Source organism: Oncorhynchus mykiss, chromosome 15 (genome assembly GCF_057628025.1).
Source record: "Oncorhynchus mykiss isolate SJ-2025 chromosome 15, ASM5762802v1, whole genome shotgun sequence".
NCBI classification, from domain to species: Eukaryota; Metazoa; Chordata; class Actinopteri; order Salmoniformes; family Salmonidae; genus Oncorhynchus; species Oncorhynchus mykiss.
This window is the reverse complement of record NC_143036.1, coordinates 43,341,865-43,457,136: the sequence shown is the minus strand read 5'-3', so window position 1 is coordinate 43,457,136 and position 115,272 is coordinate 43,341,865. Positions and strand designations below refer to the sequence as shown.

General features: G+C 41.7%; 1 protein-coding gene across 2 annotated transcripts; it reads left to right on the top strand.

Annotated features, from left to right (window-relative positions):
• Window positions 1-43,514: 43,514 nt before the first annotated feature.
• On the top strand, window positions 43,515-99,441 carry irs1 (insulin receptor substrate 1). 2 transcript variants are annotated; one of them, XM_036944355.2, is made up of 3 exons: window positions 43,515-47,455; window positions 96,512-96,573; window positions 96,768-99,441. In XM_036944355.2, exons 1-3 carry the CDS (start codon window positions 44,263-44,265, stop codon window positions 96,825-96,827), a joined length of 3,315 nt encoding a protein of 1,104 aa, XP_036800250.1. In that variant the 5' UTR covers window positions 43,515-44,262; the 3' UTR covers window positions 96,828-99,441. The 2 variants fall into 2 exon arrangements, with proteins under 2 accessions (XP_036800250.1, XP_021418863.2); XM_021563188.3 differs by lacking the exon at window positions 96,512-96,573.
• The last annotated feature ends 15,831 nt before the right edge of the window (window positions 99,442-115,272 follow it).

Genomic DNA, 115,272 nt, shown 5'->3' with positions numbered 1-115,272 from the left:
GCCAAGACAGTAACTGCACAGCCCCTAAGTAACTCTGCTGTCAGTCTCCCCAAGTTACCCCGGCTTGCCGAGAACCCTGCTTACCTCCTCCGGAATGCTTTGCTGGAGAGTCAGGAACCTGTCCTATATTTCTCTCCCTGTTTTCTCTCATATTCGAGCCGTATACCTCGTCCTTTCCCTCGGAACGCTCGAAAATAGCATACCTCATAACGATGATGTCCGGGAGGGCCCTCACCTGGGCTAGGGCAATGTGAGAACAACAATCTACCTTGTGCTTCAGTCTGGAGGAGTCCATGGCTGAGGTGAAAAAGGTTTTCGATTCTCTATTGTCTGGGAGAGAGGCTGCACGGAAGTTACTCCAGTTTAACCTGCAGGCGCGACACAAAACGCAGAAATAAAAATATTAATCATGCCTTGCCTTTGACGAGCTTCTTCTGTTGGCACTCCAATATGTCCCATAAACATCACAAATGGTCCTTTTGTTCGATTATTTCTGTTTATATATATCCAAAATGTCAATTTATTTGGCGCGTTTGATCCGAAAAACACCGGTTCCAACTTGCGCAACTTGACTACAAAATATCTCAAAGGTTACCTGTAAACTTTGCCAAAACATTTCAAACTACTTTTGTAATACAACTTTAGGTATTTTTAAAGTAAATAATCAATAAAATTTAAGACGGGATGATCTGTGTTCAATACAGGAAGAAAACAAACTGACGCTAGCTTTCTGGTCAACCGCCTCTAACAAACAGTACAGATGAAGTGACCTTCGTTTTGACCAGGGCTACTTCTTGGATGGGCGCTCTATAGGCAGAGTCACCCACAATACCACTCCTATGAACCTGCGCTGCGAGTGTCAGGGAACCAAAATTAGACAACACAGTTCATGCTCTTCAAGTCTCCTCAGGTACCTGTGGTATTTGGGTTTTCAAGGCTCCAGCGTCACAATCCCTTCATCGACTGCTGGTGCTATCATTGGCTGGAGTGGTTCTGCCAAGCTCATTGCCTGAAGTCGGCACACACAGCTCACGTCTTCCTGTAGGCTCGGAAGAAGCCTCAGACCTCACCGCCTTTCCCCTCGGAGTACCAGGACCTCCGGGAGGTTTTCAGCAAGGCCCAGGCCACTTCGATTCCTCCGCATCAACCCTATGACTGCATGATCAACATTCTCCCGGGCACTACACACCACCCCGGGGACAGCTGTATTCACTTTTGAGTCCGGAGACCAGGGCAATCTTCTTTGTGGAGAAGAGGGTCAAAACCCTGTGCCCGTGCATCGACTATCGGTGTCTCAATAACATCATGGCTAAGAACCGCTACCGGCTACCACTCATCACCTCGTCTTTCGAGTTGCTTCAGGGAGCCACCCTTTTCTCTAAGTTGGATCGCCTACTATCTGGTGTGGATACGGGAAGCTGACGAGTGGAAGACTAGTCACCTTCAACATGGCTAGCGGACACTATGAATGCCTGGTGATAACATTAGGTCTGACCAACGCTCCTGCTTTGTTCCAGGCCCTGGTTAACGCCGTTCTCCACTGCATGTTGAACTGGTTCGTGTTTGTCTACCTCGACAACATCCTCATCTTTTCCCGCACAGCTCAAGAACACGTTCTCCACGTCCGACAAGTTCTCCAGCTGGAGAACCAGCTTCTGGCGAAAGCAGAAAATGTGAATTCCATCGCTCCACCATCTCCTTCCTTGGATGCATCATCACTGCTGGTAATGGGCAGATGGATCCCGGAAAGGTGAGAGCGGTGATGGATTGGCCCCAACCCACGTCCAGGGTGCAGCTGAAACTCTTCTTGGGATTTGCCAATTTCTATCGCCGTTTTATCTGGGGTTACAGCACCCTGGCACCCTCCCCTTTCAGCACTCACCTCTCCCAAGATCCTGTTCACGTGGTCCCCAGCTACTGACCGGGTGTTCCTGAACCTTAAGCACTGCTTCACCACGGCTCCCATATGAATCCATCCAGACCCGTCCCGTCAGTTTGTGGTGGAGGTTGACGTTGTGGACGTCGGGGCTGTCCTGTCCAAGCGTTCTACCCTGGACCTAAAGCTGCAACCCTGCGCCTTCTCCCATCTTATTAACGCTTAAGAGGAATTACGATGTGGGAAATCGGAACATGCATTCATTGTGTGGACGGATCACAAGAACCTGGAATATCTCTGCACTGCCAAGCGTCTCAAGTCCAGACAAGCTTGATGGACCCCGCTTTCACTCGGTTTAACTGTACGGTTCTCACGCCCAGGGTCCAAGAATACGAATTTCCCGATGCGGATCCTCTGTTTGGTCCACCACCCAGGACAATGGATCGGATCCCAGCCGGCCACCAAAAACAATGGCGGAGCAGCCGGAGCGGTCAGGCTCCGTAGACGGGCACATCGTGCACCACTCCCGAGCATACTACTTGCCAATGTCCAGTCTCTTGACAACACGGTAGACAAAATCCGAGCAAGGGTTGCCTTCCAGAGAGACATCAGATATTGAAACGTCCTTTGTTTCACAGAAACATGGCTCACTCGGGATAAGTCATCAGAGTCGGTACAGCCACCTGGCTTCTTCACGCATCGTTCCGACAGAAATAAACAACTCTCTGGTAAGAAGAAGGGCGGGGGTGTATGCCTTAGGACTAACGAGACGTGGTGTGATCATAACAACATACAGGAACTCAAGTCCTTTTGTTCACCTGACCTAGAATTCCTTACAATCAAATGAATGCCGACCGCATTATCTACCAAGATAATTATCTTCGATCATAATCACAGTCGTGTATAGCCCCCCCAAGCAGACACATCGACGGCCCTGAAATAACTTAATTTGACTCTTTGTAAACTGAAAACCACATATCCTGAGGCTGCATTTATTGTAGATGTGGATTTTAACATGGCTAATCTGAAAACAAGGCTCCCTCAATTTTATCAGCATATCGAATGCGCGACCTGTGCTGGCAAAACCCTGGATCATTGTTATTCTAACTTCTGCAATGCATATCAAGCCCTCCCCTGCCCTCCTTTCGGAAAATCTGACCACGACTCCATTTTGTCACTCCCAGCCTTTAGACAGAAACTAAAATCCGTGCTCAGTTCTGTTCAACGCTGGTCCGACCAATCGGATTCCACGCTTCAACATTGCTTCGATCACATGGACTGCAATATGTTCCGCATAGCGTCGTACAATAACATTGATGAATACACTGATTCGGTGAGCGAGTTTATTAGCAAGTGTATCGGTGATGTTGTACCCACAGCGTCTATTAACCTCTTGGAACTCCCTCTCCTGGATCCGGGAGAATTGTCATCAACCAACACTAATTAGCACAACGCGACGGACAAAAAATATTACTCAAAAATATTCATATTCATGAAATCACAAGTGAAATATTTTGAAACACAGCTCACCCTTGTTAATCACCCTGTCATCTCAGATTTAGAAATTATGCTTTACAGCCAAAGCAAGACAAGCATTTGTGTACGTTTATTGATAGCCTAGCATAGCATTATGCCTAGCTAGCAGCAGGCAGCTTGGTCACGAAAATCAGAAAAGCAATCAAATTAAATTGTTTACCTTTGATGAGCTTCGGATGTTTTCACTCACAAGACTCCCAGTTAGACAGCAAATGTTCATATTGTCCCATAAAGATTATTTTTATAGTCGAAACACCTCCGTTTGTACTTCACGTTTGGTTGAGAAATCCGGTCACGCCAACGCCGAAAAATATTCCAAATTAGATCCATAATATCGACAGAAACATGGCAAACGTTTTTTATAATCAATCCTCAAGGTGTTTTTCAAATATCTATTCGATAATTTATCAACCGGGATAGGTGGCTTCTTAGTAGGAAAGAGAGAAACAATGGCCACATTTATCTTTTGCGCACAAATCACTCTGAGAGCCCACACCTGTCCTGAAAGCGTGAACTATTGCTAATCAGGGCAAAGTGACAGGAAACATGTCCGAATACAAACAGTGTAGCTTTTCCCTCCGCAAGGCAAGCAAACAAGCTGAGCGTCAGTATAGAGACAAAGTAGAGTCGCAATTCAACGGCTCAGACACAAGAGGTATGTGGCAGGGTCTACAGTCAATCAAGGACTACAAAAGGAAAACCAGCCTCGTCGCGGACCACAATGTCTTGCTCCCAGACAATCAATCCTTATCCCAGTCTGCTGTGCCCACATGATTCAAGAGGGGCCACCATTGTTCCTGTTCCCAAGAAAGCAAAGGTAACTGAGCTAAATTACTATCGCCCCGTAGCACTCACTTCCGTCATCATGAAGTGCTTTGAGAGACTAGTCAAGTACCATATCACCTCCACCCTACCTGACACCCTAGACCCACTCCAATTTCCTTACCACCCCAATAGGTCCACAGACGACGCAATCGCAATCACACTGCACACTGCCCTAACCCATCTGGACAAGAGGAATACCTATGTAAGAATGATGTTCATCGACTACAGCTCCGCATTTGATCTCTTTCAGCTAGGGGGCACTATTTTTTTATGTTTGGAAAAATAACGTTCCCAATGTAAACTGCCTATTTCTTAGGCCTATATGCCAGAATATGCACACAATTGACAGAATAGGATAGAAAACACTCTAAAGTTTCCAAAACTATCAAAATATTGTCTGCGAGTATAACAGAACTGATATTGCAGGTGAAAACCTGAGGAAAATCAAACCAGGCAGTGGCTTCTATTTTGAAAACTCCATGTTCCATAGCCTGCCTTTGCTCCATTTAAAGGGATATCAACTAGATTCCTTTTCCTATCGCTTCCTCAAGGTGTCAACAGTCTTTAGACATAGTTTCAGGCTTTTATTTTGAAAAATGAGCGAGAAAGATAACATTGCGTCATTGTATGGCTGGGTGCCAGCAGCGTTTTGTATGCGCAACAGAGGAGAAGGTGGAAAGTTTTAAGTTCCTCGGCGTACACATCGCAGACAAACACCAGCACAGACAGTCACCATAAACACTCACAAACTTTTACAGATGCAGAATTGAGAGCATCCTGTCGGGCTGTATCACCGCCTGGTACGGCAACTGCTCCGCCCACAACTGTAAGGCTCTCCAAATGGTAGTGAGGTCTGCACAACGCATCACCGGGACCAAACTACCTGCCCTCCAGGACACCTACACCACCTGAGGTCACAGGAAGGACAAAAAGATCATCAAGGACAACAACCACCCGAGCCACTGCCTGTTCACCCCGCTATCATCCAGAAGGGAAGGTCAGTACAGGTGCATCAAAGCAGGGACAAGAGATGACTGAAAAAAAGCTTCTATCTCAAGGCCATCAGACTGTTAAACAGCCATCACTAACACAGAGAGTAAGCATTTCACTTTAAGGCTGTATTCCTGTTCTATTCGGCGCATGTAACTAATACAACTTGATTTGATTTGAATGTCCGTAAACACACCCGCCAGTTGGTCTGAGCATGCTCTGAGGAAGTGGCTAGGGATGCCATCTGGGCCAGCAGCCATGGAGGGTTAACACGTTTAAATGTCTTACTTACGTCGGCCACGGCGAAGGAGAGAGGGGGCCCGCTGTCCTTGGTATCATCCTCAAAGCGAGCAAAGATTGTGTTAAGTTTGTCTGGAAGCAAGATGTCGGTGTTCTTGACGTGGCTGTTTTTTTGTAGTCTGTAATTGCTTGTAGACCCTGCCACATACGTCTCGTGTCTGAGCCTTTGGATTGCGATTCCACTTTGTCCCTATTCTGACATTTCGCTTGTTTGATTGCCTTGCGAAGGCAATTACTACACTGTTTATATTCAGCCATATTCCCAGACATCTTTCCATGGTTGAATGCGATGGTTTGCGCTTTTAGTTTTGCGCGAATGCCACCATCTGTCCATGGCTTCTGTTTAGGGTAGGTTGTAATTGTCACAGTGGGTACAACATCTCCAATGCACTTTCTTATAAACTCACTCACCTAGTCAGCGTATAAATCAATGTTATTCTCTGATGCTTCTCGGAACAGTTTCCAGTCCGCATGATCAAAGCAATCTTGAAGCGTGGATTCCGATTGGTCAGACCAGCGTTGAATGGTTCTAGTCACTGGTACATCCTGTTTGAGTTTCTGCCTATAAGATGGTAGGAGCAGGATGGAGTCATGGTCAGATTTCCCGAAGGGAGGGCCTTATGTGCATCGAGGAAATTGGAGTAGTAGTTGTCCAGTGTATTGCCTGTGCGAGTGCTACACTCAATGTGCTGATATAATTTAGGCAGCCTTGTTCTCACATTAGCTTAGTTAAAATCCCCAGCTACAATAAATGCAGCCAGGAAATATGGTTTCCAGTTTACATCGAGTCCAGTGAAGTTCCTTGAGGGCCGTCGGGGTCTCAGCTTGGGGGGGATATATACGGCTGTGACTATATTTGAAGAGAATTCTCTTGGGAGATAATGTGGTCGGCCTTTGACTGTAAGGAATTCTAGGTCAGGTCAACAGAAGGACTTGAGTTCCTGTATATTGTTATGATTACTTAATCATGAAGCATACACCCCCACCATTCTTCTTACCAGAGAGATGTTTGTTTCTGTCGGTGCGACGCATGAAGAAACCCGGTGGCTGTACCGACTGTACCGATAACATATCATGAGAGAGCCATGTTTCTGTGAAACAGAGAATGTCTCTGATCTCGCTCTCTTTCGTCCACCTTGTTGTCTAGAGACTGGACATTGGCGAGTAATATACTTGGAAGAGGTGGGTGGTGTGCACGCCTTCGAAGTCTGACCAGGAGGCCGCTCCGTCTTCCCCTTCTGCGTCGATGTTGTTTTGGGTCTCTGGGATTAGATCCAATGTCCTGGGTTGTGGTCAGGACAAAGGATCCGCTTCGGGAAAGTCGTATTCCTGGTCGTAATGTGGGTAAGTTGATGTCGCTCTTATATCCAATAGTTCTTCATGGCTGTATGTAATAACTCTAAATAAGATTTTCTAGGCTGACAATGTAATAAATAATCCATAAAAAAATACTGCATAGTTTCCTAAGGACTCGAAGCGAGGCGACCAATCTCTGTCGGCGCCAGCTTGCATCATCAGGCCCATGTTGCATCAACACCCCATGGCAAAGTGTTTACAATTGCAGGAAACTTTACATTTTTCTCTCTGTCGTCAAGAGGGGGGCACTCAAATGTTTTGCCGCAAGGGGGGGGGGCCCACCAACCAAATCTCGCCCCCAGAAGGCTAGATCAGGCCAAACTAGGGTTCAACATCCTTTTAACCTGTCCTGTACCTCTCAACTAGGCTGCTGTAGATGGCGCAGAATGCTATGCAGTGTGCTCGTGACATAAGCTCCCTTAAAATGCAACAATGTTCAAACTTTTGGGGGGCTTTAAATAATGCACGTTTAAATATTGCAATTGCAATTTTGCTACAGTGGTAAATAAGAAAATAAAAGCTTATTCCAAATGAAACAAACACCCCGCCCTCTCTGTCATGGTAATAAAACATTTAAAAACAGGTGGCTACACTTGTCATCCTGGGACCGTCCCGTATTTCATCCCCTTTTCACGCGGCCCGACTTTTCTTTTTGCAAAAAGGTCAATATATTAGCAAGACACATCAATTAATTCAAGCTACAAGAGCGGAGACCTAATGACAATCACCATAAATTATTACACTTTTTGGTGTTTTGTAACAGATGTCTCAGTCTTTCCATTCATTAAATGGTGGGTGCATGCTGGAATTATTTTGGAGTGGACGATTGTGAGCAGGTAGCCTACATTTTGAAGTCATTTGTTTGACAAGCAGATGAAAAAATCATGACATGTTGAAAATAAATGTATTTTTACCATTAAATGACATGTCATTACAATGAGGTCCATAAATACATTAACTATAAAAAGTGCACACATTACTCTATGAAGAGTGGATTTACCAATACTCTGAATAGGCCAAAAGCTTTCCGTTTTAGGGTATTCTGAATGTTGTTCCATGTGTGTGGTGCATAAAAACTACTGTTTGACCTAAATCTGTAGTGACAGAAGGAATTTCATAAGTTAGCCATACCTGCGATTGGGTATGGTATCTCATACATACTTCAATAGGTTAGCCACGGTGTAAGGTAATACGGGAGTTTTGCACAAGAGCTTCATAAGTGAACAGAATGCAAGCCTAAATTATGGCAAGCCTAAGTTCAGGAGGAAAAATGTGCTTAACAAGTCATATAATAAGTTGCACGGACTCACTCTGTGTGCAATAATAATGTTTCACATGGTTTTGTATTGGCCAGCTCATCTCTGTAGCCCACACATACAATTATTTGTAAGGTTGAGTTGAGCAGTGAATTTCAAACCCAGATTCAACCACAAATGCCAAGGAGGTGTTCCAATGCCTCACAAAAAAAGGGCACCTATTGGTAGATGGGTAAAAATAAAAAAGCAGACATTGAATATCCCTTTGAGCATGGTGAAGTTATTGATTACTATTTGGATGGTGTATCAATACACCCAGTCAATACAAAGATACAAGCGTCCTTCCTAACGCCGGAGAGGAAGGAAACCACTGGTTTAATGGCTGTGACAGGAGGAAACTGAGGATGAATCAACAACAATGTAGTTACTCCACAATACTAACCTAATTGACAGAGTGAAAGAAGGAAGCCTGTACAGAATACAAAATATTCCAAAACATGCATCCCGTTTGCAACAAGGCACTAAAGTAATAATATAAACATTTTGGCAAAGCAATTAACTCTTTGTCCTAAATAGAAAGTGTTATGTTTGGGGCAAATCTAATACACACATTACCACTCTCCATATTTTCAAGCATAGTGATGGCTGAATCATTTTATGGGTATGCCTGTAATCGTTAAGGACTGGGGATTTGTTCTGAATAAAAAATGAACAGAAATGGAGCTAAGCATAGGCAAAATCCTAGAGGAATACCTGGTTCAGCCTGCTTTCCACCAAACACTGGGAGTTGAATTCACCTTTCAGCAGGACAATAACCTAAAACACGGCCAAATCTACAGTGGTGTTGCTTACCAAGAAGACAGTGAATGTTCCTGAGTGGCCGAGGTGCATGTTTTACTTAAATCTACTTGAAAATCTATGTCTAGCAAGAATCACCAATCAATTTGACAGCGCCTCAAGACATTTTTAAATAATGATGGGCAAATGTTGCACAATCCAGGTGTGGAAAGCTCTTAGAAAGACTCACAACTGTATTCGTTGCCAAAGGTTCTTCTACAAAGTATTGACGTAGGGATGTGAATACTTATGTAAATGAGATATTTCTGTATTTCATTTTAATTTTCAATACATGTTTTCACTTTGTCATTATTGGGTTTTGTGTGTAGATGGGGTAGAATTATTTCTTATTTAATATATTTTAAATTCAGGCTGTAATACAACAAAATGTTGAATAAGTCAAGGGGTGTCACGAACCTCGCCGAAGATGGTGCCTCTTCCTGTTCGGGCGGTGCTCGGCGGTCGTCGTCGCCGGCCTATTAGCTGCCATCGATTCCCTTTCTGTATGTTTTGGTTATTGGGTAATTGGGTACACCTGTTTTGTATTAGGGTTTGTTTGTAGGGTATTTAAGGACACTAGGCCCGCTGGGTATTTGTGCGGGCTTGTTTTTTGTTACTCTGTGTTTGATGGTGTGATTTATTTGAGTCTTTATTCTCCGGACTATTTTTGTCCTGTTGTTTGGACTGGCAACTTATATACGCCCTGTGTGTTGGCGTGACTGTTTTGTTGCGCTGGTGAATAAATTTGACAAATGACAGAACTCTGCTCTCTGCGCCTGATTCCACCCACCACTCCTAGTTGATCGTAACAAGGGGTATGAATACTTCCTGAAGGCACCGTAACTAGCAATTCAATTTTTATTTGTCAAGATGGCTAAGCTTTATGTGGTAGCATGGTGTAGCAAAACCTGCTATGCAAAAGTGAGTATGCCTCTATGGCCATGCAAATTAAACATTTTGTAAATAGAGGGATACATTTGTGAGAATGGGGTTTGGTGAATTGGGCATCTACTCGTCAACCTGCAGGGCACATTTCAACCTTGAGAACTTCCATGGCTATCAACAATGGAAGGAGGGCTTCAGCGAAACGTTACTTTTGAAAGTGGATTCTGTCCCTACTAACAACGTGGCGTATAAAGTATCACAAATAGAGAAAAAACCTTATCTGGGCTTCACGGGGTAAGTGAAAGAGCTAGTTTACTAACTCTATGCTAACATTAGCTAGCTATAGAGCTACCACATTTAGCACATGTCATCCATCTAAATAACACTGATTAACGTTAACGCTCAAGTATAATATGTACTCGTCGGCCAGCTGTTGATGGCTAATTTTCCTACTATAATCTGATTACATTCCGTTACGTTTAGATTACTTTCCCCTTAATAACCTCTCTTGGGTAGGGGGCAGTATTTTCACCTCCAGATGAAAAGCGTGCCCAAAGTAAACTGCCTGTTACTCAGGCCCAGAAGCTAGGATATGCATATAATTGGTAGATTTGGATAGCGAACACTCTAAAGTTTCCAAAACTGTTAAAATAATGTCTGTGAGTATAACAGAACTGATATGGCAGGCGAAAACCTGAGAAAAATCCATCCAGGAAGTGGAATTATTTTCATGTGGCTGTTTTTCAACTCAATGCCTATAGAGAATCCAATGAGTTAGGACCCAGATTGCAGTTCCTACGGTTTCCACTAGATGTCAACAGTCTTTAGACATGGTTTCAGGCTTTTATTTTGAAAAACGACGAGTAAACAGCCATTTTGGTCAGAGTTAAAATATTATTGATTATAAAGACAATAAACAACCTGAGGATTAATTATAAACATCGTTTGATATGTTTCGACAAACTTTACCGGTACTTTTAGTATGTGCCTGCTGTGACCTCCTTGGAGCCATTGGATTAATCTTTAAGCCGATGTATAACACCTATATGTTTTATTAATTTTTATTATGAGTCTTTCTATTTTTGAATATGGCGCTCTGCAATTTCACCGGATGTTGGCCAGGTGTAACGCTAGTGTCTCTCATACACTAGAGAGATTTTAAGAGGCATTAGAAGAAAAAAAAATATTTTACCAATTGAAAGACATCTATTTCAGGATAAATCAATGTTAAAGTTTACATAGCTGGCCATAGATGGATTTTACATTTCACTTTATGTGTTGGTTATGTAGCCTTCTTCTAACCCATTGCTTTCTACTACATATGATGAAATTGTATTCTTTAAAAACCAAAGTCCTTCAGAATTCCAGTCATTCCAATAAATGGTATACCCCTTGATCTTCAAGAATAGGACTTGAAAATATTGAAGTATAGATTAGCCAAATTGTTTTACTTGAGCATCACCCCAAAACTAAGAGTAGGGCTGACTTATTAGCCAGCCCTACTCTGTTCTTTATGATTTGCTGTCATGGAGAACAGATTCGATTTGAAAAATAAATGCTGGGCTCATGGAATGGCATGCTTTGCCAAGGGTGTGCAAAGCTGTCATCAAGGAAAAGGGTGGCTACTTTGAAGAATCTAAAATATATTTGTATTTGTTTAACACTTTATTGGTTACTACATTATTCCTTATGTGTTACTTCATAGTTTTGATGTCTTCACTATTATTCTACAATGTAGAACATTTAAAAAAAATAAACTTTTGACTGGTACTGTATATATCATTATAAGTCCAAAAATAGATGTAGCAACTATAGATAAACTACAGCTACAGATAAAAACAAATAAGTCTATCAACAAGTGTGCAAGTTTGAGCATGTGTCCATTAAGCCTATGGATGTTTTCTTTTCATCAGCATGAATTAGATTGGAATAAAAGTGGGACTTTTATAGCTCAAAGGCTTGATCCACACTATGCAGCTGTTGAAGGGCACATTTTTTCACTGGCTGACCAAAAGGTTTCAAAAACAATGATTGATAGGCAAATTAAACTTCTTGAATTCAACCATTATTGGGTTCAAATACACATTTAGATTTGTGAACAGCCATCCACAACAACCACACTCCGTGAGGCGCAAATACCTAAATGAGAGAGCAGCAGCGTGATAAAAAAAAGTGGACAGATGAAGCAGATGCTATACATGACTGTATTGCTAGCACAGACTGGAATATATTCCGGGATTCCCACGATGGCATTGAGGAGTACACCACATCAGTCATTGGCTTCATCAATAAGTGCATCGATGGCGTTGTCCCCACAGTGACTGTAAGTACATACCCTAACCAGAAGCCATCGATTACAGGCAACATCCACACTGAGATAAAGGCTATAGCTGCCGCTTTCAAGGAGTGGGACTCTAACCCCTAACTCTAACTCGCAAACCATTACAGACTACAAAGGGAAGCACAGCTAAGAGCTGCCCAGTGACACGAGCCTACTAATAACGCTGAAACATGCATGAGAGTACCAGCTGCTCCGGAACACTGTATGATCATGATCTCCGCAGCTAATGTGAGTAAGACCTTTAAACAGGTCAACATTCACAAGTCAGAAGGGTCAGATGATTTACCAGGACCTGTAGTGCGAGCATGAGTTGATCAACTGGCAAGTGTCTTCACTGACATTTTCAACCTCTCCCTGTCCGAGTCTGTAATACCAACATGTTTTAAGTAGACCTGTGCCTAGTGCCTGTGCCCAAGAACACTAAGGTAACCTGCCTAAATCCCTACCGACCCGTAGCACTCACGTCTGTAGCCATGAAGTGCTTTGAAAGGCTGGTCATGGCTCACATCAACACCACTATCCCAGAAACCCTAGACACACTCCAATTTGCATACCGTCCAACAGATCCACAGATGATGCAATCTCTATTGCACTCCACACTGCCCTTTCCCACCTGGACAAAAGGAACACCTATGTGAGAATGTTATTCATTGACTACAGCTCAGTGTTCAACACCATAGTGCCTTCAAAGCTCATCAATAAGCTAAGGACCATGGGACTAAACACCTCCCTCTGCAATTGGATCCTGGACTTCCTGACGGGCCAGGAAGGGTAGGTAACAACACACCAGCAACGCTGATCCTTAACACAGGGGCCCCACAGGGGTGCGTGCTCAGTCCCCTCCTGTACTCCCTGTTCACTCATGACTGCACGGCCAGGCACGACTCCAACACAATCATTACGTTTTTTGGTAGGCCTGATCACCGACAACGACGAAACAGCCTATAGGGAGGATGTCAAAGAACTGGCCGTGTGGTGCCAGGATAATAACCTCTCCATCAACATGATCAAGACAAAGAAGATGATTGTGGACTATAGCAAAAAGAGGATTGAGCATGCCCCCATTCTCATCGACAGGGCTGCAGTGGGGCAGTTTGAGAGCTTCAAGTTCCTTAGTGTCCACATCACCAACAAACTAACATGGTCCAAGCAGGGCACGAAGAGGGCACGACAAAACCTATTCCCCCTCAGGAGACTGAAAAGATTTGACATGGGTCCTCAGATCCTCAAAAGGTTCTACAGCTGCACCATCGAGAGCATCCCGACTGGTATGGCAACTGCTCGGCCTCCGACCACAAGGCACTACAAAGGGTAGTGTGACCGGCCCAGTACAAGCTTCCTGCCATTCAGGACTTCTACACCAGGCGGTGTCAGAGGAAGGCCCTAAAAATTGTCAAAGACTCCAACCACCCTAGCCATAGACTGTTCTCTCTGCTACCGCACAGCAAGCTATACCGGAGTGCCAAGTCTAGGTCCAAGAGGCTTCCAAACAGCTTCTACCCCCAAGCCATAAGACTCCAGAACACCTAATCAAATGGCTACCCAGACTATTTGCATTGACCCCCCCTTTACACCGCTGCTACTCTCTGTTGTTATCATCTAAGCATAGTCACTTTAAACACTACCTACATGTACATATTACCTCAACTAACTGGTGCCCCCGCAGAATGACCCTGTACCGGTACCCCCCCCCTGTATATAGTCTCGCTATTGTTATTTTACTGCTCCTCTTTAATTGCTTGTGACTTTTATTTCTTATTCTAATCCATATGTTTTTAAACTGCATTGTTGGTTAGGGGCTTGTAAGTAAACATTTCACTGTAAGGTGTAATACCTGTGGTATTTGGCGCATGTGACTAATAACATTTGATTTGATTCACATCAATGCGCTAACGTTTTTTAGATATCAATAATAACTGATATCCGTGTCGCCGTAGACTATTCAAGTTGGATAATCTTTGGATGCCGATAGCAGTCGCACCATTGGAAGACTTAGCTTGGACTGTAGTCTACAAAAGCCTATTCCTACACTTTTTCTGTGATCCATCAAACACATTTGGTGTGTCATCATAGTGGTCTCTGACTTGTGGTCAGACTCGCTCAGGTGGAACTTAAACTTGCGCCTTTTTTCAATGCTGATTTGAATGTCATTGAGAGAACAGAGAAGTGTGAAAGATTTTTTTCCGCAAACATCCTTTCTGAATTTAAAAGTAATCCTCGAAGTAATCATCTAATATCATTTCAAAATCATTTCAAAAGTATCGGTAATCTGATTACAATATTTTTGCAGGTAATGTAACGGATTGCAGTTACCGTTTTTTTTGTAATCCGTTACTCCCCAACCTTGCCTACTACCATACCCTGTTCAAAGGCACCTCTTAAGGATCCAAACCTTTTTTCAATTTTCACCTAAAAGTACATACCTTAATCTAACTGTCCTTAGCTCAGGACCTGAAGCAAGGATATGCTTATTCTTGATACTATTTGAAAGGAAACACTTTGAAGTTTCTCGAAATATGAAATGAATGTAGGAGAATATAACAAATTAGATCTGGTAAACGATAATACAAAGAAAAAAACAGTCTTCTTTTGTACCATGATCTTTGAAATGCAAGAGAAAGGCCATAATGTATTATTACAGCCCATGCGCAATTTAGATGTTGGCCACTAGATGGCAGCAGTGTATGTGCAGAGTTTTAGATGGATCCAATGAACTATTGCATACAGTGCCTTGCGAAAGTATTCGGCCCCCTTAAACTTTGCGACCTTTTGCCACATTTCAGGCTTCAAACATAAAGATATAAAACTGTATTTTTTTGTGAAGAATCAACAACAAGTGGGACACAATCATGAAGTGGAACAACATTTATTGGATATTTCAAACTTTTTTAACAAATTAAAAACTGAAAAATTGGGCGTGCAAAATTATTCAGCCCCCTTAAGTTAATACTTTGTAGCGCCACCTTTTGCTGCGATTACAGCTGTAAGTCGCTTGGGGTATGTCTCTATCAGTTTTGCACATCGAGAGACTGATATTTTTTCCCATTCCTCCTTGCAAAACAGCTCGAGCTCATTGAGGTTGGATGGAGAGCATTTGTGAACAGCAGTTTTCAGTTCTTTCCACAGATTCTCGATTGGATTCAGGTCTGGACTTTGACTTGGCCATTCTAACACCTGGATATGTTTATTTTTGAACCATTCCATTGTAGATATTGCTTTATGTTTTGGATCATTGTCTTGTTGGAAGACAAATCTCTGTCCCAGTCTCAGGTCTTTTGCAGACTCCATCAGGTTTTCTTCCAGAATGGTCCTGTATTTGGCTCCATCCATCTTCCCATCAATTTTAACCATCTTCCCTGTCCCTGCTGAAGAAAAGCAGGCCCAAACCATGATGCTGCCACCACCATGTTTGACAGTGGGGATGGTGTGTTCAGCTGTGTTGCTTTTACGCCAAACATAACGTTTTGCATTGTTGCCAAAAAGTTCAATTTTGGTTTCATCTGACCAGAGCACCTTCTTCCACATGTTTGGTGTGTCTCCCAGGTGGCTTTAAACAACACTTTTTATGGATATCTTTAAGAAATGGCTTTCTTCTTGCCACTCTTCCATAAAGGCCAGATTTGTGCAATATACGACAGATTGTTGTCCTATGGACAGAGTCTCCCACCTCAGCTGTAGATCTCTGCAGTTCATTCAGAGTGATCATGGGCCTCTTGGCTGCATCTCTGATCAGTCTTCTCCTTGTATGAGCTGAAAGTTTAGAGGGACGGCCAGGTCTTGGTAGATTTGCAGTAGTCTGATACTCCTTCCATTTCAATATTATCGCTTGCACAGTGCTCCTTGGGATGTTTAAAGCTTGGGAAATCTTTTTGTATCCAAATCCGGCTTTAAACTTCTTCACAACAGTATCTCGGACCTGCCTGGTGTGTTCCTTGTTCTTCATGATGCTCTCTGCGCTTTTAACGGACCTCTGAGACTATCACAGTGCAGGTGCATTTATACGGAGACTTGATTACACACAGGTGGATTGTATTTATCATCATTAGTCATTTAGGTCAACATTAGATCATTCAGTGATCCTCACTGAACTTCTGGAGAGAGTTTGCTGCACTGAAAGTAAAGTGGCTGAATAATTTTGCACGCCCAATTTTTCAGTTTTTGATTTGTTAAAAAAGTTTGAAATATCCAATAAATGTCGTTCCACTTCATGATTGTGTCCCACTTGTTGTTGATTCTTCACACAAAAAAGACAGTTTATATCTTTATGTTTGAAGCCTGAAATGTGGCAAAAGGTCGCAAAATTCAAGGGGGCCGAATACTTTCGCAAGGCACTGTATCTGTTCAAAATGTTGTATCAAGACTGCCCAAATGTACCTAATTGTGCAGTTCATAATTGTAAACTCTCCTCAAACAATAGCATGGTATTATTTCAATGCAATAGCTACTGTAAATTGGACAGTGCAGTTATATTAACAAGAATTTAAACTTTCTGCCCATATCAGACATTTTTATGTCCTGGGAATTTTTTGGGTTACTTATTAAAGTGGTTCCTCCTTTTAAAAATTGCGAGCTTACACTGCGGGACTTAGAGGTAACCAGCGTCACGGCTCCATTGCTCCAGACCACTGCAAGGTGGAGTTAGAGCACTCATTATGCATTTGGGTCCCAAGGTTTTTATGTGACAAATCATATCGAGTGGTTCCAATGATGAATTTGAAGTGAGCCACCCTTGCCTTTGTGGCATTCTTCAACAAATATGGCTGACAAAACATGGTGGAACCAGATGTAAGTTGTTATAACGTCATAATGAGTCAAGCAAAAAAGGTACAATTGAGAGGAATATGTTAATGTACAGGCAAACGTTTGTGCATATTTTTTTGTCATTAAGTTAATTTACGAAAATCGCTATTTAGCAAGTTATCTGACTAGCTAACATTAGCCAGCTAGTTAGTGTTAAGAGAATGAATTTGAAATACAGGATAGTATTTCAATGAGATACTTAATTTCAAACAGTGGAGAATGTGAAACGCTTTATTGAAATAAGTTAATTATCCAGGTGTTATAAATACATAATAATTGTAATATATGATAATTGTAATATTAATAATACATGTTGAATTTGTACTTCAATGCACATATGGTATGCATTACAAATTCTGGTGAAACTGGAAGGTGCGCCATTCAAATAAATTCTAATAAATATTATGGATTTTAAATATTTAGGTACATATAAGTGTCTTACATCGGCTGAAAGCTTGAACTCTTGTTAATCTAACTTTCCAATTTACAGAAGTTATTACAGCAAAAACATGCCATGCGATTGTTTAAGGACGGCGCCCCACATCAAAATATTTTTCCACCGGCACAGGTTTCATACATTCACATATAATGATTAAATATTCACTTACTTTTTGAAAATCTTCCTCTGATTTGTCATCCCAGCTATAACATGTAGTGTTGTTTTGTTAGAGAAAATCCTTCTTTATATCCCAAAATGTCTTAGTTGGCGCCATTGATTTGAGTAATCCACTTGTTCAATTTGCAGAGAAAGGAATCTGAAAATCTACCCCTAAACTTTGTTTCAACAAGTCGAAATACATTTCTATATACTCCCCAGATACCCTAAAATGTAATCAAATGATAATATCTATTTCAAAAAGAAGTATGTTCAACAGGAAACCGATTTTAGCAGGTGTGTAATTTCTTCATTGCGCGCACAAACACAGATTTTCAAGACTGTGTCCTTCTACTAAAACTGATATTTCTTATTCAAGTTACAAACCTGAAACCTTGAACATAGCCTGTGGACACACTGTGGAAGCCATAGGAATTGCATACAGGGAGCTAATTTACAATATGACCTTTCTCTTGCATTTCTCAAAAAAAATGCTGGTTGGTTTTTCTTTGGATTTACTCCTACCATATCTATTGTGTTATATTCTCCTACATTATTTTAACATTTCTACACACTTCAAAGTGTTTTCTTTCCAATGGTACCAATTATATGCAAATCCTGGCTTCAGGGCCTCAGCAACAGGCAGTTTACTTTGGGCACGTCACTCAGGCGGAAATGGAGAAAAAAGGGGCCTAGTCCTAAAAAGATTTATAAAACGAGGAAGAAAGACGAGGTGGGGAGAGAGGTGTAGAAGACAGAAAGGGAAAGAGGTAATAACAGGGATAGAGAGCATTTAATTCATGAATTACAGTGCTACCCTAATATTCTCTCAGTTAATCACAATTGCGGTGTCTCCTAACCAGCCTTGGGCCCCCAGTTGGCCCGAAGGTTATCTTAAGAGCGGGTGAAGTGGTGATGACGGGTCTGGCTTCCTCTTTCACATCAAAACATACCTGCAGATGAGAGAGCATGATTAAGCCTTGGTTTTTTATTCTAACACAGTCAGTCGTCTTAAATCAGGATGCAAAACTGACCTTGGATCATTAACTCTGGGACTACTACATCTCTGTCTGTATTTCAATGTAAAGCATCTCTTTAATAATACTTCCTGTTGACCCGACCAAGTGACATCTCACCTATGATCATGCTGTGCCCTCTGTGTCAGCCAGTTCAGATGCGGGAGTGGTTCACCAAAACAGCTGATATAACCTAGAGGATTTAGGGAGAAGGGGGAGAGGGATGAAGTGGAGAAGAGAGACTGTTATTTTGTGAGTGTGGTCTCACCTGGTGTCCACAATAAGTGGCTACAGAGTACTTTATGCTGAAAAACAGACACATGAGGACAAACAATAGAAGATAATGTCAACAGAAGATACTGTATGTGATGCAGACACCTATCGGAGTGTACCTGAAACACTTAAATATAGAGGGCTATGTGTCTCACCACTTGGTTATTGCAAGGCTAACCCCCAGGGAAATCATGACTTGGCAGCAACAGATAGTTCAGTGAAAATGGCTGTGTTTATGTGGTGTAAATCTGAAAATTAGCAGCTGACATCTTAAGGGTTTTTAATGAATGCATGTGAGACAGGTTCCATGTAAAACAAGACAGGCATAGATGGAGAAAAATAACACAGAACACTGGTTATGGAATAAAGCTTCCATGGCCTGTTCCTCGGACAGTGAACAACTGGCAATATCTACATTTTCGACCCCTTGGTCAGCTCGCTTTCTGAAAGTAAAGAAAACAATAACTGAGATATGACCGTTCAATCTAAAGCAGCAGATGTCATTTTTAGGATACGTAAATAGAGCCCAGTGCTGCTTACCTGAGATGCCATCTTCGTAGGTGTCCGGTTTGACTTCCTTTGTGTCGGAAAAAAGTTGCTATCAGAACAATTATTTTTTATTGACAATTAAAAGGTTTTCCTCTCGACAAAAAGACACAAATGTACCCCCATATCGTATTGCTATTTGCCTGTGAATAACCACACCTTCACACAAACGTGCTACTGTAATGCAGAATTCTTGACGCACAACGGAAGATGCTGCCACACCCTTCCAGCACGCCCACAAGCGAGCCACTCAGGAGCAGAATGATGAGGAGGGCTAATAGCTGAACAATAGACTATTCAACATTTATTGAAGAATAGTCTAATAGCCATGCTAGGTGTGAAAACCCTGCCTCCTATCACAGACCAGATTTGCCCTAATGACCAAGGGGTAGCTTGCTACTCAATGTAATAAAGTAATGACTTTTCAAATAAGTTACCTTACACGTTATGTTGGCTGACAATTTGTTAGCTATGCTGTCCTTATGAACCATATAGCATATCCTTACAGCAGTATGTACCGGTATGTTAGCTAGTTAGTAGTTATACATCAAACTTTCCAGTATATTAACTATAGGCTATCTAACTACCCAACGTTTATTGACTTGATTATTCTCGTCATTCTTAGCTTAGCTAAATGGTATAGTCGTTGTGCTTTCTCAAATGACATTCGGGTGCTTTCGTAAATTCGCTCTGGCTATCTATAGGCTGGACAATAGAATGAGTCAAATTTCACCTAAAGCTGAAAAATGGCTTGAGAACATTGCCTAAACTGGAACACTAGCGCGAGCCCATAGCAAATTGATAAAAAGTTTGCAGAGCCGGTTTTGACTGGAGTGATGCTTAGAATTCCATAAAAAATGTATCCCTTTTAATTTTACCACTACAATCTGTTCATTGGGTGAAACTGGAGAAAAAAAATATTGTGTAGAGAGTAAACATCCGCACCTCAATGGTGTCAACTGTGCTTATGTCTGCGGAATGAAAAGTAGGGAAAAAATAAAAACTTCTATTTCTGGTCTAGCGATCGATGACAAATGACCTCGCTGCCCAGACTTACATAATTACAAAGAGGAGATTCTCCTGATTAAAATGGTGCCTGTTTAACAGTTTTGCTTCTCTCCCTAACTAGCTAGCCATTTCACACCGATTACACCTGACTTGAAAAAAATCTAAATATACTGTACACATTGCGAGATATTTGGTGAAATAGACAGACAGACAGACATGCCTATTATTCCCCCATAGGAAACAATGGGAAGACCGCAGAGTTCCAATATTATTTTTGTTGTTTACAATTTGTTGTTTACATTTTAAATATAAAAAAACGTGAGCAGGTCTCATTGCCAACAATAGTGAAGCGACATTGTGACGTTGAACAATAAGCAGGGAATAGAACGTTCGGAAGGCGAGTTGGTGCCACGGTGCTCAATAGAACTAATAGGAGCTGACATGGTGAAAAGTGCACTAAAATAAGGCTTGTTTTTTCATGATTACTTCAAAACGACAACAAGCAGCTGGGAAACATGGTCATATTATGAAACTGGGCTTCACGGCGGATGCAATGAACTAGTTTTTATCAGAAAAGAACGTTGCTAAAAATTTCATGTGTCCAGCCTACTATCTACACTGATTTCTGAGCACTTTCGTCTGAGTGTACCAGAGCGCAGAAACATTTATTTACGATCGCTCAACACCTGTTGAATATGACCGGTGTCAGTAAACGTTAGGGGAAAAAAGTAATTAAATTGTTTCCAGCAGCACATTTACAGTCACCAACACTCTGGTTAACACAAAAACTGCCTTACCAGCTCTGTTAGGGCGAGTAAAATGGTCAGAGTCGTCTCATTTGTGTCTGGAGGTAGCTAGCCAATGTTAGCTTGAGTGCTTGACTGCCGTTGTAAGGCCAAATCAACTCAACCCTTGCGTTCTGAGAGCAAAACGGTCTGAAGTTTCAAACTGACAATTTTTCTCTGAATGGAAACAACATAATATTAATCAAATGAATTCAGCCAAATCAAAACCAATCCCATATACTATGTTAATGGAAAAGTGTAATATTATTTCCGTATTGCAATGCAACTTGCAAAAATTCTCTGGTGATACCAATACGAAATACTATCAAATGCTTCTCAAAGATGCCCTCTGGTGGTCAAACTAGCAATAACTTGAAGAAACAGAAGAAATGGCTGAGAATTAAATTCTTATGGATCAAATCCCTTTAGCGGGATCGATTTGACAACATCCAGTGAAATGGCAGAGCGCCAAATTCAAATTAAATTATTATAAAAATATAACTTTCATTAAATCACACATTCAATATACCAAATTAAAGCTACACTTGTTGTGAATCCAGCCTCAGTGTCAGATTTCAAAAATGCTTTGCGGCGAAAGCAAACCGGGCTATTATCTGAGGACAGCACCCCATCAAACAAAGACAGACAATCATAATTCAACCTGCCAGCCGCGACACAAAACTCAGAAATAAAGATATAAATCATGCCTTACCTTTGACGAGCTTCTTCTGTTGGCACTCCAATATGTCCCATAAACATCACAAATGGTCCTTTTGTTCGATTAATTCCGTCGTTATATATCCAAAATGTCAATTTATTTGGTGCGTTTGATCCATAAAAACACCGGTTCCAACTCACGCTACATGACTACAAAATCCCTCATAAGTTACCTGTAATCTTTGTCCAAACATTTCAAACAACTTTCGTAATACTACTTTAGGTATTTTTTTACGTAAATAATCTATTTAAGACGGGATAAACAGCGTTCAATTTCGGACGAAAACAAAGAAAGCATGTTCTAGGTCACGCGTACCAAATCATTAGAGTGCACCTGGAGCAACACAGGAAAAGAACAGGGCTACTTCTTCATTTCTCTAAAGAAAAACATCAACCAACTTCTAAAGACGGTTGACATCTAGTGGAAGCTATAGGAACTGCAAGGATATTTCTATTAAAACGGCCTTGCCATAAAAATCCAATGGAAAACAGATTGACCTCAAAAAAATTATTCCCTGGGTGGATTGTGCTTGGGGTTTCGCCTGACAAATCAGTTCTGATATACTCACAGACTTTATTCAAACAGTTGTAGAAACATTAGAGTGTTTTCTATCCAAATCTACCAAGCATATGCATATCCAAGCTTCTGGGCCTGAGTAGCAGGCAGTTTACCTTGGGCACACTTTTCATCTGGTAAAAAAATAGTGCCCCCAAGCCATAAGAAGTTTTACATGACGTGCCACAGATTGCTGCAGCAGCATGCAGGGTGTGCTGCAGTAGGACAAACCTTTTAAAGGAGGAATTGGGTTTTGAGTGAGTAGAATCTGCAAAGAAGATTTTAATCTATTTAAAGACGTTAATGGACCATCAATACTGGATCAGTAATGTGGGAGTTGAACGTGAATGAATTTACAAAATAAAATTTAAATTCTGAATCAATGTTAATGATAAATGAAACCTGTATAGGCTATTTGGGAATTAAACTTTAATTAACCTGAAAGCAATGCTGTGGGATCTAGGTTAATGTAGGCAAGTTTCAATTGTCACATAGGCAGAAAGAAATCCATTTGGATATTATCCAACTGATCACCTGAAAAGATTTGTTTGGCAATTAACTTCTTAGTTAAATTGAATAATATCCCTCTAGTGGTGTGGGGGCTGTGCTTTGGCAAAGTGGGTGGGATTATATCCTGCCTGTTTAGCCCTGTCCAGGGGTATCGTCGGACGGGGCCACAGTGTCTCCCGACCCCTTCTGTCTCAGCCTCCAGTATTTATGCTGCAACAGTTTATGTGTCGGGGGGCTAGGGTCAGTCTGTATATCTGGAGTATATCTCCTGTTTCTCCAGTGTCCTGTGTGAATTTAAGTATGGTCTCTCTAATTCTCTCTCTCTCTATTTCTTTCTTTCTCTCTCTCTCGGAGGACCTGAGCCCTAGGACCATGCCTCAGGACTACCTGGCCTGATGACTCCTTGCTGCCCCCAGTCCACCTGGCCGTGCCGCTGCTCCAGTTTCAACTGTTCTGCCTGTGGCTATGGAACCCTGACCTGTTCACAGGACGTGCTACCTGTCTCAGATCTGCTGTTCTCAACTCTCTAGAGACAGCAGGAGCGGTAGATATACTCTGAATGATCGGCTATGAAAAGCTAACTAACATTTACTCCTGAGGTGCTGACCTGTTGCACGCTCTACAACCACTGTGATTATTATTATTTGACCCTGCTGGTCATCTATTAACATTTGTACATCTTGGCCATGTTCTTTTTATAATCTCCACCCGACACAGCCAGAAGAGGACTGGCCACCCCTCATAGCCTGGTTCCTCTCTAGGTTTCTTCCTAGGTTCTGGCCTTTCTAAGGAGTTTTCCCTAGCCACTGTGCCTCTACACCTGCATTGCTTGCTGTTTGGGGTTTTAGGCTGTGTTTCTGTACAGCACTTTGTGACATCAGCTCATGTAAGAAGGGCAACATAAATACATTTAATTGATTGATTGAATGATACAACGATATACAATCAGAGGAGATTGGCTGGATATCGGAAGATTAATCACTTGTTACCAATGTGAGACAACGGTGGACAAGCATGGAATTTTTATTTAAAAGAAATGTGATTCTTTTCCACCAGGGGTCACTTATCCCTGAGGGCTGAAACCACATGTGATTCCCCCGAAGGTGGGACTTCCATCAATACTGGATTAGTGCTGTGGGAAATGGCCTCAAGGAGCTTGCAAAAGCACATTTAATTGATTAATCACTTTAATGATAAATCAAACTTGTATAGGCTATTTGGGAATTAAACTTTAATTAACCTGAAAGCTGTATTTAGGTTAATATCGAAAAATTGTCTCATTTGTAGAAACCAATCAATTTAGCATATTATTCGAAAGATTAACCTGAAAAGGGTTGGAAGGCAATTGAACAACCTAGTTTAATTGAATGTGACAACAACATCCAATCAGTTGAGATTGGTAGGATATCAGAAGTGTAACCACTTGTTACAAATGTGAGACAATGTTGGGTGTCACAGAAATGATTCTTAAAACAAAAAATTACTGCCGATTATTCTCCCCCAGGCGTCACTGATCGCAGAAAGCTGAAATCAAATGGGAGTCCAAAAAATGTGGAACTTCCATTTTCAAAGGCACTCGGTGTTGCCGTGTGAACAATGGGAGAGAAAATGTTTTGCTTTAGCATATCGTGCACGCTAATCCTACTTTGTACACTTTCAAGCACAACAGAGAACCCATTTCAACAAGGGACTGGTTTTACTAATAACGTCTTACATTCAAACACTTTTGGAGATATTTTTTCAATGTTTTTACCTGAATTCAAGATGAAGGCCTCATTCTATCTTAGTTAGATTCCTCGCACGGGGCATCAATATGTCGTGCCTTGACTATCATTAATGTGTTTGACTGTTATTTTATAAAATAATTACATACCACGTTCAATTGTTACGCAATTAAATGGGAAAAGTTATTTAACGAGTTACTATCTCCCGACTAAACTCTAAAGATGTAAATATCTCTTACATCTGTCACAATCAAGTAATTAATTCTTATTTACCTCCTCAGTCTCATTCTGAACGTCATAATATCCTATAAATCTGCACGAACCCTAGTCTCTATGATGAATCAGCTATACACAAATTGGCTTAATTATTTATTGACTAACTAACTAAATAATCACACAGAATTACATAAACACACACACAGGATAGATTATACATTGGTTACTAACATGATGCAATGAAAAGTCCCTAGTGGACTAAACCGATATGAAGGCTTGTTACACTAAATGGCAGATTCAAAAGAGAGGGAAAGACAAAGGAATTCCACTTACATACAACTGATAACTATGCTCATGGAAATGTGAATACTTTGCATAAGTGAATACCAAGCCATAAGACAACTGAACAATTAATCAAATGGCCACTGTACTGTTTCACATCCCTCCACTTGTTTTGTACACTGCTGCTACTCGCTGTTTATTATCTATGCATAGTCACCTCTGCCTACATGTACATATTACCTCAACTAACCTGTACCCCTTCGCACTGGCCCGGTACCGGTACCCCCTGTATATAGCCTCATTATTGTTATTTTATTGTGCTACTTTTATTATTTTTTACTTTAGTTTATTTGGTAAATATTTGCTTTACTCTTCTTGAACTGCACTGTTGGTTAAGCGCTTGTAAGTAAGCATTTCACTGCAAGTGACACACCTGTTGAATTTGGAGTGTGTGACAAATAAAGTTTGATTTGATTTAGGATTTTAAGTATTCAGACCATTTGCTATGAGACTTGATATTGAGCTCAGGTGCATCCTGTTTGCATTGACCATCTCTGAGATTTTTCTACAACTTGATTGGAGTCAACCTGTGGTAAATTCAATTGATTGGACATGATTTGGAAAGGCACACACCTGTCTATATAAGGTCTCACAGTTGACAGTGCATGTCAGAGCAAAAAACCAAGCCATGAGGTAAAAGGAATTGTCCATAGAGCTCAGAGACAGGCTTGTGTTGGGGCAAAGATCTTGGGAAGGGTACCAAAACATTTCTGCAGCATTGAAGGACAATGACCCTAAGCACACAGCCAAGACAAAGCAGGAGTGGCTTCAGGACAAGTCTCTGAATGTCTTTGAGTGGCCCCGGCAGAGCCCGGACTTGAACCCGATCGAACATCTCTGGAGAGTCCTGAGAATAGCATTGCCATACTTTTCCCCATCCAACCTTACAGTGCTTGAGAGGATCTGCAGAGAAGAATGGAAGAAACTCCCCAAATACAGGAGTGCCAAGCTTGTAGCGTCATACCCAAGAAGACTCGAGGCTGTAATCGCTGCCGAAGGTACTTCAACAAAGCACTGAATAAAGGCTCTAAATTCGTATGTAAATGTGATAAAAGTTTTGTTCTTGCAGACATTTCTAAAAACTTGTTTTTGCTTTGTCATTATGGGGTATTGTGTGTAGATGGGGGGAAATGTAATCAATTTTGGAATAAGGCTGTAACGTATCAAAATATGGAAAAAGTCAAGGGATCTGAATATTCTCCACAAGCGTTTTGAGATTATGCCGTCGTAATTTGTGGTTTAGTACTTTACCCCGAGTCACTGCTTCATTGATCCAGACCACCGCAAGGGGGAGTTAGAGGGATGATGATGCTTTTGGGTCCCAAGGCACTAATGTCTCTACCTGAATGAATGCTGTAAATGAATGGGTGACATGAACAACATAGAAACTGATAATTGTGTACAACTTCATTTGAATTAACTGAATGAGTTTTACCTTTAACTAAGCAAGTCAGTTAAGAACAAATTCTTATTTTCAATGGCGGCCTAGGAACAGTGGGTTAACTGCCTTGTTCAGGGGGAGAACAACATTTTTATTTTGTCAGCTCAGGGATTCGATCTTGTAGAGTATTACTAAAACTTTTTAAGGTTTTTATTATAAATTAAACAAAAATATTCAGTGATATTCTTAAAATATACAGTGCCAGTCAAAGGTTTAGAAAGTTTCCCATTCAATGTTTTTGTACAATAGTGATGATTTCAAAACTATGACATAACACATATGGAATCATGTAGTAACCAAAAAAAGTGTTAAACAAATCAAAATATAGTTGAGATTCTTCAAAGTAGCCACCCTTGAACACTCTTGTCATTCTCTCAACCAGCTTCATGAGGTAGTCACCTGGAATGCATTTCAATGAACAGGTGTGCCTTGTTAAAAGCTTCCATGTAATTTCTCTGACTTTCTCAAATCTTACCAACAAACAGGAGTTTTTCAAAATATTGACACAAACGGTGTGTGCCAATGAATTTGAAGATGGAAACGAGATCTACACTGAACAAAAAGTGAAACGCAGCATGCAACAATTTCAAAGATTTTACTGAGTTACAGTTCATATAAGGAAATCAGTCAATTTAAAAAAAAATCATTAGACCCTAATCTATGCATTTCACGACTGGGAATACAGATATGCATCTGGTCACAGATACCTTAAAAAAAAGTAGGGGAGTGGATCAGAAAACCAGTCTGTATCTGGTGTAACTACCATTTGCCTCATGCAGCGCAACATGTCTCCTTCGCGTAGAGTTGATCAGGCTGTTGATTGTGGCCTTTGGATTGTTGTCCCACTCGTCTTCAATGGCTGTGCTGTCCCGTTGCCTATAAACTAAATCTCGCTCATGCATTATTAAAGATACATTTTAGGAATTTTAATGAGCACATTTATTTTTGGTCTGAGCTGGGGTTGAGTGACTGGGGGATTGTCAACTATCACTGACTTGGATTAGGCCCTTCATTGTTTTATTTCCCTGTTTAACTCTGCCGATTAACATGGCACATATAAACTAAGGGTAGAAAACCGACGTAATCCTTGGTTTATGCTTGAATTGTCTGAGAAATTGCATTTGAGAAATAGATGTCTATCCCTGGTTTAAAAAGTTAAATCAATCTCTAACGACAAAGGATGAGACCCAGATGCAGACACAGGAGGCAGATGGTTAGAGTCTCTGATATTTATTAGAATACAAGGGACAGGCAGAAGTTAATTGACCAGGTCAGAGTCCGAAAGGTACATGGGGGCAGGCAGGCTCGATGTCAGGGCAGGCAGAAAAGTTCGGAACCGGGAGGGCTAGAAAACAAAGACTAGGAAAAACAGGAGCACGGAAAAACACGCTGGTATGCTTGACAAGACGAACTGGCAACAGACAAACCGAGAACACAGGTATAAATATAATGGGGACGATGGACGACACCTGTAGGGGGGTGGAGACAAGCAATTTTCTTTTTCAGCTGGCCACCCGTTTTGAAAAGAAAATTAATCTCATCCCACTAGAGGGAGTCCTTTAGTCACCTCAGAACAGATTGTAGAGAATAATGCACTAACAGACTCACATACTTTATTTTAATTTCAACCCTTTGATGTCTATGATGTACTAAAGTGCTTTGCTGAAGATTGATGTTAAAAAAACATAGGCGCTGATTCACTTGATCGCTTATTACCACAGCTCTCTTATCAATTTATTGCAGAACCACTGACCTATATTTTTAGCCAATGCTACAGCTGTATGGTCTCTGTGGCCTATATAATTGTAGCCATTCCAACGTGGGGACTCTGTCCCGGCATTCTCTGATTTGAATGTAGATTTTGTAGGAAGTGGGTTTTATACTCTGGAAAAAGAAGCAGGTTCTATGACGCCTAATGTGATGTCTGGGCTCACGGTGTGTCCACTGATTTGGTTAGTCTTTATATGAAAATCCATACTCTCATTTAGAAGGTTAATATCACATTACATCTTTTCACAGACAGGTTCATCCCATATGCTTCACAATATTTAGATGTAAACCTGACAGCTGGGAAATGTACACTTTAAGAGATACAGTTGTGTGTTTCCTGTCCTTCATGAGATCACCAAATTAAACACACTCGTCGTGACTGTCCCTTAAGTGTCCACGGACCATTCCAACATTCTCAAATGTATAAATATTGTTTAATTCTACTATTTTGGGGATTAGGAGTTTGGCAAAGTCTCTCTCACACATTTCAATCTCAATACTACAGACCCAGAAGCAGAGTATTTACGACTGTCATAAATTGTGGAGAAAGAAAGAGAGAGGGAGAGAGGGGCGGTGGCGGCTATGATCCTCCCCCAGGGCACGTCATGACATGCCCATTTGGCAATGTCTTATTTTTGATTGTCTTAACTCACCACGTACACCACATTTGTCTTCGCCTCACACAAGTCTGTTTTTGTAACATCCATTACAAAGGATGGTTCCTCAATATTCAGAAAATCTTTCCACCCGACTATTTTATTTGACATATAGAAAAGGAGGCAATAGAGATTGCATCATCTGTTAGGGCGGTGTGCAAATTGGAGTGGGTCTAGGGTTTCTGGGATAATGGTGTTGATGTGAGCCATGACCAGCCTTTCAAAGCACTTCATGGCTACAGACGTGAGTGCTACAGGTCGGTAGTCATTTAGGCAGGTTACTTTAGTGTTCTTGGGCACATGTACATGTTGGTATTATAGCCTCAGACAGGGAGTGCTTGAAAATGTCACTGAAGACACTTGCCAGTTGGTCAGCACATGCTTGGAGTACAAGTCCTGGTAATCCGAATGTTGACCTGTATAAAGGTCTTACTCACATCGGCTACAGAGAGCGTGATCACACAGTTGTCCGAAATAACTGGCTCGAAGCTAGCATGGAAGTAATTTAGCCCATCTGGTAGGCTCGTGTTACCGGATAGCTTGCGGCTGTGCTTCCCTTTGTAGTCTGTAATAGTTTTCAAGCCCTGCCACATCCGACGAGTGTCGGAGCTGGTGTAGTGTGATTCGATCTTAGTCCTGTATTGACGCTTTTCCTGTTTGATGGTTCGTCGTAGGGCATAGCGAGATTCCTTATAAGCTTTCGGGTTAGATTCTCGCTCTTTGAAAGCAGCAGCTCTAGCCTTTAGTTCAGTGCAGATGTTGCCTGTAATCCATGGCTTCTGGTTGGGGTATGTATGTACAGTCACTGTGGGGACGACGTCATCAATGCACATATTGATGAAGCCAGTGACTGATGTGGTGTACTCCTCAATGGCATCGGAAGAATCCCGGAACATATTCCAGTCTGTTGCCTAGAATCTGCTTCATCTAACTACTTTTTTATTGACCGAGTCACTGGTGCTTCCTGCTTTAGTTTTTGCTTGTTAGCAGGAATCAGGATAGAGGTATGGTCAGATTTGCCAAATGGTGGGCGAGGGAGAGCTTTGTATGCATCTCTGTGTGTGGAGTAAAGGTGTTCTAGAGTTTATTTTTCCCCGTTGGTTGCACATTTAACATTCTTGTAGAAATTTGGTAAAACGGCTTTTAAGTTTCCATGCATTAAAGTCCCCAGCCACTAGGAGCGCCGCCTCCGAATGAGCGTTTTCCTGTTTTCTTATGGCCGTATACAGCTCATTGAGTGCAGTCCTAGTGCCAGCATCTGTTTGCGATGGTAAATAGACAGCTACAAATAATATAGATAGTGTGGTCTACATCTTAGCACCTCAGGCGAGCAAAACCTTGAGACTTCCTTAGATATCGTGCACCAGATGCTGTTTACAAATATACATAGACCTCCACCCCTTGTCTTACCAGAGGCTGCACTTTTATCCTGCCGATACAATGTGTAACCCGCCAGCAGTATGTTATTCATGTCGTCGTTCAGCCACGACACGGTGAAACAGATATTACAATTATTTGGTGAGTAACATACAGCTAGGTGAGTAATCGCTGTTCTGATGTCCAGAAGCTCTTTTTGGTCATAAGAGACGGTAGCAGCAACATTATGCAGAAAATAAGTTACAAACAATGCAAAAAAACAAACAAAATAGCACAGTTGGTTAAGAGTCCATAAAATTGCAGCCATCCCCTCCAGCGCCTTTACTGATTATTCTCTCTGTTACCGCATGTAACGGATGTGAAACGGCTAGCTAGTTAGCGGTGGTGCGCGCTAGATAGCGTTTCAATCGGTGATGTCACTTGCTCTGAGACCTTGAAGTAGTGGTTCCCCTTGCTCTGCAAGGGCTGCTGCTTTTGTGGAGCGATGGGTAACGATGCTTCGTGGGTGACTGTTGACGTGTGCAGAGCGTCCCTGGTTCGCGCCCAGGTCGGGGCGAGGGGACAGGCGTAAAGTTATACTACTGTTAAATTGATGCTGTTGACCCAGATCACTGGTTGCTGCGGAAAAGGAGGAGGTCAAAAGGGGGTGGGTGTAACGGATGTGAAACGGCTAGCTAGTAGGCGGTGGGCGCGCTAGATAGCGTTTCAATCGGTGACGTCACTTGCTCTGAGACCTTGCAGCAAGGGCTGCGGCTTTTGTGGAGCGATGGGTAACGATGCTTCGAGGGTGACTGTTGACGTGTGCAGAGTATGGGCGAGGGGACGGAAAGTTATACTGTTACACGCATGGCAAGCGGTACCGGAGCGCCAAGTCTAGGACCAAAAGGGTTCTTATCAGCTTCCACCCCAAGCCATAAGACTGCTGAACAATTAATCAAATGGCCACCCGGACTATTTATATTGACCCCCCCTTGTTTTTACACTGCTGCTACTCGCTGTTTATTATCTATGCATAGTCTCTTCACAAATGACCTCGATAAACCTGTACCCACGCACATTGACTCTGTAGTGATACCCCCCTACATAGCCCTGTTATTGTTATGTCATTTTCTTGTGTTACTTTTTTTCCCCTCTTTAGTTTTATTTTGTAAATATTTGCTCAACTCTATTTCTTGAACTGCATGGCTTGTTAAGGGCTTGTAAGTAAGCACTTCACGGTAAGGTCTACACCTGTGTTGATTTGATCATTTGTTTATTGTGATCTGCGTTCTTGAACTCAGACTTGAACTTTCTTTGTAAAAAAAATGAATAAATAGTAAAATAAAGAAAATACCTTGACTGAGTAGTGTGTCCAAACTTTTGAGTGGTACTGTATGTGTGCTCAGGGGCCAAAATCTGATCTCAACTTTGGAGTGGACAATTACATGAAATTTTCTCAAGCAATTCCTGAGGGGGACACTAAAAGTAGTGCTGTAACACACGTTGTAATATGTTAAATGTAAATTGAGGAACCATAATTTCTACAACTGGATAATTGATAGGTACAGTAGTTAACTGAATGGTTTTCCCAACTTGTTAAAATGTTTAAATCATTATCATCATTACTCAAAAAAGTTCTGGGATACTGTAAAGTCCATGGAGGCTAGGAAACATTGTCACCACCGATAAATCCACTATAATTGAGAATTTCAATAAGTATTTCTCTACGGCTGGCTACCCCTACCCCGGTCAACTGCCCGGCACCCTCCACAGCAACCCGCCAAAGCCCCCACCATTTCTCCTTTACCCAAATCCAGATAGCCAATGTTCTGAAAGAGCTGCAAAATCTGGACCCCTACAAATCAGCCTCTTTCTAAAATTATCTGCCGAAATTGTTGCAACCCCTACTAGCCTGTTCAACCTCTCTTTCGTATCGTCTGCCGCGGTCATCCCCTCTTAAAAATGGGAGACACTCTGCTACAGACCTATATCTATCCTACCCTGTCTTTCTAAGGTCTTCGAAAGCCAAGTTAACAAACAGATTACTGACCATTTCGAATCCCACCATACCTTCTCCGCTGTGCAATCTGGTTTCAGAGCTGGTCATGGGTGCAACTCAGCCACGCTCAAGGTTCTATACGACATCATAACCGCCATCGATAAGAGACATTACTGTGCAGCTGTATTCATCGACCTGGCCAAGGCTTTCGACTCTGTCAATCACAACATTCTTATTGGCAGACTCGACAGCCTTGGTTTCTTAAATGATTGCCTCGCCTGGTTTACCAACTACTTCTCTGATAGAGTTCAGTGTGTCAAATCGGAGGGCCTGTTGTCTGGACCTCTGACAGTCTCTATGGGTGTGCCACAGGGTTAAATTCTCGGGCCGACTCTATTTTCTGTATACATCAATGATGTTGCTCTTGCTGCTGGTGATTCTCTGTTCCACCTCTACGCAGACGACACCATTCTGTATACTTCTGGCCCCTCCTTGGACACTGTGTTAACTAACCTCCAGACGAGCTTCAATGCCATACAACTCTCCTTCCGTGGCCTCCAACTGCTCTTAAACGCAAGTAAAACTAAATGCAGGCTTCTCAATCGATCTCTGCCCGCACCTTCTCGCCCGTCCAGCATCACTACTCTGGACGGCTCTGACTTAGAATACGTGGACAACTACAAATACCTGGGTGTCTGGTTAGACTGTAAACTCTCCTTCCAGACTCACATTAAGCATCTCCAATCCAAAATGTAATCTAGAATTGGTTTCCATTATCGCAACAAAGCATCCTTCACTCATGCTGCCAAACATACCCTCATAAAATTGACCATCCTACCGATCCTCGACTTCGGTGATGTCATCTATAAAATAGCCTCCAACACTCTACTCAACAAACTGGATGCAGTCTATCACAGTGCCATCCGTTTTGTCACCAAAGCCCCATACACTACCCACCATTGCGACCTGTACGCTCTCGTTGGTTGGCCCTCGCTTCATACTCGTCGCCAAACCCACTGGCTACAGGTTATCTACAAGTCTCTGCTAGGTAAAGCCCCGCCTTATCTCAGCTCACTGGTCACCATAGCAGCACCCACTCGTAGCACTCGCTACTGGTCACCCCCAAAGGCAATTCCTACTTTGGTCGTCTTTCCTTCCAGTTCTCTGCTGCCCATGACTGGAACGAATTGCAAAAATCTCTGAAGCTGGAGACTCACATCTCCCTCACTAGCTTTAAGCACCAGCTGTCAGAGCAGTTTACAGATCACTGCACCTGTACTTAGCCTATCTGTAAACAGCCCATCTATCTACCTTCCTCATCCCCATACTGGTATTTATTTTTGCTCCTTTGCACCCCAGTATCTCTGCACATTAATCGTCTGCCGATCTACCATTCCAGTGTTTAATTGCTATATTGTAATTACTTCGCCACCATGGCCTATTTATTTCCTCAACTTACCTCATTTGCACTCACTGTATAAAGACTTTTTGTTTTCCTTTGTTCTACTATATTATTGACTTTATGTTTTGTTTATTCCATGTGTAACTCTGTGTTGTTGTATGTGTCGAATTGATACGCTTTATCTTGGCCAGGTTGCAGTTGCAAATGAGAACTTGTTCTCAACTAGCCTACCTGGTTAAATAAAGGTGAAATAAAAAGATAAATTATAATACTACTACTAATAATAGTTATAGCAGTGTTCCTTATCAGTCCAGTATGTATGCAGGTATTTGTATTTACAACCAGCAATACCAAGCAAGGCCAGTAGTTGGTAATGGTACTGTACACTGTATGGGTCCAGGTTTCATAAATGCAATGAACATGGTGCGATCTCATCTCAAAGAATCTCCATTGAGAACCATCACAAAGTTAGTCTCCGCACTGAACTGACCTTTTTATTTAACTTTTTCTGATTCATTTATATAGTCATTAAATATGTGCCACTGGTTTGAGTCTATTACAACATTTTTACAAGAACAAAACAAGAACAAAACGCTCAGAATAAGTACATTTCTAAAAGCAAAATAACTACTTCAATGAAAAACCCAAACAAATCAACCAAAATATCCTTCAGAAATACATAGTTATTGTTCAGTCAGTGTCTCAACTCTTCAAACAACAGCTATGGACAAGTATGTCACACAAAGTATGCCATTTTAAATAAAATAAAATAAATAATTAGTAAGTGTATTGTCATGTACTAAAAACTACTAAACAAAATAACAAATATCATACTATACACCAGGGGTTCTCAAACAGGGTAGGTGGACCCCTAGGGGTCCCTGAAATAAAAAAGGGTAATGAACGTATTCAGCAGCACAAGGATTCCACTAACTTTACATATAATATAGAGGGGGTGGAGGTCCCTGAGGACCACTCAAAACCTTGCCTGCCTTTCCTCAAAATATGCAGGGGTTTCAGTACTCAAAAAAGGTTGAGAACCACTGCTATACACACTACTGAACAAAAGAACCGAACATATGTTTGAGGGTTTCAATGGATCCAACAAATTGCTGGCAGATATTTTCCCTCAAGACTGTCCAGCCTGTCTTTATGTACATTACAGACAAAATTCTGATCAGCATCTCAACTTGGTCAACCAACCCCCGCACCTCCACTGGAAGCCTCCCGAGGACCTCTGCTGCCTCTCAACTGCTGCTACATGGATATTTGTTTGGCAACTGCACTGAAAGAGAATCTATATTCAGCTCAGGGTACTGATCTAGAGACTCATCCAACTCCCCCGTGAGAAGCACTCTTTCCAACTTTTGCGGAATGTTTAGACTGTCCTGGTCAAAATGGTCGCCAACCTGAAGCTCCACACCATCCAAATTCTGCCCTATGGTGATCCACAGCTTTGCCAGCAAATCGTCTTGAGTGTGTCTCAATGGATTCAATCAATGTTGTTGCTTCCTCAAATAGTGCAAGGTAGCTTTCATAATTTCTGCTGTTTACCCCACGTGCTGGAAAGCTGGAAACTGATTGGATTTAGCTGGTGTGCTGTTACAGTTACACAGTGGCGGTGGGTTTGGCAGTTTTGATGTGCTGTGAATTTAACAATGGCTTTTCTCCAGTTCCTAAATCCTGCACTAATGAAGGCAGCATCCACTCTCTGGCCAAAAGATGGCTGGCTTGAAAACCCTTGGCTACAGTGAACACACAACACTCATTTTATTGATGGATTATAATGTAGCCAGGGGAAATCGCGAAACCATCTCTCTTGAAACGTCAACACTCTGTTGGCAAGAATTTGCGGTTCTATACATTGTGGGTGTGGCTGATATGGTTTTGTGCCATTACTGAGGAACTGGACAATGCTGTGCCACTGTCCCCTACACTGGTGCAGCTGGCAACAAGGTTGACACCTGGTCCTGCCGTGGCTGTGCCACTGTCCCCTATACTGGTGCTGCTGGCAACAAGGTTGACACCTGGTCCTGCCGTGGCTGTGCCACTGTCCCCTATACTGGTGCAGCTGGCAACAAGGTTGACACCTGGTCCTGCCGTGGCTGTGCCACTGTCCCCTATACTGGTGCAGCTGGCAACAAGGTTGACACCTGGTCCTACCGTGGCTGTGCCACTGTCCCCTATACTGGTGCTGCTGGCAACAAGGTTGACACCTGGTCCTGCCGTGACTGTGCCACTGTCCCCTATACTGGTGCAGCTGGCAACAAGGTTGACACCTGGTCCTGCCGTGGCTGTGCCACTGTCCTCTATACTGGTGCAGCTGGCAACAAGGTTGACACCTGGTCCTGCCGTGGCTGTGCCACAGTCCGCTGAAAACTCTCTCCTTGGCTCTTTCCCTTTCCCCACCCTCACTGCCTCACAGTCTGTCTCCTAGAAGAGAAATAAGGTGTTTGCCGTACTCCTAACTACCGGTACCCAAAACTACACAATTAATCACAACAGCAATACCATTGCCTTAAACAAATCTTAGTTCAGTCACCAGTTTAAGTTGAGTGGGGGCATCCATGGCATTTTCCAATTATGTCCCTATTTTACAAGTAAAAAAAATTGAGAACATTTCATAATGTTGCCAAACAAAGACTCAACAAACTTACCTGAGACTCCCTGTCTCTGCCAGTCTGTCCCTGCCCATCTGTCCCCAGCTCTACTGTCTGTGTGCCCTCTGTTGCCTGATCTGCCTAATGACATCATTGTGAAACATTTCCATTAGCATTTCACTTCTTTTTACTAATGAACATTTTATCAACTAGTCTTTGGCTACTAGGGTTCTTGCTTTGCGTTTTGCTGTACTGAAAAATACTCTGATGTCTGTCTTTTTATTTTTTTCTGAAATGTTTCTACCTGGCAGGCTGGCTAGCTACACACACACACACACACACACACACACACACACACACACACACACACACACACACACACAGTGTGTAGGTTATTTACAGTAGGAGATGGGCTTCTATCATCTTATCTTCTATCATTCTATATGGGCTTCGATCTGAAAGGTAGCTAGCAAATGTGAAATGGATTGCAGTGACAAGAGTTGACAGCTGTATGGGTTCACCATTTACACAACATATGCTGCAACCTTTTGTAATTTTAATATAGTTCGTTTCATATTGGCTGGCTCCCAACAATAGCTGAATTTGCAAAGCTAGCGAGCATTCCGTTTCTGTGGTGTTTGCAATAATCTTTGCTATCGTCAGTTTACTCCCAGATCGGCACACATGTGCTTCAAAGTCCCATAGCGACAATTTAGCTTTTGTAACGAGACCATTAAAGATATTTAAGACAATGGTAGAAGAGAGTGTAGTTCTGTTTAGTTGGGAGTTCAGTTTATCGCTAACCTTATCACAGGGACTTTGAAGCACTACAGCTGCATGCTGATCTTGGAATAAACTGACAATAGTAAAGATTCCATCTTTGACGACGCCACATAAATGGAATAGGTACTAGCTAGCTTAATAGTTAATGTTTGCCCGCTAGCTCTGCAAATTCAGCTAGTGTGTGTGTAAACCCTGCCAACATAAAAAAAAACATTGCTATGGCGCGATTGACTGGATTAACCAGTACCAAGATGGCGTAGCAGTGAAGACGTGTTTGTTTGTTTGTCCTCTCGTGTACTTTTGTATTTTTCTGTATATATATTTCCATTTATTTTCAATCTGTTTTCGATTTTTAATTTGATTATACCTTCCGGTAACCTGCCTCACCCAATGTGGTACGGAATCGCTATTATTTTACATTTTAGAAAACATTCAAGAACCTCCAGAAGCAAACCAGCTAATTAGATACAAGCTATTTAGTCATTGTTAGCCACTGCTAGCGGCTTTTACCTTCTGCACAGATACCAGCCCTGTTTTTAGCCTGGATAATACCAGTCTACCAGTATCGGACTGTCTCTTCACAACAACGCCGGATTCCTGCCGTAATCCCTGGACCACTACTTCTGATCTTCACAGCTAGCTAGCTCACAGCTAGCTTGCACTCACCGTGGTACCCAGTACCGAAGCTATCCCTGAGGCCCAGCTCCCAGCCTAGTCAGCTGTTCACCCGAACCCCACTCATACATGGCTAGAGCCCAATACTCCACCGGAACCTTGCTGTAAACTCTGGACCTTGGCACCGGATAACCGCTGCTACCAATTGGATATAGTGGCTAACGCCACTGCCACGAAGCTAGCACCAGTTAGCCGTGAGCCAGGCACATCTCCCGGCTAGCAAATTAAATTCCACAATACCTCTTTCGCCATCTGGCTTGGATTCTCTGTTGGCGTGGCGCCCCGCCGCACCACCATGACTGGTCTGCCGACGAATACTCCATCCTCTGTGCCTTCATCCGGCCTCCGTCGGAGCAGACGCTCCTACTAGCCCAGGGCTACTAACTTTAAACGCTGTGTGTCTAGCGTAGTGGCAGCTTCCCTGTTCCATCTACTGTTGCCCCCTGGACACTGTGATCACTTGGCTACATAGCTGATGCCTGCTGGACTGTCCATTAATCACGGTACTCCATTCTGTTTATTTATTTTTTATCTGTCAGCCCCAGCCGCGAACTCGGGCTCTGTATGTAGTTAATCTGACCCTCTCTGCCTAGTTATCGCCATTTTACCTGCTGTTGTTGTGTTAGCTGATTAGCTGTTGTTGTCTCACCTGTTGTTTTAGCTAGGTCTCCCAATCAACACCTGCGATTACTTTATGCCTCGCTGTATGTCTCTCTCAAATGTCAAAATGCCTTGTATACTGTTGATCAGGTTAGTTATCATTGTTTTAATTTACAATGGAGCCCCTAGTTCCACTCTTCATACCTCTGATACCTCCTTTGTCCCACCTCCCACACATGCGGTGACCTCACCCATTACAACCAGCATGTCTAGAGATACAACCTCTCTTATCATCAACCAGTGCCTGGGCTTACCTCCGCTGTACCCACACCCCACCATACCCCTGTCTGCGCATTATGCCCTGAATATATTCTACCACGACCAGAAATCTGCTCCTTTTATTCTTTGTCCCCAACGCTCGAGGCGACCAGTTTTGATGGCCTTTAGCCGCACCCTCATCCTACTCCTCCTCTGTTCCGCGGGTGATATGGAGGTAAACACAGGCCCTGCCTGTCCCAGGCACCCTCATTTGTTGACTTCTGTGATCGAAAAAGCCTTGATTTCATGCATGTCAACATCAGAAGCCTCCTCCCTAAGTTTGTTTTACTCACTGCTTTAGCACACTCTGCCAACCCTGATGTCCTTGCTGTGTCTGAATCCTGGCTTAGGAAGGCCACCAAAAATTCGGAGATTTCCATACCCAACCATAACATTTTCCGTCAAGATAAATCTGCCAAAGGGGGAGGAGTTGCAGTCTACTGCAGAGATAACCTGCAAAGTAATGTCATACTTTCCAGGTCCATACCCAAACAGTTCGAACTTCTAATTTTAAAAATGAATCTCTCCAGAAATAAGTCTCTCACTGTTGCCGCCTGCTACCGACCCCCCTCAGCTCCCAGCTGTGCCCTGGACACCATTTGTGAATTGATCGCCCCCCATCTAGCTTCAGAGTTTGTTCTGTTAGGTGACCTAAACTGGGATATGCTTAACACCCCGGCAGTCCTACAATCTAAGCTAGATACCCTCAATCTCACACAAATCATCAAGGAGCCCACCAGGTACAACCCTAAATCTGTAAACAAGGGCACCCTCATAGACGTTATCCTGACCAACTGGCCCTCCAAATACACTTCCGGTGTCTTCAATCAGGATCTCAGTGATCACTGCCTCATTGCCTGTATCCGCTACGGGTCCGCAGTCAAACAACCACCCCTAATCACTGTCAAACGCTCCCAAAAACACTTCTGCGAGCAGGCCTTTCTAATCGACCTGGCCCGGGTATCCTGGAAGGATATTGACCTCATCCCGTCAGTTGAGGATGCCTGGTCATTCTTTAAAAGAAACCTCCTCACCATCTTAGATAAGAATGCTCCTTTCAAAAAATGCAGAACTAAGAACAGATATAGCCCCTGGTTCACTCCAGACCTGACTGCCCTCGACCAGCACAAAAACATTCTGTGGTGGACTGCAATAGCATCGAATAGTCCCCGCGATATGCAACTCTTCAGGGAAGTCAGGAACCAATACACACAAAGCAAAGGCCAGGTTTTTCAAGCAGAAATTTGCATCCTGTAGCTCTAACTCCAAAAAGTTCTGGGAAACTGTAAAGTCCATGGAGAACAAGAGCACCTCCTCCCAGCTGCCCACTGCATTGAGGCTAGTAACACGGTCACCACCGATAAATCCATGATAATCGAAAATTTCAACAAGCATTTCTCAACGGCTGGCCATGCCTTCCTCCTGGCTACTCCAACCTCGGGCAAAAGCTCCGCCCCCCCCGCAGCTACTTGCCCAAGCCTTCCCAGCTTCTCCTTTACCCAAATCCAGATAGCAGATGTTCTGAAAGAGCTGCAAAACCTGGACCCGTACAAATCAGCTGGGCTTGACAATCTGGACCCTCTATTTCTGAAACTATCCGCCGCCATTGTCGCAACCCCTATTACCAGCCTGTTCAACCTCTCTTTCATATCGTCTGAGATGCCCAAGGACTGGAAAGCTGCAGCGGTCATCTCCCTCTTCAAAGGGGGAGACGCCCTGGACCCAAACTGTTACAGACCTATATCCATCCTGCCCTGCCTATCTAAGGTCTTCGAAAGCCAAGCCAACAAACAGACCACTGACCATCTCGAATCCCACCGTAGCTTCTCCGCTGTGCAATCTGGTTTCCGAGCCGGTCACGGGTGCACCTCAGCCACGCTCAAGGTACTAAACGATATCATAACCGCCACCGATAAAAGACAGTACTGTGCAGCCATCTTCATCGACCTGGCCAAGGCTTTCAACTCTGTCAATCACCATATTCTTATCGGCAGACTCAGTAGCCTCGGTTTTTCTAATGACTGCCTTGTCTGGTTCACCAACTACTTTGCAGACAGTGTGTCAAATCGGAGGGCATGTTGTCCAGTCCTCTGGCAGTCTCTATGGGGGTACCACAGGGTTAAATTCTCGGGCCGACTCTTTTCTCTCTATATATCAGTGATGTTGCTCTTGCTGCGGGCGATTCCCTGATCCACCTCTACGCAGACGACACCATTCTGTATACTTCTCGCCCTTCCTTGGACACTGTGCTATCTAACCTCCAAACGAGTTTCAATGCAATACAACACTCCTTCCGTGGCCTCCAACTGCTCTTAAACGCTAGTAAAACCAAATGCATGCTTTTCAACCGTTCGCTGCCTGCACCCGCACGCCCGACTAGCATCACCACCCTGGATGGTTCCGACCTAGAATATGTGGACATCTATAAGTACCTAGGTGTCTGGCTAGACTGTAAACTCTCCTTCCAGACTCATATCAAACATCTCCAATCCAAAATAAAATCTAGAATTGGCTTTCTATTTCAGAACAAAGCCTCCTTCCCTCATGCCGCCAAACTTACCCTAGTAAAACTGACTATCCTACCGATCCTCGACTTCGGCGATGTCATCTACAAAATATCTTCCAATACTCTACTCAACAAACTCGATGCAGTTTATCACAGTGCCATCCGTTTTGTTACTAAAGCACCTTATACCACCCACCACTGCGACCTGTATGCTCTAGTCGGCTGGCCCTCGCTACATATTCGTCGCCAGACCCACTGGCTCCAGGTCATCTACAAGTCCATGCTAGGTAAAGCTCCGCCTTATCTCAGTTCACTGGTCACAATGGCAACACTCACCCGTAGCACGCGCTCCAGCAGGTGTATCTCTCTGATCATCCCTAAAGCTGCCTTTCCTTCCAGTTCTCTGCTGCCTGTGACTGGAACGAATTGCACAAATCGTTGAAGTTGGAGACTTTTATCTCCCTCACCAACTTTAAACATCTGCTATCTGAGCATCTAACCGATCGCCGCAGCTGTACATAGTCCATCGGTAAATAACCCACCCAATTTACCTACCTCATCCCCATACTGTTTTTATTTATTTACTTTTCTGCTCTTTTGCACACCAGTATCTCTACCTGCACATGACCATCTGATCATTTATCACTCCAGTGTTAATCTGCTAAATTGTAATTATTCGCCTACCTCCTCATGCCTTTTGCACACAATGTATATTGACTATTTATTTTCCTATTGTGTTATTGACTTGTTTACTCCATGTGTAACTGTGTTGTAGTCTGTTCACACTGCTATGCTTTATCTTGGCCAGGTCGCAGCTGTAAATGAGAACTTGTTCTCAACTAGCCTACCTGGTTCAATAAAGGTGAGAAAAAAAAACTCACGTTACGTGCATTGAGTGCCTTTCAGATAGTAGATACAACCCTCTGTTACCTGCCAGATAAGGAACTGGCAGTGGATCAAACCATTGTGAGGCAAAGGGCGGGGAGTCGCAATCTTTTGAAACTTAAAAACGCGCTATTAAGTGTCTATAATCAGCACAAGTGTTTTCATAGCGTATTATTAATATTATTGACATGAAAAAATTATGTTTACAGTGATATATTGGGGGGGACAAATCATATTTTTCCCAGGATGTGGGGTTCGTGTCCCCCCTGTGTCCCCTGGGATTTCCACCGATGTGTGTGCTGTCTTGGAAACATAGCCACATTTGGTGCTGAGTGGGTACATTTTTTGCTTAAACTATCTATGAATTAATAATAAACCATTTAAATATACCTGTACATAAAGTGTTTGGCTATATGTCATGTTTCAACCTTTGAATTGGAATTCACTTTAGCGACCGAATTAAATTACCCAAAATCAGACAGGTTTCGTTAGACGCAAAACCAGTAGGTGGCACTCTCAGCTATGAACCAGCTAACAGTGAAAAATGCCTAGGGCTACTTTATGATATAACAATTTTACTAGGTTTATCCCAAATTAACTTTCTGAGCAATAAACACACGCTCAGATATTAAATAGCATTGTGATTGGCATAATGCACACACAACAAAGTATTGTGATTGTCTCGGGACGGGAGCGGGTGTCCTTGAAGATGCTGCCAAATTATTGTCCCTTATTCCATTCAAAAAATCCATTCCCTCCCGGGAACGAGGCACATTGTTTTCCCCAAGTAGTTGTTAAACAAAACATTCAGGTGTAGGCCTATGCTGGTGGACATACAAGACCAAAAAAAACAAACTACAACAACTGAGCCATGCTTCATTATATAAATCAGTAAAATATCGAAAAATATTGAAAGCACGGTTCTAGAGCCCAAGACCATTAACTTCCTAGTACAAGAACGCGTATTTCTACTGTGACTCCCATTCAAAGGGTCGTCACTAGTTACAACAGCCACAAAGTCATAAACCCCGCCTATTTCTACAATGTATCTTCTTAAAATGTCATTTTTAAACCTAACCGTAACCAAACTGTTAACCTTGAATAAATACGTTGTCTTTTTAATCATGAACTTCTACGATATAGGCCATTTTTATTTTGTGGCTTTTTTTAAGCGCAATTTCGTCACGCTAACGGATTGATATAAACTCTGGCCAATCAGATTATTACAACGAGCCTATTATGGCAAATGATAGTCTGACGCGCTTTATTGTGCCAAGGTAGGCCGTATCCCTTGTTTAAACTGTCCACGCATCGAATCGTCACGTGGGCATCTCCTTGAGCGCAAACTGTAATCGATAGGGATTGTAGCGTACTCACACAAACACTGAGCCTTGTTTTGGTTTACAGCTACTGGATTTATTAACAAAGTGGAGAAGAGAACTTTGCATCCACTTTACATTCATCGGCTTCGTATCACATTGGACTAACATATTTTGAAAAGATAATAGAATGCACTGATGCATGTTTTATTTTTATGGGTTGCACTTTTGCAAGCAGGGCTATCGACGGGACAAGCCTGCCTTGGTGGTTACCGAGCATGCGAAATGGGGTCATATGCTGACGGGGCTTGATTTGAACTCCGGACTGAAGTGAGTTTTCCCATATTTTGGTAGGCAACTTTTTGTCATCATAATGAAAGGACAAATTCGTAAAGAGTATATTATTTTACGTTCTTAGGGAGAAAATGTAGCATACTGCTTAGAAATTCCACTGCAGCACCAACAGTTTGACAGCACTTATTGGTTTAGCGCCGTTAGTTTAGCTAATTGAGACGTATGCCCATAGCATATTCATAGTTAAGATCCACACTAACACGTTTTCAATGGCTATATTAGGATCTAAATACCCTAATCTTTTTTGCTTTTTTATTTCAGTAAGAACAGTTGTATTTTTAAATACAAGTACTATTTAAAATCCCAAAATGGCTAGCCCAACTACAGAGCAGCAGGGTTGTTTTTCAGATGTAAGAAAGGTGGGTTATTTAAGGAAACCTAAAAGCATGCACAAGAGGTTTTTTGTCTTGCGGGCTGCTAGTGCTGCAGGACCCTCCAGGTTGGAGTACTACGAAAATGAAAAAAAATGGAGACACAAGTCCGGGGTGCCTAAAAGGTCAATCCTGCTGGAGAGCTGCTTCAACATAAATAAAATGACAGATTCCAAAAACAAATACCTGGTGGCTCTTTACACCAAGGATGAGTATTTCTCTATTGCAGCGGACAGCGAGCAGGAACAAGACAGGTGGCACCAAGCGCTAGTGGACCTACACAACAAAGGTAAAGTTCATGATGATGCTGCTGTTGGTGGCAGTGGGATGGCAGAGGAGAATTATGGAGAAGAAACCATGCCAGGACCTGCCTTTAAAGAAGTCTGGCAAGTTATTTTGAAACCAAAGGGCTTGGGACACACCAAAAATTTTATTGGGATTTACAGATTGTGCCTAACAAATAAAACCATCAGCTTTGTGAAATTGAACTCGGACGCAGCGGCGGTCGTGCTGCAATTAGTGAATATACGGAGATGCGGTCATTCAGAGAATTTCTTTTTCATTGAAGTGGGAAGATCCGCAGTCACAGGACCGGGGGAATTTTGGATGCAAGTGGACGACTCTGTTGTTGCTCAAAATATGCATGAAACCATCCTGGAGGCGATGAAAGCGATGAGTGAGGAATTTCGTCCCCGGAGCAAAAGCCATTCCTTGTCAAACTGCTCCAACCCAATCTCTGTGCCTTTGAGAAGGCATCACCACAACAACCTGCCACCTAGCCAAGTGGGACTGGGAAGGAGGTCCCGGACTGAGAGTGTGACGGCCACCTCGCCTGCTGGCCCGGGAAAGCACAGTCATTCATTCAGAGTGAGGGCCTCTAGTGATGGGGAAGGAACCATGTCCAGACCTGCCTCAGTGGATGGGAGCCCCTGTGCTGCCAGGACACAATCTCACAGACACAAAGGGGCCTCCCGCCTCCACCCTCCCCTCAACCACAGCAGGTCTATCCCCATGCCCTCTTCGTGCTGCTCCCCCTCAGCAATCAGCCCAGTTAGCCTGTCCTCCAGCAGTACGAGCGGGCACGGCTCCACTTCAGACTGTCTCTACCCCTGCCGCTCCAGTGCCTCCATATCTGGCTCTCCTATTGACGGGGGATTCATTTCCTCTGATGAGTATGGATCCAGCCCCTGTGACTTCAGGAGCTCCTTCCGCAGTGTCACACCTGACTCCTTGGGTCACACACCACCTGCCAGGGAGGAAGAATTCAACAACTACATCTGCATGGCAAAGCCTGCAACTCTTCTGAGGGGCCACTGTGGCTGCAGCCCCCACCCCCATGGTACGCCATCCCACCTGGACGAGCCTGAACTGGAGAAGTGCTTCAGGAAACGGACACACTCCTCGAGCACATCTCCCCTGACAGTGTGCCACCAGAAGACCCCCTCTCAGTCCTCCACAGTATCGCTGGAGGAGTACACAGTAATGCAGCCTGCATACTCGTCATGCAGCCGAGCATCCAGCTACAGGCACTCTGCCTTCATGCCCACACACTCATTCCCAGAGGAGGGCATAGACATCCCCTTAGAGGGCAACAGGGTGAGCCAAAAAGATGATGGCTACATGCCCATGACCCCAGGTGTGACACCTGCCACAGGTAAAAGTGCCGACTACATGCCCATGAGCCCCAAAAGTGTGTCGGTGCCACAGCAGATTAACTCCCACCAGCACCCCAAAATGGACTCCAATGGGTACATGATGATGTCACCCAGCGGGAGCTGCTCACCAGACACCATAAACTACGGTCAAATCTGGACCAATGGGGTCAACGCTAAGCTGTCTGTCCTGAGCACAGAGGAGAAATTGTTGTCGCGTGGGGATTACATGAACATGTCACCGGCGAGCTGCTCCATGACTAGCACGCCGCCAGACTGCTACAGCAACCTGGTAGAGGGTCCACCCAAGTCCATATACGCCTACTTTTCCTTGCCTCACTCTTTTGAACACAGCCACAGGAAGCTGGACCAGAACCCCCTGCACCTTTCACTCAGCTCTGGACACCTGGCCTTCGGGGACTCTACCAGGACAGGGCAGGGCTACAGTATTCAGCCCGTGGTCAAGCCCAAGAGAGCTGACGTGGACAGCAGGCTGGCCAGGCCCACGCACCTCTCTCTGGAGGGCAACAAAGCCAGCACCCTGCCTCGCACCCATGAGTGCCCCTTCCCTACAGATCCCAAGAGCCCCGGGGAGTATGTCAACATAGAGTTCAACGACAAGGCCTTCTCAGCCGGCTTGGCCACTCACTTCTCCCCTGTGTTCCCAGGTAGTGGCCCAGAGAGGCCAGCAGAGATTTCCTCAGACTACATGAACATGCACCTGGGTGCTCAGGGCAGGGGCATTCCCAACTGGGAAGCCAAACCCCTAGCCTCCTGCACAGATGGCTATGCTATAGTGGCACCTGTGGCTCCCTCCTCCTCTGTAATCCCCTGTGAGAACCTCTGTAGACGGGACTACAGCAGCACACAGACGGACTACTCTGACACACAGATGATTCTAAACGCTCCGATGTCGACCATTGATGTCACCCCCTTCTCTGTGTCCCCTCCAAGCCAGGACCTGTCTGTGCTGGGTGCGGGTCCCAGTGCCGTGCCCTTAGGACTAATGGGCCCTCTCTCTGGGCTGAGTGCTTTCACCAGGGTTAACTCCAGTTTCATCTGGAACCAGGAAGCTAAATTGATCCGTGCCGACCAGCAGGGCCGGCGCCGGCACAGCTCCGAGACCTTCTCCTCCACAGGAGTCCCGGTCAGCGCCGCCTCGCCCTCCGTGGAGGAAGTGAAACGTCACAGCTCCACCTCTTTCGAGAATGTGTGGCTGAAGCCGGGAGAATCCCCATTATTTGCCAACGGGAGGAGAGAAAGCCCATTGGGGCCCAGCTCTAACGGACAGAACCAGAACAGGCTGAACTACATCGACCTGGACCTGGCTCAGGACCAGAACCTCCCAGAGTGGAGTTCCCTCCCGGCCAGAGCCAGGGACACGCAAGGTGGGAGTGCCCCAGAGGACCTGCGTGCCTATGCCAGCATTAGTTTTCAGAAAGCAGACGAGTCGAGGATGAACCCCGCTCACAGAGAAGGTAAGACTGTCCGCTCCCCATAGCATCTTTTCCTAACAATTCTATTTTTGTGTGTGTGTGTGCGTTGCATGTCTGTGGGTGGAGTCAGAGTTTGTGTGTTAGCCCTCAGAAATGTTGATTCTATTTTTGCATGAAAATACTTGTGGTATTTGTGTTTCGTCATTGTGCATACCACCATTCAGATTACTGTATGGATGAAACATGAAGTTCCAAGTTTATAAGCATGCACATTGAAAGCAGAGAACATACTGTACTCAGTCAGTCCCAGACCTGGGTGATTCCCTTAAGCTAGCCCACTCATGAGAGTGGAGCCAGAATTAGTTTATTTTGCGATGTAATACATTACTACATGAGCTTGACTTTCTACTGAGCTACTCTACTGAGCTCCAATCAGTTTAGCACAGTTTCATATAGGTAAACTAAGTATTCATCCATTTACATTTTTTTTTGTCTTGGTTAAGTAGCCTAAAGTCTGAATGCTCCTTCCTCTTTCCATATAGCTCAAAGTCTTTCCACTTTTTTTGTTGTTAATGCTATAGGCTACATTTTGAAGCTGGTGGTTTAGATTTTTACCTAATGCCATTAAGGAGTAGCTAAGTTTTGATGTTTCATTAAGTAACATGCAATTGGCTGGATCAAAGATCTTAATGTTCGAGCACTCCACACTCGGTCTCACTCCAACATAATTCTCTCAGGATGACACAAATGGAATAGGAGATGGATGAGAGGCCTCTTTGTTCTCTCTGACTGGAGTGTATTCTCAGGGCACCAGTAAATATTTATCTTTTTCCAGAAAAAAGCTGCTCTTTTACAGATCGTCCAACTATAAATGTCTTTTGTGAATTACATTAGCCTTTTTTCTGGTGGTGGGCCTACCTTGTATGCCGACATGGGTTGTTGATGGCCATTTCCATTAAAAGTACCCATGAGCACCAACATGTGAAGTTCATAGAAGCACCTCAAATTTGGTGTCAAAAAAATGAGTTTTTTTGGGGGGGTTTGTAATTCAGGCATGTAAAAATTTTTCCCAACCATTTTTCATCCTTAAATTAGGAATAAGTGAAGGCTTTGATTTCTGGTCAAACATGGAAAACGGCTCTTGGAAAACGGCTCTTAGAAAACATCTACCAGAATAAGTCTTAAAAGGTATTAGAAATACATAAACACACAATATTGTTGCAGTTAAGACCCATGCCAACTAATATCAACACTTTTGAGAATTGATTTTCCTTCTGTAAGTTTAGGAAATATTGCCGTTCTTTTACAAAACCCCCACATCTTTAAGATAGTTTCACATTTCTCTCCCTCATGAGGGAGGATGATGAAAGTTCACAGAAGTAAGTAAAGGTAAACCTACAAATTAATCATTTTTTTTCCAATTATGATGATTTTGTTTATGATTTATTAAGTGATTCAAATGTGTCATTCATTACAAAGTTGGTAACAGAATAACTGCAATTGAATTGGCTAAAATTCATAAACCACAGTTGGGTCACCTGCTACTGTCCTCCCTTCCACTGGCATACTGTTGAGTTCAGCTGATAATTGTGATAACTCTGGACAACCCCTCCTGTCTTTCTCCCTGTCACTCTCTCTTTCGCTTTCCTCTCCAGTAATGTCACCTTTTACTGACACCTATCCATGAGCCCCCTCTGTTTCCATTTACTGTAACCAGCGTCCTCAACCGACACCGTACGTCCATGGACATTGAAAAGTAGCTGAAATTTAGAAGTTTGTTTTACAAGTTTGGACAGCAAACTGAGACACCCTTGGAGAGTGAGGTCACAGCCAGGGGATCATCCATTATTGACGGCTACCCTGGAGCAATTGGGGTTAATTGCCTTGCTCAAAGGCAGAACGACAGATTAATACATTTTTGTCTCTGGGATTCGATCCAGCAACATTTCAGTTACTGGCCCATCGATCCTAGCCGCCAGGCTACCTGCTGCCCCGGTACTGTGCTGTGCTCTACTGAGTCCAAACTTGTGAAACATAGACACCTATTATTAATTCAGATTTGGTCTGTCCGTACCAACCAAATTTGGTCTTGTTTGGGGGGAACCTCATTATAATAAAAGCCGATGTGTAGAATAATACCCAAACACACAAACGTGGATATTGCATTTTTCTACCTTTTTGTGTAACTGTTCAGGATACATCACAATGAATACATGACATATCCATAATTATGCATTTCTGTATAGTACAGAACAGTGGCCCATGATGTCATTCAGTTATTGTCAGGTGTTAATCCATTTCACTTACTGTAGTTCAATAATTAAAATATATATTTTTCAAACTCAAGGTGTCACATCATAGCTGACGCCCCATTATTTCAGCATACATCTTTTAATCTTAATTTAGGCTATATGTTTAAGATTTTAAAATATATTTTTTTTACCGTAATTGTTACGTAATCTGCACTGTTCAAGTATATGGAATAAAAATACTCGCAACATGCAACAATTTCAAATATTATACTACTAAGCTACAGTTCATATAAGTAAATCAGTCAATTGAAATACATTCATTAGGCAGTAATCTATGGATTTCACATGACTGGCAATACAGTCATGCATCTGTGGTCAGATATGAGAAAAACATTCAGTATCTGGCGTGACCAGTATTTTCCTCAGGCAACACGACACCTCTCCTTTGCATGGAGTTGATCAGGCTGTTGATTGTGGCTTGTGGAATGTTGTCCCACTCCTCTTCAATGGCTGTGCGACGTTGCTGGATATTGGCTGGAACTGAAACACCCTGTCGTACACGTCGGCAAACTGCCCGCCCACACATCTGCGGTTGTGAGGACGTTTGGACCTACGGTCAAATTTTCTAAAATGACGGAGGTGGCTTATGGTAGAGAAATTAACATTTAAATTGTATGGAAACAGCTCAGGTGGACATTCCTGCAGCCAGCATGCCAATTGCATGCTCCCTCAACTTGAGACATCTGCAGCATTGTGTTGTGACAAAATTGCACATTGTCGAGTGACCTTGTATTGTCCCCAGCACAAGGTGCACCTGTGTAAGGGATCATGCTGTTTAATCAGCTTCTTTATATGCCACTCCTGTCAGCTGAATGTATTATCTTGGCAAAGGAGAAATGCTCACTAACAGATGTAAACAAATGTGTGCACAGAATTTGAGAGAAATTTCTGGCATCTTTTTATTTCAGCTCATGAAACATGGGACCAACACTTTACATTGTGTTTTATTTTTGTTCAATGTAAGTGTGTTTTTGTCAAATGTTCTGTGGAAATTGTTGAAAGTAGACCCTGTGCAATCAATGGTTTTAGTTTGGCATTTTAAGGTGAAAAATCTTGAGTTTGAGTCATTCTGTTACCATGGAGTTGCCCTATTTTCTTTTTTGTGTGTACCAGTACTTACAGAGCATTCAAAGTATTCAGACCCCTTTTAGTTTTTCCAATTGTTTTACATTCTATTCTAAAATGGATATAAATATTCACACACTATCCCATAATGACAAAGCAAAAACTGGTTTTCAGAAATGTTTTACACATTAAAAAAATTAAATACATGGAAATGTGACATTTTACATAAGTATTCAGACCCTTTATTCAGTACAGTGTTGAATCACCTCTGGCAGCGATTACAGCCTTGAGTTTTCTTGTGTATGTAGCTACAAGCTTGGCACACCTGTATTTGGGGAGTTCCTTCTATTCTTCTCTGCAGATCCTCTCAAGCTCTGTCAGGTTGGATGGGAGTGTCGCTGCACAGCTATTTTCAGGTCCTTCCAGAGGTGCTCGATCGGGTTCCAGTCCGGATTCTAGCTGGGCCACTCAAGGACATTGAGACTTGTCCTGAAGCCACTCTTGCGTTGTCTTGGCTGTGTGCTTAGGGTTGTTGTCCTGGTGGAAAGTGAACCTTGGCCCCAGTCTGAGGTTCTGGGTGCTCTGGAGCAGGTTTTCATCAATGATCTCTCTGCACTTTGCTCCATTCATCTTTGCCACAATCCTGACTGGTCTCCCAGTCCCTGTCGCTGCGAAAATCCCGACAGCATGATACTGCCACTGCTATGCTTCACCATAGGGATGGTATTGGCCAGGTGATGAGGTGCCTGGTTTCCTCCAGACGTGACGCTTGGCATTCAGACCAAAGAGTTTAATCTTGGTTTTATTAGACCAGATCATTTTGTTTCTCATGGTCCGAGTCCTTTAGGTGCCTTTTGGCAAACTCCAAGCGGCCTCTCATGTACCTTTTTAACTGAGGAGTGGCTTCCGTCTGGCCCCTCTACCATAAAGGGCTGATTGGTGGAGTGCTGCAGAGATGGGAGAACCTTCCAGAAGGAAAACCGTCTCTACAGAGGACCGCTAGTGCTCTGTCAGCGTGACCAACAGGTTCTGGACCAAGTCCTTCTTCCTCGATTGCTCATTTTGGACGGGCGGCCAGCTCTGGGAAGAGTCTTGGTGGTTCCAAACTTATTTTATTTAAGAATGATGGAGGCCACTGTGTTCTTGGGGACCTTCAATGCTGCAGACATTTTTTTGATCTGTGCCTCGACACAATTTTGTCTCAGAGCTCTACAGACAATTCCTTTGACCTCATGGCTTGGTTTTTACTGACATGCACTGTCAACGAGAGAACCAATGGAAACAAGAAAAAAGAGTACCAATTGTATCCATTTTAGAATAAGGCTAATACGTAACAATGTGCAAAAAGTCAAGAGGTCTGAATAATTTCCAAATAGGGGGGGTGTCCAGTATTGCAGAGAAGATGGAATGAGAGGAGAATAATTTTTTTCTAGACCGCGGAGGAACATTTTATAATTTTAAATGCTGTGAAATACCAGCCATTCACAGTGCTGGATAAAGAGATAACATGTCAAAGATTAAAACGATGTCTTGGGTATATTCTAGAGGTCGACCGATTTATTGATCAATTCAAAGATGGCGTAGCAGTGCAGACGTTGTTTGTCGTTCTCCCGTGTAATTTTTGTATTTTTTGTATAGATTTCTCTTTTTCTATGAAAAAAAATTAAATATACCTTCCGGCAACCCGCTTCACCCAATGTGATACGGATCTGCTAATTTTGACCTTGTAGCCAGAACCTCCATCAGAAGCTAACCAGCTAATTAGCTACTAACTATTTAGTCATTGTTAGCCACTGCTAGCGGCCTTTAGCTTTAGCATAGACACCAGCCACTTTTAGCCTGGATAATACTTGCCAGTCTGCATATCAGACTGTTTTTCTCCACTACAACACCAGATTCCTGCCGTAAGCCCTGGACCATAACTCCAGATCATCGCAGCTAGCTAGCTGCCACCAAGTGGCCCAGCCCCGAAGGTAGCCTTGAGCCAGGCCCATCTCCCGGCCTGCTCAGTGGACCCTATGTCTCCCACTTGTTAGCGTAGTAACGACTAGCTTGCGGATTCCCTGTTTCATCTATTGCTGTTCACTGGACTAGAGGTCGACCGATTATGATTTTTTTAACGCCAATACCGATTTATTGGAGGACCAAAAGAAACCGATACCGATTTAATCGGACAATTAAAAAAATATATGTATTTGTAATAATGACAATTACAACAATACTGAATGAACACTTATTTTAACTTAATATAATACATCAATAAAATCAATTTAGCCCCAAATAAATAATGAAACCTGTTCAATTTGGTTTAAATAATGCAAAAACAAAGTGTTGAAGAAGAAAGTAAAAGTGCAATATGTGCCATGTAAAAAAAGCTAACGTTTAAGTTCCTTGCTCAGAACATGAGAACATATGAAAGCTGGTGGTTCCTTTTAACATGAGTCTTCAATATTCCCAGGTAAGAAGTTTTAGGTTGTATTTGTTGTTGGAATTATAGGACTATTTCTCTCTATACGATTTGTATTTCATATACCTTTAACTATTGGATGTTCTTATAGGCACTTTAGTATTGCCAGTGTAACAGTATAGCTTCTGTCCCTCTCCTCACCCCTACCTGGGCTCGAACCAGGAACACATCGACAACAGCCACCCTCGAAGCAGCGTTAACCATGCAGAGCAAGGGGAACAACAACTCCAAGTCTCAGAGCGAGTGACGTTTGAAACGCTATTAGCGCACACCCCACTAACTAGCTAGCCATTTCACATCGGTTACACCAGCCTAATCTCGGGAGTTGATAGGCATGAAGTCATAAACATTTCAATGCTTGAAGCACAGCGAAGAGCTGATGGCAAAACGCACGAAAGTGCTGTTTGAATGAATGCCTACGAGCCTGCTGGTGCCTACCACCGCTCAGTCAGACTGATCTATCAAATCAGACTTAATTATAACATAATAACACACAGAAATACGAGCCTTAGGTCAATAATATGTTTGAATCCGGAAACTATCATCTCGAAAACAAGACATTTATTATTTCAGTGAAATACAATCCGTTCCGTATTTTCTCTAACGGCATCCCTAAGTCTAAATATTCCTGTTACATTGCACAACCTTCAATGTTATGTCATAATTATGTAAAATTCTGGCAAATTAGGCGGCCCAAACTGTTGCATATACACTGACTCTGCTGGCAATGAACGCAAGAGTAGTGACACAATTTCACCTGGTTAATATTGCCTTCTAACCTGGATTTCTTTTATCTAAATATGCATTTTTTAAAAATATATACTTCTGTGTATTGATTTTAAGAGATGCATTGATGTTTATGGTTAGGTACAGTCGTGCAACGATTGTGCTTTTTTCGCAAATGCGCTTTTGTTAAATCATCTCTCGTTTGGCGAAGTTTGCTGTCTTTGTTAGGAAGAAATAGTCTTCACAGTTCGCAACGAGTCATGTTAGCAGGCAATATTAACTAAATATGCAGGTTTAAAAATATATACTTGTGTATTGATTTTAAGAAAGGCATTCATGTTTATGATTAGGTACACATTGGAGCAACGACAGTCCTTTTTCGCGAATACGCACCGCATCGTTTATATGCAACGCAGGACACGCTAGATAACTACACATGGTTGATGATATTACTAGTTTAACTAGTGATTATGATTGATTGCTTGTTTTTCTAAGATAAGTTTAATGCTAGCTAGCAACTTACCTCGGCTTCTGACTGCATTCGCGTAACAGGCAGTCTCCTCGTGGAGTGCAATGTAATCAGGTGGTTAGAGCGTTGAACTAGTTAACTGTAAGGTTGCAAGATTGAATCCCCGAGCTGACAAGGTAAAAATCTGTCATTCTGCCCCTGAACAAGGCAGTTATCCCACCATTCCTAGGCCGTCATTGAAAATAAGAATGTGTTCTTAACTGACTTGCCTAGTTAAATAAAAGTGTCAAAGAAAAAAAATCGGCCAAATCGGTGTCCAAAAATACAGGTTTCCGATTGTTATGCTAATTAATTAATAGCTAATTAATCGGCCATTCCGATTAATCGTCGACCTTTACACTGGACCCTATAATCACTTGGCTACATAGCTGATGCCTGCTGGACTATTCATTAATCACGGTCCTCCATTTAGTTTATTTTGTTCATCTGTCGGTCGCAGCCTCGAACTCAGGCCCTGTCATTTTACCTGTTGTTCTCTTAGCTGATTAGCTGTTGGCTTACCTGTTGTTGTCTTTGCTAACTGTCCCAATCATCACCTGTGATTGTTTTATGCCTCGCTTTATGTCTCTCTCTGTCAATATGCCTTGTATACTGTTGTTTAGAATAGGTATCATTGTTTTAGTTCACTGCAGAGCCCCTAGTCCATATCATCATGCCTCAGATACATCTTTTGTCCCACCTCCCACACATGCTGTGACCTCACCCAGCACTACTAGTGCGTCCAGAGATGCAACCTCTCTTATTGACACTCAATGCCTAGGTTTACCTCCATTGTACCCACACCCTACCATACCCCTGAATCTCTGAATCTATTCTACCACGCCCAGAAATCTGCTCCAATGCACTAGGCAACCAGTTTTTCTGGCCTTTAGCCATACCCTCATCCTACTCCTCCTCTGTTCTTCGGGAGATGTGGAGGTTAACCCAGGCCCTGCCTGTCCCCAGGCACTCTCATTTGTTGACTTGTGTAACCGTAAAAGCCTTGGTTTCATTGCATGTTAACATCAGAAGCCTCTTCCCGAAGTTTGTTTTAGTCACTGCTTTAGCACACTCCGCCAACCCTGATGTCCTTGCGGTTTCTGAATCCTGGCTTAGGAAGGCCACCAAAAATTCTGAGATTTCCATCCCCAACTACAAAATTTTCCATCAAGTTAGAACTTCCAAAGGGGAAGGAGTTGCAATCTACTACAGAGAGAGCCTGCAACGTTCTCATACTTTCCAGGTCTATGCCAAAACAGTTTCTAATTTTAAAAATGTATCTCTCCAGAAATACATCTCTCACTGTTGCCGTCTGTTATAGACCCCCCTCAGCTCCCAGCTGTGCCCTGGACCCCATTTGTGAATTGATTGCCCCCCATCTATCTTCAGAGTTCATTTTGTTAGGTGACCTAAACTGAGATTTGCTTAACCTGTTTGGGGTAGGGGGCAGCATTTTCACTTTTGGATAAATAGCGTGCCCAAACTGAACTGCCTCCTACTCTGTCCCAGATCCTAATATGTGCATATTATTATTAGTATTGGATAGAAAACACTCTGAAGTTTCTAAAACTGTTTGAATCATGTCTGTGAGTATAACAGAACTTATTTAGCAGGCGAAACCCAGAGGACAAACCATTCAGATATATTTCTTTGAGGTCACTCTCTTTTCAATGGGGTTTTCATGGGGAATCCAGAATCCTTATCGACTTTCCTGCAGTTCCTACCGCTTCCACTGGATATCCCCAGTTTGTAGAAAAGATGCATCAGTTTGTTTTGCTCCTGTATTGAACACAGATCATCCCGTATTCAATTTGATAGATTGTATATGTTTAGAAATACCTAAAGTTGTATTACAAAAGTAGTTTGAAATGTTTTGGCAAAGTTTACAGGTAACTTTTGAGATATTTTGTTGAGGTGGAAGCAGTGTTTTTCTGGATCAAACGCTCCAAATAAATGGACATTTTTGGAGATATATATCGACGGAATTAATCAAACAAAATGACAATTTGTGATGTTTATGGGACATATAGGAGTGCCAACAAAAGAAGCTCATCAAAGGTAAGGCATGATTTATATTTTATTTCTGCGTTTTGTGTCGCGCCTGCAGAGTTGAAATATGCTACTCTCATTGTTTACTGTTGTGCTATCATCAGATAATAGCATCTTATGCTTTTGCCGAAAAGCCTTTTTGAAATCTGACATGTTGGCTGGATTCACAACGAGTGTAGCTTTAATTTCCTATCTTGCATGTGTAATTTAATGAAAGTGTAATTTTTATAGAAATGTATTTGAATTTGGTGCTTTGCATTTTCCCTGGCTATTGGCCATGCGTCCCGCCTCCCCCAGAGAGGTTTACACCCGGGCAGTCCTACAATCTAAGCTAGATGCCCTCAATCTCACACAAATGATCAAGAAACACACCAGGTGCAACCCTAAATCCGTAAACATGGTTACCTTAAATAGATATAATCCTGACCAACTTGCCCTCCAAATACACCTCTGCTGTTTTCAATCAGAATCTCAGCGATCATTGCCTGTGTCCGCTATGGGTCTGCGGTCAAACGACCACCCCTCATCACTGTCAAACACTCCCTAAAACACTTCTGCGAGCATGCCTGGCCCAGGTATCCTGGAAGGATATTGACCTCATTCTGTCAGTAGAGGATGCCTGGTCGTTCTTTAAAAGTAATTTCCTCACCATTTAACCTCTCTGGGATGTGTGGGACGCCCAGGTAAAATGCAGAGCGCCAAATTCAAATAAATTACTATAAAAATCTAACTTTCATTAAATCACACATGCAAGATACAAGATTAATTAAAGATTAATTAAAGCTACACTCGTTGTGAATCCAGCCAACATGTCAGATTTCAAAAAGAAAAAAAAATATATATATATATTTTTGGCGAAAGCAAACAGTGCTATTATCTGAGGATAGCACCATAGGAATCAAAGAGAGAAAGCATATTTCAAACCTGCAGGCGCGACACAAAACGCTGAAATAAAAATATAATTCATGCCTTTGACGAGCTTCTTTTGTTGGCACTCCAATATGTCCCGTAAACATAACAAATGGTCCTTTAGTTCGATTAATTCCGTCGATATATATCCAAAATGACTACAAAATATCTTAAAAGTTACCTGTAAACTTTGCCAAAACATTTCAAACTACTTTTGTAATACAACTTTAGGTATTTTTTTAGGTAAATAATCGATACAATTTGAAGACTGGATGATCTGTGTTCAATACAGGAAGAAAACAATCTGAAGCATGCTTTCTGCTCATGCGCCTCTATCTAACAGTACACTTCAAGTGACCCTCGTTCAAGATGGCTGTACTTCTTCATTACACAAAGGAATAACCTCAACCAATTTCTAGACTGTTGACATCCAGTGGAAGCGATAGGAACTGCAAGAAGTTCCCTTTAGAAATCTAGATTCCCATTGAAAAGAGTGACCTCAAAACAAACAAAAAAAAATCTGAATGGTTTTGCCTGCTAAATAAGTTATGTTATACTCACAGACCATGATTCAAACAGTTTTAGAAACGTCAGTGTTGTCTATCCAAATACTAATAATATTCATATCTTATCTTCTGGGGATGAGTAGCAGGCAGTTGAATTTGGGCATGCATTTCATCCGGATGTGAAAATGCTGCCCCCGGTGACCAAGAAGTTAACAACAATCTAAGCTGTGTTTTGCTATATTGCACTTGTGATTTCATGAAAATCCTCGTAATACTTGTTTGCTCTTTTTGCACACCAGTATTTCTACTTGCACATCTATCACTCCAGTGCTAAATTGTAATTACTTCGCTACTATGGCCTATTTATTGCCTTACCTCCTCATGCCATTTGCACACACTGTATATAGACTTTTTCTATTGTGTTTTTGACTGTACGTATGTTTTCCATTTGTAACTCTTGTTTCTCGCACTGCTTTGCTTTATCTTGGTCGCAGTTGTAAATGAGAACTTGTTCTCAACTGGCCTTCCTGGTTAAATAAAGGCGAAATAAAAAAATAAAACATTGGATGGCCAAAAAAGCCAATACCGATTTTATTTAAATGTATGTATATTTGCTATAATGACAATTACAACAATACTGAATTAACTTTTATTTTAACTAAATATTATACATAAAATCTATTTAGTCTCAAGTAAATTATTAAACAGGTTCAATTCGGTTTAAATAATGAGAGAACACAGTGTTGGAGAAGAAAGTTAAAGTGCAATATGTGCCATGTAAAAAAAGCTAACGTTTAAGTTTCTTGTTCAGAACATGAGAACATTGAGGCTGGTGGTTCAATATTCCCAGTTAAGAAATGTCAGGTTGTAGTTATTATAGGCATTATGACGCATCGACTATTTCTCTCTATACCATTTGTATTTCATATACATTTGCCTATTGAATGTTCTTATAGGCACTTTAGTATTGCCATGCTAATCTCGGGAATTGATAGGCTTGAAGTCATAAACAGCGCTTTGCATTAAAGCATTGCTAAGAGCTGCTGGCAAAACGCAGTAAAGTGCTGTTTGAATGAATGCTTACGAACCTGCTGCTGCCGACCACCGCTCAGACTGCTGTATCAAATGATAGACTTAATTATAATATAATTAACACAGAAATACGAGCCTTTGGTCATTAATATGGTCAAATCCGGAAACTATCATTTTGAAAACAAAACCTTTATTCTTTCAATGAAATACAGAACCGTTCTGTATTTTATCTAACGGGTGGCAACCCTAAGTCTAAATATTGCTTCTGCATTGCACAACCTTCAATGTTATGTCATAATTATGTAAAATTCTGGCAAATTAATTACGGTCTTCACACAGTTCGCAAGGAGCCAGGCGGCTCAAACTTTTGCATATACCCTGACTGTTTGCACTGAACGCAAGAGAAGTGACACAATTTCCCTAGTTAATATTGCCTGCTAACATTTTATTTTAACTAAATGTGCAGGTTTAAAAAATATATACTTGTGTATTGATTTTAAGAAAGGCATTGATGTTAATGGTTAGGTACATTTGTGAAATGGTTATGCTTTTTTTGCGACTGTGCTTTTGTTAAATCAACACCGTTTGGGGAAGTAGGTTGTGATTCGATGATAAATTAACCGGCACTGCATTGATTATATGCAACGCAGGACAAGCTAGTTAACACAGTAATATCATCAACCATGTGTAGTTAGCTAGTGGTTATGTGAAGATTGGTTGTTTTTATAAGGAGTTTAACGCTAGCTAGCAACTTACCTTGGCTCCTTGCAGCCACAAGGTCCTTTTGACGCTGCACTTGCGTGACAGGTTGTAAGCCTGCCGCGCAGTTTCCTCGTGGATTGCAATGTAATCGGCCATGATCGGCATCCAAAAAGGCCGAACACCAAGTTGTTATGAAAACTCGAAATCGGCCCTAATTAATCGGCCATGCCGATTAATCGGCCGACCTCTAGTGGATATACTCATGAAATAGAGGTCCTGTGTGTTAGGGAGCATGCAGGAACAAGCTGCATATTGTGTGTATGTGTTCTTTGGCTAGTCTTGTTTACTTTCTCACACTTCAATTCATTATTTCACACTTTTATTTAAGCAAAAGCCCCTTAAATGCTTTATTACTAGGATAGATTTTGGAATAAAACCATCACGCACTTTTTGGGGGTTGTGCATGCACAAAACATGTCTGTACTAGACACTACAACACATACATCCATGCGTCCCTACATTGAGAGAAAAACAACGCGTGTGTCTGACTCAACGGTGGTAGCCTGAAGTCTGGTATAGCATAGTACCGACCCTATTGGTGGAACTGGGGAAAATCCCATCCACCCCCACAGTGCTCTTCTCCTTTCCTGCCTGCGTGACAGATAACGATGCTGGTCGCTGTGACGTACCTGTTTGTCACGTGCCGCCCTTTTAGTGTGTCATATGGGATTAGCAGGCCATGGGCTTGGGTACAAGGGATCACAAGGCGCCGAGCCAAGATTGGCAGAGCTGGAGCAGGGGAAAAGGCTTTAGTTTAATGTGTGTTAGGGTTAAGCGATGTCCACCTTTGTCCCATCATGTTTATGTACCCCTATTGGTTATGTTTATGTACATTTATATTTTTTATATGCAAAAGTAGAAAAAGACGTGGAGTGATAGGCACAGTCAACGAGCCTCATTGGCTGTGTGATGGGTGAATCATCATAGGCTGTAGGATCTAGCAACTTTGCTGTCCTCAGAATTTGATAATTATAAACTTATTCACATTTTTGCTTATCCTCTCTTATTAGGCCTAAGATACTGTGCGTTGAAGGTAGGTTGCACATTGCTAGAATAATATTGAAAAAGGCCTAGGCCAACTGGGCTACTTACTGTTTTCTTTCATAAGGTTTCCTCAGCTGTAACCCAATTTTTCTTTAGACTTCTCAGTCGACTTTTCCATCTTGGTAGTGTTCACTCGATTGCATGTCTTGTGGCCTGAAATTAAAATTTTTCATTCAAAACAAAGTTGTGATTGAGAATAGCATAGGTTAAGATTTACTTAATTGGCCCATTTTAAAAGCAGCAACATTAGGACATTAAACACTATCGTTTTTTTTTTTGGGGGGGGGGGTAGTATACTGTTAATTTGTCTTAATGCTTTTATAATATTTCATTTAGTAGGTTTACTAAGGATTAGTAGGATTAGGATTTTAGCATTTTGGTTCATAACTGTTCATAGGTGGGAAAAAAAGTTATTAACCAAAAGGTTAAAAGCCTAATCCTTCTAAATGAAAATCATAAATGCATTAAGACAAATTAACAGAATCTCCCAAACATTTTTATGAAGTGTTTAATGTTGTTTCTTTATGTAAATCGTAGTCTATGCAATTCTCAATCCCAACTTTATTTTGAATGACAAATTATATTTCAGGCCACAAGACAGGCATTCAAGTAATTTCTGTCATAATGCTTTGCTCAACTGTAAGGTTTGTTCAAATTTAGAATAAAATCTTTCTATCTTGCTATTGTTTGTTCAATCTCATTATTACCTTAGGCCTTCTGAGACTCTTTCAATTTAACAAATTGAAGTAGGCTATAAGAATATAGGCAATTTCTTCGGGATGTCACCCATGCACTGCCTGACTAATTTCTCCGCTTTACTGCGCGAGGCCAGTCAGTTGAAATAGGTTAGGTATCGTCTGTCATATCACAATATCGTCTATAGTATCAACTAACCCTAGTGTGTCTTCTCCTAGCCCCCCCCACAGACCACGTATTTTTACAATTTTATTTTTACCTTTATTTAACTAAGCAAGTCAGTTTACAAATTATTATTTTCTATGATGGCCTAGGTACAGTGGGTTAACTGCCTCATAATTGTACCCCTCTCATATTTGGGTCATGTTTTGGGGGGTTATCCCACTGTTCTACCTCCCACCAGCCCCCCAATGCTAGCCAGGAGTATAGCTTTGCCTGCTGCTGAATATCTGTAGGTTTGGGCAAGGGGCTTTTTGTGTTTCCCAACATGGAGGAAAAGGAGGATTGTTTAGCTATAGGAGGGAGGGAGGGATTGTGTAAACATGAGGAAGAGGGTGTAGTTGTGTAATGGTAGAGTGGAGGGAGAACATTGGAGGGGGATGGGGCACTTTGAAGGGGATGCTGGAATGTGTGTAATCGTGTCTAAATGAGAAGCTTGCCACTGCGCCGGGTTAGTCTGGCTGACACCAGCTCTCGAAGTCCTACTAACTTGAGTGTAGAAAGGCTTCTTTGATGTGCTGGCACAAAGCATTGATAATAAAGGGCTTTTCCCGAAGACTTCAAGACCGCACCTTCCGCTGGTTGGATATCCTTGTTTCAAATTGAACAAATCCTGATCTATTGTTTTACATAGGGCGGCCCCAGCCTTTCTGCTTCCTCCAGCCATCTGATTCAACTGCTTGCATCAGTTACCTGATGTGGAGTAAAGTTCCATGTAGCCATGGCTTTACGTAGTACTGTGTGCCTCCCATAGTCTGTTCTTGACTTGGGGATTGTGAAGAGACCTCTGGCATGTCATGTGAGCTGTGTGCTAATATTTTAAACTGACATCTTGGTGCATACAGCATATCAACACTTCTTACAAAAACCAGTAGTGATGAAGTCAATCTCTCTTCCACTTTGAGCCATGAGAGACCGACATGCATACTATTAATATTAGCTCTTTGTGTACGTCCAAGGGCCAGCCGTGCTGCCCTGTTCTAAGCCATTTGCAATTTTCCCAAGTCCCTTTTTGTGGCACCTGCCCACACGACTAGTCCAGGTGCGACAAAACTAGGGCCTGTAGGACCTGCCCTGTTGATAGTGCTGTTAAGAAGGTAGAGCAGCGCTTTATTATGGACATACAACAGTAGCTAAGATGGGGAGAAGTATCAGTATTTTTTTGACCATGACAGTTTACAATCCAGGGTTACTCCACGCAGTTTAGTCACCTCAACTTGCTCAATTTTCACATTTATTTAATACAAGATTTAGTTGAGGTTTAGGGTTTACTGAATGATTTGTCCCAAATGCAATGCTTTTAGTTTTCAAAATATTTAGGACTAACTTATTCCTTGCAATCCACTGTGATTGCAAGAAATAATAACTCTAAGTGTTGCAGTCATTTCAGTCGCTGTAGGAGCTGACATGTATAGTGTTGAGTCATCCACATACATACACGCTGGCCTGTCGCAGCCAGTCGCGACCCGGAGACCCATGGGGCGGCGCACAATTGGCCAAGTGTCGTCCGGGTTAGGGGAGGGTTTGGCCGGCAGGGCTGTCCTTGCCCCATCGCACACTAGCGACTCCCGTGGTGGGCCGGGCGCAGTGCACGCCGACACGGTTGCCAGGTGCACAATGTTTCCTCCGGCACATTGGTGCGGCTGTCTCCCGGGTTAAGTGGGTTGTGTTTCGGAGAACACATGGCTCTCGACCTTTGCTTCTCCCTAGTCCGTATTGGAGTTGCAGCAATGAGACAAGACTGTAACTATCAATTGGATACCACAAAAAAGGGGTAATAATAAAAAAGCTTCAAAAAATACATACACACTGGCTTTACTCAAAGCCAGTGGCATGTCATTAGTAAAGATGGGGGAAAAAGTTATGGGCCTGGACAGCTGCCCTGGGGAATTCCTGATTCTACTTGGATTATGTTGGAGAGGCTTCTATTAAAGAACACCCTCTGTGTTCTGTTAGACAGGTAAATCTTTTCCACATTATAGCAGAGGTGTTATGGCTTTACAGCAAGTTCTTCCAGCAGCAGACTATGATTGATAATGTCAAAAGCCGCACTGAAGTCTAAGAAAACAACCCCCACAATATTTTATCAATTTCTCTCAGCCAATCATCAGTCATTTGTGTAAGTGCTGTGCTTGTCGAATGTCCTTCCCTCTAAGCATGCTGAAAGTCTGTTGTCAATTTGTTTACTGTAATTGGATCTGGCCAAACACAATTTTTTCAGTAAGGGTTGGTAACAGGCTGATGGTCAGCTATTTGAGCCAGTAAAGGGGTCTTTACTATTCTTTGGTAGCGGAATGACTTTTGCTTCCCTCCAAGCCTGGGGGCACACACTTTGTAGTAGGCTTAAATTTAAAAAAATGGCAAATAGTGACAATGTCGTCCACTATTATCCTCAGTAATTTACCATCCAAGTTGTCAGACCCCGGTAGCTTGTCATTGTTGATAGACAACACTATCTTTTTCACCTCTTCCACACTCACTTTATGGAATTCAAAAATTACAATGCTTCTCTTTTCATAATTTGGTGATATATACTTAAATGTGTAGTGTCAGCGTTTGTTGCTGGCAAGTCATGCCTAAATTTGTCACGTTCAGACCTTAGTTCCTTTGTTTTGTGTTTGTTTATATGGTCAGGGCGTGAGTTGGGGTGGGCAGTCTGTTTGTTTTTTCTATGTTTTGTTTCTGTGTTCGGCCTAGTATGGTTCTCAATCAGAGGCAGGTGTTGTTAGTTGTCTCTGATTGAGAATCATACTTAGGTAGTCTGTGTTTCAGTTGTGAGTGTTTGTCTTCTGTGTCACTGTTTGTCGCCACACGGGACTGTTTCGTTTTTTCACGTTTATTATTTTGTTCCAGTGTTCAGTTGTGTTTTTTGAATAAATCAATATGGACACTTACCACGCTGCATTTTGTCCGATTCTCGCTACTCCTCATCAGATGAGGAGGATGAGATCCCTTACAAAATTTACTAATCTTGCCAATGGAAAAAAATCATTAAAGTAGTTTGCAATATCAGTTGGTTTTGTGATTAACGAGCCATCTGATTCAATGAATGATGGAGCAGAGTTGGCTTTTTTTATTTTGTAGTTTAAGTTGCTCCAAAGCTTTTTACTATCATTCTTTGCCATTTGTCTATGTTTCATAGTGTAGTTTAATTTTTTTCAATTTAGTCACATGATTTCTTAATTTGCAATACGTTTGCCAATCGGTTGTGCAGCTAGACTTATTTGCCATTCCTTTTGCCTCATACCTCTCAACCGTACCATTTTTTAAAAATTCCTTATCAATCCATGGGGATTTAACATTTTTTTACTGTCATTTTCTTAATGGGGGCATGCTTATTAGTAACTGTAGTAAGACATTTCATAAGTGTGTCAAGTACAGCGTCTGTTTGCTCCTCATTACACACCACAGACCAACACACATTCTTTACATCAACAACATAGGAATCACTACAAAACTTATTGTATGACCTCTTTTACACTATTAGCTGCTGCCCTTTAGAACCACTGTGATTATTATTTGACCCTGCTGGTGAATGTTTGAACATCTTGGCCATGTACCGTTATAATTTCAACCCGGCACAGCCAGAAGAGGACTGGCCACCCCTCAGCCTGGTTCCTCTCTAGGTCTCTTACTAGGTTCCTGCCTTTCTAGGGAGTTTGTCCACGCCACCGTGCTTCTACATCTTCATTGCTGTGCTGTTTGGGGTTTTAGGCTGGATTTCTGTATCGTACTTTGTGACATCGGCTGATGTAAAAAGGACTTTATAAATACATTTGATTGATTAGGCCCAGCCTTTGGAACTTTGTTTTTCCAAGATATGGCTACTATGTTATGATCACTACATCCGATGGATCTGGAAACTGCTTTCAAGCTAATTTCTGCAGCATTAGTAAAGGTGTGCTCAATACATATTGTTTTCATTCCTGTGCTGTTTGTTGAATGATAACCTGAACCAGGTTGCAGGCGCTAGTTACAGTTTGAAGCTTTTTCTTGAGTGGGCAGCTTGATAAAAGCCAGTCATCATTTAAATCACCCAGAAAATATACCTCTTATTGGTCACATACACGTGTTTAACAGATGTTATTGCGGGTGTAGCGAAATGGTTGTGCTTCTTGCTCCGACCGTGCAGCAATATCTAACATAATATCTAATAGTTTCACGACATACTCCCAAAATACACATAAATCTAGGTAAGGAATATATTTAAGTATATATATATATATATATATATATATATATATATATATATATATATATATATATATATATACTACTGTTCAAAAGTTTGTCACTTAGAAATGTTTTTGAAAGGAAAACACTTTTTTTATCTATTACAATAACATGAAATTGATTATCAGCAACCATCTCACCTGTGTTCCATTGGCATGTTGTGTTAGCTAATCCAAGTTTATCATTTTAAAAGGCTAATTGATCATTAGAAAACCCTTTTGGAATTATGTTAGCACAGCTGAAAACTGTTGTCCTGATTTCACGAAGCAATAAAACTGGCCTTCTTTAGTTCAGTATCTGGAGCATCAGCATTTGTGGTTTTGATTACAGACTCAAAATGGCTAGAAACAAAGACCTTTCTTCTGAAACTCATCAGTCTATTCTTGTTCTGAGAAAGGAAGAAATTATGCAAGAAATGTGAGAAATTACCAAGAAACGGAAGATCTGCTACAACGCTGTCTGGTCAGCATGTAAATGTTAACCGTGTATTGCTACCTCTGTATTTTCTAAGTGAGTTTCAAAGATTGTCAGAATATGAATGTCATCTGTTACTAGCACATTATTGATTTCATAAACCTTGTTCCTTATGCATCATATGTTAACGTGGGCTATTTTGAGCACTTCTAGGCTGCGTGTTTATTTTTATTGCTTTACTGGGTAGCTTAGCAGAAGTACATATGCTCATGTTATTTATGTTTGTGCAGGGCTCAGTGCTAACATGTTGAATCTATAAATAGTTGTGCCACATACTTTGACTTTTTACACTCTATGAAAAGTAATCTGACTGTAGGTTTTGAAGTGTGTTAAACCTATTTAGCCTTTACGGTTATAATCTAGTCTCTTCAGTCCCTGCTCAAACATTTTGGAAGGTAGCCTACATTTACATGAACACTGTATTGTTATGAATCCAGTTGTAGTCATGATAGTAACATGTAAATGTTTGATATATACAGTATGCACTTTGTGTCTTAACATGGATCTACAGTTTCTAGATGATAAGCCAGAGAGAGATCCATGGGTAAGCCTACACAAAATGTGACCTGTTTCAGGAAACTAAGCGTATGTCGCAGGTCACTACTTCACAGGAGAGCCGTTTGAAAGTAAACTTTAAAAACAAATCTAAATGCTTTTTTTGACAAATACCTTCTCGCACGTTAACGTTCACGTGCTTTAATATTAAACGTGTATGCCATCTGTAAATACAAATAAAGTTGTTAAATTTAAGAGCCGTGTTGGTTTAGCCAAAGAAAAAAAAGAAAAATTATTGCAATGATTGTCTAGGTACACTTCAACAGACAAAATGAGAAAAAAAATTCCAGAAAATCACATTGTAGTATTTTTTATGAATGTATTTGCAAAATATGGTGGAAAATAAGTATTTGGTCAATAACAAATGTTTATCTCAATACTTTGTCATTGCCAACAAAGGGTATATAACAGAGGTCAAATGTTTTCTGTAAGTCTTCACAAGGTTTTTCCACACTGTTGCTGGTATTTTGGCCCATTTGTCCATTGCAGGTCTCCTCTAGAGCAGTGATGTTTTGGGGCTGTTTCTGGGCAACACGGACTTTCAACTCCCTCAAGATTTTCTATGGGGTTGAGATCTGAAGACTGGCTAGGCCACTCCAGGACCTTGAAATGCTTCTTACGAAGCCACTCCTTCGTTGCCTGGGCGGTGTGTTTGGGATCATTGTTATGCTGAAAGACCCAGCCACGTTTCATCTTCAATGCCCTTGTTGATGGAAGGTTTTCACTCAAAATCTCACGATACATGGCCCCATTCATTCTTTCCTTTACACGGATCAGTTGTCCTGGTCCCTTTGCAGAAAAACAGCCCCAAAGCATGATGTTTCCACCCCCATGCTTCACAGTTGGTATGGTGTTCTTTGGATGCAACCAGCAATCTTTGTCCTCCAAACACGACGAGTTTTTACCAAAAAATTATATTTTGGTTTCATCTGACCATATGACATTCTCCCAATCTTCTTCTGGATCATCCAAATGCTCTCTAGCTAACTTCAGACGGGCCTGGACATGTATTGGCTTAAGCAGGGGGACACGTCTGGCACTGCAGGATTTGAGTCCCTGGCGGCGTAGTGTGTTACTGATGGTAGGCTTTGTTACTTTGGTCCCAGCTCTCTGCAGGTCATTCACTAGGTCCCCTGTGTTGTTCTGCGATTTTTGCTCACTGTTCATGTGATCATTTTCACCCCCCGGGGTGAGATCTTGTGTGGAGCCCCAGATTGAGGGAGATTATCAGTGGTCTTATATGTCTTCCATTTCCTAATAATTGCTCCCACTGTTGATTTCTTCAAGCCAAGTTGCTTACCTATTGCAGATTCAGTCTTCCCAGCCTGGTGCAGGTCTACAATTTTGTTTCTGGTGTCCTTTGACAGCTCTTTGGTCTTGGCCATAGTGGAGTTTGGAGTGTGACTGTTTGAGGTTGTGCCATTAACAGGTGCCATTAATACAGGTAATGAGTGGAGGACAGAGGAGCCTCTTAAAGAAGTTACAGGTCTGTGAGAGACAGAAATCTTGCTTGTTTGTAGGTGACCAAATACTTATTTTCCACCATAATTTGCTAATAAATTCATAAAAAATCCTACAATGTGATTTTCTGGATTTCTTTTTCCCTTTTTGTCTGTCATAGTTGAAGTGTGCCTATGATGAAAATTACAGGCCTCTCATCTTTTTAAGTGGGAGAACTTGCACAATTGGTGGCTGACTAAATATTTTTTGCCCTACTGTAACTCAATCTCAAGACCACCTCAGACATAGAATGCCTTCTTCGTTCAATGGCATTTAACACAATAGCATGTGATGAATTGATATTAGGTTTGGCCTGAGCTTTTGCTTATCCCTGTTCACCATAGCTGCCAGAGGATATCCGTAACGTGAAGTAGGCTGTAACACTCCTACCAGTGTTAATTTGACTTGAACATTATATTTTTACTACTGATTTAGGCTACTTGCATAATTTTGATTATATTAGCTAGATTTCCACACTTTCTTTAAAGTGAAAAAATATGAATAAATGTGCTCAAACAGATTTGTACACAATTCTGGCAGATGTGTTTTTCAATTAAACTGTCTAGTGAATAAAAAGCTGTGAGTAATGTCACAAGCTGAATAAACAGGCGCTTAACTTCTCATTCAACAAATAAGAAAATGGAAGTTCCATGTGTTTCGATCCGATTGTAGACTATATCACTGATTTTGCCATAAAAAGTATTGTGATAAACTGCAAATGTTACCATTCTGGTCTTGTGAGTTACATGGCTATTGACTGTCTACAGTGGCATGAAAAAGTATGTTTACCTTTTGGAATTACCTGGATTTCTGCATAAATTTATCATGAAATTAGATCTGATCTTCATCTAAGTCACAACAACGGACAAACAGTCTACTTACAATAATGTGTGTTATTAGTTTATTTTTCTTCTCTATATCGAATACATCATATAAACATTCAGTGTAGGTTGGAAATTTGTGAACCCCTAGGCTAATACTTCTCCAAAAGCTAATTGGAGTCAGTAGTCAGCTAACCTGGAGTCCAATCAATGAGACGAGATTGGAGATGTTGGTTAGTGCTGCCCTGCCCTATAAAAAACACTTCTTGCTATTCAGAAGAATCATTGCCTGATGTGAACCATGCCTCAAACAAAAGAGATCTCAGATGACCCAATATTTAAGTTTTGTTGACCAGCATAAAGCTGGAAAGGGTTCCAAAAGTATTTCTAAAAGTCTTGATGTTCATCAGTCCACGGTAAGACAAATTGTCTATAAATGGAGTCAGTTCAGCACTGTTGCTACTCTCCCTAGGAGTGGCTGTCCTGCGAAGATGACTGCAAGATTACAGCGCAGGATGCTTAATGAGGTTGAGAAGAATCCTGGAGTGTCAGCTAAAGACTTACAGAAAGCTCTGCAACATGCTAACATCTCTGACGAGTCTGTGATGCATAAAACACTAAACAGTAATGGTGTTCATGGGAGGACACCACAGAAGAAGTCACTGCTGTCCAAAAAAAATGCATTGCTGCTCGTCTAAAGTTCACAAAAGAGCATCTGGATGTTCCACAGCGCTACTGGTAAAATATTCTGTGATCAGATGAAGCTACAGTTGAGTTGTTTGGAAGGAACACACAACACTGTGTAGAGAAAAAATGGCACATCACACCAACATCAAAACCTCATCCCAACTGTAAAGTATGGTGAAGGTAGCATCGTGGTCTGGAGCTTCTTTGCTGCCCCAGGGCAGCAAACCAAGTTTATCAAGACAGTTTCTCCACCAATTGAAGCTCAACACAATTTGAGTGATGCAACAGGACAACGACCCAAAACACAGAATTAAATCAACAGAAGAAAATATACCTTCTGGAGAAGCATAGTCAGTGTCCTGACCTCAACCCGAATGTTTACACGGTGTGTTCAATAAAGATGTGAAAACATATATAATGGTTTATTAGTTTAAGCAGACTGTTTGTCTATTGTTTGTGACTTAGATGAAGATCATATCAAATTGTATGACCATTTTATGCAGAAGTCCAGGTAATTCCAAAGGGTTCACATACTTTTTCTTGCTACTGTATACTGACTGTTCAATTAGATTGCTTGACCAAGGGTTCACACATTGATTCCCCTCAACTGTTGTTCTAGTTTTATATAGCCACAGAACTTTAATGTAGTGACTACGTTGATGTCGCCATCACTTTTTCCAAAGATGGACGGATTCCAAGTTATGGGGCTGGACTGTCTCTCTGGGTCTTTGAGCCTGCCTCTCTTGACTCGCAGCTCGGTGAACCTGATGCTCTGACAGTGTGGTTAGACAGTTGGGTTAGCTGCCGAGCCAATGAGCTGAGACCGAAGCGTGTGGACTTGGAGGAAAGTGAGGCTTCGTCTTCTGTTTTGCTCCCCACCCTCCCTGCAAGCTCAGCCCGCCCTCCTTCCCCACCAACTCAGCCCGCCTGCCTCCACGAGATCTGCCCGGCTGGCCGACTTGGAGCAGCATTGAGTGCATTGTCCTCACTTCACCTCTTCTCCCAGCGGCACTTGGCGGGCGGCGTCTGGTCTGGGGTTCTGTAGTAAAGCTGCGAGCTGTGGGACCTAAAGCTGGAGGAGCCGGGACTGTGGGACAGCTCAGTTGTAGGGAACCCAGAGAGCCTCTGGGGCTTGTTCTGATAGTTGTGGCCCCCTGCCTTAGTAGGTTGGGTGTCTGTCAGTCATGCTGTCTGCCAGGGGGGATTTCTTCATTTTTTATTTGACCTGTTTTGACAGGGAGTCGATGCTGAGACCAAGGTCTCTTTTTTCCAGATGAGCCCTGTATAGTCCCACAATACACATCAAAATACAATAAACACATTCAACTACAGATTCATATCCACATTCAAATATACTTTATTATTCACATCAATATATGAAAAGTAAAACACAATTATAGAAGCAGACACATTCAGTATTAAGGTCCCCTAACAACCGTCTGAAATGCACTAGCGGCACCAATTTTAAAGTGTATTATAGAACATTCCACACTCAAGGCACAAGGAAACCAAAGGCTGATCTACCTAACTCTCTAGACACCAAAGGAATCTAGAGAGTTAACCAACCCTGTGAACGGGTTTGAGAACTTTCATTTTAAATCTTAGTAGTTTGTGGAGCAGGGCTTTGTAAACAAAAATAGCATAATGATGTGATCTATATGACTTCAAACAGGTTCCGCCAACCTTTTGGTAAAGAATACAGTGGTGAGTGATAAAACTCTCCTGTGGTAAAACAAAGAACGCTATGAAAACGGCATCCAGGGTTTTGATAATTAGTATCACCATAATCAAAAACAGAAAGGTTGACTGCACAATATGCTTCCTGCTGACTAGAGAGAGACTAACTGTTTCTGTAAAAAAAAAACATTAAGTCTTAGTTTCTTAGCAAGCTCTCTTTTTTTAAACGATAAATCATTTTCAATCCAAATACCAAGACATTTGTATGCAGGGACTCGTTCGTTTTATAGAACCATCCGATGAATCGTTTGATTATAGAACCATTAAGAGTGCCTCCCTACCCAACTTGTTTGAATTGAGCCTACCTAGCTTCTGTGCAGTGTCTATGTTCTTGCACTGCGCTGATGCACATGTAAAACTGAGGGAAGTGTTTCACTTCGGGCCAAAGAAAATATCAGAACAGCATTCCCCCAGGCCTGCAGACAGCTAGTATGTCTGAAATTAGGGTTTAAAAAAAAAAGATTCACACCTTAAAAGTGTTGTTGAGTTCATGTATCCAAACAAGGCTAAATTCTCCGAAGCGAGACACTGTACAGCATTGTGTAAGCTAGATGAATGTTGCTCTTTGCACCCCGCCTTCTGGAAATGATTATGGGGGAAACACTACACTGAAGACCCTCTGATCAGACACAGATCTATGATGTTACATCCCTCCCGCTACTCCGAACGGTACTGTCTGACTGAGGCACACCAAGGAAAGATAAGGGGAGAATCCTCTCACACTCTTTATAACAACAATAAGGGAATAAGAGAGATGTTTGTATCTGGAAGGCATCCAGAAGAAGCCACAATAAACTACAGCAAAGTTATTAAAACCTCTCTCTGTTTGGATTTCCAGCCCCGCTGGATGGCATATGTCCTTCTCCCTGCTGTAGCTGCCGTGGCCCTGCGCCAGCCAGGCACACAACAATATTTCCAGAAGTGCTTATGTCCTTATTTACAGTGCCTTCAGAAGGTATTCACTCCCCTTGACTTGTTCCACATTTTGTAAGACAGATTTATTTTGTCACTGGCCTACATACAATATCCCATAATGTCAAAGTGAATTATATATATTTTTTTACAAATTAATAAAAAATGAAAAGCTGATTTGAATATCCCTTTTGAGAATGTTGAATTCATTAATAACACTTTGGATGGTGTATCAATACACCTATAGTCACTACAAAGATTAAGGTGTCCTTCCTAACTCTATTAGCCAGAGAGCAAGGAACCCGCTCATTGATTTCACCTTGATGCCAATGGTGACTTTAAAATAGTTTAATGGCTGTGATAGGAGAAAACTGAAGGATCAACAACATTCTCTCTCCACAATACTAAACAATTTACAGAGTGAAAAGGAAGCCTGTACATAATTAAAATGTTCCATAACATGTATCCTGTTTGCAACAATGCACCTAAGTAATACTGCAAAAATTTGATAAAGCAATTAACTTTGTCTTGAATACAAAGTTATGTTTGGGGAAAATCCAATAAAACACATTACTGAGTACCACTCTGAATATTTTTAAGCATGGTGGCTGCATCATGTTATGGGTATTCTTGTAGTCGTTAAGAACTGGAGTTTTTCAGCATAAAAAATAAACGGAATGGAGCTAAACACAGGCAAAATCATTGAGGAAAACTTGGTCCAGTCTGCTTTTTACCAGACACTGGGAGATTAATTCACCCTTCAGCTGGACAATAACCTAAAACACAAGGCCAAATCCACACTAGTTGCTTACCAAGAAGACAGTGAATGTTCCAGGGTGTTACAGTTTTGCCTTAAATCTTCTTGAAAATCTATGCCAATGATCAACAACCAATTTGACAGAGCTTGAAGAATTTAAAGAATAACGGTCAAATATTGAACAATCCACATGTGCAAAGCTCTTAGAGACTTACCCATAAAGACTCACCATGGTAATCACTGCCAAAGCTGATTCGGGGGGTGTAAAATGTATGTAAATTAGGTATTTCTATTTACAAAAATGTTTAATAACATGTTTTCACTTTGTCATTATGGGGTATTGTGAATAAAAACATTTTAATAAATGTTTTGAATGCAGGCTGCAACACAACAAAATGTAGAATAAGTCCAGGGGTATGAATACTTTCTGAAGGGACTGTATATATATATATATATATATTTGCGGTCACGGGGTCCAAAGTGAAAAGTTTTTTTTTTTGTAAGTGTATCCGCTATGGCGGTGGTATGCCTCTGCCTCACAAGTAAAAAAAAATAAAAAATAATTATATTCTCTTTCCCTAAAGGGTACTGTGTGTCAGTTGTTGTGCACAGGTCTTTATATTGCATTGTGGTAAAACACAAGCCACTTTTTGCAACTTAATTTCTAAATCTTTCAACGTCTTTTACGGGGATCTGTTTTGTTACTTGTGTGTTTGAAAGAGGGCTGACTTGGCTTTGTAGTCACTTTCTTGTGTGGAGATTGTTTGTTTGTTTGTTTGTTTGTTCAGTGACACAGCTCCTGCACCTGGGTATTGTTCATTAGGGCATGCAATGTGAAACTTGTCAAAGTGCAGGTAGTCCCTTATTGTTTGTCTGTTTTCCCTTTGTTTGGTGCCTAATAATGAAAAATGACCCTGTACAACATCAACATGCATAGGCCGAGCTGGCAAAAACAAATTCCCTCAAGGATTCATTGATGATATCTTGTGTAAACTAGCAGTCCTACTTGTGGTCAAGACCAACCAAATTTGTATAACTCCTAAAATGTAAGTGGCATTTTGGTTTAGAGTGGTGTGGACCCCGGATTCTTAGATGTATATCTCTTGAGTTGGAAAAATCTGCTTTGAGTAGCAGCACTTGAGTTTACTGCATCGGTGTGAGGGGCCGAGTGGGGAGGGAAAAAAAGTGTATTTGTGTCTGTGTCTCAACTTGCTGAAGTAGGCATAGCATCTGGATTGTGTGGGAGCGGAAAATTTGCTGAAAGGAATGGTATTTGGCACACAGCTCTCCCCCACATCAGACAGACTGTGATACAAGCGTTTCGTTTTCTCTAGTCCCAGAAAAAGGTGCCCTATTGTTTTGATCTCCAAATATCACTCTTCAATTCCAGTCAGCCCCCCCCCCCCCCACCCCCACCAGATCAGTGATTTTTCTAGTGCTTTTTGATGATTTATCTACCATAGGGATATATTAGTTGCGATGACCCTGTAACACTTCAGACCCCAATAGAATTCTTGAATGATGCTCTAGATTACTGATCATTTTCAAGCTAAAGCAAATTTTGTCACAAATTTCAAACAAATAGACATAGTGCTAAAACAAAGAACAAACGACAATTACAAATTAACTCAGTTTTAAAGAGCACAAGCTCTTTAATATGATACCACATTCATTTCAGTACAAATAACACACATTTTGTCTCCCATTGTATAAAGACACTCACTATAAAAAAGATTAACACTCAACAAAACAAAAAACTAGAATATTTAAATTCTAGTAAATTTGACCAAATGACTCACTCAAAATGTACAAACTATAATTTTTATACTTATAGATATTATACATATATTCAAAATTGTAAGCGAGGACAATATTCCAATATTATTTCAGAACCCACACAAAATGTCTAAATGTAGATAACCTCTCTCAATACAATTTAATAGAGACCAGGCTGACAGAAAATGTAGAAATAGTACTTTGACAACAATTTAGTGAATGCAGTAAGTATTAAACTGAGAAAGATTCAGAGATGCACAACTGTTCAGAGACCATTTTAAACATACTCAATTTGTATATAAGATTTGTAGTAAAAATTAATGGCACACTGTCACGCTAGTGTTTCATTTAGCCTACGACATGTCATGGAACGTGTTGAAGCATGCATGGCCCCATCCTACAAATCAAATCAAATGTTTTTGGTCACATGCAGATGTTATTGCGGGTGTAGCGAAATGCTTGTTTCTAGCTCCAACAGTTTAAATAATGTCTAACAAGTAATATCTAACAATTTCACAACAATACACACATTTAAATTAAAGGAATGAAATTAAGAATATATAAATATTTGGATGTGCCATGTCGGAGCGCCATAGACTAAAATACATTTGAATATACAGTATATACAAATGAGATGGGTAATGCAAAATATAAACATTATTGTGACTAGTGTTCCATTATTAAAGTGGCCAGTGATTTCAAGTCTATGTATATAGGGCAGCAGCCTCTAAGGTACGTTTGTTTATTAGGATCCCCATTAGCTAATGCCGTAACACTAGCTAATCTTCCTGGGGTCCAACACCAATTAACAAGACATTTATAAACAACCACAAATCAAGACTTCACAAACATTCAACAATACAGACAAGGTGCTAGTGGTGGCTATTTAAGTGTAATAAGGTTGAGAGAGAAGTTGTTTTTCAGTCTCTCGGTCCCAGCTTTGATGCACCTGTACTGACCTCGCGTTATGGATGATAACGGGGTTACAGGCAGCTTGGGTGGTTGTTGTCCTTCATGATATTTTTGGCCTTCCTGTGACATCGGGTGTTGTAGGTTTCCTGGGGGGCAGGTATTTTGCCCCCGGTGATGTGTTGGATTGCCCTGCAGTTGCGGGCGGTGCAGTTGCCTAACCAGGCAGTGACACAGCCCGACGGGATGCTCCCAATTGTGCATCTGTAAAAGTTTTAGGTGCCAAGACACATTTCTTCAGCCTCCTGAGGTTGAAGGGGTGCTGTTGCGCCTTTTTTGCCACACTGTGTGAGGGTGGGCCATTTCAGTTTGTCAGTGATGTGTACGCTGGGAAATGTTTTCTCAGAGCGAGTGCTAGTCAACGTGTTGATAGAACTTCAGTAGCGTTTTTCTCAGATTATCTTTGTTAAAATCCCTGTCTACAATAAATACTGCCTCAGGATATGTGGTTTCCAGTTTGCATAGAGTCCAGTGTAGTTCTTTGAGGGCCGTCATGGTATCGGCTTGAGGGGGAATATACACGGCTGTGACTATAACCAAAGATAATTCTCTTGGGTGGTAAAATGGTCAGCATTTGATTCTGAGGTGAACAAAAGGACTTGAGTTTCTGTATGTTATCACACCATGAGCCCTTCTTCCCAGAGAGGTCTTTATTTCCTGTCTGCGTGATGAACTGAGAACCCAACCAACTGGCTGTACGGACACACAGTATATCCCGAGAGTAGGTTACAATTCCGTCTCTCTGGAAGAAGATCCTCGCCCTGAGCTCGTCAACTTTATTATCCAGAGACTGAACATTAGTGAGTAATATACTCTGAAGCTGTGGGTGGTGTGCGCGCCTCTTGAGTCAGACTAGGACTCCACTCCGAATACGTCTTCTCCGCCGGCGGTGTTTTGGATCAGCCTCTGGAATCAGTTGAATTGTCGTTGGGGGGGTCCGAACTAAGGAAAGTGGTAATGCTGGTGAGTTACCGCTGATCTGATATTTTTTTGTATGTAATAACGCCCCAAAATGTCTGGGCTAATGTAAGAATGAGCACATAAAGAAACAAAATACTGCAAAGTTGCTTAGGAGCTAGAAGCACGGCTGGCCTATCTGTCAGCGCCATCTTGCACAAAATGTAAAAATAGTGTTCGTTCTACCTGTAATTTGAAACTGGTTTTAGGGTGTCATTACCTGAGCTGTTAGAACATAGAAAGTACACATTTTTATTTTCCCTCCAGCGGCACGCCATTACATTTTCCGCACTCCGTTTTACACACTAACCTCTGTGTAGCCTGCCCTCCATAATGGTCTTGGGGCAATTCTTCCTATTGGGCCTTACTATGCCACAATAGTATGCATCAAGATCGCTCACCAGAGGTATGGATTAAAATAAGTCGACATGGTCATTTGACAAGAGAGAGCCCCCCCAACCTTTGTACACACTGAAAACAAAGCAGTAGCTTGTCAAGGAGTCAGAGACACCATATTTTATTCCCCACTTTACTTACTTTTTTGGGCCATATACTGCTTTTACAGTAGTCTACCATAAAATGTTATCATTGCCTCATCCACTGAGAGGGCTTGCCATGGGTGTAGTAGTTTGGCTAAGTTCTCTTGCAGTATTTTGATAAAAGGCCTGACTTCATGTAATTTGTCTTTCACATTGGCTGAATTTGGATCGAAGAAGTGCAGGTGTTTACATAGCTGGTCAAAGCGGTTGAGTGGCATTTTACTTGCGATGTATAGCACCCTGAGTGCGGTGTCAGTGGACCAGTAGTCGGAGAGAGGATAAGCGGTGGATGCCGATGAGAATGTTGATTCCAATGACGCGTTTAATCTCATCTTCAAACGTGCCAAACCATGATGGGGAGGCGTTGAATGTGGTGGCATACAGGTTGGTGTTGAACACCACATCTGAAAAAAAAACACCAGATAAGACTCCTACCACTTTCAAAACTCCAAAACCCCTGCCAATGTCACTTTAGGGCCAGGCTGTGCGGTGCAAGGGTGAATGGTGTGACTTGGGGCAGACGCAAACAACTGAAAAGTAGGCCGGGCTGTTGCCCTCGTAGATACCGTTCTTCCTTTCATTTCTCTTTCTCTCCATGTTACTCTTCATCCACACTCCCCTCCTTCCACACCTCCCTCTTCCTCTCCCTCCACTCTTCCTCTCCCTCCACTCTCTTCTTCCTCCTATTATCAGGTTGCTATACAGCACTTTCAATCAACCAATCAATCAAAGTCTTTAGTGGACAGATTGTTTCTCAGTTAGTGGTGTGCATATTTAAGTCAGACTGATGGATAATCAGACAGGATAAAGCACACAGACGTTCATGCATGATCAACAGGATCATATTATAACGGTAGGGGCGGTAGGGTAGCCTAGTGGTTAGAGCGTTGGACTAGTAACCGGAAGGTTGTGAGTTCAAACCCCCGAGCTGACAAGGTACAAATCTGTCGTTCTGCCCCTGAACAGGCAGTTAACCCACTGTTCCCAGGCCGTCATTGAAAATAAGAATTTGTTCTTAACTGACTTGCCTGGTTAAATAAAGGTAAAATAAAAAATAAAAAAAATAAAAAAAAATAACTGTAAAGGCTATATAGGTTAAACACACTTCAAGACCCATGGTCAGATTACTTTTCATAGATGGTAAAAAGTCAGTATGTGGCACAACCGTTTTATAGATTCAACACATGTCAGCACTGAGCCGGTGTGCCCTAAGAGGAAGTTCAGTGTGCAGCTCACCCAGCAATAACATAAATAACATGAGCATATCTACTTCTGCTAAGCTTCCCAGGTAAGCAATAAAAATAACTATGCATTCCAGAAGAAAAGTGCTCAAAATAGTCTGCGTTAACATTATGTAGCTTAAGAAACAAGGTTTATGAAATCAATAATTTGCTAGTAACAGATTAACATTCATATTCTGACAATCTCTGAAACTCACTTAGATAATACCATTGATACAGTGGTAGCAATACAAGGTCATAACTGCTGACCAGACCGGACGCATCGCGTTGCAAAATACGTTTTACACATACAGTTGAAGTCGAAGTTTACATACACTGACATTTAATCCTAGTAAAAAGTTATTTCTTTCATCACATTCCCAGTGAGTCAGAAGTTTACATACACTCAATTAGTATTTGGTAGCATTGCCTTTAAAACATTTTACTTTTTAGATACTTTTGTACCTGCTTACTCCAGCATCTTCACAATGTCCATTGCTGTTGTGATTTGCACTTTTCATACCAAAATAAGTGATTATCTAGGAGACAGAACGCGTCTCGTTCCTGAGCGGTGTGATGGCTGCGTGGTCCCATGGTGTTTATACTTGCATACTATTATTTGTACAGATGAGTGTGGTACCTTCAGGCATTTGGAAATTGCTCCCAAGGATGAACCAGACTTGTGGAGGTCTACAATTGTGGACTGATTTCTTTTGATTTTCCCATGATGTCATACAAAGAGGCACTGAGTTTGAAGGTAGGCCTTGAAATACATCCACTGGTACACCTCCAGTAGGCTAATTGACATACATTGAGCCAATCAGAAGCTTCTAAAGCCATGAATTTTCCAATCTGTTTAAAGGCAGTCAACTTAGTGTATGTAAACTTCTGACACACTGGGATTGTGATAGTGAAATAATCTGTCTGTAAACAATTGCTGGAAAATTACTTGTTATCATGCACAAAGTAGATGTCCTAACCGACTTGCCAAAACTATAGTTTGTTAACAAGAAATTTGTGGAGTTGTTGAAAACTAGTTTTAATGTCTCCAAGCTAAGTGTATGTAAACTTTCAACTTCAACTGAATGTAGCCTAAGAAACAAGGTCCATGAAGTCAATAACTTGCTTGTAACAGATTAGCTTCCGACTATAACTGAAACTCACTTAGATAATACCTTTGACACCTTGGTAGCAATACATGGTTATAACAATTACCTAAAAGACAGAAATGCCAACGGGGCGTTGTTGCGGTCTATATTCCGAACCACATTCCTGTAAAGCTTAGAGACGATCTAATGTTAAAATTATGTTGAAGTAATATGGCTACAGGTTCATCTGCCTCACCTAAAGCCCATTCTTGTGGAAAGCTGCTATAGACCACCAAGTGCTAACAGTCAGTATCTGGATAATTGTATGAAATCTTGGTAATGTACACTCAGCAAAAAAATAAACATCCTCTCACTGCCAACTGTTTATTTTTAGCAAACTTAACATGTGTAAATATTTGTATGAACATAACAATATTCAACAACTGAGTCATAAACTGAACAAGTTCCACAAACATGTGACTAACAGAAATTGAATAATGTGTCCCTGAACAAAGGGAGGGTCAAAATCAAAAGTAACAGTCAGTATCTGGTGTGGCCACCAGCTGTATTAACTCCTTAAGGCTGCAATCCTGTTAACGGGATATGACAAGAGCCAGTGAAAGTGCAGGGCGTGAAATTCAAAATAACAGAAATCTCATAATTACAATTCCTCAAACATACATGTATTTTATACCGTTTTAAAGGTAATCTTGTTGTTAATCCCACAACAGTGTCCGATTTCAAATAGGCTTTACAGCGAAAGCACCACAAACGATTGTTAGGTGATGACCAACTCACAGAAAAACCCAGCCATTTTTCCAGCCAAAGAGGAGTCACAAAAAGCACAAATAGAGACTAAATGAATCACTAACCTTTGATCTTCCGCAGATGACACTCATAGGACTTCATGTTACACAATACATGTATGTTTTGTTTGATAAAGTTCATATTTCTATAAAAAAATCTGAGTTTACATTGGCGCGTTACGTTCACTAGTTCCAAAAACATCTAGTGATTTTGCATAGCCACATCAATTTGGCATAGCCACATCATCATCCTAAATGTAGATGAAAATACACATGGAATTATAGATATACCTCTCCTTAATAACCTCTCTGGGATATGTGGGACGCTAGCGTCCCACCTGGCCAAAAGCCAGGGACAATGCAGAGCGCCAAATTCAAATAACTTACAATAAAAATCTAACTTTCATTAAATCACACATGCACGATAGCAAATTAAAGCTACACTCATTGTGAATCCAGCCAACTTCAACCCTGCAGGCGCGAGAAAAAACGCAGAAATAAAAATATAATTCATGCCTTACCTTAAACGAGCTTATTTTGTTGGCACTCCAATATGTACCATAAACATAACAAATGGTCCTTTAGTTCGATTAATTCCGTCTATATATTCAAAATGTCCATTTATTTGGCGTGTTTGATCTAGAAAAACACCGGTTCCAACTTGCTCAACGTGACTACAAAATATCTCAAAAGTTACCTGTAAACTTTGCCAAAACATTTTAAACTACTTTTGTAATACAACTTTAGGTATCTTTTTACGTAAATAATCGATACAATTGAAGACTGGATGATCTGTGTTCAATACAGGAAGAAAACAAACTGAAGCATGCTTTCTGGTCATGCGCCTCTCTCTAACAGTACACTTCAAGTGGCCCTCGTTCAAGATGGCCGTACTTCTTCATTACACAAAGGAATAACCTCAACCAATTTCTAAAGACTGCATCCAGGGGAAGCGATACGAACTGCAAGAAGGTCCCTTAGAAATCTGGATTCCCAATGAAAACCCATTGAAAAGAGTGACCTCAAACTCAAATCTGAATGGTTTGCCCTCAGGGTTTCGCCTGCTAAATAAGTTATGTTATTCTCACAGACATGATTCAAACAGTTTTAGAACCTTCAGAGTGTTTTCTGTCCAAATCTACTAATAATATGCATATCTTATCTTCTGGGGATGAGTATCAGGCAGTTGAATTTGGGCATGCATTTCATCCGGATGTGAAAATACTGTCACCAAGAAGTTAATGCAAACGCTGTGTCAGATTTTTTATTAAACTTTACGGAAAACGCAAACCTTGCCATAATCTGAGACGGCGCTCAGAAAATAAATACAATTATCCGTCATGTTGGAGTCAACAGAAATCAGAAATCACGTTGTAAATATTTCCTTACCTTTGATGATCTTCATCAGAATGCACTACCAGGAATCCTAGTTCCACAATAAATGCTTGATTTGTTCAATAATGTCCATTATTTATGTCCAAGTAGCTACTTTTGTTGCGCGTTTAGTACACAAATCCAAACGCTCGTGCAGGTCCATCCTAACGTCGGACGAACTGTAGAGAAGCCATGGAACGCAGGTCGCTATCATGTGAATTGCGCACGACCAGCCCTTGGCTTTCTGCCAGACACCTGGCTCATTCAGCTCCCATTCAGCCCCACAACACAGTAGAAGCCTCATTCAAGTTTCTAAAGACGGTTGACATCCAGTGGAAGCCCTAGGAAGTGCAGCTTCATCCATATCCTATTGTGAATTCAATAGGGGCTGGGTTGAAAATCGACCAACCTCAGATTTCTCACTTGCTGTTTGGATTTCTTCTCAGGTTCTGCCTGCTATATGAGTTCTGTTATACTCACAGACATCATTCAAACAGTTTTATAAACTTCAGAGTGTTTTCTATCGAATAATAATAATATGCATATATTAGCAACTGGGACTGAGGAGCAGGCCATTTACTCTGGGCATCTTTCATCCAAGCTATTCAATACTGCCCCTGCAGCCATAAGAAGCTAAGTACTGCAGTGCATCTCCTTTTCATGAACTGCACCAGATTTGCCAGTTCTTGCTGTAAGATGTTACACAACTCCTCCACCAACTTGTTTTTGCAAGTTCCCGGACATTTCTGGGGGGAATGGCCCTATCCCCCACCCTCCGATCCAACAGGTCCCAGACGTGCTCAATGGGATTGAGATCCGGGGTCTACGCTGGCCATGGCAGAATACTGACATTCCTGTCTTGCAGGAAATCACTCACTGAACGAGCAGTATGGCTGGTGGCATTGTCACGCTGCATGGTCATGTCGGGATGAGCTTGCAGGAAGGGAACCACATGATGGAGGAGGAGGTCTTCCCTGTAACGCACAGCGTTGAGATTGCCTGCAATGACAAAGTTCAGTCCGATGATGCTGTGACACAGTGTTTAAGCCCTTTACAATGAAGATCTGTGAAGTTATTTGGATTTTTATGAGTTATCTTTGAAAGACAGGGTCTTGAAAAGGGGACATTTCTTTTTTTTGCTGAGTTTGTGTTATCAACAGAAGCATATTTTCTGGGTCATTTTTAAATATTGATTGGCTATCATCAAGCTGCCCACTCAAGAAAAAAAGTCAAACTAAGCAGTGCCTGCAACCTGGCTCAGGCTGTCAGTCAACCTACCAGGGAAGTTCCAAACAGCACAGGAATTAAATCATTAACATGTATTGCTCACATCTTTACTAATGCTGCAGAAATTTGCTTTAAAGCAGTATCCAAATCCATAGGATGTGGTGATCACAATTTATTTGCCATGTCTAGTAAACCCACATTTCCGAAGGCTGGGCTTAATATAGTGTATAAGAGGTAATACAATACGTTTTGTAGTGATTCATATGTTGATGATGTAAAGAATATTTGCTGATCTGTGGTGTGCAATGAGGAGCAACCAGAAGCTGCACCTGACACATTTATGAAATTGCTTATTCCAGTTACTAATAAGCACACACCTATTAAGAAAATGACTAAAAATGAAGAATTGAAAAATTGTATGGTTGAAAGGTATGGCAAATAAGTCTGGCAACCCAACTGATTGGCAAACGTACTGCAGAAGGAAATCGAGTGACTAAACTAAATTAAAAAAAAAACTATACTATGAAACAAAGAGGAGAAAGAACAATTGTGAGGTGCTTTGCTGCAGGAGGGACTGGTGCTCTTCACAAAATAGATGGCGTCATGAGAGAGAAATTACGTGGATATATTGAAGCAACATCTCAAGACATCAGTCAGGAAGTTATGGCTTGGTCGCAAAAGGGGCTTCCAAATGGACAATGACCCCAAGCATACTTCCAAAGTTGTGGCAAAATGGCTATCCTCTTGGAACTACCCATCCCGGATCTGGGAGAATTGTCATCAACTACACTAATTAGCATAGCGCAACGGTCAAAAAATATTACTAGAAAATATTCATATTCATGAAATCACAACTGAAATATAGCGAAACATAGCTTAGCCTTGTGTTAATCACCCTGTCATCTCAGATTTTGAAATTATGCTTTACAGCCAAAGCAAGACAAGCGTTTGTGTAAATTCATCGATAGCCTAGCATAGCATTATGTCCAGCTAGCAGCAGGAAGCTTGGTCACGAAAATCAGAAAAGCAATCAAATGAACCTTTGCTCTTCGGATGTTTTCACTGACGAGACTCCCAGTTAGACAGCAAATGTTCCTTTTGTTCCATAAAGATTATTTTTATACCCAAAATACCTCCGTTTGTTGGTCACGTTATGATGAGAAATCCACCTGAAATAGCGGTCACGACAATAATATCGACAGAAACATGGAAAATGTTTTTTATAATCAATCCTCTAGGTGTTTTTCCAATATCTATTCGATAAAATATCAACCGGGACAATTGGCTTTTCAGTATGAGCGAGATGAAAAATGACTACCTCTCTCTGTCTTCTACGCAAGAATCACTCTGAGAGCCCTCAGCTGGCCACTTACGCAATGTAGTCGTTTACGCTCATTCTTCAACATAAAGGAGTGAAACTACGTCTAAAGGCTGTAGACACCTTAGGGAATACGTAGAAAAGGAATCTGGTTGATATCCCTTTCAATGGCCAACAGGGATGCATAGGAACACAACGGTTTCAAAATAAGAGGCAATTCCTGATTGGATTTTCCTCAGGGTTTCGCCTGCAATATCAGTTCCGTTATACTAGAGTGTTTTCTATCCTAAGTTGTCAATTATATGCATATTCTAGCATCTGGTCCTGAGAAATAGGCCGTTTACTTTGGGAACGTTATTTTTCCAAAAATTAAAATAGTGCCCCCTAGTTTCAAGAGGTTTAGGACAACAAAGTCAAGGTATTGGAGTGGCCATCACAAAGCCCTGACCTCAATCCTGTAGAACATTTGTGGGCAGAACTGAAAAAGCGGGTGCGAGCAAGGAGGCCTACAAACCTGACTCAGGTACACCAGCTCTGTCAGGAGAAATGGGCCAAAATTCACCCAACTTATTGTGGGAAGGTTGTGGAAGGCTACCTGAAATGTTTGACCCAATTGAGTGTATGTAAACTTTTGACCCACTGGGAATGTGATGAAATAAATGCTGAAATAATTCATTCTCTCTACTTCTTTTCTGACATTTCACATTCTTAAAATAAAATGGTGATCCTAACTGACATAAGACAGGACATTTTTACTAGGATAAAATGTCAGGAATTGTGAAAAACTGAGTTTAATTGTATTTCGCTAAACTTACGACTTCCACTGTATTTCACTCATTTCAAAACCATCAGCGCTTTCAAAGTGCAAAGACGTGTCCAAATCCATATCACCAACCAACATAGATGCAGCCTCTTCCAAAGTGAAGAGCCGTGACTGCTTTGGCGCTGTCATTCTGACAGCATACCCCGTTTCCGGTTGCTGGTTGATGATAACAGCCACGCAAATACAACAATAGGTTGTTAGCCAGTTCATTTTGCGATATTGACACACAATCATTGTCAGAAAAGGCTGTTTGCGGCCTCTCAACTCATTTAAAGAATGGCCGTCAACGGCCCCTCTGGGTTCTAAAGTGTTTAAAGTAATTTATGTTATCATAGTGCTGCTAGGCTAGAGTACATCTTGGAGATGGTTTAGACTCAACCTATGAGAGGTAGCCTATAGGTTAGCTGATGTCTCAGACTCTCAGTCAAGCATTTTACTATTTATTTAGTTGAGATATTTCAATAGTTGGTCATTGGGCTGAATGTGGTAAGTAACAGTTGAAGTGAGTGGATGGCGTTGTATTGCTGGTGTGACAGACACACCGACAGAGACACACAAAGTGCTGTGTTTGTATGTAGTTCCAGGATTTTATACAGAGCAACACATATGAATTGATATCGAGGCTAGGCCTAGCCTACCTAATGTGTGCATATGTTTTAGCGTGTGTGTGTGGTGGTGCACTCTTATGTGTGTGCACACTTGAGAGGGGGCAGATATTTGGTCCTGTGTGGCTGAGTAAGTGATTGAGTGCTAGATGTCCGGTTTCTGAACATGACCTGTGTTCTGACGTAGGTTGGAGAGAATGTCAACTCATTTTGTGGTCGCTCATCTGTGTGCGATGGTAATGCTATCTCCTCACTGGGGATGCGCATAGGCTAAAAGTGTAAGCCCCCCCCCATGCACGCCTAAGCCCTGGCAATTCTGCCTCCTGCTCTCGTGTGGCGTTGGTCCCTTAAAAGGAGCTCCTGACTGTAGTCTGTGTGCGTGTCATTCTGCACACTGCACGCACATTTTGTTTATTTATACAACAACTTAATGTGTTACCACGGCTTCATCTAATAGCACAACCAAATTTCCTGGATTGCAGTTGAGATGCACACTCATTAAAATAAGCACATACAAGAAAACACACATACATGTAATAGTGCCAGACATGCACACAAACATACAGTTGGAATTGCTGTTATGATTGTAGTTGTCCTTGACGTCCTTTTTTTTTCAATGTATTATTATAATTGTTTTAATTGCTTTGTCCTATCTCTTTGTTGTTGGTGTATAAGGAGATGCTTGGGGATGGGGAATGGAATTAATTGTATTTTTTATTTTTCTTCCTGGGGGGGACTGTGGGAAGGGTCTCGAACGGTTGAGAGACAGCTATTGGGGAACTGGGGGGGGGGGGGGGGTCTTGAAGGGTTCGGGTTCATGTTTTTTGGCCTGGTGATGTATCGGTCAACGTGCCCTTGAGCAGGGCATTGACCCTGGATGCTTCTGTGTGTCCCTCTGAATGGGAATGTGTTGGATGACTGGTATGATGTAGTTGTTGAGCGGCTTCACTGCAAGTATATTGTATGTATCGAATATTCAATACATTTTAAAAAAGGAAAAAGGGGGAGACTGGTGTTCATGGGAGGACACCCCTGAAGAAGCCACTGCTGTTTGCAAAAGTGCACCTGGATGTTCCACAGCGCTACTGGCAAAATATTCTGTGGACAGATGAAACTACATTTGAGTTGTTTGGAAGGAACACACAAAACTATGTGTGGAGAAAAAAAGGCACATCACACCAACATCAACACCTCATCCCAACTGTGAAGTATGGTGGAGGGAGCATCATGGTTTAGAGCTGCTTTGCTGCCTCAGGAACTGGACAGCTTGCTATCATCGATGGAAAAATTAATTCCCAAGTTCATCAAGACATTTTGCAAGAGAATGTTAGGCTATCTGTCTGCCAATTGATGCTCAACAGAAGTTGGGTGACGCTACAGGACAATGACCCAAAACACAGAAGTAAATCAACAGAATGGATTCAACAGAAGAAAATAGTCCTGACCTCAACCCGATTTGAGATGCTGTGGCATGACCTCAAGAGAGCAGTTCACACCAGACATCCCAAGAATATTTCTGAACTGAAACAGTTTTGTAAAGAGGAATGGTCCAAATTCCTCCTGACTGTTGTGCAGAAAAGGTTTGGTTGAGGTTATTGGAGGGTCAACCAGTTATTAAATCCAAGTGTTAACATACTTTTCCACCCTGCACTGTGAATATTTGCATGGTGTGTTCAATAAAGACATGAAAACATATAATTGTGTGTGTTATTAGTTTAAGCAGACTGTGTTTGTCTATTGTTGTGACCTAGATGAAGATCAGATCAAATTTTATGACCAATTTATGCAGAAATCCAGGTATTTCCTAAGGGTTCGCATACTTTTTCTTGCCACTGTATAGTTTCTATGCAATCTTTCTAAATGTCAACATAAAATCACAGGATACGTTATTGGTAACATAGCTAGTGATAGGGGTCGATTTAGACCTGAGTTATGCACGCATAAATGGAACTTCTCTAGGGTAGGGGGCAGCATTTGGAATTTTGGATAAAAAGCATGCCCAAATTAAACTGCCTTCTACTCAGGCCCAGAAGATAGGATATGCATATAATTAGTAGATTTGGATAGAAAACACTCTAAAGTTTCCACAACTGTTAAAATAATGTCTGTGAGTATAACAGAACTGAGAAAACCTGAGAGAAATCCATACAGTATCCATTGACTTAGGACTCAAATTGCAGTTCCTATGCCTTCCATTAGATGTCAACAGTCTTTATAAATTGTTTCAGGCTTGTATTCTGAAAAATTAGGGAGTAAGAGCAGTCTGAATGAGTGGACCCTGCCGTGTCACAGAGCTTTTTCATGCGCGCGACCGAGAGTGCCTTTCTTGTTTACCTTTTATGTTGACTACGTTATCGTCCAGTTGAAATATTATCGATTATTTAGGCTAAAAACAACCTGAGGATGGAATGTAAACATAGTTTGACATGTTTCTGTAAACTTTACGGATACAATTTGGATTTTTTGTCTGCCTGTTGTGACTGCGTTTGAGCCTGTGGATTACCGAAGAAAACGCACAAAGAAAACTGAGGTTTTTGGATATAACCAGAGACTTTATCGAACATTCGGTTACAAATCCAATGCTCTAACCACTAGGCTACCTGCCGCCCCAATGATCTGTCATTAAACAAACCTGTGTGTCCATGTATGCTGCTGATTCAAAGCTACGCGCTTCAGCAACCAATATAAGTGTGAAGTCACTGAAACCGTTAACAAAGAGTTGCAGTTAGTTTTAGAATGGGTGGCCAGTAATAAACTAGTCCTGAACATTTCTAAAACTAAGCGCATTGTATTTGGTAAATTATTCCCTAAGTTCTATAGACCTCAGCTGAATCTGGTAATTAGTGGTGTGACTGTTGAACATGTTGAGGAAACTAAATGACTTGGTGTTACTTTAGATTGTTAACTGTTGTGGTCAAAACATATAGATTCAATGGTTGTAAAGATGAGAGGTCTGTCTGTGATAAAGAGATGCTCTGGGTTTTTGACACCACACTCCACAAAGCAAGTCCTGCAGGCTCTAGTTTCTTTCCAATAATGATTATTGTCCAGTCATATGCTTATGTGCTGCAAAAAAGGACCTAGTTAAACTGCAACTGGCCCAGAACATAGTGGCCTGTTTTTGGTCTTCATTGTAATCTGAGGGCTAATATCAATACTATGCATGCCAGTCTCTCATGAAAGACAGACTGCATCACTTCTTGTTCTTGTTCTTGTTCTTGAAATTCCAAATTTGTTGCATTGTCAACTTACGCACAGAACTGACACACACACTTACCCTACCAGACATGGCACCAGGGTCTTTTCACAGTCCCCAGGTCTAGAAGAAATTCAAGGAAATGTACAGTATTATACAGAGCCATGATTGCATGGAACTACCTTCCATCTCATATAGCGCAAGTGAACAGCAAACATGGTTTCAAAAAACAAATATAGCAACTAGGGATGCACCGATATGACATTTTTGGCCGATAGCAATATCCAATATTTTTCTTGCCAAAAAAACAATATTAAAAATTGCTGCCTTTTAAACATTCTAGTACACACTGACCAAAACGTTATTTTGTTGGCATGTCCCCATTACCAGTAAAACATCATCAAAACATATTTATTTCACTTGCTTGCTGTGCTGTTTCGTTGTTCATTTGTTCAGTCATTTAATTCTCAACCAGGATTTCATCATACATGTCAAGCAGTGACGTTTCAGCTCTGTCTGTTCGTGGCCTCTTCTTTCGTGGGTCCTCTTCGTCGGTGCACACTGTTACTGTGTCCGTTTCCATCTTGTCCAGCTGTGTCTAACATTTCAAGTAAACACGGTTTCTTGTCTGCATTGAAGTAGCGGTCCTTGTACCTAACATCGAGCGTGGTGGCGACACAGTTAATTGGCTCAGAGAATGCCTCCGAATCGCTTGTTCATGGCCCCTAGTAGAGTACTTTTGCAAGTTTTAACCCCACAGTCTGTCGGCAGTTTTGTTGAGCAGGTGTTTCAATGCCATGACAGAGGGTATCACGTCTGCTGCAGACTCAGTTGATGAGCTTATTTCTCGATTCCATTGTTAAAATGGAGCTAGGAGTTTGTTGACAAACATATTTTCAAATGCCATTTTAAATGGCAGTAGCGGTATGAGAACCAGCACATTCTTGAGCTTTCAATACGTCTTTCCTCAGTACGAAATCCGCATCGACCCACTGTGCTGTCAGACTCGGCATGCTCATGGGGCTGACATCGCTGGTCCAAATGTCAGTCGTGAAGCTAATAGCAGTGACGCCCATAGCAAGTAGCTCATGGATGTGCGTTTTCAACAATACTGTGTAACTCTGGTAGGCCAACATCTGAAAAATAGAGCCTACTTGGTAGTGTGTACTGGGGCTCGAGGTGCCCGACCAGTCGGCGAAAGCCAACATCGTCCACAATAGAGAACAGTTGATTGTCAAGGGCAATGATTTCCATTATCTTGGTGTTAATGGATTTCACCTTTTGAGTTGACTTTCAAATGACTGCTCGACTTGAAATTGTTTAGTTGTTGAAAGTGTGTGCTTAATTTTTTTCTGCTTTTGTTCTCAGTAGTCGCTGAACGTCTGGGGGTGATGCACTTTCAAATTAGTAATTAGGTTTGTGATATTGAAAGATTTCACTTTCTCCCCTCGGGAAATAATAGGTAGCACAAACGTTGCATATGGCCTTTTTTTAAACTTCAAAATCCACACAGCAGACATTGTGGGCTAGGTTAGGAATGCTGTGTTGCACGTGTAGCACAGTATTTATCGTGGCGTCGTTACGTCATCTACCTACGCTATATAGGTATGCACATCAGCTTTGACATCGGTCTTACACATCAATGTTAAACTAGACAAAAGTTTTGAGAACGACACAAATATTAATTTCCACAAAGTTTGCTGTTTCAGTGTCTTTAGATATTTTTGTGAGATGTTACTGTGGAATACTGAAGTATAATTACAAGTATTTCATAAGTGTCAAAGGTTTTTATTGACAATTACATGAAGTTGATGCAAAGAGTTAATATTTGCAGTGTTTACCCTTCTTTTTCAAGACCTCTGCAATCCGCCCTGGCATGCTGTCAATTAAATTCTGGGCCACCTGACTGATGGCAGCCCATTCTTGCATAATCAATGCTTGGAGTTTGTCAGAAGTTGTGGGGCTTTGTTTGTCCACCTGCTTCCTGAATATTGACCACAAGTTCTCAATGGGATTAATGTCTGGGGAGTTTCCTGGCCATGGACCCAAAATATTGATGTTTTGTTTCCCGAGCCACTTAGTTATCACTTTTGCCTTATGGCAAGGTGCTCCATCATGCTCATCATGCTGGTAAAGGCATTGTTTGTCACCAAACTGTTCCTGTATGGTTGGGAGAAGTTGCTCTCTGAGGATGTGTTGGTACCATTCTTTATTCATGGCTATGTTTGTGAGTGAGCCCACTCCCTTGACTGAGAACCAACCCCACACATGAATGGTCTCAGGATGCTTTACTGTTGGCATGACACAGGACTGATGGTAGCCCTCGCCTTGTCTTCTCCGGACAAGCTTTTTTCCCGGATGCCCCAAACAATCGGAAAGCGGATTCATCAGAGAAAATGACGTTACCCCAGTCCTCAGCAGTCCAATCCCTGTACTTTTTGCAGAATATCAGTCTTTCCCTGATGTTTTTACTGGAGAGAAGTGGCTTCCTTGCTGCCCTTCTTGACACCAGGCCATCCTCCAAAGTCTTCACCTCACTGTGTGTGCAAATGCACTCACACTTGCCTGCTGCCATTCCTGAGCAAGTTCTGTACCGGTGGTGCCCCTATCCCGCAGCTGAATCAACTTTAGGAGACGGTCCTGGAGCTTGCTGGACCTTCTTGGGCGCCCTGAAATCTTCTTCACAACAATTGAAGCGCCCCCCTTGAAGTTCTTGATGATCCGATAAATGGTGGATTTAGGTGCAATCTTACTGTCAGCAATATCCTTGCCTGTGAAGTCTTTTGTGCAAAGCAATGATGACGGCATGTGTTTCCTTGCAGGTAACCATGGTTGACAGAGGAAGAACATTGATTCCAAGCACCTCCCTCCTTTTGAAGCTTCCAGTCTGTTATTTGAACTCAGTCAGCATGACAGAGTGATCTCCAGCCTTGTCCTCGTTAACACTCACACCTGTGTTAACGAGAGAATCAATGTCATGATGTCAGCTGGTCCTTTTGTGGCAGGGCTGAAATGCAGTGGAAATGTTTTTTGGGGATTCAGATCATTTTCAATTAATTGCAATTCATCTGATCACTCTTCATAACATTCTGGAGTGTATGCAAATTACCATCACACAAACTGAGGCAGCAGACTTGGTGAAAATTAATATTTGTGTCATTCTCATAACTTTTGGCCACGACTGTATAGGTGATAGAGGAAGCAGCAGTGGAATGCTTGTTAGTGGATAAAGGGGCCCATAGGGGACCACACACTCCCATCTGGAAAACTACAGCAGTGATAGAAGCAGCTATATACCATCTCTTCCTCACACTGACGAAAGCGCCTGGCGAGCAATTGAATGCCGTCTTCGGTTGAAGTTGGAAGCTTACATACACTTAGGTTGGAGTCATTCAAATTTATTTTTCAACCACTCCAAAAATGTCTTGTTAACAAACTATAGTTTTGGCAAGTCGGTTAGAACATATGCTTTGTGCATGACATAAATAATTTTTTGCAACAGATTATTTCACTTATATTTCACTGTATCACAATTCCAGTAAACTTCCAGTCATAAGTTTACATACACTAAGTTGACTGTGCCTTTAAACAGCTTGGGAAATTCCAGAAAATGTCATGGCTTTAGAAGCTTCTGATAGGCTAATTGACATAATTTGAGTCAATTGGAGGTGTACCTGTGGATATATATTTCAAGGCCTACCTTTAAACTCAGTGCCTCTTTGCTTTACATCATGGGAAAATCAAAAGAAATCAGCCAAGACCTCAGCAAAAAAATTTAGACCTCTACAAGTCTGTTTCATCCTTGGGAGCAATTTCCAAATGCCTGAAGGTACCATGTTCATCTGTAGAAACAATAGTACGCAAGTATAAACACCTTGGGACCACAAAGCTGTCATACCGCACAGGAAGGAGACGCGTTCTGTCCTAGAGATGAATACACTTTGGTGTGAAAAGTTTAAATCAATCTCAGAACAACAGCAAACAACCTTGTGAAGATGCTGGAGGAAACCGGTACAAAAGTATCTATATCCACAGTAAAACGAGTCATATATTGTCATAACCTGACAGGCCGCTAAGCAAGGAAGAAGCGACTGCTCCAAAACCGCCGTAAAAAAGCCAGACTACCGTTTGCAACTGCACATGGGGACAAAGATTGTACTTTTTGGAGAAATGTCTGATGAAACAAAAATAGAACTGTTTGGCCATAATGACCATCGTTATGTTTGGAGGAAAAAGGGGGAAGCTTGCAAGCCGAAGAACACCATCCCAAACGTGAAGCATGGGGGTAGCAGCATGTTGTGGGGGTGCTTTGCTTCTGGAGGGACTGGTGCACTTCACAAAATAGATGGCATCATGAGACAGGAAAAGTATGTGGATATATTGAAGCAACATCTCAAGACATCAGTCAGGAAGTTAATGCTTGGTCGCAAATGGGTCTTCCAAATGGACAATGACCCCAAGCATAATTCCAAAGTTGTGGCAAGGTTTTTGTGTGCCATCACAAAGCCCTGACCTCAATCCTATAGACAATTTGTGGGCAGAACTGGAAAAGCATGTGCGAACAAGGAGGCCTACAAACCTGACTCGGTTACACCAGCCCTGTCAGGAGGAATGGGCCAAAATTCACCCAATTTATTGTGGGAAGCTTGTGGAAGGCTACACAAAACGTTTGACACATGTTAAACAATTTAAAGGCAATGCTAACGAATACTAATTGAGTATATGTACATTTCTGACCCACTGGGGAATGTGATGGAAGAAATAAAAGCTGAAATAAATAATTCTCTCTACTATTATTCTGACATTTCACATTCTTAAAATAATGTGATCCTAACTGACCTAAGACAGGGAAGTTTTACTAGGATTAAATGTCAGGAATTGTGAAACATTTAAACTCAGTTTATTTGGCAAGGTGTATGTAAACTTCCGACTTCAACTGTATGTGCTTACATAGACTTGTGGCTTATTTTATTCTCTGCAATTTACTATAACATTTTGGTTTTATAAGTAAAGAGGAGTAAGACCGAAACATTTTGGATCTGTAAAAACGTGAGTGTTGAGCTGTGCTCTGAGAGCGACACAAGCTATGCAAATTAGCCGTTCTAAAGCAAAAACATACGAATGTGTGCAGCCCAGCAATTTGTAGCTTGATGCAAGTACGCAGGATCATCATTTTGCGTACCTAATTGCGTTCTTGTGTACTTGCATAGAGTAAAAATGTGGCTGTACCCTAAGTGAGGATGTTTTCATTCTCCTCCAAGATGGGACCCACATCACTCCTCTAGCTCTGAGGTGAGGACCGAAGCCCTCTTTTCCTACAGCTTTGCACAGAGGCCCAAACCCACCTCTCTCCAGCTCCTGCTGAGTCCACATCCCTTTCCACAGCATGTTTCAGCCACAATATTTATAAACATTTGGCCTATATCCTCGCACACTTGTCAATTGACACCGATATCTGCAATCAGATTTCACAGTCAGATGACAAACTAGCCTATATCCCAGAGCACCTAGACCAGGGTTCCCCAACTGGCGGCAATTCGACACAAAAGGGGAATGACTTAAGACTGTAAAAACACCAGCAAATCAGCTCCAAGTGATTTTATTTTTGGAAATCTGTTCCAAAGTATTCACACTTATAAGAGAGAAATATACAGTATGTATGTATATATACATATGTATGTATATCGTATACAAATGTTAGCAAGGTTTGAAATGATTCTGTTTTGGTAAAATATTATATCCATTTGGATTTATTGTGGTAAATTTGCAGTTTACAAATTTCTGGCCCTATAGGTGATGATTCCCGACCTAGACCAAGTGTAGACACATTACAGGCTATTATATTACATTCTGTAATAGATTGGGGTGTACTACCCCTGGAGGTCCAAACATACACTGAGTGTACAAAACCTTAAGAACACCTTCCTAATATTGAGTTGCGCACCCCCCCCCCCCCCGGGCCTTCAAGGTGCCGAAAGCGTTCTATAGGGATGCTGGCCCATGTTGACTCCAATGCTTGCCACGGTTGTGTCAAGTTGGCTGGATGTCCCTTGGGTGGTGGACCATTCTTGATACACACAGGAAACTGTTGTGTGAAAAACCCAGCACCGTTGCATTTTGACACAAACTGGTGCGCTTGGCACCTACAGTACTACCATACCCCGTTCAAAGATACTTAATTAACCCTCTGAATGGCACACACACAATCCGTGTCTCAAGACTTAAAAATCCTTTAACCTGTCGGCTCCTCTTCGTCTACACTGATTTGAAGTAGATTTAACAGGTGACATCAATAATGGATTATAGCTTTCCCCTGGATTCACCTGGTCAGTCTGTCATGGAAAGAGCAGGTGATCTTAATCAGTGTACAACACTAACGTCCACAGTCCATTGGTTGTGACTGGGAACCTGTAGCTAGCTGTGTGACAGACACTCAGTGTGTCAATCTCATACCCTCTCGTTCTCCCTGCATGCACCTGACCTGGATTCTAGGAAAGCTATCAGCTGTCAGAAAAATATGCATTGAAAGATGAGATGAGCCCCTCAGCACCGAGTAGAGGGAGAGGATGAAGAGAGGGGGCAGCAGCATGGCAAGGGGAAGTAGCGAACCAACCTACTGTAGCAGCCCATAGCTCTAGAACCCAGGCCAGAGGTGTGTGTGCAAGTTGTAATTTCTGATAATGGCCATGATAGGTGGACATTAGTGGAAGTGATTTGGTATAGCTGGCAGGTGTGTGTGTGTGTGTGTGTGTGTGTGTGTGTGAGAGAGAGAGATGGGGCTGCTGATGCTGGATGTCCCCAGTCAGTCTGATGGTGTAATCACATCTCTAGACAGACAAGGACGTCATTGCCTGCAGCCATCTTCCTTTCTCTCTCGCTCCCTCATTCATTCATATATATATATATATATATATATATATATATATATATATATATATATATATATATATATATATATATATATAAACTGGATCAGATAGACTAGAGGGAAGGACTAGGAACAGGACATTCCTACAGCCCTGTCACACACAAACACACAGTTTAGGGGTGCTTTGTGTGGGGGGGTTGAGTGCGAGATGCATATGAGAAGGTTGCAGGGAGATGCCTACCCCTATACGCCAAATTGGTTTGGTCACCCAAATCTAGCACCCCCACCCCATACCCTCCTGTGTGCTACTGCTAGTTGCCAGGGAAACGGTGAAGCTGATTTGTCAACCCTTTCCTCTTAGACCCAGACAGCCCAGGAAAGTTGAGGGAGGGAGAGAGACTGTCTGGGTGCACACTGTTCCTGGTAAGTCCATGAACCCTAACTCCGATCACCCTCCTCATGGGCTCGGGTGTGCAAGATGAGCTGATTTCCCCCCCCCCCCCCCCCCCTCTCTCTCACTCACTCACTCACACACAATAAACATGGCTTTGTATTGTTGTCTTTCAGGTGGAATCTGTTATCTCTTTTCTAAAATGTCTCTTTTTTTTCTCTAACAGAATGAAGATGGGTGCTCTCCAGTGAATTTAGACTTCCTTGTCATAGAACAGACATCATAGAATGGACCTCGCAGATTCACAACCAGACCTCACCAGTCAGGCCCCGCAAACCTGACTGGACAAAACTATTACTGGACTTTACAATCCAGACCTCATAATCTGGATTTCACAATCCTTACTTCTTCGTCTGGATTTTGCAATCCAGACTTCACAGCTTGGACATTGTAAACCAAACCTCACAATCCATAATCTGGACCTCACAACCCGGACCTGCAGTGTTGATGCTGTAACCCAGGTCCTCCTCTTAGCACCGGTATGGTACTACTCAACGGTACTCAGCCTCACCGCACCACTTCCTCAGGCAACAAAGCGGCGAGGACTGCCTAGTCTCAAACCTGCCCAGTCCCCCACGTCATATTTAAATTTTCTTCACTTTTTTGCTTTTTGTTGCTTTTGTTTCTTGTTACGGTCATTTACATTTTGGCCAGTTTGGCTTCCAGGCCAGTGTCCCCACCACACAACTCAGATGCTCCCACAGCATCATACCAAGCCTCCAAATGGCTACAGTAGTCACTAGTGTTACTTGAACTTTGTCTTCTGTTACATGCTACTGGGTCCTTCCATGTCCCTGTCAGCAACAAATTGTGCTTCATTCTAGTAGTTTGTAAATAGGTTCTCTAGAGGATCCTCTTAAATAATGTGGTACATGATATATAGACACAATGTCAATAGTGTTGTATCATCTAAACATCCAGTCAGGCAGGAATAGTCCCATATCTGAGCTGTTGGTACTAATACTGACACTGTCTAGCTGAAACCCGTAATGGCTTTCACAGATCTAATGGCAGAGAAACGCTATGTTGCTGTGGATTTCTAACATTTCTAATTTGTGACAACTGAAAGTTGTCACTGGTACAGCATTGTCACCAAGTATATGTGGTTGGAGCAAATCATATCCACTCTTAGGGCTACATTGTAACAGTCTCTTCCATAGAGGCACCTCTGTAAAGGCTTGGAAGCCAGTAAAGTTGTTTGCGACGTTTTCATTTTATTTAGCATTTTATTTTTGCAGAAAAACATGGACTGTAATAGGTTCACACAAAAAAAGGGCATATTTTCTGTCATTCTTGCTGCTGACGACTTTGACAAACCATCTCTGTAAATTATTGAATATATAATGTCAATTGTTTTAAAAGTCAAGATTATTTAACAAGGTTTATATCGTTGCATTTTGAATTTAAACTGAAACATGTCCAATATTTTTGTATCCCTTATTAATGGGAAATCTGCTTCTTACATATGATACTATATATTCCTGTCCACCTCATGGGTTTTTGTTCTTTTGTTGAACATTTTGAATGTTGTTAAGTGGATTCTAGGTACTACCCATGTTAAACAAGAACCCCACTCCTCCAAACACACCAGCACCATCCCAATGGGCCTGTTCCTGAGAGTGTTATACTCCTCTGTTTCTCTAACACTATAGGCTACAGCTGTGTTGCTCTGTAATCCTGTAGGCTGCAATTGTGTATTTTTCTAACTGGATTTGCTGCAGTTGGTTCTATCTGTAATCTAATAGGTTGCGTTTCCTGCGGCCACCGAACTTCACCTGAATGCTACTTATGGGCATATTCAGTACGGTGTAATTCCGAAACACACTGTAGAAAACAAATTGTGCTCTATTGCACATAATGAGAAACAGCAAGACAAGATGAACCTCAAACCTCTCCACCAACCCTGTCTTCCACTGTAAATAATGTATTGTAAGACAACAGATAATAGAAATAATAAATGTATGGGTTGGAACGACTGAATATAACGTCAATGTGGTGAACAACATGAGTGAATGTTATAAGAACTATCAACTGAACAATTGAAGAATTAATGAATTAATAAACGCATGAATGGGATGTACAAATTAGCAGATGAGTAAATAAATGCATTAAAGAATGACAAGGATAGCAAGAGCACCAATATACTATAGCTTGGGGCTTTGCATTCTCATATTCTCATATACCCCGTGCCCTTTGCTAGGTTCTGACAGAGTGAAAAAAACAAAAAACTACTCAAAGCTCAAGCCAAGTTTATTCACCCACTGGGTCAAACAGCTGAAAAGACATGTTTCTACCAGCACAAGTATTTATATCCTCCTATTAGGCGGAGTCTCCTCTTTGCAGATCTAGACAGCCAATACATCTCTGTTGCTAGGTAGGAACTTAGGTGGTGTGTGTTAAAAAAAAAATCCTTGTCAGTTCTATTACCTCAGCCCTCATTCCTCAGTCCTCCCTAATGCAAGGCTATCCAACCTTATCAATGACTGAAAATAGACAGTTACCCTTAATGAGATTTAACAATAGCATATACTATGTAAAGTAGTTCTAGTATTGTATGATGACATGGTCTAAGATGTTTCTACAACTTGATTGGAGTCCACTTTTGGTAAATTCAATTGATTGGACATGATTTGGAAAGGCACACACCTCTCTATATAAGGTTCCACAGTTGAGCTCGTTGAGCACCAAGACAGGATTGTGTTGAGGCAAAGATATGGGGAAGGGTACCAAAATATTTATAAAATTGTATTGTAACAATAACGTTATACATGTAAAGTAGTAGTAGTATAGTAGGGTAAGAAACTTTCTGGAACCTCCGTAATAAAGTAGATATTTTTATATTTTCTTGTACAACGGTGTCTTTATTCATTTGATGGCATTAAGTCATTTAGCAGACTTTATTACCTTTATTACCTTACAATCAGGGCATTTAACTAAAGTAAGTATAATAACCACATATACAGTTGAAGTCGGAAGTTTACATACACTTGGAGTGTAGGTTGGAGTCATTATAACTCGTTTTTCAACCACTCCACAAATCTCTTGTTAACAAACAATAGTTTTGGCAAGTCGGTTAGGACATCAACTTTGTGCATGACACAGGCCATTTTTCCAACAATTCTTTACAGACAGATTATTTCACTTAAAATTCACTGTATCACAATTCCAGTGGCTCAGAAGTTTACATACACTAAGTTGATTACCTTTAAACAGCTTGGAAATGTCCAGAAAATTATGTCATGGCTTTAGAAGCTTCTGATAGGCGAATTGACATCATTTGAGTCAATTGGAGGTGTACTTGTGGATGTATTTCAAGGCCTACCTTTAAACTCACTACCTCTGCTTGACATCATGGGAAAATCAAAAGAAATTGTAGACCAGAAGTCTGGATCATCCTTGGGAGCAATTTCCAAACGCCTGAAGGTACCTAGTTCATCTGTACAAACAATAGTACGCAAGTATAAACACCATGGGACCACGCAAACGTCATACCGCTCAGGAAGGAGACACGTTCTGTCTCCTAGACATGAACGTACTTTGGTGCAAAAAGTGCAAATCAATCCCAGAACAGCAGCAAAGGACCTTGTGAATATGCTGGAGGAAACAGGTACAAAAGTATCTATATCCACAGTCAAATGAGTCCTATATCGACATAACCTGAAAGGCCGCTCAGCAAGGAAGAAGCCACTGCTCCAATACCGCCAGAAAAAAGGACATTCCAAATGGACATTGGCCCCAAGCATACTTCCAAAATTGTGACAAAATGGCTTAAGGACAACAAAGTCAAGGTATTGGAGTGGCCATCACAAAGCCCTGACCTTAATCCTATAGACAATTTGTGAGCAGAACTGAAAAAGCATGTGCGAACAAGGAGGCCTACAAACATGACTCAGTTACACCAGCTCTGTCAGGAGGAATGGGACAAAATTCATCCAACTTATTGTGGGAAGATTGTGGAAGGCTAGCCAAAACGTTTGACACAAGTTAAACAATTTAATAAAGGCAGTGCTACTAAATACTAATTGAGTGTATGTAAACTTCTGACTCACTGGGAATGTGATGAAAGAAATAAAAGCTGAAATCAATCATTCTCTCTACTATTATTCTGACATTTCGCATTCTTTAAATAAATTGGTGATCCTAACTGACCTAAGACAGGGAGTGTTTACTTGGTTTAAATGTCAGGAATTGTGGAAAAACTGAGTTTAAATGTATTTGACTAAGGTGTATGTAAACTTCCGTCTTCAACTGTAGTACCAAAAGGACACACTCCTTATTTATTACTATTTTCTACATTGTAGAATAATAGTGAAGACATCACAACTATGAAATAACACACGGATAACACATGGAATCATGTAGTAACCAAATAAGTGTTCAACAAATCAAATTATATTTTATATTTGAGATTCTGTCATCCAGCGTCATGAGGAATGCTTTTCCAACAGTCTTGAAGAAGTTTCCACATGTGCTGAGCACTTGTTTTCTGCTTTTCCTTCACTCTGCGGTCCAACTCATCTCAATTGGGTTAAGGTTGGGTGATTGTGGAGGCCTTGTCATCTGATGCAGCACTCCATCACTCTCCTTAGGCAAATAGCCCTTACACAGCCTGGAGGTGTGTTTTGGGTCATTGTTCTTTTGAAAACAAATGATAGTCCCACTAAGCACAAACCAGATGGGATGGCTTATTGCTGCAGAATGCTGTGGTAGCCATGCTGGTTAAGTGTGCCTTGAATTCTAAATAAATCACTGACAGTGTCACTAGCAAAGCACCATCACACCTCCTCCTCCATGCTTCACGGTGGGAACCACACATGCAGAGATTAGGGCTGGGCGATATGGCCAAAATCTCATATCCCGAAAATGAGACATATCAAAATATAGCACATTTTCTGTAAATTCAATGAATAAATAGTTTATATAAAATGACGACATGTAAAGGCCTATTTCTTATTCGATTTTGAATTATTCTCAACAAATAAAAGGTACTTACTCATATTTGATTATTTTTCCTTTTATTTAGAACTTTTGTGGAAATGTTCAATTAGGCATGTAATAAAATATGAATGTATGAAATCTAAAAAGGTAAATAGAAAACACTTCAACTATAATTGCAAACAAGATAAATATAGGCCTAAAATATATCTATATATATTTTTAGTGGCTTGCCTGTTTTGCATGTTATTTTGGCATTAATACGTGTCACATATCAATTTGCATTTTGTACCTTGGATTGAGTGTTAGCACCAACTCACGAAACCCCCGTTTCTCGACCGTGTCAATGGGCAATGTATTTGCAGATGTAAGTTCTAACGGCAGTTGTTATCTCCTTCCATCTTCGTGATTCTTTGCCATATGGTGTGCCGTGGGCAAAAGCCTCTTACAACTTTGTTTTGAGCACTCGACTGTACTTTTTTGGATCTCATGCATAGACTCTCCGTACTGTTTCACATGATTCTTGCATAGGTGGTAAAAGAGGTTAGTGGTGTTTGAGCCTGTTGTCGGGACTGGCCTGCAGCATATTTTGCAGGGGACGGTTTTCTGGTCCTTGTCAGACTTTTTTCATACCCAAACCACGGCCATGCGACTGAAGTAGCCCCTCTTTAAGGTACGAGCTCCGTGTCTCCATGCTCTGTGTCACGTTCACTCTCATCCATGTTTGTTTCTGTTGCAGATTTCCTTCCACACAGAATGCAAAGCGTCGTCCAATTGACAAAAACATATTGCCGTAAACAGTGTGATTTGCGACACAACTAAATAAATGATAGAGCATAATATGAAACGATATATGTTTTTCTATCGTCACACGATATATATCAACATATCGCCCAGTCCTTGCGGAGATAATATGTTCACCTACTCTGCATATCACAAACACACCGTGGTGGTCCTCATGAGAGCCAGTATCATCATAGCGCTTGATGGTTTTTGCGACTGCACTTGAAGAAACTTTCAAAGTTCTAGAAATTTTCCGGATTGACTGACCTTCATGTCTTAAAGTAATGATGGACTGTAATTTCTCTTTGCTTTTTTGAGCAGTTCTTGCCTTAATATGGACTTTGACTTTTACCAAATTGGGCTATCTTCTGTATACCACCCCTACCATGTCATAACACAACTGATTGGCTCAAACGCATTAAGAAGGAAAGAAATTCCACAAAATTTAACAAGGCACCTGCTAATTGAATTGAATTCTAAGCTAACATACATAATTGTTTTAAGATGGTCATACCAAGGATCATTTAGCTTTTTGATTTTGCAATTTAAGATCCATTAAGGTATCAAAAAAATATATGAAGCAATTATTGGATGAAACATTGAATTTGGCATTACTGCTATAAGTCAATAGAAATGCATTGCTTAACAGATTCACGATATGGAACAATATAGATGGTCCAACTAAAATAAAAATGTTCTGAAGTGTATCTGAGAGATATAAGGAAGATAAGAAAGCATATGTATTTATCCTCTTATTTTAGGCACTAAACTATCTCCATACAGTGCATTCGTAAAGTATTCAGACCCCTTCCACAATTTGTTACGTTACAGCCTTATTCTAAAATGGACAAAATAATTTTTTCCCCTCAACAATCTACACACAATACCCCATAATGACGAAGTGAAAACTAGTTTTTAGGAATGTTTGCAAATGTATAACAAATAAAAAAACGAATACCTTATTTACGTAAGTATTCAAACGCTTTCCTCTGAGACTTGAAAATTGAGCATAGGTGCATACTGTTTCCATTCATCATCCTTGAGATGTTTCTACAACTTGATTGGAGTCCACGTGTGGTAAATTCAATTGATTGGACATGATTTGGGAAGGGACACACCTGTCTATATAAGGTTCCACAGTTGGAAGTGCATGTCAGAGCAAAAACCAAAGCCATGAGGTCAAAGGAATTGTCCGTAGAGTTCCGAGACAGGATTGTGTCGAGGCATAGATCTGGGGAAGGGTACTAAAAAATGTCTGCAGCAATCAATGTCCCCAAGAACACAGTGGATTCTATCATTCTTAAATGGAAGAAGTTTGGTGCCACCAATACTTTTCCTAGAGCGAGCCGCCCTGCCAAACTGAGCAATCGGGGGGAAAGGGTATTGGTCAGGGAGGTGACCAAGAACACAAGTGGGGATCCCTAGTAGTCTAAGACACTGCATCTCAGTGCGAGAGGCATCACTGCAGTACCTGGTTTGAAGGCACATGACAGCCCACTTAGAGTTTGCCAAAAGGCACCTAAAGGACTCTCTAACCATGAGAAACAAGATTCTCTGGTCTGATAAAACCAAGACTGAACTCTTTGGCCTGAATGCCAAGCGTCACGTCTGGAGGAAACCTGTTACCATCCATACGATGAAGCATGGTGGTGGCAGCATCATGCTGTGGGGATGTTTTTCAGAGGCAGGGACTGGGAGACTTGTCAGGATCGAGGGAAAGATGAATGGAGCAGAGTACAGAGAGATCCTTGATGAAAACCTGCTCCAGAGCGCTCAGACTGGTGCGACGGTTCACCTTTCATCAGGACAACGACCTTAAGCTCACAGACAAGACAACGCAGGAGTGACTTAGGGACACGTCTCTGAATTTCTTTGAGTGGCCCAGCCAGTGATATTTCCGTTTTTTATTTGTATACATTTGCAATATTTCTAAAACCCTGTTTTTGCTTTGTCATTATGGGGTATTGTGTGTAGATTGATGAGGGAAATAAGGCAGTAACCTAACAAAATGTGAAAAAAATCAAGGGTTTTCAAATGCACTGTACCAATTAAAAATGGTTAACTGGTACCTTGTGTTTGTGAGCTTCTCAGCTGTCCACAGAGGGGTCATATTAGTGTGTCGCCCAAACCGTCCGGACGCTACAGACAGAAGTTGGCCAAATAGGCTGTACTGACTTCAGATGAGTATTGTGAGGCTTGTGGGTGCCATTGTGTTCAAGAGAGTCTCATCTTGCAATAGAGTGATCATAATCATTTTTAGGCTAAACTGTTTGGACACTAGACATTTTTATGAGAAGACCAGTTTTCGGGATGTCTCATGATCTGACAAACACCTCTCTAGCTCTGCCACCTTTCACCGCTGATGCGGAAGGGCGATTTCGGAGGATGTGGTGGATTGCCCATATAAGAAAATATATATCTCTAGTTTAAATAGATGGGGTTTTGATGGGAATTGTGTTATTGTGCTAATTAGATTTCTGTGGCGGCACGGAAATTGTAGGCTTATGGTTTTTTAAGGAAGGTTAATGAAGTATGCAACAAGAAAACATAGAAACACCCAGACTGTGAAACACAAAACACTGATTTGCTTTGTCATGGTTTGCCTTTTGAGTTATTTTATTTTGTTCTCTCTGGCTTTTATCTCAAGGAGATTAACCTGGATTAATAATGTTTCAATTAAATACATGAACAAGCCAGGTAATTAACAGGACAGTCTTTCTGGTTTTATGTTATTATTCATGGAACTATTTACGGAAAATAAAAGTCTGACAGGTTGTAGTCCAAATGGTTTGGCCGTGGCATTCGTAGAAATAGAATTCTAAATCGTTGACAGTTTTACAATGGAATGGTAGTGGCCTCCCAATACAAATCTAGGATCAGTTTTCCGTTTAGGAGGAAAACACTAAACTGACCAGAGATCAGTGTCTAGGAGCAGTCTTGTGGAGCAGTCCTGGCCTGCCTCCTGTCCTGAGGTAGCTATCTGGGGACAGTGTCCTGACCTGGCATCCCCCCTTTCTAATTCACTTAACCAGCTGGAGTCCACAGGCCATGCGCCATTCATCCTCACGGTGCCCCAGAGAGGTGTCACAAGGTGCTAGTGTAGTAGGCAGGGGTTAAGAATTAGACCGTAGAATTTGAATTACTAGAATGGATATTCTAATTATATAGGCAATGGCCATGTCTTCACCTCATGGTACCCCGCTAATATGAGAAAGTGGGTACCTTGTCAGTTGCACAACTGAATGCATTCAACTGAAAAGTGACTGACCGGCTCAAATCGGTCTTATGTAGCAAAATTTGAAATGGGGTTTTTTACATTGGTAAAAAGTAGAGACTCAGAACTACAAAATGGTAAATCATACACTGCATTTTTGAGGAACAATGGGAAAGTGATTCTGCTTTGAAAAATGCTAAACTGGTATACTCATTTTTGAGAAAAGGGCCTTTGAATGTTTTGGTACCTACTGGAGAGCTCTACTTTGTCTACACCCACACAGCATTGTTCACACCCTCTTAAGCCAGCCCCACCCATCTCTTTAAGGAATCACATGTGATGTCATGTGCTAAACAGTGAGTAGTGTAGTAAAGAATAAGACTAAAAGTGGTAGTAGCCTACAATAAGGAAAAGTCCCAGGTAAACAGAAAGTGTCCGGATAAAAAATATTTTAGAAATATTAGATGACACTTAACCAGCCACACTTGTCTAAATTGATGGGTCATGTGAAATAAATGCTATTATCACCAGCCACATCTAGTGGTGGAAAAAATACTAAATTGTCATACTTGAGTTAAATGTAAAGATACCTTAATAGAATATGACTCAAGTAAATGTCACCCAGTAAAATACTTGAGTGAAAGTCTAAAAGTATTTGGTTTTAAAAATACTTAAGTATCAAAAGTAAATGGAATTGCTAAAATGTACTTAACTATCAAAGTAAAAGTATAAATCATTTCAAATTGCTTATATTGAACCAGACAGCCCAATTGTAATGAGTACTTTTGGGTGTCAGGGAAAATGTATGGAGTAAAAAGTACATTATTTTCTTTTGAAATGTATTGAAGTAAAAGTAGCCAAAACTATAAATAGTAAAGTAATGTACAGATACCCCCCCAAAAATACTTAATTAGTACTCTAAAGTAATTTTACTAAAGTACTTTACACAGCCCAAATGCCTTCACACCAGTACATTAGCATACTTTATATACTATTACACACGCACTTATCACATAGTATTCATAAGTTAAGGCCATGCAACCTGAGTTTAATCCTGAGTGAGGTGCACATGTACAGTACATAAACAGATGCATGCGGTGGACACTTGATACGGTCACATGATATTTTTATGGTACGTCACAAAATCATGTTACGACAGCAAATCAATATAAATAAAATAATATACAGTATGTACACAGACAGTAGTGATAGACAAGGTAGTTTTATATGCATACAATCAGGGGTAAGGGGGTAAGTGGCTGAGCAGCAGGATAGAAAAAAATAGTAGCAGCAAGGAATGGAGTGTGTGTTAGGAGAGATTCATTTTAATAGAGGCACTGTAGATAGTGCTGATGACTGTTCCTGCCGAACCACGCATGAACAAGGTAATCTATATTCTGAGAGCCTGTTTCTGTCCTGCCCTTGTTTTTGGTGCAGGGCATGTGATGTCCATAGTCACTTCGTCGCAAAACTCCCTGATCATCTCAAAAAGATACGTTTGTCTAGCTTTGTCCAGTCCAGGTGGTGCTTGTACAGGCAGACCATCTATGGAAGGAAGGATGTCAGCGCTGCGCAGCAGCTGAAACCTGGTCCCGACTGAGTCCGAATGCTACTTGGTGATAACAACACCAGGCTCCATAGCATTGAAGCTGTAAAACAGGAAATAACAAAAAAAAAAAAACATTTCAACCTTGCACCTCATCAATTCACCTCCTAAGTTTAGAAAAGAAGAATAACCTCATACAATGCAATGAAAATGATATTCACTTGAAGTGCTGCTACTGCTTGATCTGTGGCAGCGGCCTGAAGTACGGAGTCAGGTGTTGTTGCCAGCTATAGCTTTCCACCAGCAACGTACCATCCTCCAGTCCAACCAGCTATGGGATGTGTGATCAATAAAAGTAGTGCCAATCATGTTGGAGGTCAAATAATCTAAATGTGTTTCTGCTTTACATACCAACTGTTGTCATCGATTCCTTGTAGAGATGTCACACTGCTGTTTTTGTCACATGGGATGGCAGCAGCTTTCCACCAAAGTGTTTGTGTTTTGGGTGGCGTCCTGGTAATACTATTGCATTATCCTCTGCCTAGTTGTTGATGAAGTTCACCACTTGCTGAAGTCCTCATGCTTCAGGTGTAACCTGTGTTGGGCCAGCTCTCATTTTGATGGGAGGCATTAGACCATTCTCCTTGTATGACTGGTGGAGGAGAATCAGACATGTTCTACTGATGCTGAAAGACACTTTCCAGACTCCAATATTTTAGCATTATTATATAATAGATCATCACTACACACAGTTCTAACGTCAGCTGGCTAGCTAACAGCAAGCGTTAACTAGCAATACAAACCAATTGTGACTTAGCTAGCTAAAATTAACCAAATAGGTTCCACGTTAGCTAGCTAACATTAGGCTATAACTAGCAATGTGAAATGGCATTCTGAGAAAACATCACTAACATTACACACACTTCATACATGTAAGTTAATGTTAGCTAGTGTTGATGATTAACTTACAGGAGAGTGAGACCAAATCATGGACGCTGGACAGAGTGGAATCAAGTATAGCAAAAAGGCAGTTTATTCAGGTCAAAGATATCTTGCCCTAGCAGTTTAACGTGCACGGACCTGATTCATATAGTTCAAAAGGAGTTAGCTGAAAAAGGGACCTAAACAAAGGTTGTAGCAGATTATATACATAGAATAATGTAGGTGGAGTCTTGTCGTGGTGGTCTTCTGACTGGTCCCGAAGAATTGGAGGCGGGCCTGCTCCAGCCAGAGCAGGAGCCCCAATGGTGCACAGCAGAGTCCTCTGCTCTTGGCACACGACCAGTAGAGGGGGGTAGAGTGTGTGTGTCCAGGAGTCGTGAGATAAGGGGAACTGAAACTGGCAGTTTATGGCTGGGGGTAGGGTGCTTCCTGTTTGGACAGGGGTGCGTGCAATGACTTGAGTCAAGCGGATTAGTTTGGCGCTGTATAATACATGAGCTATGTGTATGAATATATGTATTGTGGCAAAGAAGGGGGTCGAGTGATAAATGGCAGATATGTGAGAGCAGAACTAATAAACGGGCTCTGCCCGATCACTAAAATGGCCACGCCTGTGAGAACTACAGATCACAAAATGGCAGACCACCAAAACTACAAGTCCCAGAAGCAAGGGGAACCCTCAGAAGGTGGAGCCGACACACAGATAAAGGGTCAAGAAAGGTTTGCCACACGTGGTGGAGAATGCAGGTACGTATCTGGAACATGTCTGTCCTACCTCAATGTGGTCAAGTTTAGAGGAGTGGTACATCAAGACCCTTCTCTCCCCCTCTTGTTTCTGGAATAGGACAGACGAGGTGAATCCTTCCTTTTCAGAAACATCCAAATGGAACTTAATGTTGTAGTCAGGTGCAATCAGCACTGCTGCCGCTGATAGATCTGTTTTCAGGAGTGCAAAAGCTGTTGAGGTTTCAGCCGTCCAGGCCAGGGGTGCATGGAGGTTCCTTGGTTGTAGGATGATCGGTGCTGCCACCCCCTCTGGGCCACAAACAATGGTACAACACCTGATAGGTGGGGTCAGGTGCATCATGTTTTCGTCCCAGTCTTCAGTGTAGGGGCAGTCATCAGTGTCTCAGCTTGGGGAGTCTTATACGGGTGCAGAGTGTAGATTTGAGCTTTCAGTTGGTTGAACTTAAACTGGATATGAGGGGTGGCAGGCCCTGTGGGTAGGTATTTTAGCCAATACACTTCTTGGGTTTCAGACAGCGTGGGCGTCGGCAGGAGTGGCATCATCATAATTCTTACTTCAGGTGTTGAAGAGGGAGGGTTGGTGGATACTTCCACTCCACTTTCAGTAAGATATATGGTGCACCCCATTTTGCATAAGAGGTCCCGTCCTAGTAGGTTGATCGGGCATTTTGGACAGTACAGGATCTGGTGTTTCAACTGAGATTTCTCCCAGGAGAATGTTAAAGGGATAGTGCGGCTTTGAGCCTCAGGTGATCCCGTGACCCCTACCACCGATATGGAATCAGATGACAGCATTTGAGGGAACTTGATAGTAGAATAGGTGCATCCTGTGTCTACCAGGAACTGATGGGGAACACCCTCAACTTCACATATCATAGTTGGTTCAGTGTGTAGTTGAAAATGTCGGCTCCCCCTCCTGCCGCAGGTGGTGGGCATCTTCATGGCCAGGGCATGGTGTCCCCAGCCATTCCCTGGAACTGCGGTTGGCTGTATCCTCCCTGCTGCTGTTGCATGTGAGTAGGTGTGTTTGTATGCAGGTGCTGACTGCTGCAGGTGACTGGGTCCTGGTTGAGGGTGTTGCAGGGATGGGTGTCCCCCACTTTCTCTTCCACGTCCCCTACCTCTCCATAGGCATTGCTGAGTGGAGAGTGGCTGTTGACAATCCCGTGAATAATGGCCAGGAGTTCCACAGTTGTAGCACACCCCTCTGGGTGGACCGGTATAGGTGCCCCGTTGAGCCCATTGTGGCTGTTGCTGTTGCAGAATAAACTGCTGTGGGGGAGGGTATTGGGGTGGTGGCTGCAGATATTTTATCTAATTCGTCTGATAATGTGTATAATGCGTTATCTAGGTATATTCAGGCCTTACTATGTGGTGTTTATTTCTATCTTTGTACACGTAGCCCGTCCTTGATCGAGACCAGGGATGTACTGAGGTGCTGGCTCAGACTTATCTCATGCGCCCACACCCTCGCACACAAAGATTTTATCAGTAATGTGGTGGCAGTTACGTGTGTGTTTCTCCGGTATTTTATTTGAATTTGTTCAGCGATTTATTTACAGTGCCTTGCGAAAGTATTCGGCCCCCTTGAACTTTGCGACCTTTTGCCACATTTCAGGCTTCAAACATAAAGATAGAAAACTGTCTTTTTTTGTGAAGAATCAACAACAAGTGGGACACAATCATGAAGTGGAACGACATTTATTGGATATTTCAAACTTTTTTAACAAATCAAAAACTGAAAAAATTGGGCGTGCAAAATTATTCAGCCCCTTTACTTTCAGTGCAGCAAACTCTCTCCAGAAGTTCAGTGAGGATCTCTGAATGATCCAATGTTGACCTAAATGACTAATGATGATAAATACAATCCACCTGTTGTAATCAAGTCTCCGTATAAATGCACCTGCACTGTGATATTCTCAGAGGTCCGTTAAAAGCGCAGAGAGCATCATGAAGAACAAGGAACACACCAGGCAGGTCCGAGATACTGTTGTGAAGAAGTTTAAAGCCGGATTTGGATACAAAAAGATTTCCCAAGCTTTAAACATCCCAAGGAGCACTGTGCAAGCGATAATATTGAAATGGAAGGAGTATCAGACCACTGCAAATCTACCAAGACCTGGCCGTCCCTCTAAACTTTCAGCTCATACAAGGAGAAGACTGATCAGAGATGCAGCCAAGAGGCCCATGATCACTCTGGATGAACTGCAGAGATCTACAGCTGAGGTGGGAGACTCTGTCCATAGGACAATCAGTCGTATATTGCACAAATCTGGCCTTTATGGAAGAGTGGCAAGAAATCAATTTCTTAAAGATATCCATAAAAAGTGTTGTTTAAAGTTTGCCACAAGCCACCTGGGAGACACACCAAACATGTGGAAGAAGGTGCTCTGGTCAGATGAAACCAAAATTGAACTTTTTGGCAACAATGCAAAACGTTATGTTTGGCGTAAAAGCAACACAGCTGAACACACCATGCTCACTGTCAAACATGGTGGTGGCAGCATCATGGTTTGGGCCTGCTTTTCTTCTGCAGGGACAGGGAAGATGGTTAAAATTGATGGGAAGATGGATGGAGCCAAATACAGGACCATTCTGGAAGAAAACCTGATGGAGTCTGCAAAAGACCTGAGACTGGGATGGAGATTTGTCTTCCAACAAGACAATGATCCAAAACATAAAGCAAAATCTACAATGGAATGGTTCAAAAATAAACATATCCAGGTGTTAGAATGGCCAAGTCAAAGTCCAGACCTGAATCCAATCGAGAATCTGTGGAAAGAACTGAAAACTGCTGTTCACAAAAAAATACAGTTTTATATCTTTATGTTTGAAGCCTGAAATGTGGCAAAAGGTCGCAAAGTTCAAGGGGGCCGAATACTTTCGCAAGGCACTGTAGGTATTCTCTAGAAATGATTCGGCGATTTCCTTTTGGATTAGTATATTAGTGAATTTAGGCGGTTCTAGCACAAATGTCAGAGTAATTCTATCTCTTTAGGAAATACCGATAGAATTTAGAAAAACCAAAAATCGTTCAGCGATTTATTTAAATACTTTCTAAAAATAATTCAGCAATCACCTCTTGGAACAATATGTTAGCAAATTCAAGCGGTTCTATAACAATTGTCAGAATAATTCTAATACTTTAGGAAATATCAATTAAAAATAGAAAACTAAAAAATTGTTCAGCAAATTATTTAAATACTTTCTCCAAATAATTCAGCAATCACCTTCTGGAACAATATATCAGAAAATTCAGGCGATTCTATAACAATTGTCAGAACAATTTTAACACTTTAGGCAATACCAGCAGAATTGGGAAACTGAAAATCAGTGTATAGCCCGGTGGCTGTCAATCAAAGCGGCACAGTGTTTCGACTACTAGTTGGCTAGACTAGTAGTGCGAGTACATAAAAACCCAGTTACGTAACACAGCCACGGCGGTTACTCCGCAACAAACGTTTCTTTCAATTTAATTTCCCCGGTCTCAAGATCGTGGAACGTCAAACCTGGTTCATATATTTTCTCAATACTACATTCATTCGTACGAAATTCACATTGAATTTCCAACCTCCATAATTGTGTCCTTTACATGTTAAAACACAGCCACTATTTAACGTCACCTCTATACACAACCCAATATATATATAATTAGGACAGTTTTCTATGCAGATTTCAGAACAAATGGGGTCCCGAAGGAATTTAACACATTGGTCAATCAAAATTCACACATTCCTATTAAAATAACTCAGTATAGGCCAATTAATAAAAAATAAAAACAAGCAAAACAAGATCTCTTTGATCAATGCCTTAGGTTCTTATGTAAAAATAATTTGGCAACGATTCATACTCACGCTCAGTACTTTCTGATCAAAATTTGGTTTAGACTATAATACAATATGCAGATTTCGATTTAACAGGCTCTGCTTACCTTTTGAGTAGAGCGCTCTGATCAGGTTTCCTGAGGCAAGACGAATGGTTGATGGTTTCCTGTACTACCGATCACTCTTCCGTCTGATTTTGAGCCGCTGATTTGTCTCGCCTCTCACACCAACTTATCATAGATCGAATTCAGGAATAACCATCCTCTGCTACCAAGTTTTGTTGATGATTAACTTACAGGAGAGTGAGACCAAATCATGGACGCTGGACAGAGTGGAATCAAGTATAGCAAAAAGGCAGTTTATTCAGGTCAAAGATATCTTGTCCTAGCAGTTTAACGTGCACGGACCTGCTTCATATAGCTCAAAAGGAGTTGGCTGAAAAAGGGACCTAAACAAAGGTTGTAGCAGATTATATACATAGAATAATGTAGGTGGAGTCTTGTCGTGGTGGTCTTCTGACTGGTCCCGAAGAGTTGGAGGCGGGCCTGCTCCAGCCAGAGCAGGAGCCCCAATGGTGCACAGCAGAGTCCTCTGCTCTTGGCACACGACCAGTAGAGGGGGGTAGAGTGTGTGTGTCCAGGAGTCGTGAGATAAGGGGAACTGAAACTGTCAGTTTATGGCTGGGGGTAGGGTGCTTCCTGTTTGGACAGGGGTGTGTGCAATGACTTGAGTCAAGCGGATTAGTTTGGCGCTGTATAATACATGAGCTATGTGTATGAATATATGTATATATGACACTAGCAAGCCAGCCATCTAACCTCAGCTAATGTTAGCTAGCTAACAGCAAGCTTTAACTTGGGGTCTTTTGTTTAGTTTAGTTTGTCATGTTAATGTTAGTTAGCTTGCTAAAAAAACTAAAATCCCAATCCATAGTTACGTTACTAGCAACACAAACCGATTGTCATTGCTAGCTAAAATTAACCAAATAGATGAAATGTTAGCTAGTTAGCTAGCTAACATTAGGCTATAACTAGCAATTTGAAATGGCATACTGAGAAAACATCACCAACATTACACACACTTCATAAACATAGGTTGATCTACAATGTCGTCTTCAATGAAAATGTTTTTACCTAAATCAGGGATTTCCTCATCGTCTGAATCATTTTCAGAGTCAGAGAGAGTCAGCATGGCACGATTGTCCTCCAGAAAGTAGTCCATCACAACTTATTCCACTGACCTTTGTCGAAAGCCCCTTTTAAATTCAGGGCAACAATGTTATTGGGAGTAACATATTTGTGACTCACCACCTGGATTCGGTCTCATATAGCATAATGTGAAATGGTGTTTTTTACATTGGATAAAAGTAGAGACTCAGAGCTACAAAATGGTATATCATACACTGCATTTGATGAACAATGAGAAAGTAATTCTGGTTTGAAAGCTGATCAACTTGTAAACTCACTTTTGAGAAAATCGCCTTTGAACGTTTTGGTATCTAGTGAGAGCTCTTCTTTGTCAACACCCATTCGTTTCACTCTCGGAGCGCACACTTGACGCTCTGACCGATGATTTGTTTACGTCTGGATGACATGAAAACAGCCTATCCAGCTCGGCTGGCAACAATTTCATTACGCTTTTTTGCAGACGTTTACTGAGACCGGCCATATTCAACGGGTATTGTACACACATCACGTAACGTTAGCTAACAAGCCTGCCAGCTGACGCTAGCTAGTTAAACAACATTTAACAAAGTGCCAACAATGCCAACATTAGGCTCTAACTAGAAAGCAAACAGCTCTGGGAAAACAAATAATGATGTCCACTAGGGAGCCAGCCAGCTAACGTTAGCTAGCTAGCTAACAGTACACTTTAGCTTAAGAGATATACACTTCTGTTCCAAAGTTTGGGGTCACTTAGAAATGTCCTTGTTTTTGAAAGAAAAGCACATTTTGTCCATTAAAATAACACAAAATTGATCAGAAATACAGTGTAGACATTGTAAATGACTCTTGTACCTGGAAACGGCAGACTTTTTATGTAATATCTACATAGGCGTACAGAAGCCCATTATCAGCAACCATCACCCTTGTGTTCCAATGGCACGTTGTGTCAGCTAATCCAAGTTGATCATTTTAAAGAAAGCAATACAACTGGCCTTCTTTAAACTAGTTGAGTATCTGGAGCATCAGCATTTGTGGGTTCGATTATTGGCTCAAAATGGCAAGAAACAAAATAACTTTCCTCTGAAACCCGTCAGTCTATTCTTGTTATGAGAAATGAAGGCTTTTCCATGTGAGAAATTTGCAAGAAACTGAAGATCTCGCACAACGCTGTGTACTACTCCCTTCACAGAACAGCGCAAACTGTCTCTAACCAGAATAGAAAGAGGAGTGGGAAGCAGCGGTGCACAACTGAGTTAGAGGACAAGTACATTAGAGTGTCTAGTTTGAGAAACAGACGCCTCACAAGTCCTCAACTGGCAGCTTTATTAAATAGTACCCGCAAAACACCAGTCTCAATGTCAACAGTGAAGAGGCGACTCCAGGATTCTGACCCCAAACTTTTGAACGGTAGTGTAGTTAGCTAAACAATGAACCTAGCTACGTAAAAAAATATGTTAGCTAACAAGCCAGACAGCTAACATTAGCTAGTTAAACAACAATTAACAAAGTGCCAG

Bases quoted from the DNA above. Each gene is read 5' to 3' on its own strand.
- irs1 (XM_036944355.2), top strand. From the start codon at position 44,263: ATGGCTAGCCCAACTACAGAGCAGCAGGGTTGTTTTTCAGATGTAAGA. The intron at 47,456-96,511 runs GTAAGACTGTCC...CTTTCCTCTTAG, and splicing joins GAACCCCGCTCACAGAGAAG to ACCCAGACAGCCCAGGAAAG. The intron at 96,574-96,767 runs GTAAGTCCATGA...TTTCTCTAACAG, and splicing joins CTGGGTGCACACTGTTCCTG to AATGAAGATGGGTGCTCTCC.